This window comes from Entelurus aequoreus, linkage group LG23 (genome assembly GCF_033978785.1).
Source record: "Entelurus aequoreus isolate RoL-2023_Sb linkage group LG23, RoL_Eaeq_v1.1, whole genome shotgun sequence".
Taxonomy (NCBI): Eukaryota; Metazoa; Chordata; class Actinopteri; order Syngnathiformes; family Syngnathidae; genus Entelurus; species Entelurus aequoreus.
The window spans coordinates 25,369,477-25,513,655 of record NC_084753.1 but is presented as its reverse complement, the minus strand read 5'-3'; the positions used below and the strand labels follow the sequence as shown (position 1 = coordinate 25,513,655).

Genomic DNA, 144,179 nt, shown 5'->3' with positions numbered 1-144,179 from the left:
TATTGATTCCCAGGTACTGGGAATTGGTACAGTGCCAGTTCAAATGTGAAAGGTCCCCATCCCTACATGCCACCCTATCTTCAATAAACCAGGTCAAAATTAAAGTGCAAATAAAAATAAGGCTTCACCACTTAAGTCATGATTTTTGCGCTTAAAAAAAACTATGACTTTAGCTCCAGACTTCTGTTTGATGTTGTCATTACTGCCACAAGTGGCGGAAAAGTGTATTACAACTGAGTACCACTGCAGCTCATACAGACCACAGCTGAAAACAGTTTTTTTTGGCGGGTGTCAAGGGGGCGCTCTCTGCCCAACAATGGTTGAGAGACACTGCACTCGGTCATACTTGTATTGTGAAATTCAATGTTAACGTGGAAGTAGCATATGTTTGCTAATCAGCAATAAGCGCTAATAACCAATCTTTCTAAAACTCTGATTTAACATCACTATGGCTGAACAGTTGTCCCTCACCACGTTGCGCTTCATATATATATTATTTATATATTCATATTTTTATATGAATATATAAATATGTTTTGTCCTAAATTAAGCATGTAAGCATAAAATGGCTAAATCAAGTACAAATATCAATACTACAGTAGTATTGGCCACTGGAGGACACCAAACCAATCAGAGGGGCTGAGCCGGGCGGAGCACAGGCGACGGTGGCCGAGCCGAGTGGAGAGCCGAGACCAGCCGGGACTGCTCCCCCTACTTTGAGTATGTTAAAGACTCTTACCTGCATCTTGGGGTCACAACTACCGCAGCCATGTGAGTTTCTGACAGAATCCTCGAGCATAAAAGTGACCTCGCGGGAACCCCAGTCGGCGACGTGGAACTGACGTTCTGGACCGCACAATTCCTGAAGGACATGAAGGCCAGGTTTGTGCGGTCCAGAACGTCAGCTCCACGTAATTTCTGCGAGGTCACTTTTATGCTCAAGGATTCTGTCAGAAACTCACATGGCTGCGATAGTTGTGATCCCAAGATGCAGGAAACAGGAGAACGACGTGCACGTAGGAGTCTTTAATGTTACGACCTGGTCGCATCGAGGTGCGGTGGTGTTCTCCCAATGATGCAGACGGGCTCGGACACAGCTTGCAGGTAGGAAAATGATTTATTTTCACAAATCAGACAGAAAAAACAAAAACGACTAGCATGGGAGCTAGCAAGCAAAATAATCTAGCATGAGAGCTAGCAGGAAGCAAAGTGGTCGTAACTTGTTGTATGAGAACAAACTAGGAAGCCAGGCAGAGTGCTGCCCGGGCAAAGACTAAATAGCCCTCTGATTAGCGCTCGGGCAACAGGTGCGCGTCCCGAAACGCTAACCAGAGGCAGGTGAGCAAAAATCTGCCGTCATGGCAACAGAAACAAAACACACGTGACACTAAACTGTAAACAAACTGATCCGAGCAGCGGATCCTAACAGTACCCCCCCCTAAAAGGACAGATTCCAGATGTCCCTTGAAAACAAAAAAAAACAACTGGAACCCGAAAAAAAAAAACAAGCAAAAAGTTCACGAGTCAAGGGCGGGCGGGGGGGTGACTTGGTGGTGGGTCGCCAGGCCACGTGTCCCCGAATCCACCGGGGAAGGGTCAGGTGGCGGCGGCGAATGGAACGCCGCCGCCGCTGGCGAGGCGGGCGAGGCGGGCGACCACGGTAAGGCCACATTCGTGGCCGCCGAGAAGGTGGGCGTGAGTGGCGCCAGAATCTCAGCAGCCTCTGAGTCCTCGAGGGCTGCATGCGGGGACCTGCTTTCCGCTTGCGCCGCCGGACCACTCGAGGTCGCTGAGATGTCGCCGTGGAGGCGGTGGGAGTCGCTGTCGTGGCAGCCGGAGTCGCTGTCGTGGCAGCCGGAGTCGCTGTCGTGGCAGCCGGAGTCGCTGTCGTGGCAGCCGGAGTCGCTGTCGTGGCAGCCGGAGTCGCTGTCGTGGCAGCAGGAGTCGCTGTCGTGGCAGCAGGAGTCGCTGTCGTGGCAGCCGGAGTCGCTGTCGTGGCAGCCGGAGTCGCTGTCGTGGCAGCCGGAGTCGCTGTCGTGGCAGCCGGAGGCGCTGTCGTGGCAGCCGGAGGCGCTGTCGTGGCAGCCGGAGTCGCTGTCGTGGCAGCCGGAGTCGCTGTCGTGGCAGCCGGAGTCGCTGTCGTGGCAGCCGGAGTCGCTGTCGCGGCAGCAGGAGTCGCTGTCGCGGCAGCAGGAGTCGCTGTCGTGGCAGCAGGAGTCGCTGTCGTGGCAGCAGGAGTCGCTGTCGTGGCAGCTGGAGTCGCTGTCGTGGCAGCCGGAGTCGCTGGTGCGAGAACCAGTCGTGGTACAGGTGCTGGTGCGAGAACCAGCCGTGGTGCAGGTGCTGGTGCGAGAACCAGTCGTGGTGCAGGTACTGGTGCGAGAACCAGTCGTGGTGCAGGTACTGGTGCGAGAACCAGTCGTGGTGCAGTTACTGGTGCGAGAACCAGTCGTGGTGCAGGTACTGGTGCGAGAACCAGTCGTGGTGCAGGTACTGGTGCGAGAACCAGTCGTGGTGCAGGTACTGGTGCGAGAACCAGTCGTGGTGCAGGTACTGGTGCGAGAACCAGTCGTGGTGCAGGTACTGGTGCGAGAACCAGTCGTGGTGCAGGTACTGGTGCGGGGACCAGCCGTGGAGCAGGTACTGGTGCGGGAACCAGCCGAGGTGCCGGTACTGGTGCGGGAACCAGCCGAGGTGCAGGTACTGGTGCGGGAACCAGCCGAGGTGCCGGTACTGGTGCGGGAACCAGCCGAGGTGCAGGTACTGGTGTGGGAACCAGCCGAGGTGCAGGTACTGGTGTGGGAACCAGCCGAGGTGCAGGTACTGGTGTGGGAACCAGCCGAGGTGCAGGTACTGGTGTGGGAACCAGCCGAGGTGCAGGTACTGGTGTGAGAACCAGTCGAGGTGCAGGTACTGGTACCTGTGGTGGAGCTGGTGCTAGCCTTAGCCTTGGCGCTAGCTTAGGTGCAGGTGGCCTAGCTGGCGGTTGCGGCTTAGCAGGCCGAAGGACAGGTGGCGGTGGCCGAGCAGGAGGTTGCGGCTTAGCACGCCGTTGTGCCACCCCACTCGCACAGCTCCCAGTACTAGCCCCCCCCTCAAAAAGCGGATTCCAGACGCGCTCCTTGCGGATTGGAACCGTCTTCAAGGGTGGGTGGTGGGAGGTCCGGGGGAGGGCTGAATCCTCTCCTCTAAATTGTCCAAAATGTCTTTTCTTACTCCCCACTTGAGACTGGGTGGGAGCACAGGGGGAAAAAATATGTGCAGTGGGCGGAGCAATAGTCACTGGGGGTGGAGCTAGAAAGTCAGGTGACCGGGACTGACTAGATTTACATTTCACAAAAATGTCCTGATAATGTCTTATCTTAGAATTCAAGTCCTTAGGAGGTGGCTGATAAAAAGGAGCAGAAGAATTTAAAAAAAATTCTTCGTCTCTGACGTCATCCACAGTGGGCGGGATGACGTCATCTGTGTGGGTCTCCAGCTGACTGACAGCCCAATCGGTGAAATGTTTGGCAAAGTGGTCGATAGGGTTGCCAAACATCTGAGGAGGGGAATCTTGGGCTGAATGTTGCTTACTGTGTACCGGTGGAGGAGTCTGTGGGAGTGGCGCGTCTTGGCAGCGAAGTGAAGACCTCTTTGGTGGCTTCCGTCTTCGCTGACGCGTCCGGTGGTGCGGAGGTGTGGCGATGTCCTCGGGCCAAACGGAGTGGATTGGGACCAACCTTCCGTTAGGACCCCATATCAGGTCCTGGCGCTCCGAAGGGGAATAGCGGAGAGTCTCCGCCTCCATTGCTCGCAACACCATCCACGCACCTTCGTCCATCTCCTCCGACGTGCTCGTTGCGGGAGAACTTCTTCTTGCTGGCTTCCTACTGTTGCGACCTGGTCGCATCGAGGTGCGGTGGTGTTCTCCCAATGATGCAGACGGGCTCGGACACAGCTTGCAGGTAGGAAAATGATTTATTTTCACAAATCAGACAGAAAAAACAAAAACGACTAGCATGGGAGCTAGCAAGCAAAATAATCTAGCATGAGAGCTAGCAGGAAGCAAAGTGGTCGTAACTTATTGTATGAGAACAAACTAGGAAGCCAGGCAGAGTGCTGCCCGGGCGAAGACTAAATAGCCCTCTGATTAGCGCTCGGGCAACAGGTGCGCGTCCCGAAACGCTAACCAGAGGCAGGTGAGCAAAAATCTGCCGTCATGGCAACAGAAACAAAACACACGTGACACTAAACTGTAAACAAACTGATCCGAGCAGCGGATCCTAACACTTTAATATACTCAAAATAGGGGGAGCAGTCATAAAAGGTCCCTAACATAATGAATCCTCGAGACCTGACAAACAGGCGAGGCAGGCATAAATAGCAGCCTAATTGGCAACTGCAACCAACATACCTGCCAACCCTCCCGATTTTCCCGGGAGACTCCCGAATTTCAGTGCCCCTCCCGAAAATCTCCCTGGGCAACCATTCTCCCGAATTTCTCCCGATTTCCACCCGGACAACAATATTGGGGGCGTGCCTAAAGACACTGTCTTTAGGGTCCTCTACAACCTGTCGTCACGTTCGATTTTCCTCCATTCAAACAGCGTGCCAACCCAGTCACATAATATATGCGTTTTTTACACACACATGAGTGACTGCAAGGCATACTTGATCAACAGCCATACAGGTCACACTGAGGGTAGACGTGTAAACAACTTTAACACTGTTACAAATATGCGCCACACTGTGAACCCACACCAAACAAGAATGACAAACACATTTCGGGAGAACATCCGCACCGTAACACAACATAAACACAACAGAACAAATACCCAGAATCCCTTGCAGCACTAACTCTTCCGGGACACTACAATATACACCCCCGCTACCACCAAACCCCGCCCCACCCTCCCACCTCAACCCCCATCTCCCGAATTCGGAGGTCTCAAGGTTGGCAAGTATGGCAACCAGGTGTGCCAGGCTGCCAATCAGGAAGGGGAACAAAAATAAGAGCGCTGACAGGAAACAAACACAGGCGGCTGGGGCCGAGCCGGGCGGAGAGCCGGGGACGGCAGCCGAGCAGAGTGGAGAGTCGAGACCAGCGACCGAGACCAGCGACCGAGACCAGCGACCGAGACCAGCGACCGAGCAGGGCGGAGCGCAGCAGGGAGAAGGATTTAGCCCATCGTGGGCCGGGACCGCACAAACTTGGCCTTCATGTCCTCCAGGAATTGGGCGGTCAATCCTCGAGACCTGACGACCGGGCTAGGCAGGCATAAATAGACTGACAGAAGCAGGGGAGAAAGGTGGGTGAAATGTCTTGCCCAAGGACACGCCCGCGACTAGGATGGTGGAAGCTGGAATTAAACCTGGAACCCTCAAGTTCGAATTACTCGAGGAACCGTTGCACCCCAATAGTATTAATTGGTTATGAAGCCAATGACTGTAGTATGATTCGGTGTAAGTATTTGTGGTTTTAAGTTAGAATGGCAACATGATCACGCCGCCACAGAAACCAAAGCAATCAGGAATCAAAGCGCCTGCAGGGCATGTGCCGTACAAATGTGTGAGCGCATGTAGAGGAAGCCAACGATAAATGGAAGCAGAGTTGGGCGGAAACCACTTTTCTCTCCGCAAAATCGAGCAGGGCAGCGCACGCCTCTGAAGTGCCCTCGCCAAGAGGAAAGAGGCTCCCTTTATTCTGCTTCTACTCCTCGGGAGCCTCTCATTCCAGAAGAGACCATCTGAAGCCCATTGCCTGCCTTTCCTTCCTCTTCATCGTCACCCGCAAATGTAAGCGCCCCTTCTCATTTTTTTCCCCGCTCCTAATCGTGCCCAGCCGTCAGCGAGAAGGAAGAGGTGAGGAAGCGGGATGATAGAGGGCAACAGGAGGGAAACAAGGAGAGAAGAAAGGGAGGAATGAAAGATGGGCTTGTTCTGTACGTCACGCCGACACATTCCTCTTATCTCCTGCCCAGCTCCTGCCACATGCCCTTGGCCACCGAGGGGGGAGAAAGATGAGCGCTAAGTGTGTGAGTGTGAGTGTGAGTGAGTGGGTTAAATGTGGGCTAATATACGCCGTGCAATGTATACGGGAGAATGGTGTTGGTTGTCACTGTCGTACTTTAATATAAAAAAAAACCAAAACCAGTGAAGTTGGCACGTTGTGTAATTCGTAAATAAAAACAGAATACAATGATTTGCAAATCCTTTTCAACTTATATTCAATTGAATAGACTGCAAAGACAAGATATTTAATGTTCGAACTGAGAAACGTTATTTTTTTTTTTTGCATATAATCATTAACTTTGAATTTAATGGCAGCAACACATTGCAAAAAAGTTGGTACAGAGACATTTTTACCACTGTGTTACATGGCCTTTCCTTTTAACAACACTCAGTAAACGTTTGCGAACTGAGGAGACCAATTTTTGAAGCTTTTCAGGTGGAATTCTTTCCCATTCTTGCTTGATGTACAGCTTAAGTTGGTCAACAGTCCGGAGTCTCCGTTGTGGTATTTTAGGCTTCATATTGTGCCACGCATTTTCAAAAGGAAGACAGGTCTGGACTACAGGCAGGCCAGTCTAGTACCCGCACTCTTTTACTATGAAGCCACACTGTTGTAATACGTGGCTTGGCATTGTCTTGCTTAAATAAGCATGATAACGTTGCTTGGATGGCAACATATGTTGCTCCAAAACCTGTATGTACCTTTCAGCATTAATGGTGCCTTCACAGATGTGTAAGTTACCCATGCCTTGGGCACTAATACACCCCCATACCATCACAGATGCTGGCTTTTCAACTTTGCGCCTATAACAATCCGGATGGTTCTTTTCCTCTTTAGTCCGGAGGACACGACGTCCACAGCTTCCAAAAACAATTTGAAATGTGGACTAGTCAGACCACAGAACACTTTTCCACTTTGCATCAGTCCATCTTAGATGAGCTCAGGCCCAGCGAAGCCGACGGCGTTTCTGGGTGTTGTTGATAAACGGTTTTCGCCTTGCATAGGAGAGTTTTAACTTACAGATGTAGCGACCAACTGTAGTTACTGACAGTGGGTTTCTGAAGTGTTTCTGAGCCCATGTGGTGATATCCTTTACACACTGATGTCGCTTTTTGATGCAGTAACGCCTGAGGGATCAAAGGTCCGTAATACCATCGCTTACGTGAAGGGATTTCTCCAGATTCTCTGAATCTTTTGATGATATTACGGACCGTAGATGGTGAAATCCCTAAATTCTTTGCAATAGCCCGTTGAGAAATGTTGTTCTTAAACTGTTGGACAATTTGCTCACCCATTTGTTCACAAAGTGGTGACCCTCGCCCCATCCTTGTTTGTGAATGACTGAGCATTTCATGGAAGCTGCTTTTATACCCAATCATGGCACCCACCTGTTCCCAATTATCATGTTCACCTGTGGGATGTTCCAAATAAATGTTTGATGAGCATTATTTTTTGCCACTTATGCAAGCTTTTTTTTTTAAACATGTTGCAGGCATCAAATTCCAAATGAGCTAATATTTGCAAAAACTAACAAAGTTTTCCAGTTTGAACGTTCAATATCTTGTCTTTGGAGTCTATTCAATTGAATATAGTTTGAAAATGATTTGCAAATCATTGTATTCTGTTTTTATTTACCATTTACACAATGTGCCAACTTCACTGCTTTTGGGTTTTGTAGATTGCTCATTATCAAAACATCTTTCAAAAATATTCATTCCTATTTGTGTCCTTAAAGGGGAGCTGCACTTTTTTTTTTTTAGAATTGTGCCTATCGTCCACAATCATTATGCTTTCATAATGATTGTGATGATGAGCTCAAGCACAAATGTGAAGTGAAAACCATTTCAGGTGACTACCTCTTGAAGTTCATCGAGAGAATGCCAAGAGTGTGCAAAGCAGTAATCAGAGCAAGGGGTGGCTATTTTGATGAAACTAGAATATAAAACATGTTTTCAGTTATTAAGTACATAACTCCACATGTGTTCATATTGTTTTGATGCCTTCAGTGACAATCTACAATGTAAATAGTCATGAAAATAAAGAAAACTTTTGACCTGTACTGTATATATATATTTATACATATCAAGATGTAGATTTTATACCGTATCCCTTATTCATACTTGGCAACTATGGGACAACAGACTCCAACGGGAATTTTTGCCAAGATCAAGGCTAACAACCCTATAACAAGGAGTTGGCTCGCTAATAATCTTAAGTGTAGATTTCCCACAACACTTCTTAAATGTAACAATATAAAAGTGTAGCAGACAATACGGAGGAGCTGAAAATGTACTATTTGACATACAAACAAAAAATTCCTCTCACCTTGAGTTCAGCAGTCTTATTTTAGGAGAGTACTGATCCTGACACTGTAAATATCCACACCACAGTTTGAAAGACAGCCCCCTCTGGTGCTGAAATATGAGTGTGACAACCAACTCCGGCAAAAAAAGTTTGAGTTAAGTTAAAGTTTAAGTCACAATGATTGTGACACACACACACACACACACACACTAGGTGTGGTGAAATTTGTCCTCTGCATTTGACCCATCCCCATATTCACCCCCTGGGAGGTGAGGGGAGCAGTGAGCAGCAGTGTGTGCCACGCTTGGGAACCATTTGGTGACTCAAAAAAAGACTCATTCAGGGGCAGCCATGAAATATGGTGATCACTCACCAGACCAAACGGGCCTCGACCCGCACCCTCAGGACTCGCCTACGGCGCCTGTTGACCACACAGCAGATGAAGCTGGCACGGTGCACATGCCAGCGCCGCGTGGCACGTAGATGCCATCAATAGCCTCAGACAGTCCGGCTGCAGGAGCCATCATCACGCACGGCTGCACGGATGTCAAAAATAAGTAATATGAAACGACGTTCAGTCTAGAAATGTGAATGTCAAACACTTTGATTGCTACTGTAATTTGGGGGGTGAAACCTTGCTTGCTTAGTGTTCCGTTACCAAGCGTAAGCAATTTGATTTGTGGAGCTGAATAGTGACTTTAATGTATACACCCTGATAAAAGTGACCGTAGGCGGAATGTGTGCGAGTTACTGGTCCCACATGTTCAACTCCCGCTGAACCACGCGTCCGATCCCGCTGTTTATTGACTGAAAACCGAGACCTTTAAGGGCTTCATTCATGCTAACACACGAGGTGACGATTCAATAGCTGGCAGAGCATCATGATTTGGCTCGGGGTGATTTTTTTTATAGGCTGTCTTTTTTTCCGCTGCATTCGCCTTCACAGGAGCCCTTGTATTATGTTTTTTTCTTCTTCTGGGCGCTCGGTTCTCAAGTACACCTTCAGCTGAGGCCACACTGTGTGTAGCTTTGCTTTAAATCACTGGCAGCTTCATGCACTTTTAATAGGCGCTGAAATATATCAAGAGTGGGTAAGTAAAGTTCCAGTGTAGGGGCTTCATTTGCAAAGCTGTGCGTGGAACTGAACATGAAACAAACCGTAGAATGTAGATTTTTAAAAATTCTGATTTATAAAACCATGCTGTGCATACTTTTACACACTCTTCTCATTATAAATTTAACATGACGTAAATTGTCCGCAGAAAAGTTCCCCCTATGTGTCCTCCCGCTACACCACCTACAATCATCCAAAAATGATCATGCTAATCACAGTACAGGTCAAAAGTTTGGACACACCTTCTCATTAAATGCGTTTTCTTTATTTTCATGACTATTTACATTGTAGATTGGCTTTGCATAGTAAAGTTTTAACTTGCATTGACAGATGTAGCGACCAACTGTAGTTACTGACAGTGGTTTTCTGAAGTGTTCCTGAGCCCATGTGGTGATATCCTTTACACACCGATGTCGCTTTTTGATGCAGTAACGCCTGAGGGATCAAAGGTCCGTAATACCATCGCTTGCGTGCAGTCATTTCTCCAGATTCTCTGAACCTTTTGATGATTGTGGAGGGAGGGAGTGATCAGCGCGCCTGCAGGAGCAAAGGTCACCGCCTCTGTCCGTGGTGCTGAAGACAGAACACCATCAGACGGGGGCGTGGCAGTGCTGACGGCGAGACACAGATGGCAGGTGATTAGATTTCCCGGGTGGTACGAGTTGTCTAATCACCTGTTGTCTTTAACAGTAGCGGTCGGGAACAGCAGGAGGAGGAGGGTTGGAGAGTTGGAGAGGAAGACGACAGACTGAAAAGTCAAAACTGCAGAATATTCATGGTTAATAAAACCTTGTTCAACTCTGAACGGCAGACTCCGGTGAAAGTGTGTGATCACGCGACTTCCACAATGATATTACGGACCGTAGATCAAAACTATGAATGAACACATGTGGAGTTAAGTACTTACCAAAAAAAGGTGAAATAACTGAAAACATGTGCTATATTCTAGTTCCTTCAAAATAGCCACCCGTTGCTCCGAATACTGCTTTGCACACTTTTGGCATTCTCTCAATGAGCTTCAAGGGTTCGTCACCTGAAATGGCTTACATTTCACAGGTGTGCTTGAAGCTCATCGCACTAATAATAAACTTTCATATTAATGTGGGTGGCCACAAAATATCGTCTCGGGGGCCGCAAATGGCCCGCGAGCTTGAGACCCCTGCTGTAGACGTTCACCCCGCAGCACCTTGATTGAGTGTACGCGTCCAAAAGATGGCGCCATAGTACAACCAATAACACACCTTTTCAGTGTCTTTGCTTGTGTTACATGAAAACTTTGTGTTGAACACAAAACATTATGGCTGTTAACGAAGGAAAATACGGACACAAGCCACACCGTTTTAACCCGCAGGGTTCAAAGCATAGGAAAAAAGTAGCAGCTTATAGTTCGGAATTTACAGTAGTATTAACACATACTTTTTCTTATATTATTTTGCTCTATTTTTCAATTGCTGCTGCTTATTGTACAATTAACTTTGTTGAGAATGTTTCAAGTTACTAGAGATTTCTCAAATCTGTTTAGTGACTTTTTATTAAAAAACGACGAGGAACAAATCTAGAATATTTTCCTGGTGTTATTGTAGGCTGTACTCGTGTTTAGAGACTACTTATTCCACTCGATAAACAAACGGCAAGAGCGGCAGCAACCTGAGACCGGAAATTACGTCCACGCTGTGGCGCAGTTGCAATGTACATAATACGTACATTGCGTAAGCAGTTTCCGTAAGTTATGTGAAAAATAAAGCAAGCGTAGATCAACGCAGATGTCCGTGTCTACTCTACTTAACAGGCATAAAAATATATATTATATTAAATATATCCATTAATACATTATTATTACTTGTATTTGGTTTCACAAAATAAAACACTCATTTTTAGGGTGTGGCGGCTTTTATTTTGCCGTGTCTGGCCGCCACCATCAATTACATGTAGGAGACAGCCTGCAGAGGCTTCTGGTCGGATAATTAGTCATTTTCTATCTGACAATACTGAGCATAAACAACATTCTAAAACACATGTTGACCACTTGAGAGCACTATTTGGTAGCAACTAGCAGAGGCGCAACATGATAGTGTCCCTCAGCAAATGTACCGTAAACGATTTTTAAAGGTTGCTCTATTTAGTTACCGTATTTTCCAGACCATAGGGCGCACCAAATTTTAAGGCGCACTGCCGAATAGCGGGTCTAGTCAGGTCTTTTTTCATACAAAAGGCGCACTGGATTATAAGGCACATTTAAAGGCCTACTGAAACCCACTACTACCGACCACGCAGTCTGATAGTTTATATATCAATGATGAAATCTTAACATTATAACACATGCCAATACGGCCGGGTTAACTTATAAAGTGACATTTTAAATTTGCCGCTAAACTTCCGGTTCGAAACGCCTCTGAGGATGACGTATGCGCGTGACGTAGACCGGCGAACACGGGTATGCCTCCCACATTGAAGCCAATACGAAAAAGCTCTGTTTTCATTTCATAATTCCACAGTATTCTGGACATCTGTGTTCGTGAATCTGTTGCAATCATGTTCATTGCATTATGGAGAAGGAAGCTGAGCAAGCAAAGAAGAAAGTTGTCGGTGCGAAATGGACGTATTTTTCGAACGTAGTCAGCAACAACAGTACACAGCCGGCGCTTCTTTGTTTACATTCCCGAAAGATGCAGTCAAGATGGAAGAACTCGGATAACAGAGACTCTAACCAGGAGGACTTTTGACTTGGATACACAGACGCCTGTAGAAAACTGGGACAACACAGACTCTTACCAGGATTACTTTGATTTGGATGACAAAGACGCAGACGTGCTACTGTGAGTATGCAGCTTTGGCTTCTAAACATTTGATCGCTTGACCGTATGTGCGCAACTTTTTTTTGCGTATGTACGTAACTTTTTTAAAATATATAAGCTTTATGAACCTTGGGTTAGGTGAACGGTCTTTTGGGCTGAGTGATTGTGTGTGTTGATCAGGTGTTTGAATTGTATTGGCGTGTTCTATGGAGCTAGGAGCTAGCATAGGAGCTAGGAGCTAGCATAACAAACACGCAGGTGTTTTTATGCAGGATTAATTTGTGGCATATTAAATATAAGCCTGGTTGTGTTGTGGCTAATAGAGTATATATATGTCTTGTGTTTATTTACTGTTGTAGTCATTCCCAGCTGAATATCAGGTACCGTGAGTATGCAGCCTTGGCTGCTAAACATTAGATAGCTTGACCGTATGTGCGCGTCACGTACGTAACTTTTTAAAAATATATAAGCTTTATGAACCTTGGGTTAGGTGAACGGTCTTTTGGGCTGAGTGATTGTGTGTGTTGATCAGGTGTTTGAATTGTATTGGCGTGTTCTATGGAGCTAGGAGCTAGCAGAGGAGCTAGGAGCTAGCGTAACAAACACGCAGGTGTTTTTATGCAGGATTAATTTGTGGCATATTAAATATAAGCCTGGTTGTGTTGTGGCTAATAGAGTATATATATGTCTTGTGTTTATTTACTGTTGTAGTCATTCCCAGCTGAATATCAGGTCACCCCCGGCTCTCACAGCATCTTCCCTATCTGAATAGCTTCAACTCCCCACTAGTCCTTCACTTGCACTTTACTCATCCACAAATCTTTCATCCTCGCTCAAATTAATGGGGAAATTGTCGCTTTCTCGGTCCGAATCTCTCTCACTTCATGCGGCCATCATTGTAAACAATAGGGAACTTTGCGTATATGTTCAACTGACTACGTCACGCTACTTCCGGTAGGGGCAAGCCTTTTTTTTATCAGATACCAAAAGTTGCAATCTTTATCGTCGTTGTTCTATACTAAATCCTTTCAGCAAAAATATGGCAATATCGCAAAATGATCAAGTATGACACATAGAATAGATCTGCTATCCCCGTTTAAATAAAAAAAATTCATTTCAGTAGGCCTTTAAAGGGTCCTATTATGTTTTTTTCTTGTGGTCTACATAACAAGTGATGGTGGTTCTTTGATTTAAATGTTGCATAGATGATGTTTTACAGATCATCTTCAAGCCACTTGAGGATGCGCTGTTTTGTGGGCGGTCTTATTTACGTGGCTCTACTTCGACAGCGTCTTTTCCCCGTCATCTTTGTTGTAGCGGTGTAGCGTGCAAGGACGGGAGTCTACAATGGCGCAAATGTTCAGGACTTATGCAGATCCCAAATCAGCAGGTACCAGAAAGTAAGAAAAGTTGGTTTTGCATAATACTGCAAAAAAAAACGCCAGATAATATGTCTGCTAGTGGGTGCCATTTTGCAGTCCTTATACACCAGACCTGGGCATTCTGCGGCCCGCGGGCCGCATCCGGCCCTTTGTGCGTCCCTGTCCGGCCCGCGTGAGGCCAATTATAAATTACAAAATAAATTTTAAAAAGTATCTATGTCGAGTGTGCAATACAACGGTGCTGCTTTTGTTTTGAAAATCGTTATTTGTTTTACTTCCGGGTGGACGTATGCGTGTGCGTGATTGTGAGTGAATGTGAACAGCTGCAATTACAAAATAAAGTTGAAAAAACATCTATGTCGTGCGCGCAATACAACTGTGCTGCTTTTATTTTGAAAAGTATTATTTATGGGCGTGTGTCCGTGTGTAACCTGCGAGTGAAGGTGCACATGCAGCGACAAGTGATGCACGGTTTACACCCGAGACGCTAAAAAGAGAAAAGTTGATGAGGAATGCCGTGTTTTCAACAAGACATGAACTGCAAAGCAACGTCCCCTCACCTAAGGTGCGTGCCTTCGCAATTGCGCACTGCTCAAGCGTCTGCTGCGCGCAGCAAGTATATGCCGCGCACCAAATCAAATCCCATCTGAATTCTAAACAAAATAAACATATTTATTCTATGGAATTTTGCAATGCAACTTTGAGTGACAGTGACAACAAGCGGCCCTAATGGTGTTCGTCAACACCGTTCAATTGAACACCGTTCAATTATTGTAACGTTTATCGAGATGCTTCGAGGACAGGAATTATATCGATCACTTTATTGAGCAAAACTGTTTATATTCGGACATAACCACACCAAAAACATGAGTAAAACAATTCTATCTCGAAAAACTAGTCATTCTCTGCCGTACAAACCAGGCCAAAACCAACTTGTCATCTGTCACCAACACGCATAGCACTAAACCACTGGTGCGTTTATGGCCACACAAAAAGTCGGACAACTCAAACACCACACAAAGTTACACTATGACTCCTCAGTCATACGTGTGCTTGTTTTACTGTCATTTATTATTAATGTAAATTTATTTATATTAGTCATGGAATGCTGTTACACACACTATGTTGAAGTATTACTATTATTATTAATTATTATTATTATTATTATTATTATTTATCTTACGGTATATATCAAAAATAATATTGAGCAAAATTTAATTGAAATATTGTCGATGTGGCCCTCCAGCAGTGCTCGGGTAGCTCATGCGGCCCCCGGTAAAAATTAATTGCCCACCCCTGTTATACACACACCGTAATACTCGTATGTTGAATCACAGTACACATACGGTAGCCGTAATGCTCTGACAATCCATCAAGCGGTGCGGCTTCACAGCTTACCAAAGTCATACCAAAATATTTCGATAGATTTTTGAGCGCCGTATGTACACTACCGTTCAAAAGTTTGGGGTCACATTGAAATGTCCTTATTTTTGAAGGAAAAGCACTGTACTTTTCAATGAAGATAGCTTTAAACTAGTCTTAACTTTAAAGAAATACACTCTCTAAATTGCTAATGTGGTAAATGACTATTCTAGCAGCAAATGTCTGGTTTTGGGTGCAATATCTACATAGGTGTATAGAGGCCCATTTCCAGCAGCTATCACTCCAGTGTTCTAATGGTACAATGTGTTTGCTCATTGGCTCAGAAGGCTAATTGATGATTAGAAAACCCTTGTGCAATCATGTTCACACATCTGAAAACAGTTTAGCTCGTTACAGAAGCTACAAAACTGACCTTCCTTTGAGCAGATTGAGTTTCTGGAGCATCACATTTGTGGGGTCAATTAAACGCTCAAAATGGCCAGAAAAAGAGAACTTTCATCTGAAACTCGACAGTCTATTATTGTTCTTAGAAATGAAGGCTATTCCACAAAAATGTTTGGGTGAGCCCAAACTTTTGAACGGTAGTGTAATGTTCTATATTTTCAATGGAACATATAAAATGTTGGTGTTGTTTACTGGCGTCATATTGCAGTCTACACGTATCTCTTATGTGTGACTGCCATCATATTGCAGTCTACACGCATCTCTTATGTGTGACTGCCATCATATTGAAGTCTACACGTATCTCTTATGCGTGACTGCCATCTACTGGTCACACTTATCATTACACCATGTATCAAATAAAATTGCTTTGAGGTCGGTAAGCACATCCAGAATTATTCTGTACATTAGGCGCACCGGGTTATAAGGGGCACTGTCGATTTTTGAGAAAATTAAAGGATTTTAAGTGCACTTTATAGTCCGAAAAATATGGTAGTTTAATTTACATTTATTATACAGTACCAACCTAATTAGAGATGTCCGATAATGGCTTTTTTGCCGATATCCGATGTTCCGATATTGTCCAACTCTTAATTACTGATTCCGATATCAACCGATACCGATACATACAGTCGTGGAATTAACACATTATTATGCCTAATTTTGTTGTGATGCCCCGCTGGATGCATTAAACAATGTAACATGGTTTTCCAAAATAAATCAACTCAAGTTATGGAAAAAAATGCCAACATGGCACTGCCATATTTATTATTGAAGTCAACAAAGTGCATAATTTTTTTTAACATGCCTCAAAACAGCAACTTGGAATTTGGGACATGCTCTCCCTTAGAGAGCATGGGGAGGTTGAGGTGGTCGGGGTTGGGGGCAGTGGGTTGAGGTGTGGGGGGTGTATATTGTAGCGTCCCGGAAGAGTTAGTGCTGCAAGGGGTTCTGGGTATTTGTTCTGTTGTGTTTATGTTGTGCTACGGTGCGGATGTTCTCCCAAAATGTGTTTGTCATTCTTGTTTAGTGTGGGTTCACAGTGTGGCGCATATTTGTAACAGTGTTAAAGTTGTTTAAACGGCCACCCTCAGTGTGACCTGTATGGCTGTTGACAAAGTATGCATGGCATTCACTTGTGTGTGTGAAAAGCCGTAGATATTGTGTGATTGGGCCGGCCCGCAAAGGCAGTGCCTTTAAGGTGTATTGGCGCTCTGTACTTCTCCCTATGTCCGTGTACACAGCGGCGTTTTAAAAAGTCATAAATTTTACTTTTTGAAACCGATACCGATAACTTTGAAACCGATACCGATAATTTCCGATATTTCAAAGCATTTATCGGCCGATAATATCGGCAGTCCCATATTATTGGACATCTCTAAACTTAATGCAGCACTGTTTTTTCACAAGTTGTGTTTTGTTTATTTGGTGAAAAAGGCTTTGTTCAGAAGTCAGTTGTCATGCACATGCAATACCTTCTAAAACAGCCCTTGGAAAAGTCTGACATTTTAACAGCTTCACCTTAATATTTAGTTCCTCAACAGATGTTAACTTGTTTTTACATTTAATAATGTTTAAATGGGACTTAAAACACAAACTCCTGCAAAAGCATGCTGCTCCTATCAGGGCGCTTTGTGCAGCTCATGTTGTAAATATACATGGCACCCCTGTCTGTATACTGCTGACCAATCACTGTCACACACACACACACACACACACACACACACACACACACACACACACACACACACACACACACACACACACACACACACACACACACACACACACACACACACACACACACACACACACACACACACAGCGTGAAAGGTGTGCTCTTTATCACTGTGACATTTTCATTTCACGTGCAGCCTCGGAGCTCTTACCCTCACATCCATGTTTCCTGTGCCCCACACGAAGGCACGGTGCAGGCCACTTAACATTTAGGGACGGCAGATCAGGCCTAAATTCTTCCGCTTTCCAAGCCTCCCGGCCATGGGAAAACGTCTAATTCATCTTTGACATGTGAGTTACAAAGAGTTATGATGGGACGACAGGCCTGGTGCTAACGTTACGGCTACTTATGGAGATGAAAGGCTGTTTTTTGTTTTTTTAGTTTGCAGGATTACGCAACAACTATCCCATCTACAAGTACAGATACAGGAATTTGTTCGCAGTTGTTGTGAATCTGTATCAATACAAATAGTAGCAGTGAACCTTTAACCGATGTAGTAGGTCAAATATACACTATATTGCCAAAAGTATTTGACCACCTGCCTTGACTCACATATGAACTTGAAGTGCCATCCCATTCCTAACCCCTAGGGTTCAATATGATGTCGGTCCACCTTTTGCAGCTATTACAACTTAAACTCTTCTGGGATGGCTGTCCACAAGGTTGCGGAGTGTGTTCATAGGAATTGTCCACCATTCTTCCGAAAGCACATTGGTGAGGTCACACTCTGAGAAGGCCTGCCTCTCAGTCTCCGTTCTAATTCATCCCAAAGGTGTTCTATCTGGTTCAGGTCAGGACTCTGTGCAGGCCAGTCAAGTGCATCCACACCAGACTCTTGTCATCCACGTGTTTATGGACCTTGCTTTGTGCACTGGTGCACAGTCATGTTGGAAGAGGAAGGGGTCCGCTCCAAACTGTTCCCACAAGGTTGGGAGCATGGAATTGTCCAAAAATAGTTTTGGTATCCTGGAGCATTCAAAGTTCCTTTCACTGGAACTAAGGGGCCAAGCCCAACTCCTGAAAAACAACCCCACATCATAATTCCTCATCCACCAAATCTCACATTTGGCACAATGTAGTCCGAAATGTAGGGTTCTCCTGGCAACCTCCAAACACAGACTCGTCCATCAGATTGCCGGATGGAAAAGCGTGATTCATCACTCCAGAGAATGAGTCTCTACTACTCTAGAGTCTAGTGGCGACGTGCTTTACACCACTGCACCTGGCGCTTTGCATTGGACTTGGTAATGTATGGTTTAGATTCAGCTGTTCGGCCATGGAAACCCAGTCCATGAAGCTCTCTGCGTACTGTACGTGGGCTAATTGGAAGGTCACATTAAGTTTGGAGCTCTGTAGCAACTGACTGTGCAGAAAGTCTTTGCACTATGCGCTTCAGCATCCGCTGACCCCTCTCTGTCAATTGACATGGCCTACCACTTTGTGGCTGAGTTGCTGTTGTTCCCAAACTCTTCACTTTTCTTATAATAAAGCAGACAGTTATAAATAAATGATAAATGGGTTATACTTGTATAGCGCTTTTCTACCTTCAAGGTACTCAAAGCGCTTTGACAGTATTTCCACATTCACCCATTCACACACACATTCACACACTGATGGCGGGAGCTGCCATGCAAGGCGCTAACCAGCAGCCATCAGGAGCAAGGGTGAAGTGTCTTGCCCAAGGACACAACGGACGTGACTAGGATGGTAGAAGGTGGAGATTGAACCCCAGTAACCAGCAACCCTCCGATTGCTGGCACGGCCACTCTACCAACTTCGCCACGCCGCCCAGTTGACTTTGGAATATTTAGGAGCGAGGACATTTTACGACTGGATTTGTTGCACAGGTGGCATCCTATGACAGTTCCACGCTGGAAATCACTGAGAGTGGCCCATTCTCTCACAAATGTTTGTAGAAACAGTCTCAGGCCGAAAGTTTGGACACACCTTCTCATTTTAATGTGTTTTCTTTATTTTCATGACTATTTATATTGTAGATTGTCACTGAAGGCATCACAACTATGAATGAACACATGTGGAGTTATGTACTTAACGAAAAAAGCTGAAATAACTAAAAACGTGTTTTATATACACTACCGTTCAAAAGTTTGGGGTCACATTGAAATGTCCTTATTTTTTAAGGAAAAGCACTGTACTTTTCAATGAAGATAACTTTAAACTAATCTTAACTATAAAGAAATACACTCTATACATTGCTAATGTGGTAAATGACTATTCTAGCTGCAAATGTATGGTTTTTGGTGCAATATCTACATAGGTGTATAGAGGCCCATTTCCAGCAACTATCACTCCAGTGTTCTAATGGTACAATGTGTTTGCTCATTGGCTCAGAAGGCTAATTGATGATTAGAAAACCCTTGTGCAATCATGTTCACACATCTGAAAACAGTTTAGGTCGTCACAGAAGCTACAAAACTGACCTTCCTTTGAGCAGATTGAGTTTCTGGAGCATCACATTTGTGGGGTCAATTAAACGCTCAAAATGACCAGAAAAAGACAACTTTCATCTGAAACTCGACAGTCTATTCTTGTTCTTAGAAATGAAGGCTATTCCACAAAATTGTTTGGGTGACCCCAAACTTTTGAACGGTAGTGTATGTGGGGGGGAGGGTGTGATCAGCGCGCTGCAGGAGCAAAGGTCACCGCCTCTGTCAATGGTGTTGAGGGCGGAGTACCATCGACTAGAAGCGGGGCATGTGCGGGACGGCGAGATACAGCTGGCAGGGGATTAGATTTCGCAGGTGGTACGTGTTAATCTAATCAGCTGTTGTCTTTAACAGTGAGCGGCCAGCAGAGGAGAGAGATGGGAGAAACTGGAGAGACAGACATCTGAAAAGTTAAAGTACCAATGATTGTCACACACACACTAGGTGTGGTGAAATTTGTCCTCTGCATTTGACCCATCCCCTTGATCACCCCCTGGGAGGTGAGGGGAGCAGTGGGCAGCAGCGGTGCCGTGCCCGGGAATCATTTTTGGTGATTAAACCCCCAATTCTAACCCTCGATGCTGAGTGCCAAGCAGGGAGGTAATGGGTCCCATTTTTATAGTCTTTGGTATGACTCGGCCGGGGTCGGGACACTCTAACCACTAGACCACTGAGTAGGCACTGCTGTGTTATAAGGTGTCCTTGCTGGTTCACCACCACCAATCGATTATCCTCGAAGATATGGGTAATCGGGTGAAATATGGGTAGAATAACGCAGTTTTCACTATATTTTGCAAAATTGCCTCTTCAATTTGGTATGAAGTTAATATGCAGACTTTAAGGCATTGTGATCGCGGATTACGTGTTAAAACAGATTACTCTGAGACAGCACACAGAGTTGTAATAAATAATAATAAAGATTGTACTGAAAAGATTGTTCTTGGCATCGCATGTTGATTAAAACTCTGTTAAACGGCACGCCTGGCTCCTATGACGTGGTATCTGTGGAACGGGTAGGGAACGACTTCTACAATATATTTGTTGTTTTATATTCTAGTTTCTTCAAAATAGCCACCCTTTGCTCCGATTACTGCTTTGCACTCTTGGCATTCTCTCCATGACAGTGTTTCCCACACATTCATTTATTTGTGGCGGCCCGCCACAAAAGAATTACATCCGCCACAAATTAAAAAAAATGTATTTTTAATTTTTATTTTTATTTTTTTGTCCTGTCCAGCTTCTCAGGCAAATCAGTAGAAGCATTTAAGTCTCATCTTAAAACTCATTTGTATACTCTAGCCTTTAAATAGACTCCCTTTTTAGACCAGTTGATCTGCCGTTTCTTTTCTTTTCTTTTCTACTCTGCTCCGGGGTGGACCGCTAGCCTGTCCATCAGATGGGGACATCTCTACGCTGCTGACCCGTCTCCGCTCGGGATGGTTCCCGCTGGCCCCACCATGGACTGGACTTTCGCTGATGTGTTGGACTTTCACAATATTATGTCAGACCCACTCGACACCGAGGATGTCGTTGTGGCTTGTACAGCCCTTTGAGACACTTGTGATTTAGGGCTATATAAATAAACATTGATTGATTGATTGATTGATGTAGATGCCCATATAGGCTGTTCAGATTTACTTTACAAAAGAGAAGTGTAGGACACTTCTCTTGTTGCCTTATTTGTATTTGACCACTACTGTTTTCTGTTTATTTGTTACTGACTGTGGCAGGACACCTCTGCCTCTGTTTCACTTTATGTTGCTGGTAAATAATATGGTTGTAGTAGTAGGCTAAAGTTAAATTATTTAGTATGCACTAATTAAAGGGGCAGTGTTACGGCTCAGACCCCTGCCGTCTGTGCGCACCTCGGGACACGCCCACGGGTGCGCACATCCAGGGACGCGCCGCGCGCGTCTCCGCCCCGCAGCAGCCACCAGCTGCAAACACTCACCGGCTATCTGCACACCTGATCCTGATGAGGACGTGCCGGATAAAGGCAGGGTGGACCCAAGGATCGGGTGGGAACTTAGTTTTCTCATGGTGTACAGTAAGCGACTGCCTTTAGACTCTCTCCTTGTTTCCTCTCCGTGCCTTGACTCCCCTGTCTTCTCCCGTGTGCCCGCAGTGTTTTGCCTTCCCGGATCTCGACCACCTCGCATGGACTTGAACTCTGACGCTCCTCTAAGCCCCATGGACCCCGCTTGTATCCCGGATCATCTGCCAGCCCCCTGGACTTCCTCGTATCTCTTCAACACTTGGTAACACACACACTTCAGCTAACTACACACATAGTCTTACACCACACACTCTTGTTTTCTAGTTCACACTCCATTTCCTTAGTTTAGTTGTATTGTTTATTATTATTATATAAATATCTATATTGTCTATATATATATAATAAATATTTGTATATACTTCCCCCTGGTGTATGTTTGCCGTCACCTCCCCTAGTAAACCATTACAGTAAGTTCCCGCCAATTGATTAGGGACCTGACGGCCCAGTGACTTTAGCCCCACCCCCAGTGACTTTAGCTCCGCCCCCAGTGACTTTTTTTTTTGTTCTTCCTCCTTTTTTTTCCCCCCTTCTCATTATGTGTTTTTCTTTTCAATCCACCCTGGACAATTTTTCTAGCCCACCTCAGCAAAATCTTGGACTGTTTAGCAGTGCTGTAGGGATAGAGGAATTTACCCGCCGCCTGGCCACCCACCTCCCACCCTTAGTGACTGTCCCTCAGTCAGCTGGAAGCGTCTGGCATCCGCTTTCGGAGGGGGGGGGGGGGGATGGTACTGGTGGCTGTGCTGATGTGAGGGCGCAGCTGCAACCAGACAGACTTCCCTCGGCCAGACTTATTCCACCTATTTTTTGTTTTTCCCAGCCACAGCCACCAGCCCCCTGGCTAGCCCCTGAGCTAGCACCAGCCCCCTGGCTAGCCCCTGAGCTAGCACCAGACCCTCGGCTAGCCCCTGAGCTAGCACCAGACCCTCGGCTAGTCCTTGAGCTAGCACCAGCCCCTCGGCTAGCCTCTGAGCTAGCACCAGCCCCTCGGCTAGCCCCTGAGCTAGCACCAGCCCCTCGGCTAGCCCCCGAGCTAGCCCCAGCTCCTCTACTAGCCTCAGAGCTAGCCCCAGCCCCTCGACTAGCCTCCGTGCTAGCACCAGCCCTTGGACTAGCCTCCGAGCTAGCACCAGCCCCTCGGCTAGCCCCTAAGCTAGCACCAGCCCCTCGACTAGCCTCTGAGCTAGTGCTAGCCTCCGAGCTAGCACCAGTCCCTAGGAGAGCCCCCGCGTCTCCACCAGCTCCCAGGCTGGCCCTGACCTTCGCCCCTCGTCCTGCAGCGCCGACCTCTGCACCTCGGCCTGCAGCGCCGACCTCTGCACCTCGGCCTGCAGCGCCGACCTCTGCACCTCGGCCACCAGCGCCGACCTCTGCACCTCGGCCAGCAGCGCCCACCCCAGCGCCTCGGCCTGATCCTCAGCCGTCTTCCACGCCTGCATCGCCGATGACGTCCGCTGCTTCCACGCCGCCGATGACGCCCGCTGCTTCCACGCCGTCGATGACGCCCGCTGCTTCCACGCCGCCGATGACGTCCGCGGCTTCCACACCGCCGATGACGTCCGCTGCTTCCACGCCGCCGAAGACGTCCGCCGCTTCCACGCCGCCGACTTCATCCTCTTCGCCTCAGACGTCACCTCCTCGTTTCCGGCGAGACGCACCATGGCGCCACTCGTGTCTGCCTTCCCGACGGCCAAGATGGTGGCCATTCCTGGGTCGCCCGCCCCGCCGGCCTCAGCAGCGTTCTACTCGCCGCCGCCACCAGAATCGTCCCCGGTGGATTCGGGGACACTTGGGCCGGCGACCCACCACCAGTTCGCCCCTCAGCCCTCCCCTGTCTGTTGTTCCTGTTTGGGGGGTTCTACTTCCAGGACATCTGGAATCTGTCCATAGGGGGGGATACTGTTACGGCTCAGACCCCTGCCGTCTGTGCGCACCTCGGGACACGCCCACGGGTGCGCACATCCAGGGACGCGCCGCGCGCGTCTCCGCCCCGCAGCAGCCACCAGCTGCAAACACTCACCGGCTATCTGCACACCTGATCCTGATGAGGACGTGCCGGATAAAGGCAGGGTGGACCCAAGGATCGGGTGGGAACTTAGTTTTCTCATGGTGTACAGTAAGCGACTGCCTTTAGACTCTCTCCTTGTTTCCTCTCCGTGCCTTGACTCCCGTCTTCTCCCGTGTGCCCGCAGTGTTTTGCCTTCCCGGATCTCGACCACCTCGCATGGACTTGAACTCTGACGCTCCTCTCAGCCCCACGGACCCCGCTTGTATCCCGGATCATCTGCCTGCCCCCTGGACTTCCTCGTATCTCTTCAACACTTGGTAACACACACACTTCAGCTAACTACACACATAGTCTTACACCACACACTCTTGTATTCTAGTTCACACTCCATTTCCTTAGTTTAGTTGTATTGTTTATTATTATTATATATATATATATATATATTGTCTATATATATAATAAATATTTGTATATACTTCCCCCTGGTGTATGTTTGCCGTCACCTCCCCTAGTAAACCATTACAGGCAGAGCTTTAAGAGACATTTTAGCTTTTATATTTTATAAGATATATTTTTTGTAAGAACCACAATTAATAAATATATTTCAGTGAATAACTTATTGTTAAAATCTGTATATAAATATGTACATAAAGTGTTTTAATTATGTTGTAAAATGGATGGATGGACGTTTAAAACAAAACTGTTATTATTAATTAGTAAGTATACATTTTTTGAGGCTTTTTAGAGAAAATCATATCATTGTAGTAAATTATGCAAATTACTCGATGATGTCATGGTGACCACGCCCATAGCCACGCCCCCATCGCCACAGGTATCTTGGCAGTTTATGGTAAACACTACATGAGCTTCAAGAGGTAGTCACCTGTAAAATGGTTTTCACTTCACAGGTGTGCTTGAAGCCAACCAACCACCAGGGAGTGGCAAAGCTGCGCTGGTGTGCACGTTTAAACAAATTAGTTGCGGCGACATGTTAAGCATTAAAAACACTTCCTTTCTTTTCTCAAACGCCCTGGTTTGCCCGTGACGTGAAGCTGACAATGCAAATAGAGTTACGGTTGCTCACAGAGCACTTTGTCTCTTGTAAATTTTATTTCATAACTGATGATTTAATAAAATTTCATTTTGAAATGAACGCTAAGTTAACATACTGTTTGTTTAAAATAGAAAGGGCGACAAAAAAATATGGTTTACATATAGTAAATAGTCGTGATTGACAATCTTGATTTTAATATTGGTAAAATATTTGTGATTATTATACTGGCCATAATTGTGCAGCACTACTTGACAGACATTTTTCCCTAGAGCACATGTGTCAAACTCAAGGCTCTGGGGCCAGAGCCAGCCCGACACGTCATTTAATGTGGCCCGTGAAAGCCTGGGAATATTGTGCATACTTTTACTGTTTTCATTCAAATGTCATATGTTTTAAACTTTGACATACAAACAAATATTCAATTGTTGTTATTGCTGTGAATCTTTGGGCACCTCGCCATTCGATTCCGATTCTTGGGGTGAGGATTTGATTCATAATCGATACTCGATTCAACACCATTCTCGATTCAAACTAATTTTTGCAATGTATTATTTGGCATTATAATAACACCTTAACAGGTTACAAAACATCTTTTTGGTTGCCGACGTATGACACATACGTGCACCAAGTATCAATCAATCAATCAATGTTTATTTATATAGCCCTAAATCACAAGTGTCTCAATGGCCTAAAAATTATTATGTTTTAATAAATTTGTCAGAAATTAGATTTTTGAAAATTATTAATCAATTTACTATCAAGATAAATAAAAATTGGGATTCGGATGCGATAAAAAAAAACAACATTTCTAGCACCCCTAATTATTATATACCATATGATAGTTTGTAAAAATAACAAATACTTAAATATCTGCTTGTCACCTTACGATTTCAAAGCAAGTTATCCATCAATTTGTATGTACAAAAATCAAATAACCAAATGCATAGGCAATAATATGAGACGATTATACTTTTATATTCTTACATTCACTGTTACAAGCGGCCCTCAGCCATGACTGCGATGTGGCCCTCCATGAAAACAAGTTCCACACCCCTTTTTTGTTTTTGTTTTTCAATTTGTCGCACTTTTATTATTTTTATCTTGCAATTTTACTTTTTATTCGAACCCTTTTACCGTATTGCTTTTGCACTATCTTGTTTAGCTCATTCATTGTTTACGTTCTTTGTTTGTTTCTGTTTTGGTTTTTTTGCTCTATGCTTTTTAACCTGTAAAGCACTTTGGTCCAATTTAAAAGTTGTTGTTAACGTGCTGTATAAATAAAGTTGCCTTGCCCTTGCCTTGCCTTGCCTTGCCTGCACGAGAGTGTTGTCTTAGAAATGATCTTTGACTAGTTATTTTTGCAAAAGGCCCCTAAAAAAACAGCACAGCGGTCCTGTAACAAAATAAAAAGACCAATTTCAATTGTCTACCGCAAAGGGCGCTGGTTCTTCAGAATATATAAGAAATAAGACTAATTGTGAAGGGGAAGTCCAGCCCCTTAATCCTTAGCTTTCTAGAATTGTGGCCTCCAAAACACCTTAGTTGAATAGCTTTGCTCTAAGGCAGGGGTCAGCAACCCGCGGCTCTCAAACCGCCTGCCGTGCTTTAGTGCCGCCCGAGTGACTCCCTGGAGCATTTTTTTTTTAAAGAATTGAAAAAAGATGGGGGAAAAATAATATTTTTGTTTTAGTATGTTTTTTGTTTCAGGACAAACATGACACAAACTAATTCCCAATTGTTAGAAAGCCCACTGTTTAATATGTGTATGTTTCACTGATGAGAGCATTTGGTGAACATCGTTTTGTCCTACTAATTTCGGCTGTTCTTGAACTCACCATAGTGTGGACTGTGACGCAACAGTTTGTTTGCATGTAAAATCTTCCACTCCTTCTCTGACTCATTTTGTCCACCAAACGTTTTATACTGTGCGTGAATGCACAAAGGTGCGCTTTGTTGATGTTATTGACTTGTTGGAGTGCTAATCAGGCATATTTGGTCAGTGCATGACTGCAAGCTAATCAATGCTAACACGCTATTTAGCTGTATGTACATGTTGCATCATTATGCCTCATTTGTAGGTATATTTGAGCTCATTTAATATCCTTTACTGTCATCCTCTTTGTATATAATTTAGTTTTGCATGTCTCATGACATATCTGTATGTAATATTGGCTGCATTTCAGATAGTTGTTGGTTTGCCATGTTGTTCCAGACCACAGCAAACTTTACCTTGCTTGCCAAAGATTGTAATAAATCTATTAAAAGAAGACAGTCAGCCATTTCCTTTAACTTGGACACACACATCTATACCTTTGGCCATTAAAAGCCAGTAATTTCCAGGAGTTATCTCACCTTCTGAGTAGCCTCTGATTTACTAATGTTTTCTAATGTTGTAAAAATGTGTAGAATAAATATTAAATTGCAACATTTCTGTCAACGAAGATTTTCTTCAGCCTGCGACACATAGTCAGTTCCAGAAATATGCGTTTTTTTTTATTTCAATGCGTAAAAAGACACAAAAAGTGCGTTAACGCCAACATTGTAGTACACTGTAAATAAAAAAACAGTAGATTTTACAGTAAACAACCGGCAACTCAGTCACCATAGCTAATATAGACACTTACGTCATGTGTTGTCTTCATTATAAGACTTAAATACGTTTTGGGTTGCCGACCTCTGCTCCAAGGGGTTAAAAGAAGCGATCTTCAACATTCCACTATTTGATATTTTGCCTCTCTTTGTTTTATGCGTCAGTTTGATACACCTGTAATTTAAAAGCAAAAAAAAGCTGGTTCGTCAGAGGCTTGACCGAAACGAGCTCAAAAATGTTGGGGACCACTGCTTCAGACAATAAAAACACAAAAGCATACCAAAGTGAATTGAACTATGATATACGGAGTAAGGGGGCTCAAAGGATCTCACTGCACTACAAAGCATCTTTTGTCGGTTAGACTCCAGCAAAGTCTTTCCGCTCAGTTCAAATAATGTACTGTTATGCTAAACGAACCAGTACAGTGTAGGGATCTCTGCACAGCTGGCAGCCAATATACTGTATGTCAATTCAACAGGCATGCATGGATTTCTCTTTAGAACAGGGGTGTCAAACTAGTTTTCACTGAGGGCCACATTGCGGTTATGGCTGCCCTTTTGACCTAGAATGCTATAAATATATGACTTTACCTATGCATTGTTGTATATATTTTTTTGTGTACACCAGTGTTGGCGCTAGGAATTTTCAAATTGGGGTCCCGGAGACCCCATCAAGTCATAAAAATGGGGTCCCACAGTAATTTTTTGGGGTCACACTGTTTTGGAACCGTTTTCAAAACAAATGATAAATGTATGCATTAACCTGTTGTAGCTCACATTCTATATTGTGTTTTGGAAAAAGGTTGTCATAAACATTACTTAATTCATTAAAAAAATAATACAAAAGAAAACAAATTGTTATGCATATGTAAATGTATTCAGTTATAAACATTCATTCACTTTCTTCTTTCTTTCATGGATCTAAACTTTAGCGCTGCCGCCCCAACAGTCAAAGTTCTCTGGCTGACGAGGATCACCGACACATTTCATCTCTGCATATTTTACTAGAATACCCTTATGGGTATTACATATATCAAAATCCAGTACCTGCTGTACTGTTTACTTGTTGAAATACCCTTTTTAGAGTAAATATCTATTCAAAGGACCACATTGCTGCTGCCAAAAATTTATTTGAAAGGTATTTCAACAAGTAAACAGTACAGTAGGTACTTGATTTTGATATATGTAATGCCCATAAGGGTATTCGAGTAGAATATGCAGAGATGAGATGTGTCAATATCAAAATATTACTTGAAATCAATTTTTAGCAGCAGCAAAGTGGTCGTTTTGGTATGTTTTAGCTTTGTAAAGGGTATTTCAACAAGTAAACAGTACAGTAGGTACTTGATTTATATATATGTAATGCTCATAAGTAGAGACGATACATTTTTTTAAATGTAATATCGGAAATTATCGGTATCGTTTTTTTATTATCAGTATCGTTTTTTTTATAAAAAAACTATTTTTCTTTTATTAAATCAACATAAAAAACACCAAAAAACCTCCCCCCCTTCCCTATTTACACTCATTCACACAAAAGGGTTGTTTCTTTCTGTTATTAATATTCTGGTTCCTACATTATATATCAATATATATCAATACAGTCTGCAAGGGATACAGTCCGTAAGCACACATGATTGTGCGCGCTGCTGGTCCACTAATAGTACTAACCTTTAACAGTTAATATTACTCATTTTCATTAAGTACTAGTTTCTATGTAACTGTTTTTATATTGTTTTACTTTCTTTTTTATTCAAGAAAATGTTTTAAATGTATTTATCTTATTAATTTCTTTTAAAAAGGACCTTATCTTCATCATACCTGGTTGTCCGAATTAGGCATACTAATGCGTTAATTCCACGACTGTATATATCGGTATCGGTTGATATCGGTATCGGTAATTAAGAGTTGGACAATATCGGAATATCGGATATCGGCAAAAAGCCATTATCGGACATCCCTACTCATAAGGGTATTCTAGTAAATTATGCAGAGATAAGATGTGTCAGTATCAAAATATTACTTGAAATAAATTTTTGGCAGCAGCAAAGTGGTCGTTTTGGTTGTTTTTAGCTCTAAAAATGGTATTTCAACAAGTAAACAGTACAGTAGGTACTTGATTTTGATATATGTAATGCTCATAAGGGTATTGGAGTAGAATATGCAGAGATAAGATGTGTCAATATCAAAACACTTTTTGAAATAAATTTTTGGCAGCAGCAAAGTGGTCGTTTTGGTGTATTTTAGCTTTGTAAAGGGTATTTCAACAAGTACATTTAATTGAAGGGTATTTCAACAAGTAAATCGTACAGTAGGTACTTGATTTATATATATGTATTGCTCATAAGGGTATTCTAGTAAAATATGCAGAGATGAGATGTGTCAGTATCAAAATATTACTTGAAATACATTTTTGGCAGCAACAAAGTGGTCGTTTGGGTAAATATTTGCTCTAAAAAGGGTATTTCATTTTGATATATGTAATGCTCATAAGGGTATTCTAGTGAAATACCCTTATTTACTGGACTCTCACACTATTATGTTAGATCCACTATGGACTGGACTCTCACACTATTATGTTAGATCCACTATGGACTGGACTCTCACGCTATTATGTTAGATCCACTATATACTGGACTCTCACGCTATTATGTTAGATCCACTATGGACTGGACTCTCACACTATAATGTTAGATCCATTATGGACTGGACTCTCACGCTATTATGTTAGATCCACTATATACTGGACTCTCACGCTATTATGTTAGATCCACTATGGACTGGACTCTCACACTATTATGTTAGATCCATTATGGACAGGACTCTCACACTATTATGTTAGATCCACTCTGGACTGGACTCTCACGCTATTATGTTAGATCCACTATATACTGGACTCTCACACTATTATGTTAGATCCACTATGGACTGAACTCTCACGCTATTATGTTAGATCCACTATGGACTGGACTCTCACGCTATTATGTTAGATCCATTACAGACTGGACTCTCACACTATTATGTTAGATCCATTCTGGACTGGACTCTCACGCTATTATGTTAGATCCACTATATACTGGACTCTCACACTATTATGTTAGATCCACTATGGACTGGACTCTCACACTATTATGTTAGATCCACTATGGACTGGACTCTCACACTATTATGTTAGATCCACTATGGACTGGACTCTCACACTATTATGTTATATCCACTAAGGACTGGACTATCACACTATTATGTTATATCCACTATGGACTGGACTCTCACACTATTATGTTAGATCCACTATGGACTGGACTCTCACACTATTATGTTATATCCACTATGGACTGGACTCTCACACTATTATGTTAGATCCACTATGGACTGGACACTCACACTATTATGTTATATCCACTCTGGACTGGACTCTCACACTATTATGTTAGATCCATTATGGACTGGACACTCACACTATTATGTTATATCCACTCTGGACTGGACTCTCACACTATTATGTTAGATCCATTATGGACTAGACTCTCACGCTATTATGTTAGATCCACTATATACTGGACTCTCACGCTATTATGTTAGATCCACTATGGACTGGACTCTCACACTATTATGTTAGATCCACTCTGGACTGGACTCTCACGCTATTATGTTAGATCCACTATATACTGGACTCTCACACTATTATGTTAGATCCACTATGGACTGGACTCTCACACTACTATGTTAGATCCACTATGGACTGGACTCTCACACTATTATGTTATATCCACTAAGGACTGGACTATCACACTATTATGTTATATCCACTATGGACTGGACTCTCACACTATTATGTTAGATCCACTATGGACTGGACTCTCACGCTATTATGTTAGATCCACTATATACTGGACTCTCACACTATTATGTTAGATCCACTATGGACTGGACTCTCACACTATTATTTTAGATCCATTATGGACTGGACTCTCACGCTATTATGTTAGATCCACTATATACTGGACTCTCACGCTATTATGTTAGATCCACTATGGACTGGACTCTCACACTATTATGTTACATCCATTATGGACTGGACTCTCACACTATTATGTTAGATCCACTCTGGACTGGACTCTCAAGCTATTATGTTAGATCCACTATATACTGGACTCTCACACTATTATGTTAGATCCACTATGGACTGGATTTCACACTATTATGTTAGATCCACTATGGACTGGACTCTCACACTATTATGTTAGATCCACTATGGACTGGACTCTCACACTATTATGTTATATCCACTAAGGACTGGACTATCACACTATTATGTTATATCCACTATGGACTGGACTATCACACTATTATGTTATATCCACTATGGACTGGACTCTCACACTATTATGTTAGATCCACTATATACTGGACTCTCACACTATTATGTTAGATCCACTATGGACAGGACTCTCACATTATTATGTTAGATCCATTATGGACTGGACTCTCACGCTATTATGTTAGATCCACTATATACTGGACTCTCACGCTATTATGTTAGATCCACTATGGACTGGACTCTCACACTATTATGTTATATCCACTATGGACTGGACTCTCACACTATTATGTTAGATCCACTATATACTGGACTCTCACACTATTATGTTAGATCCACTATGGACAGGACTCTCACACTATTATGTTAGATCCACTATGGACTGGACTCTCACACTATTATGTTATATCCACTATGGACTGGACTCTCACACTATTATGTTAGATCCACTATGGACTGGACTCTCACACTATTATGTTATATCCACTATGGACTGGACTCTCACACTATTATGTTAGATCCACTATGGACTGGACACTCACACTATTATGCTAGATCAACTATGGACTGGACTCTCACAGTATTATGTTAGATCCACTCTGGACTGGACTCTCACGCTATTATGTTAGATCCACTATGGACTGGACTCTCACACTATTATGTTAGATCCACTATGGACTGGACTCTCACGCTATTATGTTAGATCCATTACAGACTGGACTCTCACACTATTATGTTAGATCCATTCTGGACTGGACTCTCACGCTATTATGTTAGATCCACTATATACTGGACTCTCACACTATTATGTTAGATCCACTATGGACTGGACTCTCACACTATTATGTTAGATCCACTATGGACTGGACTCTCACACTATTATGTTAGATCCACTATGGACTGGACTCTCACACTATTATGTTATATCCACTAAGGACTGGACTATCACACTATTATGTTAGATCCACTATGGACTGGACTCTCACACTATTATGTTATATCCACTATGGACTGGACTCTCACACTATTATGTTAGATCCACTATGGACTGGACACTCACACTATTATGTTATATCCACTCTGGACTGGACTCTCACACTATTATGTTAGATCCATTATGGACTGGACTCTCACGCTATTATGTTAGATCCACTATATACTGGACTCTCACGCTATTATGTTAGATCCACTATGGACTGGACTCTCACACTATTATGTTACATCCATTATGGACTGGACTCTCACACTATTATGTTAGATCCACTCTGGACTGGACTCTCACGCTATTATGTTAGATCCACTATATACTGGACTCTCACACTATTATGTTAGATCCACTATGGACTGGACTCTCACACTACTATGTTAGATCCACTATGGACTGGACTCTCACACTATTATGTTATATCCACTAAGGACTGGACTATCACACTATTATGTTATATCCACTATGGACTGGACTCTCACACTATTATGTTAGATCCACTATGGACTGGACTCTCACGCTATTATGTTAGATCCACTATATACTGGACTCTCACACTATTATGTTAGATCCACTATGGACAGGACTCTCACACTATTATGTTAGATCCACTATGGACTGGACTCTCACACTATTATGTTAGATCCACTATGGACTGGACTCTCACACTATTATGTTATATCCACTAAGGACTGGACTATCACACTATTATGTTATATCCACTATGGACTGGACTCTCACACTATTATGTTAGATCCACTATGGACTGGACTCTCACGCTATTATGTTAGATCCACTATATACTGGACTCTCACACTATTATGTTAGATCCACTATGGACAGGACTCTCACACTATTATGTTAGATCCACTATGGACTGGACTCTCACACTATTATGTTAGATCCACTATGGACTGGACTCTCACACTATTATGTTAGATCCACTATGGACTGGACTCTCACACTATTATGTTATATCCACTATGGACTGGACTCTCACACTATTATGTTATATCCACTCTGGACTGGACTCTCACACTATTATGTTAGATCCATTATGGACTGGACTCTCACGCTATTATGTTAGATCCACTATATACTGGACTCTCACGCTATTATGTTAGATCCACTATGGACTGGACTCTCACACTATTATGTTACATCCATTATGGACTGGACTCTCACACTATTATGTTAGATCCACTCTGGACTGGACTCTCAAGCTATTATGTTAGATCCACTATATACTGGACTCTCACACTATTATGTTAGATCCACTATGGACTGGATTTCACACTATTATGTTAGATCCACTATGGACTGGACTCTCACACTATTATGTTATATCCACTATGGACTGGACTCTCACACTATTATGTTAGATCCACTATGGACTGGACTCTCACGCTATTATGTTAGATCCACTAAGGACTGGACTATCACACTATTATGTTATATCCACTATGGACTGGACTCTCACACTATTATGTTAGATCCACTATATACTGGACTCTCACACTATTATGTTAGATCCACTATGGACAGGACTCTCACACTATTATGTTATATCCACTATGGACTGGACTCTCACACTATTATGTTAGATCCACTATGGACTGGACTCTCACACTATTATGTTATATCCACTATGGACTGGACTCTCACACTATTATGTTAGATCCACTATGACTGGACACTCACACTATTATGCTAGATCAACTATGGACTGGACTCTCACAGTATTATGCTAGATCCACTATGGACTGGACACACACTATTATGCTAGATCCACTATGGACTGGATTCTCACTATTATGTTAGATCCACTATGGACTGGTTTCTCACACTATTATGTTAGATCCACTATGGACTGGACTCTCACGCTATTATGTTAGATCCACTATGGACTGGACTCTCACGCTATTATGTTAGATCCATTATGGACTGGACTCTCACACTATTATGTTAGATCCACTATAGACTGGACTCTCATGCTATTATGTTAGATCCACCATATACTGGACTCTCACACTATTATGTTAGATCCACTATGGACTGGACTCTCACACTATTATGTTAGATCCACTATGGACTGGACTCTCACACTATTATGTTATATCCACTAAGGACTGGACTATCACACTATTATGTTATATCCACTATGGACTGGACTCTCACACTATTATGTTAGATCCACTATGGACTGGACTCTCACACTATTAGGGGTTATCCACATATGCAGTCCTCTCCAAGGTTTCTCATAGTCATTCACATTGACGTCCCACTGGGGTGAGTTTTCCTTGCCCGTATGTGGGCTCTGTACCGAGGATGTCGTTGTGGCTTGTACAGCCCTTTGAGACACTTGTGATTTAGGGCTATATAAATAAACATTGATTGATTGATTGATTGATTGAATATGTTATATCCACTATGGACTGGACTCTCACACTATTATGTTAGATCCACTATGGACTGGACTCTCACACTATTATGCTAGATCCACTATGGACTGGACACACACTTTTATGCTAGATCCACTATGGACTGGACTCTCACACTATTATGTTAGCTCCATTATGGACTGGACTCTCACACTATTATGTTAGATCCACTATGGACTGGACTCTCACAATATTATGTAAGATCCACTATGGACTGGACTCTCACACTATTATGTTAGATCCACTATGGACTGGACTCTCGCAATATTATGTAAGATCCACTATGGACTGGATTTTCACACTATTATGTTAGATCCACTATGGACTGGACTCTCACACTATTATGTTAGATCCACTATGGACTGGACTCTCACCCTATTATGCTAGATCCACTATGGACTGGACTCTCACTATTATGTTAGATCCACTATGGACTGGACTCTCACCCTATTATGCTAGATCCACTATGGACTGGACTCTCACTATTATGTTAGATCCACTATGGACTGGACTCTCACACTATTATGTTAGATCCACTATGGACTGGACTCTCACACTATTGTGTTAGATCCACTATTGACTGGACTCTCACACTATCACGTTAGATCCACTATGGACTGGACTTTCACACTATTATGTTAGATCCACTACGGACTGGACTCTCACACTATTAAGTTAGATCCACTATGGACTGGTTTCTCACACTATTATGTTAGATCCACTATGGACTGGACTCTCACGCTATTATGTTAGATCCACTATGGACTGGACTCTCACGCTATTATGTTAGATCCATTATGGACTGGACTCTCACACTATTATGTTAGATCCACTATAGACTGGACTCTCATGCTATTATGTTAGATCCACCATATACTGGACTCTCACACTATTATGTTAGATCCACTATGGACTGGACTCTCACACTATTATGTTAGATCCACTATGGACTGGACTCTCACACTATTATGTTATATCCACTAAGGACTGGACTATCACACTATTATGTTATATCCACTATGGACTGGACTCTCACACTATTATGTTAGATCCACTATGGACTGGACTCTCACACTATTAGGGGTTATCCACATATGCAGTCCTCTCCAAGGTTTCTCATAGTCATTCACATTGACGTCCCACTGGGGTGAGTTTTCCTTGCCCGTATGTGGGCTCTGTACCGAGGATGTCGTTGTGGCTTGTACAGCCCTTTGAGACACTTGTGATTTAGGGCTATATAAATAAACATTGATTGATTGATTATGTTGTATCCACTATGGACTGGACTCTCACACTATTATGTTAGATCCACTATAGACTGGACTCTCACACTATTATGCTAGATCCACTATGGACTGGACACACACTTTTATGCTAGATCCACTATGGACTGGACTCTCACACTATTATGTTAGCTCCATTATGGACTGGACTCTCACACAATTATGTTATATCCACTATGGACTGGACTCTCACAATATTATGTAAGATCCACTATGGACTGGACTCTCACACTATTATGTTAGATCCACTATGGACTGGACTCTCACGCTATTATGTTAGATCCACTATATACTGGACTCTCACGCTATTATGTTAGATCCACTATGGACTGGATTTCACACTATTATGTTAGATCCACTATGGACTGGACTCTCACACTATTATGCTAGATCCACTATGGACTGGACTCTCACTATTATGTTAGATCCACTATGGACTGGACTCTCACCCTATTATGCTAGATCCACTATGGACTGGACTCTCACTATTATGTTATATCCACTATGGACTGGACTCTCACACTATTATGTTAGATCCACTATGGACTGGACTCTCACACTATTATGTTAGATCCACTATGGACTGGACTCTCACACTATTATGTTAGATCCACTATGGACTGGACTTTCACACTATTATGTTAGATCCACTACGGACTGGACTCTAACACTATTAAGTTAGATCCACTATGGACTGGTTTCTCACACTATTATGTTAGATCCACTATGGACTGGACTCTCACACTGTTGTGTTAGATCCACTATGGACTGGACTCTCACTATTGTGTTAGATCCACTATGGACTGGACTCTCACACTGTTGTGTTAGATCCACTATGGACTGGACTCTCACACTGTTGTGTTAGATCCACTATGGACTGGACTCTCACTATTATGTTAGATCCACTATGGACTGGACTCTCACAATATTATGTTAGATCTGCCTTGTTTTTAATGAATACTTGACCCTCCTACGCTACTGTAGGTCATTATGGATCGCCAAATGTTTTCTGAGGTGGTACTACTAGTTGGAGATGAGATCATTTTGCGACTGAAAATATGATGTCAAAGTATAGTAAACCACCACGGGGGACAGAAATAGTAGTGGGCTTCTGTGCGTGACTGTATCTCACCTTGTCTTTAATCCACACCAGATGTGACTTTTCATGGACCGAGCGATGCGTCGCTGACCCGCGGACACCGGCGGTCGCCGTCGATGGGGGCCCGGCCTTCCACGTCCATACCTCCGCCTGACAGACGACCAGCTCGGAGGGGGTAAAACGCGGTGATTGATCACGCAGCGTGGCGCGCGTGCTCGGGTGAACACCTCCACGGAGGCCCGGGGAACTCCTGCGTACACAGAGAGCACTTTGTGCGGGGGAAACACAAGCCATTGTCCGGCCTGGTCGGGGGGCCGTGAAGGTAGACTTGGTGCCGGTGTTGACATAACCTCGGCCGGGCTACAGACGACACGGTGGCTGCTATATTTCCGACTTCATTTCCAGGATTACAATACTATCTTACTATCATACACGCTTTTAAGTATTATATGCGATGATCAAACAGCTGGTGGAAAAACATTTAGAACTGTTTGGTTCGCATCTGTAAGTGTTGGAGCTTATTAAGCTATTTAAATGTCCTGAACTAGCGATGGGCGATTCATGAACGAGTCGTTCAACATTTGCGAGGTTTTTTTTCCTCAAATGGGTACTCGTCTGCGTTAACTGGTAAGTGGCTCTTCAATTACAACCCGAGTCAGTAAAAGTAAGCGAGTTTCCTGTCCCTAACACGTTGCAAATGGTCTCACGTAATATTTCTATTTGATTGATTGATTGATTGATTGATTGATTGATTGATTGATTGATTGATTGGTTATAAACCAAGCATTAAGACCCTTGCTAACTGATATTACAGTATATTGTAATATTTGTATTATGTGACTTTTACATTCCCACCACTTTTTTACCCCTAGTACAACTAATTACTGCTAAATTAAATAAATAAATCCCCATTTTAATTAATTACTGGTACAAAAAAATATGTATTTAATTTTGCCTTTTTTTTAAACTTATTTTGTGACTTTTCCCCCATTTTACCTAACTAATGGTACGTTTATTAAATATATTTTAAACCAAGCATGAAGACCCTTGCTAACTGGTATTACAGTATATTGTAATATTCTTATTATGTGACTTTTACATTTCCACCAATTTTTTTACCCCCAGTAAAACTAATTACTGCATGAATTAAATAAATAAATCAACATTTTAATTAACTACTGGCACTTTAAAAAAAACAAAAAACGTTTTCTTTAGTTTTGTCTTTTTTTTTATAACTTATTTTGTGACTTTTCCCCATTTTAACTAACTACTGGTACTTTCATTAAATATATTGTTTTCTTTAATTTCAACTTTTTTTTGTAGGTGATTTTTACCTTTCCACCACTTGTGTTACCCCCATTGTAACTAATTACTGCATGAATTTAAAAAAAAATCCCCCATTTTAATTAACTAGTGGTACTTTTTCCTCCCAAAAAATAAAAATTATTTAATCCGGACTTTTTTTTAAAACTTATTTTGTGACTTTTCCTCCCTTCTTAACTAACTTCTGGTACTTTAAAAAATATATTTTTTTTCTTTAATTTCAACTTTTGTTGTTAGTATGTGACTTTTACCTTTCCACCACATTTTTACCCCCATTATAACTAATTAGTGCATGAATTAAATTCATTTAAAACTGTTTTGTTGTAGCTTATTAAGCTATTTAAATGTCCTGAACTAGCGATGGGCGATTCATAAACGAGCCGTTCAAAATTTGCGAGTTTTTTTTTGCTCTAATGGGTACTCGTCTGCGTTCACTGGTAAGTGGCTCTTCAATGAGAACCCGAGTCAGTAAAAGTAATCGAGTTTCCTGTCCATAACATGGAAACACTTTGCAAATGGTCTCACGTGATATTTTTAATTGATTGATTGATTGATTGATTGGTTATAAACCAAGCATTAAGACCCTTGCTAACTGATATTAGAGTATATTGTAATATTCGTATTATGTGACTTTTACATTTCCACCACTTTTTTGCCCTTTGTACAACTAATTACTGCATTAATTAAATAAATAAATCCCCATTTTAATTAACTACTGGTACAAAAAAAATATGTATTTAATTTGGCCTTTTTTTTAAAAACTTATTTTGTGACTTTTCCCCCATTTTACCTAACTAATGGTACTTTTATTAAATATATTTTAAACCAAGCATTAAGACCCTTGCTAACTGATATTACAGTATATTGTAATATTTGTATTATGTGGCTTTTACATTTCCACCACTTTTTTACCCCCTGTACAACTAACTACTGCATGAATTAAATAAATAAATACCCATTTTAATTAACTACTGGTACAACAAAAAAAGATGTCTTTAATTTTTATTTTTTTTAACTTATTTTGTGACTTTTCCCCATTTTAAATAACTACTGGTACTTTTATTAAATATATTGTTTTCTTTAATTTCAACTTTTTTTTTTATGTGATTTTAACCTTTCCACCATTTGTTTTACCCCCATTGTAACTAATTACTGCATGAATTTAAAAAAAATCCCCATTTTAATTAACTAGTGGTTTTAATCGACTAAACTACTATACTAATACCGCTTCTATAATATGTGTCAACCAGTGACGTGCAGTCAGTGGAGGCAGGTGAGGCGGGGCCTCACGTGCCATCATGTAAAGAAAAAAAATGTAAAAAGCAAAAAAATTTATTAAATTGTTATATGTATCCAGAGATTATACTATAAAGTTATTTTCCATTTAACTTCACCAGTTTTAGATTATTTTTATTCAAAATCGCTGAATTTTCACATTTGCCTTTCAAATACTGAGAAGAGGCGGTGCGGTGATCAGCAGCCAGTTGAGGCACGTCACTGCGTTGTGCCTCAAAATGGATTGCGGACTCGGCTAACTGCTGGCCTGCTGAGCAGTGAGACTGTATTGCTATATTAACTATATTAGGAGTGGAATAAGAAGCCAAAAAGTGCAAAAACAATAATGTCCGTGTTGGAGGTGTTGTGAATGACTGCAGGGTCACAACATTAGGTACACCTGCAGACTGCAGCACAGATTTCATATTTCATTCATTCACAACTCCTCCAACACGAACATTATTGTTTTTGCACTTTTTGGCTTCTAATTAAATAACTTTTTTAAATAGATTCAATCTTGCACGTGGAAAGTTTAAGTGTGGGCTTTAGTTGATATAACACTCCCGTCAGGGGGTGCATTCTACGGCGGGGGTGCATTAATCCAGCACAACAGCGGCGCATGGACTTCATTTATAAGTAAAGGTAAGACCATAATAACGTTTTTTTTAATTAAATGTGCTTTTTTGTGTGCTACAGTTTGTATGTGTAAAGTTAAAGTTAAGTTAAAGTACCAATGATTGTCACACACACACTAGGTGTAATGAAATTTGTCCTCTGCATTTGACCCATCCCCTTATTCACCCCCTGGGAGGTGAGGGGAGCAGTGGGCAGCAGTGGGCAGCAGTGGGCAGCAGCGGCGCCGCGCCCGGGAATAATTTTTGGTGATTTAACCCCCAATTCCAACCCTTGATGCTGAGTGCCAAACAGGGAAGAATGCTGGTATGAGCTTTTAAACATAACCCGTTAACTGCTGCCAATCAAATGGTGAATAAGATACTCTTTAGGGTTCATATGTTTGTAAATCTGACTGTGATGAAGTCAGTGCCTCACCAGCCATGAACCTCACCGCACGTCACTGGTATCAACATAGGTACACCAACACACTCCCCAGACTCACTAAAGGTTCTTCTTTTTTGTTTTGTTTACTTATTTTGTGACATTTAACCCATTTTAACTAACTACTGGTATTTAAAAAAAAATGTTTTCTTTCATTTACATTTTTTTTTTCTTATTTTGTGACGTTTACCTTTCCACCACTTTTTGTTATCCCCATTATAACTAATTACTGCATGAATTATAGAAATAAATCCCCATTTTTATTAACTACGGGCACTTTTTCCACTTAAAAAAAAGATTTCTTTAATTCTGTCTTTTTTTTTTTAACTTATTTTGGGACTTTTCTTGTACTACTGGTACTTAATGTTTTTATTTCTTTAATTTTAACTTAATTTAACTCTGCCTTTTATTTTTTATACTTATTTTATGACCCCCCCCCCCCCCCCCCCCCATTTGAACTAACTACTGGTACTTTAAAAAAAAATCTTTAATTTCAATTTTTTTTTTTCTTATGTGACTTTTAGTTTTCCAACACTTTTTTTCACCCCCATTATAACTAATTACTGCATGAATTAAACAAATGAATCCCAATTTTTATTAACTACTGGTACTTTTTCCACAAAAAAAAAAAAAAAAAAAGATTTCTTTAATTCTGCCTTTTTTTTTTTCTTTTTTTTTTTACTTATTTTGTGACTTTTCTTGTACTACTGGTACTTAATTTTTTTTTCTTTTTTTAATTTTAACTTGTTTTTTTCTTATGTGACTTTTACTTTTCCACCACTTTTTTTGACCCCAATTACAACTAAATACTGCATGAATTAAATAAATAAATCCCAATTTGTATTAACTACTGGTACTTTAAAAAAAAAAAAAAAAAGATTTATTTAATTCTGCCTTTTTTTTTTTTTTTTACTTATTTTGTGACATTTGTTGTACTACTGGTACTTATTTTTTTTTCTTTCTTTAATTTCAATTTAATTTAATTCTGCCTTTTTTTTTTTCTTTTACTTATTTTGTGAACCCACCCACCCCCCCTCCCCCACCATTTTAACTAACTACTGGTACTTAAAAAAAAACAATTCTTTAATTTCAACTTATTTTTTTCTTATGTAACTTACTATGAGACTACTTTTCCACAAAAAAAAACAAAAAAAAAAAAGATTTCTTTAATTCTTTTTTTTTTTTAACATATTTTGTGACTTTTTTTTTAATTTCAACTTATTTTTTTCTTATGTGACTAACTTTTCGACCACTTTTTTTTTTTACCCCAATGGCAATTAATTACTGCATGAATTAAATAAATAAATCACCATTTTTTATTAACTACTGGTACTTGCCCCCCCAACCCCAATTTTTATTTAATTCTGCCTTTTTTTATTTTTATTTTTTTAAACTTATTTTGTGACTTTTCCCCCTATTTTAACTACTGGTACTTAAAAAAAAAATCTTTAATTTCAATTTATTTTTTATTTATGTGGCTTTTAGCTTTACACCACTTTTTTTCCCCACCATTATAAATAATTACTGCATGAATTAAATAAACAAATCCCCATTTTAATTAACTACTGGTACTTCCCAGTATTTAGTTAAAACCGGGGTGTGGGGGTTGAAAGGTAAAAGTCACAACATAAGAAAAATAAAAAAGTTTTAAGTAACAATATTTAGTTAAAATGGGGGGAGTGCTAAACTACAACTGCTTCTGTAATATATGTAAATATCTATAAACAGAGGGAAGAGGATTCTGGAGCGAGTCCAATCAACAAGAACTGTCCAAAGATGCTTCACAGGCCCAGCAGGAAGCAGAGCAGCAGCAAAGTCTCTGATGGGGACGCTCCATCCTGGCAGACGTACAGCCGGGGCTGGGCCGGGCGGAGCTGCGGCGTCTTGGCAGCGGCGGAGGAGGAAGATCACACACACGGTGGTGGCGAGGGCTGCTTTTGTCTAAAGATGTCTTTCATGTGAAAGGGGACCTTAATAGGCGTGCGCCTGATCCTCCTCAGTGGGGTTTTAATTAATGTGCCATGGTGGAAAGCCATCATAAACAGTCTGTTGTGGGAAGAAGACGGTGAAAAGTGTGTTGACACATCATCATGACTACACAGCAGTTAAAAGTGTCGGTTTCTACATTTGGATGGAATAGTGTTGTGTTTGGTATCTGCATGACATTACACAACTACTCTCAATGCAATGCATAACAACACAACAGCTACCAACTGTCCCATTGACTGCAAGGCCAAGTTTGCCCTCTAGTGGACATGGAGTGCAACTTTCACCCAGACTTGTTTATTGGCAGTTTGTTCAAGGGCCAGAATTTGTGTTCTAAAATATTTCATCCTAAAAACAAGATAGCAAATACTTTAATAAAAACAATAATGGTCCGTTGCCATTCATCCTGACTGGGAAATGAACCTCTACCAAAGACTATAAAAAAATGGGACCCATTACCTCCCTGCTTGGCACTCAGCATCAAGGGTTGGAATTGGGGGTTAAATCACCAAAATGATTCCCGGGCGCGGCACTGCTGCTGCCCACTGCTCCCCTCACCTCCCAGGGGGTGAACAAGGGGATGGGTCAAATGCAGAGGACAAATTTCACCACACCTAGTGTGTGTGTGACAATCATTGGTACTTTAACTTTAACTTTAACTAGAGCAGAGATAGTCAACTACAAAACCCAAAACCAGTGAAGTTGGCACATTGTGTAAATAGTATATAAAAACAGAATACAATGATTTACAAATCCTTTTCAACTTATATCCAATTGAATAGACTGAAAAGACAAGATATTTAATATTCTAACTGGAAAACGTTTTTATTTTTTGCAAATATTAACTAATTTGGAATTTCATGCCGGCAACATGTTTCAAAAAAGCTGGCACGAGAGGCAAAAAAGACAGAGAAAGTTGAGGAATGCTCATCAAACACTTATTTGGAACATCCCACAGGTGAACAGGCTAATTGGGAACGAGTGGGTGCCATGATTGGGTATAAAAGCAGCTTCCATGAAATGCTCAGTCATTCACAAACAAGGATGGGGCGAGGGTCACCACTTTGTGAACAAATGCGTGAGCAAATTGTCTAACAGTTTAAGAACATTTCTCAACGAGCAAGGAATTTGGGGATTTCACCATCTACGGTCTGTAATATCATCAAAAGGTTCAGATAATCTGAAGAAATCACTGCACATAAGCGATGATATTACGGATCTTCGATCCCTCAGGCGGTACTGCATCAAAAACCAACATCAGTGTGTAAAGGATATCACAACATGGGCTCAGGAACACTTCAGAAAACGACTGTCAGCAACCACAGTTTGTCGCTACATCTGTGAGTGCAAGTTAAAACTCTATTATGCAAAGCGAAAGCCATTTATCAACAACACCCAGAAACGCCGCCGGCTTCGCTGGGCCCGAGCTCATCTAAGATGGACTGATGCAAAGTGGAAAAGTGTTCTTTGGTCTGACGAGTCCACATTTCAAATTGTTTTTGGAAACTGTGGACGTCAAGAGAGGAAACGAACCATCCGGACTGTTATAGGCGCAAAGTTGAAAAGCCAGCATCTGTGATGGTATGGGGGTGTATTAGTGCCCAAGGCATGGGTAACTTACACATCTGTGAAGGCACCATTAATGCTGAAAGGTACATACAGGTTTTGGAGCAAAATATGTTGCCATCCAAGCAACTTCTTTTTTTACTTCTTATTTCAGCAAGACAATGCCAAGCCACGTGTTACAACAGCGTGGCTTCATAGTAAAAGAGTGCGGGTACTAGACTGGCCTGCCTGTAGTCCAGACCTGTCTCCTTTTGCAAATGTGTGGCGCATTATGAAGCTTAAAATACCACAAGGCAGACCCCGGACTGTTGAACAACTTAAGCTGTACATCAAGCAAGAATTGGAAAATAATTTCACAATGTAAAGCGCTTTGAGTCACTAGAGAAAAGCGCTATATAAATATAATTCACACACTCACTCACTCACAAAACAACCCCACAGCATGATGCTGCCACCACCATGCTTCACTGTAGGGATGATATTAGCCTGGTGATGAGTGGTGCCTGGTTTTCTCCAAACATGACGCCTGGCATTCACGCCAAAGAGTTCAATCTTTCTCTCATCAGACCAGAGAATTTGGTTTCTCATAGTCTGAGAGTCTTTAAGGTGCATTTTGGCAAGCTTTTTACTAAAAAATAGCTTTCGTCTGGCCACTATACCATACAGGCCTGACTGGTGGATGGTTGTCCTTCTGGAAGAGTCTCCTCTCTCCACAGAGTAATGCAGAGTGATCAACGGCAAGAAATCTGCGTTCAAAGAACTCCGGCTTATTAGTGATTCCCAGAGCCCAAAAAAAAGTCTGCGGGCTATAGAGCGTTTTCTACTCGGGGGGCGGGGGGCACAGGTTCGGTGGCCACGGATGAAGGCTGTCCAAAGTCGGGACCCGGGGTGGACAGCTCGCCTGTGCATCGGTTGGGGACATCTCTGCGCTGCTGACCCGTCTCCGCTCGGGATGGTCTCCTGCTGGCCCCACTATGGACTGGACTCTCACTATTATGCTAGATCCACTATGGACTGGGCTTTCACAATATTATGCTAGACCCACTCGACGTCCATTGCATCCGGTCTCCCCTAGAGGGGCGGGGGGGTCACCCACATCTGCAGTCCTCTCCAAGGTTTCTCATAGTCATTCACATCAATGTCACACTGGGTTGTGAGTTTTTCCTTGCCCTTATGTGGGAGACCAAGAATAACCTGGAGAAGAAGCACGGAACAGGAGATGAGGGCTGTGGGGCTGTCATGGCAACAACTCGACCGAAGGGCACAAGACCGGAATGGATGGAAGGCTTTCGTCAGCGGCCTATGTTTCTCAAGAAATACTAAGGCCTAAGTATGTACAGTATGTGGGCTCTGAACCGAGGATGTTGTTGTGGCTTGTGCAGCCCTTTGAGACATTTGTTATTTAGGGCTATATAAATATCAATCAATCAATGTTTATTTATATAGCCCTAAATCACAAGTGTCTCAAAGGGCTGCACAAGCCACAACGACAAATAAACATTGATTGATTGATTGATCGGGTTCTTGGTCACATCCCTGACTAAACTGAGATGAATGCAGCAATGTACATCCTGGGTGAAAGCAATGCTTCGCATCCAACCTGATGGAGCTTGAGAGGTGCTGCAAAGAGGAATGGACAAAACGACCCAAAGATGGGTGTGCCGAGATTGTGGCATTGTGTAGAATTTTGAGGACAATTTTCCATTTTGCACCTAGGCTGTGGTCAGAGTCAGTTTTAAGTTGAACCCACGATGCAGGGAAGAGGCGTGAGTGCAGTCAAAACAAGTCTTTAATGTCTGTTGCGACACAAATACTTCAGGCAATACTCTACAGATGGCAAAAGAAAACACCAGGAGAAACTGGGCGAAGCCAAGAGGCGTAATAAATAAAGCTTCTAATTACTACAGTGGATACTTGCAAAGGTTCTCAAGGACATTAGCAACAGCAAATAAGGATACCGGGAAGTCAGTGACATGCAAAGTGTGACACTATCCACCCCCTCATCAGACGCCCCCTGGCGGCTTACCTGGCTTATTGGGAAACACGCGGTAAAAGTCAGACAGGAGGGAGGGGATTGAGAGTGAGTGCTCGAGATACCCACGAGTGCCCCTCGGGAGCATGCCCCCCCCAGTCGACCAGGTACAGGTAACCCCTGCCCCTTCTTCTGACGTCCAGTATGCTCCTGATCAAATAAGTGGGATGGCCATCAACCAGCTGAGAAGGAGGAGTGGGTGGTGGAAGAATGAGGTCACAGGAGGTTACAGGCTTTAGGAGAGACACATGGAAGACAGGGTGAATTTTGAGAGACCCCAGGAGTATGAGCCTGACTGCTGCAGCATTGACAATCCTCTCCACTTCGAAGGGACCCACATAACTTCCTGGAACTGGCCGCCAGGGGCGAGTCCCGGGCAGACAACCAGACCTTCTGGCCAGGAACATAGGCAGGAGCCGGAATCCGGTGGCGGTCAGCAGCTCGTGTCTCTTGCCAGACACGGCGTAGTTGGGCTGCCACAGAGGGTAGGGAGGATTGCTTCTCCTGGCAGGGGAAGGCGGGCGGTTGAAAACCGTAGGCAGCATGGAACGGGGAGCGGCCTGTAGCAGAACAGTTCAACGTGTGGGCATATTCCACCCAGGGGAGGTTAGCCGACCAGAACACTGGGTTCTGGTGGCACACACAGATCGAATCGCCAAGTCCTAGTTGACGCGTTCAGTCTGACCGTTAGATTGGTGATGGTTTCCTGACGATAAGCTCGCCATAGCTCCCAGGGACTTGCAAAAAGGTCTCCACGTAGCCGAGGAAAACTGCGGACCTCTGTCAGATACCAGGACAGATACTATGCCATGGAGATGAAACATATATGGAGTACCGGCAGGTTAGCAGTCTCCAGTCAGGAGGGGAGTTTTCAGGGAAAGGGACGAAGTGGGCAGACTTGGAAAATCTGTCAACTGTAAGTATGACTGTGTAGCCCTTCGGAAGGCCCGTCGCAAAGTCCAGGGCGATGTGAGACCAAGGGCGGGAAGGAACCGGAAGCGGTTGATGCAGGCCCGCTGGGGGACGGTGAGACGACTTGTTCCTGGCACAGACAGTGCATGCAGACACAAACCTCTTGGTGTCTGCGCGGAATGGAGGCCACCAGAAATGCTGAGCCAACAAAAAGCTGTGCGATGGCAGGACACTTTGGACTTGTGGGGCCACTTGAGGACCTTGGAACGTAGGACCTGTGGCACGAAAAGGCGTCGCCTGGGCCAGTCCTTGCGCCTATAGAGTCCTTGATGGGGGGGGGGGGGGGGGCATTATGGATAAGGCGTCTGGCTTGCTGTTTAGTGATCCAGGGTGATAAGTGAGGGTGTATGAGAACCTTGTCAAGAACAAAGCCCATCGCGCCTGGTGAGAGTTGAGGCACTGTGTAGACCGGATGTACGTCAAGTTCTTATGGTCCGTATACACCGTGAAAGGATGGATTGCGCCTTCTAGCCAGTGCCTCCACTCCTGTAAGGCCAGCAGCTCCCTGTTGCCGATGTCATAGTTCCTCTCTGCTGACGTCAATCGACGTGAGAAGAAGGCACAGCGGTGCAGCTTTTGATCAAAGGTCGACTTCTGGAAGAGCACCGCCTCCACCCCGGTATTATAAGTATCTCTCTCAACAAAAGAGGGCAAAAAGGGTTTAGGATGCACAAGAACAGGAGCAGAGGTAAACCGGGATTTAAGTCTAGAAAAAGCGCGCTCAGTCTCCAGGCCCCACACAACCGGCTGCTTTTTTGATGTAAGTGTAGTTAAGGGTTCAACGAGTTCACTGAAGTTGCAGATAAAATGACAAAAATTAGCAAACCTCAATAATGGTTGTAGCAATTTTCTCGACGTGGGAGTGGGCCAACTCACCACAGCCTGAGTCTTGGCTGGGTACGCCCAAAGTTGACCCATCTCCACAATTAAGCCTAACTGAAGACGCATGGAAAGCGCAATTCTCAGCTTTAACAAAATGCTGGTTCTCTAACAGGGGTTGAAGAACGTTTCCATCCACCGGCCTCAACCATGCATTAAATTGATCGTTCAGCGGCCATAAATCGTTGAACTTGCACTTACCCATTTTACGCATATAATTTGGCTTTATTGTGGGCTTTCGTTCAATTTTCTTCTCTGCTATGTTGAGCCCTAACAGCACACTAGGAGGTGCGCGATTAATTCCGACCGGGCAGCACAGGTAGCCTACTTTAGTTCCCTTTTGTATTTACGTTTTTGAGGACGCTATAAGTTATATCGTCCTCAAGAATCGAAACATTTCAAAGCAAGACTTTAGTTAATGCATATTTTAATTAAAAGTCACAAAAATAGATTTTTTGGACCTTTTCTGAGATTTTAGGAGAAATTCTGACATTTTAAGGCCTTAAATACAAATTGTAGGATTTAAAAAAAAGATTTAAGACCCCACAGATACCATGTCTACTGTTTTTAAGGAGTATGCTGAAAAAATGTTTTGAACTGAACCCAGGTGCAGGCATGGTGTCCTTCCCAGACCTAAAGTAGAAACCCCGTTTCCATACGAGTTGGGAAATTGTGTTAGATGTAAATATAAACGGAATAGAATGATTTGCAAATCATTTATAACCCATAGTCAGTTGAATATGCTACAAAGACAACATATTTGATGTTCAAACTGATAAACATTTTTTTTTTTTTGCAAATAATCATTAACTTTAGAATCTGATACCAGCAACACGTGACAAAGAAGTTGGGAAAGGTGGCAATAAATACCGACAAAGTTGAGGAATGCTCATCAAACACTTATTTGGAACATCCCACTGGTGAACAGGCAAATCGGGATCAGGTGAATGCCATGATTGGGTATAAAAGTAGATTCCATGAAATGCTCAGTCATTCACAAACAAGGATGGGGCGAGGGTCACCACTTTGTCAACAAATGCGTGAGCAAATTGTTGAACAGTTTAAGAAAAACCTTTCTCAACCAGCTATTGCAAGGAATTTAGGGATTTCACCATCTACGGTCCGTAATATCATCAAAGGGCTCAGAGAATTTAGAGAAATCACTGCACGTAAGCAGCTAAGCCCGTGACCTTCGATCCCTCAGGCTGTACTGCATCAACAAGCGATAGTGTGTAAAGGATATCACCACATGGGCTCAGGAACACTTCAGAAACCCACTGTCAGTAACTACAGCTGGTCGCTACATCTGTAAGTGCAAGTTAAAACTCTCCTATGCAAGGCGAAAACCGTTTATCAACAACACCCAGAAACGCAGTCGGCTTCGCTGGGCCTGAGCTCATCTAAGATGGACTGATACAAAGTGGAAAAGTGTTCTGTGGTCTGACGAGTCCACATTTCAAATTGTTTTTGGAAACTGTGGACGTCGTGTCCTCCAGACCAAAGAGGAAAAGAACTATCCGGAATGTTATAGGGGCAAAGTTGAAAAGCAAGCATCTGTGATGGTATGGGGGTGTATTAGTGCCCAAGACATGGGTAATTTACACATCTGTGAAGGCGCCATTAATGTTGAAAGGTACACACAGGTTTTGGAGCAACATATGTTGCCATCCAAGCAATGTTACCATGGACGCCCCTGCTTATTTCAGCAAGACAATGCCAAGCCACGTGTTACATCAACGTGGCTTCATAGTAAAAGAGTGCGGGTACTAGACTGGCCTGCCTGTAGTCCAGACCTGTCTCCCATTGAAAATGTGTGGCGCATTATGAAGCCTAAAATACCACAACGGAGACCCCCGGACTGTTGAACAATTTAAGCTGTACATCAAGCAATGGGAAAGAATTCCACCTGAGAAGCTTAAAAAATGTGTCTCCTCAGTTCCCAAACGTTTACGGAGTGTTGTTAAAAGTAAAGGCCATGTAACACAGTGGTGAACATGCCCTTTCCCAACTACATTGGCACGTGTTGCAGCCAAGAAATTCTAAGTTAATTATTTGCAAAAAAAAATAAAGTTTATGAATTTGAACATCAAATATCTTGTCTTTGTAGTGCATTCAATTGAATATTGGTTGAAAATTATTTGCAAATCATTGTATTCCGTTTATATTTACATCTAACACAATTTCCCAACTCATATGAAAACGGGGTTTGTAGGTACAACCCACAAGGAAACACTTGAAGACAAATGGTAGTAAGACACCTTAAAGCAAAGATCATTTTAATGGTCCCAAGTATTCTGAACAACTAAGTGTACACTCATGTAAAAGAAAAAAAGGGAAAAATGAGAAGATATGACAAAATACATCACATCTAGAATTCCACTCAATCTTTAATCAAGACGGGATTACAAATTTCTCCAAAAAATCTGCAGTTTCAAAGGGCAAAAATGGTAAAAGTAGCTTACCTACTGAGGTCTTTTAAAAACCTGTTCAAGTGTGACTGGAAACATCCTGAACATTTAAAGGCAGGTACTCTTTTGTTGTTGTTGTTATAATTTACAAAAACAAACAGGAGAATGGTTTTGCGAGACAAATCAGAGCAAGAAAATGAAACGAAGAGAAAACTGCTGGCTTTTTGTTTGCTCCCTCCTTTCGGGAGAAATAATGTCCACTGAGTACTGACAACACTGATGACATCATCAGAATACAACAAAGACGTCTCTCTGCGCCACACGCTGCCTCCTACCGGGTCGTGCATGCTAACTTAAAAAAAAAAGAAAAACAGATAAGGAGAGGAAGAAAAGAAGATTCTGGAGAGATTATAAAAGGGATGAGTGTGTGAGTGTGAATTGGCTGAACCATTTGGGCAACTGATGTCCTTCCCTGAGTGGGGGCGGCGGGGAGACAGACGGATCATGATCCGAGTCCACAATCTCTTGGGATTTCTGTCTGCATATACATGTTTGTTTTGTATCAGTTTCTTTACCATGGTGAGACCTTTGGGTCGGGTTGGAGACCGCTGACAAACTTAAGTGCGACTGTTCCCGCCCCCTTGACTTGACCCTCACCTGTGTTGTCCTCTCTCAGACAGTTTGGCCTCCTGATTGGCACTTGTATGAGTTGGGCTGCTCTGACGACGACGAGGCGTGTTTCCCCTTATCTGTTCCAGTCCGTCTCCTCTTGTGACCACCAGCAGTGTGTGGCTCTCATTCGTTCCGTGTGTTTACAAGTTAGATCATTCCCGTGTTCAGAAACTGTCTGAGTGGAGCACAAACTGAGACCGCGGCACATCTTTAGGAGTTCAGCTTGGATTTTTTTGAAGGTGGCAGGGGGTCATCTTTACTCTCTCCTTCTTCCTCCTCCTCCTCTTCCTCGTCGTCATCATCATCGGGATAGTCCACCAGTCCCACTAATCCTCCCTGCAAAGGACAAAGTACTTAATGTTTACTGGTAGGGCTGGGCGATACGGCCTTTTATTAATATCTCGATATTTTTAGGCCATGTCACGATACACGATTATGTCGATATTTTGCCTTAGCCTTGAATTAACACTTGATGCATATAATCACACCAGTATGATGATTCTATGTGTCTACATTAAAACATTCTTGTTTATACTGCATTAATATATGCTAATTTTAAACTTTCATGCAGAGAGGGAAATCACAACTAAGTAAATGTACCAAAACTGTATTTATTAAACAGTTATTAAGCAGTGGCACAAACATTCATGTAACTTCCAAAACAAAGTGCAAGATTGTCAGAGACATTTTAAAACAAGCTATTAGTGCACTTTTGTGCATGATGTCACTAAGATGACATATCAAAACAACACTAAATTAAAGTGCACTTTTTGTACAGAACGCCCCTACAATAGTTTAAAACGAATAAAGTGCACTTTTGTGCATGATGTCACACAAGATATTTTAAAAACTATCAAATAAAAATTAGCTGCATAGTAGGAAATCCAATAGTGAATGTCCTTCACTATGTGGAAGGTTCCTGCGGAGGTTATCTCCTGTTGACTATTTTTTTCCCACAATGTTGAACTGGAAATTCCCGCTTGAAGCCAAACCACCGCTAGACGTCATTATTCTTCCTTCATTTGTTACCTGATTATCAACTTATTTCTCTCGTATTACCACTCGCATCACTGCTAACGTTACCCATGCCGCTACCTCTCTGCTCCGCAAGAGCGTATGACGTTGCACGCACGACAGTATGTGACGTATGTAAGAAGGTGCGCTTGTTTTATGTCTCTGTGAGAAGGAGAGACAAGAAAGAGTGAGAAAAGCCTGTAGTGTAATGCCCGCAGCTAAAAGCAACTGCGTGAGAACATATACTCGAATATAACGATAGTCATTTTCTATATCGCACAGAGACAACCCCGCGATATATCAAGTAAATTCGATATATCGCCCAGCCCTATTTAGTGGTCTCCATAATCCAAACACAGTCAACTCTACTGACACCATTGGGGTTCACCAAGGCTCAATTTTAGGTCCCATTCTTTTTTATCCTTAAATTAGGGCTGCACAAATACCGTATTTTTCGGACTATAAGGCGCACTTAAAATCCTTTTATTTTCTCAGAACTCGACAGTGCGCCTTACAACCCGGTGCACCTAATGTACGGACACATTTTGGTTGTGTTTACTGACCTTGAAGCTATTTTATTTCGTACATGGTACAATGGTAAGTGTGACCAGTAGATGGCAGTCACACATAAGAGAGACGTGTAGGCTACAATATGACTCAAGTAAACAACACCAAAATGTTATATGTTCCATTGAAAATATAGAACATTACACACAGCGCTCAAAAATCTATCAACATGTTTTAGTACGACTTTGGTAAGCTATGAAAAACCAACTTTTCTTTCCTTCTGGTACCTGCTGATCTGTATTTGGGAACTGCATAAGTCCTAAAAATTGGCGCGCTTCCGCCTCTCTAGTAAATAAGCTTCTTTTTTTTCTCTATTTTCTTGTTATGGGACATTCATCCTCCGCTGTTGCCATTTCTAATATAAAGTAGTGTAAAGTTCTTACTTATATCTGTCAGTGAACTCGTCATGAAAGCGCTAAAACATACCGGTGTAGTGAGTTTACATTATGCACCCAAGGAACTTTAGTTATTAGAAAGTTCCGGTTGGACATTTTTTCACGGGACACATTTCCGGCCTTGTCGTTGTTTCCGGATGAGGAGATGCTGCTCCGTTACTGATTGAAGTAAAGTCTGAATGTCATTAAAACAGTTAGCTCCATCTTTTGACACTTCTTCCACTCCCGTCCTTGCACGCTACACCGCTACAACAAAGATGACAGGGAGAAGACGCTGTCGAAGGTGAGCCACGTCAATAAAACCGTCCACAAAACAGCGCATCCTAAAGCGACTGTCAGAAAGCGACTTGAAGATGATCTGTAAAACATAATCAATGCAACATTTAGACTAAAGAACCACCATTTCATGTTATGTAGACCACAAGGAAGTGTTTTACATTTAGAAGAAAAATAAAATAGTATGACCCCTCTAATGCGCCTTATAATCCGGTGCGCCTTATATATGAAAATAGACCTGACTAGACCCGCTCATCAGCAGCACGCCTTATACTCCGGTGCACCCTATGGTTTGGAAATAATGGTAATCGACATGGAGGTTTTAATTGGTGCGGTTATGTAACCACAAGAAGCTAAGTTTTTTTTACTTCAAACAGGGAAAGAGGTCTCACTCTATGCATCGTTCTCAGCACCTGAGCATGTTTATGTTACAGGAGAATTCACTGAAGGCAGTGAGCCCTCTTTAGTCATTCACAATCTTTGTTTCGATGGGCGGCGAGCGACTTCGCGAGACCGCACACACAGGAAAAACAGACAGAGAGCCTCGCGACTCGCCAGTGAAAAATGATTGTGGTGTATCTCCACTTAATGTAACTGAAGATAAACATAATACTAAGATGTTCTAATTGTATTTATTACTAAATATTAGGGTTGTCCCGATACCAATATTTTGGTGGCGGTACCAAAATGTATTTCGATACTTTTTTAAATAAAGGAGACCACAAAAAATGGCATTATTGGCTTTATTTTAACAAAAAAATCTTAGGGTACATTAAACATATGTTTCTTATTGCAATCGAAGAACAATTTTGTCCTTAAAGAAAATAGTAAACATACTAGACAACTTGTCTTTTATTAGTAAGTAAACAAAGACTCCTAATTAGTCTTCTGACGTATGCAGTAACATATTGTGTCATTTATCATTCTATTATTTTTTCAAAACTATGAAGGACAAGCTGTAAAAAATGATTTTTAATCAACTTGTTCATTTATTGTTAATATCTTGATATTTTCTGTTTCAACATGTTCTATCTACACTTCTGTTAAAATGTAATAATCACTTATTCTTCTGTTGTTTGATACTTTACATTAGTTTGGGATGATACCACAAATTTAGGTATCGATCCGATACCAAGTAGTTACAAGATCATACATTGGTCATAATCTAAGTTCTCATGTGTCAATGGACATATTTCCTGGGTTTAAGAATATAATATGAATTTAAAAAAAAACGAAAAAAGATTTAATTAAAAATATTGATGTAATCATAGTAGTATCGACTAGATACACTATTGCACTTTGTATCATTACAGTGGATGTCAGGTGTAAATCCACCCATGGCATTTGTTTACATTGTGACGCCGGATGTTTAGCTATTCCTCATCCTGCAGACATGATACTTGTAAGAAACGTACTTTATTTGTCACCATGGAGGCGAGGATTAGTGATTTAGAAGAAGCTAAAACACTGCCGACTGCAGATGGACATTCGCCGCTATCTAGCTAGCCATGTCTTAAAGCACCTCTTCCTGAGGGCGTTTCAGTGTTCAAGTTTATCTTTAGTTTTTAGGCCAAAATGCGTCCATTCTGCCTTTTCCGTCTACACACTGTGTCTGCTTGTAAGTACTCCGTGATTGTGTGCTGCCAAACTTGCTCCTCTGCTCGTAAAACCAGCAATGTCACGACGTGACTTCATGCCCGGGAACCGGTACTTTTCAAACAGAGTATAGTACCGTTTCTGATTCATTAGTACCGCGATACTACACTAGTACCGACCGGTATACTGTACAACCCTACTGCATACTGTACATGTATTTTTATGTGCAAAGCATCATGCAGGGACATCCACTGTTTCAAGCAAATATTGAAAATAAACTTAGTCGCGTGTCTTTAAAGTGATAATGTAAACATCAGGTGTAAAACAACGCTCACTTTAGTGTCTTTCAGCTTTTACTTTCTAAGAAGCAGTGTCCTCCACAGTGGACACGTTTAAAGCAGTTTGGAAAATGCAGTTTCTCCGAAAAGTAAACTAACAATTTGACTTTTAATAATGTAAATATCTCACAAACTGATGTTTGGCTTTGCTGGCTACAAATATATTTTCTGGGTGACAGTTTATGAGGAGACTTGTCCAGGGTATATACTGCTTTTCGCCCGAGTGTAGCTGGATAGGCTCCTGCCCTCCTGAGACGTCGAGAGAAACAAACGATGGAAATATAGATTGATGGATTGACGATTTATCAAGTAGTTCTTCAGTTTTCTCATATTTCCAGAGTTGGACATTTTTTTGGGGCGATTACCTCCGTGCTGTGCGACGTGACCAGCTAGCTCTGTGTCGCCTTGGAAACGCTCAGGGCGAAAGTATTGCTTTGCAGAAAGCAGACTGTCTTACCTGTCAAAGAGGTTATGTTTTTCGCCTTTGTCTGTAGCAAAATAACTCAAATATTATTGGAAATATTTTAATGACATTTTTCAGGAAAAGTCTAAAAATTATTCCTCTCATTGACCACGAGCACACTTCACTTCCTGCTTTTAAGGCGTTCCACACCCCCACCTTCACTAAAATAGGGACATTGTCAAGGCTCAAACCCAAAATTCATATTAAAAATGTTTCTTACGAAACAATTTGCTTCGGGAGACAAACTTTAAGAACCCTGTTCAAGAACCAACTAAGTTCGTAAATCAAGGTTCCACTGTATTAAAAATCTACAATTATTACACAACTCAGCAGCACGCATGCTGCCAAGGACCAGAGGGTGTGGACATATTGCACCATTTTTAAATGCCTTAATGGCCTTGCGCTTTCTTATCTATCTGACCTGCTTTTGAGATATCAACTCTCGCAGATCCTAAGGTCCTCTGGCACCTGCCTTTTATCTTTATCAAATACCAGAACAAAGACCCACGGTGAGCCGGCATTCAGCTACAACAGCCCCCACCTGTGGCACAGCCTGCTGGGGAGCCTAATGATTGATATTAGGAAAAGATTAAAAATAAATAAAATAAAACAATAAAGGCACACCTTTTTAAATCAGGCTTTGTACTAATAATTTTAAACTCTTCTTAGGTTCTTAACTTTTATTCTGTTTTTTTTTTTTTCATTAATTGCAATATTCCTTACTACTACTACTACTATTATTATGTTTGTTTTATTTATATCTTATATTTATATACATTTTAAAATGCATTTCATATTATTTTATCTTAGAATACAACATATATAATTGTAGTTATTCTACAATGGCTTTTTTGTTCATCCCTCAATGCCATGCCATGTTTGGTATTGTCAATACTGCTGAGTATGCATGCGAGCAGGTGTGTTTTATTCTTATTCTCCTTTGTGTGAAATAAAATAAATAGTTTGAAAATAGAGTTTGACGTACCTTTGTGGTTACCGCTGGGGTAGGGGGTGAGTTCCGTGTCCCTGAGACAGGAGACTCAGGTGAACCGGGAGAACCGGGATTCAGGGAGGTGGATGAAGGAGGACTTGACAGACTAGTTTTGGTGGAGCCAGAAAAGGAGAGCTTGAAGCTGGGATTCTGCCTGCCTGACAAGCTTGACTTGCCCAGAACGTCCTTGTCGTCTGTGTCTTTCACTGCAGGCACAGAAAGACAAATGATGCTACTTAGGAACTCCTTCACAGGTTACAAGACCTTTTTAGGACGTTATCCAAAATTCCAAATGCCAAGCATAGAGTCCATTACACACTCTTTTGGTACAATACATATTCTCAAGGGCCATGTAAACTTTTGTATTTCCTGGTCAGCCTGTTCATCATTTCAAGCATTACTGCCACCGAGCTAGAGGCTTGTGTATTGTTCAAGCATGAATGAAGACACCAATACTGGAAGTCTCACTGCCTTTCAAAAAAAAATTAAAAAAAATTTAAAAAAATGTAAACTTACTTTTTTTTCTCTCCATGAACTTGCTTATAGGTTCCATGAGGTCTTCCTCATTCTTCGCCTTGTCAGATACAACAGCCTCGCCATCTTCAAGGTCTTCTTCGTCCGTGTTGAACCACATCTCCTCTTCGTCCTCCAGTGTCCGTGCGTCCCGACGGAAGCGGTGGTTTCTCAGGATGGAGCGCATGCTAATGAATGATGATAATAACAAAACGCACATTGTAGATGGTTTGTAACAGTATCATGGAAGTATTTATTAAACTAATTGACAACAAGCTTTGGTAAGAGATTCGTAATGTCTTTTAGTTCAATACTGAATGAGTGTGTGTAGAGCTAGGCAACATGGGAAAACATATCACAATACTTTTTCATATCAGTCTATATCAATATGTATCACGTTTAGGGATGGGCAATATGGCTAAATGCTGCCCAATGCACTCAGCAGTGTGGAAAGAATTATGGCTACGGCTAATATGGCCAAAACTGTACAGTACAGGCTAGGGATGTCCGATAATGGCTTTTTGCCGATATCCGATATTGTCCAACTCTTTAATTACTGATATCAACCGATACCGATATCAACCGATACCGATATATACAGTCGTGGAATTAACAAATTATTATGCCTAATTTGGACAACCAGGTATGGTGAAAATAAGGTCCTTTTTTTTTTTTTTTTTTTTAAATAATAAAATAAAATAAGATAAATAAATTAAAAACATTTTCTTGAATAAAAAAGAAAGTAAAACAATATAAGAACAGTTACATAGAAACCAGTAATTAATGAAAATGAGTCAAATTAACTGATAACGGTTAGTACTATTAGTGGACCAGCAGCACGCACAATCATGTGTGCTTACGGACTGTATCCCTTGCAGACTGTATTGATATATATTGATATATAATGTAGGAACCAGAATATTAATAACAAAAAGAAACAACCCTTTTGTGTGAAGGAGTGTAAATGGGGGAGGGAGGTTTTTTGGGTTGGTGAACTAATTGTAAGTGTATCTTGTGTTTTTTATGTTGATTTAAAAAACAAACAAAAAAAAAGATACAGATAATTAAAAAAACGATACCAATTATTTCCGTTATTACATTTTAAAGCATTTATCAGACGATAATATCAGCAGGCCTATATTATCGGAAATCTCTAGTACAGGCCAAAAGTTTGGACACCTTCTCATTCAATGGGTTTTCTTTATTTTCATGACTATTTAGATTGTAGTTTGTCACTGAAGGCATCAAAACTATGACACCTGTGAAGTGAAAACCATTTCAGGTGACTACCTCTTGAAGCTCATCGAGAGAATGCCAAGAGTGTGCAAAGAAGTAATCAGAGCAAAGGGTGGCTATTTTAAAGAAACTAAAATATAAAACCCTATTTTGTTAAGTACATAACTCCACATGTGTTCATTTATAGTTGTGATGCCTTCAGTGACAATCTACAATGTAAATAGTCATGAAAATAAAGAAAACGCATTGAATGAGAAGGTGTGTCCAAACTTTTGGCCTGTACTGTATGTTGGAGAAAACATCTGGAAATAACACAATTTCTCCATAAATCATATGATAGATTGATGTACATTAAGCTTGAAAAAAGAAGCATCGTCTATGCTAAAAACAACAACAATTATACCATAAACACACTTCTGACATTTTTTTAAGTTTATTATGTACATTTGACACTTTTTGTTGGATATAATTCATTGTATCCCTACTATTTGAAGCCAACATCACACACGTCACTTGGCCAAGTCTCATGACAGAGGGAGACTTCCTTTCCACCTTGGCTACTACATATTACAAAACCGAAAACCAGTGAAGTTGGCACGTTGTGTAAATCATAAATAAAAACAGAATACAATGATTTGAAAATCCTTTTCAAGATGTGTAAGTTACCCATGCCTTGGGCACTAATACACCCCCATACCATCACAGATGCTGGCTTTTGAACTTTGCGTCTATAAAAGTCCGAATGTTTCTTTTCCTCTTTGGTCCGGACGACACGACGTACACAGTTTACAAAAACAATTTGAAATGTGGACTCGTCAGACCACAGAATACTTTTACACTTTGCATCAGTCCATCTTAGATGAGCTCGGGCCCAGTGAAGCCGGCGGCGTTTCTGGGTGTTGTTGATGAATGGCTTTCGCTTTGCATAGTAGAGTTTTAACTTGCACTTACAGATGTAGTGACGAACTGTAGTTACTGACAGTGGATTTCTGAAGTGTTCCTGAGCCCATGTGGTGATATCCTTTACACACTGATGTCGCTTTTTGATGCAGTACCGCCTGAGGGATCGAAGGTCACAGGCTTTGCCGCTTACGTGCAGTGATTTCTGCAGATTTTCTGAACCTTTGATGATATTACAGACCGTCGATGGTGAAATCCCTAAATTCCTTGCAATAGCTCGTTGAGAAATGTTGTTCTGAAACTGTTCGACAATTTGCTCAGGCATTTGTTGACAAAGTGGTGACCCTTGCCCCATCCTTGTTTGTGAATAACTAAGCATTTCATGGAGGCTGATTTTATACCCAATCATGGCACCCACCTGTTCCTAATTAGCATGTTCACCTGTGGGATGTTCCAAATAAGTGGTTGATGAGCCAGCTTTTTTGACTTGTGCCAGTTTTTTTGAAACATGTTGCAGGCATCAAATTCCAAATGAGCTAATATTTGCAAAAAATAACGTTTACCAGTTCGAACGTTAAGTATCTTGTCTTTCACAGTGTATTCAATTGAATATAGGTTGAAAAGGATTTGCAAATCATTGTATTCTGTTTATATTTACCATTTACACAACGTGCCAACTTCACTGGTTTTGGGTTTTGTAACTTTTGAGTTGATCGGTGTTGATGTTGCTGCAGTCATCTTTAGTAGGTTAGTCTTGGGTTTTTTTTAGAATGTGGAATGATTATTGCTACCAAAATTGTATCTTATTATTATTAAAGAAAAGTTATTTTGCAATATTTATAAATATTGTTTATTCGCCCAGCCCTTATTGCATGGTAGTCAAACACCATACAAGTAAATTGTGCTGAAAATATTGTATTTATTAAAATGCAACAGCCTCAGCCGTCTGGTTGACCTTTTGTTCCATCCCTACTGCAGTAAATATACTGTACGTGACACGAATATTCTAATTGGAAGCCATACAACCCCATATCGTGTACTAGGAATAACTCACCTGTCCAGTTTAGGGTTATCTTGTCTCTCCCGCTGCTGTTCATACCGCAGCTTGAGGCCCTTGAAAGTCTGGACATAGTCCACATCTTCCAGAGCTTTCCAGTAATTCTCTATTATATGAGCAGTGAGAGATTTTACATCCTCCTAGGGAAAATGGAGAGACAAGAGGGGAGGGCAGGGAAGGTTGGAGAGGGAAGAAGACAGGAAGTTTGGAGTGCAGGATAATGATGTGCATAAGGAGGAATGTGTGTGTGTGTGTGTGTGTGTGTGGGAGGGAGAGGGGAAAATAAGTAAGAAACAGAAGGAGAGGGAGGGAAGAACACCGAAATCATTAATATGCATCAATGAAAGTGTGTTTGCATTGCACTTGAGCAATCAGTCTGCATTTAGGTGTACAGCTTGTTAGGCATGTGATAGTACTGTTGGTCCTCTGGTTACAAATGACTGTGATGGAAGTTAAAGTTCTTACAGACTCGAACGTACACAGGATGGGAGTGGCTTTGGGATTACTTGCTACCTACCGGCAGCTCCGAGCAAAGTGTTGAATGCTGCCAGTCAGAGATTGAGCACATCAAATGTCTGAAATTGTCTCAAAGGTGAGTCGTGGAAAACATTTCATTCATCATTGGCCTGAAGTTGGTTTTATGATATGCCGTAGTAGCAAAATGCCGACTGGTGGATTGAGGATTTGTGGGTCGATGTAAAAAATACATGCCTATCAGGGTTTTGTGTGACACTAGTGCGCAGAGCAGATTTAGCATGGCAGTAAATTTGAGCTTTGCGTACACAGGCTTCGCAGACTCCACGCGAACTACATTACACCCAACTTTAGGCCCTTTTCCACCGCAATAACTTTTACAGACAGTTTCCCCTGTGTTTTTCCAGCAAAAACTACCCTGGTCGAGTTTTTGCCAACTAGGTATCGGGGGCAGGCTGTGCTGTCGAACGCTGATTAGTTGAACACAAAAAAACTTATTTTTTGAACGCAGCACCACCATTTCGAGAACGCTAGACAACTTATTAATTTCTTATTTCTTGTGTATTTCAGTTACAACAGACCTTCTGTGCAGGTTGTGCCGAAAATAACATAGCAGCCTAATGTCTGTTTATAGCAAGTATGGATAATTTAAACACACGGTGGTGTAGTGGAACTTTTGCGATTAAATAATCACTGTGTTTTTAATCACGATTAATAGTAAAACCGGGTAGTGGTTGCATCCCTAATGGTATATAAACATTACATATAGGGCTGTAGCTGTGAACGAAAGCTTTGCAGGTGAGTTTCGTTGTGAGCTTCTGGTTTTCTCACACCAAGAAATACAAAAGATAAGATATAGAAAAATACTCACCACACGGACATACTCAAACATCTCAATGATGGCCGAGTTCATGAGATTGTAGCGCGATCCATTTTTGAGAAAAGCCTTAACGACAGGCTCAAAGAGAAAGTTTCTCATAATGTAGCGGTTGTAGAATTCGTCCTTCAAGCCGATAATTCTCCGCATGAAGCGCAGAGCACCTGGTGACACAGTAACCGGCTTTGAGAACAAGAAAAAGCCAACCACGTTGGGGTGTTATGTTGTCGGAGCTCAAAACTCACATAGTGCCAGAAAAGCATGCTGAGAGGCAGTGAGTACCAGTACCCTCCTGAGAATATCCTTGTTGATGATGTAGTTCTTTATGTGATAGGTGTGATGTTCGACACAGAATGTCAGCAGTTCCAAAATTAGGGCTAATAACTGTGAGGTCTGGAAATCATCTAAGAGAAGATAGAATGAGTTTGTTTAGCTGTTGATTTAACACAAATACGTATCTGACTTGCCCACACTCCTCCAGACATGCAGTACCTTTGCTGGGCTTTTCCTCTGCGGTGTTGGCCAGTAGTGGAGCTGACAGGACATGCATACAGTGCTTGTAAAAGAAACTGAGGAACTCAGTCTTTTCTGTTTTCTGGAGAGAGAATAAGACAATGTGATGTAACCAACAGTCACTAAATGAGTATAATGTGACAACAACCCCAGAAGACATGGAATTTTCAGTCTGGAGTTGCAACGCAAGACTTAAAATACACAGAAATTTGTGCCAAACCAAATGTGGTTGTGTAGCATGCAAACTCACATTTGCGGTAGCAAGCATGTTTTCTGGGTCCACCAGAGTTCGGAGCAAACCCATCAGTTGCACTGCCCCCCCTAACTCTGGGTCTGTGTCACAGATCATGTGTTCTATGATGAGGTTGATCAGAAGGATGTCCTGGAAGGCCAAAACATTGATTTTTCAATTAGTTGTGTCACCATTTCATACAGTGGTACCTCCGTTTGTGCTCCAAAAAGTCTGACAAAGGCTGAATCGTATTAAAACAATTCATCTGTTTTAGACAATGAAAAATATTAAACAAAAACTGCACTTTCTTTTGGAAATTTTGCCCATCGTTCACAATCATTATAAAAGACAGGAACACACGTCTTTTTTTTAGGATTTTAAAGATGATATATGTTTGGCTGTGTACAAACAAAACAAGAAATGAGGGCTAATACTTTACAGCTACTGTAATATGATTGTTCATGTTTTTCAGTCCGTACAAATTGGTGTCTTATTGCAGTGTTGTGCATTACAAACTCAAACGTGTTTTGTCTTATCCTAGAAGCTAGCTTATCTCTTGCCGTAGTTAGCTTTTACGGCTAATACCGAAGCCCGCCGATGGTTACTACAATAGAAAAAGTTCCTCAGTGTACGCTCTTACAATAACAATGTCACTACAGTTTAGTTATCATACAGGTTACGGAACGTAAATTAAGTATTGGTGACAGTTTTTCAGTGCCTTTTTAAAGTGATTTAGAGGTAGAATTAATTGCTCCATTAGCTGCATTGTGAGTCACCTAGAATGAGCCTAGAATGAAAAAAAAACAAACTTTTGTCTTCTTGTCTCTCATAATGATTGTAAACGAAAAAGGGTAGTTCCCTTTAACAATAGTAAACGGTAGAGCTATCTTTGAATAATGATTTTTAGAGTCAAATCTGATTTGTTAGATTTTGCCCATTGTCAATGGATCTATGGCGTCTTTTTTTTTTTAGACAATTGTGAAGATATGTAGTACTTTTCACCGGTCACTAGGTGTCAGAAATTATACAATGTAAGTCTCCAAAAGTAAAAAAAAGGTCTATGAAATGATTACAATCTTTCATTAAAGAGAACAAAAATTGGGTCTCATTTGCACTTTTTACACCTCAAATAAAAAGTCTCAAACAAATAAACATGATAGGGATTGGATGGTTTTGTGAGGTCCTTTAGTAAGGTCAGCATCAGTTCTGGCGCATTGCCGAAAATACATTTAAACTTGTTTATCTAGGAAGTAAGCCCGAACTAGCTTTCCAAAGATGAACCTGTGGAAGGATCGTTCACGTTGCCAGAGGAAAGCAATGAGGGAAGCTTCCTGCCCGAGCTGAGGCGGCCTGTAGGCAGCCGTGTCCAACTTCCGACTTTGTCCCGATAAAGGTGTGCGCTGGCACGGCAAGCTCCGTGTCTGACGTCGACGTGTCCAGACGTGCACCGCCTCCCCCATCTAGGAACATGTTCCCAACACATCTGCTGTACGCGGGGGTACTCACGGGGGTTTAATGGCTGCTGATTCAACTGTGAGGTTGATAGTCGAATCCGACTCCTCAGAGTAGAACCATTAAAACGTTGACTAGTTTATGGCACCCCTGGTATACAGTAGAATTGGGCGATATGGACGTATAAGTGTATCTTAATATATTTTTACTTAAACTCGGTGAAAGTATACATATAAAGATATTCATTTTTGAGCGAAGTTCAGTGAAATTGAAGTGAATGACAACTGTACTGTAAACGGTCAATGGCACTTTTATTAACCCAGTTAGTCAAGATGGGTTTTAAGAGCACAGAAAAGAAACCGTTTAAGTAGTACAGAATTACATAACATAAATAAAATGGAAAAATATTATTTCTATGTGAAATAAACAACATAGCTGTGCAAAAAATACAACATGTATCAAACTCAAATAAATAATACATTTGCAGGCAGGCACTTTTTAATTCCCAGTCGACGATGTAATGGACTGTCACACACGGTTCTGGTCAGCGCCAAGTAAGTGACTTGACTTTTTTGGCAGCATTTCTGGTAACTCGAGAACAGTTTTGATTTGGGCTTGAATCAGACCTGGGCATTATGCGGCCCGCGGGCCACATCCGGCCCTTTGTGCGTCCCTGTCCGGCCCGCGTGAGGCCAATCATAAATTACAAAATAAATTTTAAAAAGTATCAATGTGGAGTGTGCAATACAACGGTGCTGCTTTTGTTTTGAAAAGCGTTATTTGTATTACTTCCGTGTGGACGTATGCTCGTGTGTGATTGTGAGTGAATGTGAACAGCGGCAATCACAAATTATAAAATAAAGTTTAAAAAACATCTATGTCATGCGTGCAATACAACTGTGCTGCTTTTATTTTGAAAAGTGTTATTTATGGGCGTATGTCTGGGTGTAATCTGTGAGTGAAAGTGCACAGCGACAAGTGATGAGACGCTAAAAAGAGAAAAGTTGATGACGAATGCCGTGTTTCCAACAAGACATGGACTGCCAACCAACGTTCCCTCTAAGGTGCGCGCCTGCGCAATTGCGCACTGCTCAAGCGTCCTCTGCGCACAGCAAATATATGCCGCGCACCAAATCAAATCCCATCTGAATTCTAAACAAAATAAACACATTTATTCTGTGTAATTTTGCAATGCAACTCTGAGTGACAGTGACAACAAGCGGCCCTAAAGGTGTTCGTCAACACCGTTCAATTGAACACCGTTCAATTATTGTAACGTCTATCGAGATGCTTCGAGGACAGGAATTATATTGATCACTTTATTGAGCAAAACTGTTTATATTCGGCCATAACCACACCAAAAACATGAGTAAAAAACTTCTATCTCGAAAAACTAGTCATTTTCTGCCGTACAAACCAGGCCAAAACCAACTTGTCATCTGTCACCAACACGCATACCACTAAGCCACTGGTGCGTTTATGGCCACACAAAAAGTCGGACAACTCAAACACCACACAAAGTTACACTATGACTCCTCAGTCATACGTGTGCTTATTTTACTGTCATTTATTATTAATGTTAATTTATTGATATTAATCATGGAATGCTGTTACTAGAGAAAGTTACAGGAATGCACACTTCATCCTATGCTTACATTTCATTGTGCAACATGAGGATGTTTAAGGGGAACTAAATGTGATCTCTGAAAGGGGTACAAATGATTTCCAAAGCAGGACCCCCACCCAGACATATTGTACAATACTAATCCATAGCTTATGAAAAACAAGATTTCTTTTATTTTCATTACAAGTGGGCCAAAACTCTAATATTAGAAAATAATCTCATGAAAATGACTCCTCTCATTTGAGTGTTATTATAAAAGATTGGTTTGAGACAAGTGTGCTGCTGGTATTGCCACGTGTGATGTTGCTCACATGTGCTCCACTGAATGCTCAGGGAGTTTTTGTGTTTGCTCAGACACATGAACAATTAGAGGGAATATTGCTGCCAAGTATTTCTTTACAGAAATTAAAGTTAAAGCTGTGTGCTTAATTTGTGGTACACATGTTGCTGTGTTTAAAGAATATCATTTGAATCACCACTACACGACGAAGCACGAGGAAAAATACTGGAATCTGTCTGATGAAGCGCGCGCAAGGGAGGCTGATGCGTTGATGGTAAAACTGCAAACCCAACAAGGACTTTTTGCCAAATTTCACACCCCCAGAGATGCAGCCGTCAGGACAAGTTTCGTCATTTCTCACAAAATCGCCAGAAAAAGTAAGGCGTTTTCTGACGGAGAGTTTATTAAGCAGTGCTTATTGGACTCTGTTGCGCTGATATGCCCGGAGACTTTGACTGTTTTTCGCTGGCTTTGGATGAGAGCTGCGATGTACGTAACACCGCCCAGCTGCTCATCTTCTTACGTGGGATAACTGCAGACTTTCAAATCACGGAAGACCTGGCAGCCATGCAGTCAATTAAAGAGACAACCACAGGTAATGACTTGTTCACATAGGTAAATGTGTGTTTGGACATGTTAGGACTGAAATGGGACAAGCTGGCAGGTGTGACAATCCAATCCACTTTATTTATATAGCACATTTAAACAACAAAATGTTTCCAAAGTGCTGCACAACAATATTAAAAACAATATTCAAATATAATCCTTAGCGCCACCAATGACTGAATAAAAACCAAAAACAAATACATATAAAACCAATATAAAAACCAATATAAAATAAATATGATTAAAAACGATTTTTAACAACAGATGGTTGTACAAATCTGACGGGGAAAAATGTTGGATAATGCAGGATAAACTGACAGAAATGAACCCTGTGCTGAAATGGACATTTTTGCATTGTATTATACATCAGGAAGTGTTGTGTCAGACAGTGTTAAAAATAAAACCATCAAAAGCAATCTGCTTTTGTAAAAAGTTAAGTTAGGTTAAATGAAATTATTATTATTATTTATATTATTTATCTTACGGTATATCAAAAATAATATTGAGCAAAATGTAATTGAAATATTGTCGATGTGGCCCTCCAGCAGTGCTCATGCGGCCCCCGGTAAAAATTAATTGCCCACCCCTGGCTTACATGGTAAACAACTCAAATTAATGTTTTATCCAGATGCATACATTTGTCCATATGTGGCCAAGTAGACGCATTGTTGGTTTCCTGGACGTCGTCTACATCTCTAAAAGATTCCCTCTGCCATCTTCCACTAGTTTTTTAAATATATAAATAGCCCACTTGAATATTCCCTCTTCTCTTCTACGACTCTCTCATCGTCATTTGGGATGTCTGTTGTGATTTCCCTTCCTGGTTCCATGACTCGCCCTATCTTGCCTCTGATTGGCCTGTCACTAATGTTTTGTCCTAATCTCAACCAATCGTGACTCATCATTGTAAACAACCAACCAATCATGGATGTTCTTATATGTGCAAGCACGTCTTGGAAGGAGGAAGGGGAGGGGTTTAGTAGCCCATAAAGTGTTGAGAGGGAGTGAGGAACGGGGGAGAACAAGGAACACAACTAATAAGCGGTGTTTGGTCATTTTAACGTGAAATAAACTTATATCGATATTTTCTTAATTCATATCTTGTTTAAAAATATATCAATACATCTTACAAACTCGATATATCGGCCAGCCCTAGCATACATTACACAAAAACTGGTGCACAATTTCTGCGAAAATGTTTGTCGAAAACCGATTCCCTAAACAATGGGGTGTACGAAACTTAGGTAGCACTGTGTTTAATTATCAGCTGTTTTTATTGCAACATTGAACACCACTGATGTTTAATTAAGGCAGTCTTCAAATAGTAGGGCAGGCCACGCCAGGGAACATGCTTTTTTTGCCGTAACAAAATATGATAAAGCGTAAGAAGCACTTGGCTTCACTGTAACCACGGTGGGAGACGAGGAAAGACCGGTGGGTTGTTTCCTTTAAAGTTAATAAGCTTACAATGTTATGCAGAGGTATAGTTAACAGTAATATAGACTAGACCTGGGAAAATTAAGGCGAAAGGGGCCACATGTGGAGCGTTAAGCTTTTCAATCTGGCCCACCAAACATTCCCAATTTTTTTTTTTTAGATCTTTAAGATGGAAACTGTAGCTGCCATTATGATGTGCAGTGATGTTTTCTAATGACCCTAAGTCTTGAACTATATTAAGTATTTAAATGGTTGGAATCTGCACTTTGGCATGATATACTAGTTACTATGGTAATCTAATTAGTTACTATGGTAATCTAATTCACAGCAGCTCAGACGAGGTACCTTGCAGTGTGGGTGGGGTGCGTTTACACAGAGTGTTTTCAGAGCGCCCAGCCTGAAATGCGGGTGTCAGGGACAGAGGCGGAAAGAGATTTTTACAACAAAGTTCTAAAGCTTAGTGATATATCAGATGTATCAGATTGTAGAGGGGTTTTTAATTTACCCTTCGCGTTAATATTTTGCTGTGTTTGTTGAATTTTTGTTGCGTTTGACTTGATTGTAAAATATGTCGATCGAGAGGGTGTGTGACGTTCATATGTTGTCAATATTCAGTGTTTTATCATTCATAGTTAATATTGTAAATCCCACATTTTTTATTTTCCATGTACATTCTGAGTGTCTCATTCAGTAAAAAAAAATGTTTAATTCCGTTCTGTTTTTTAAGGTGGTCTGTCATGTCATAACGTTTTTAGCATTCCATCAGACATTATTGTGTGGTTTTGTATTAGTATTCCTAAAAATAGACACATTTTTTTGTCTAAATTTGGCCCCGGAGTCAAAATAATTGCCCAGGCCTGGCATAGACAAATTACAATATTTATAGTCACGGTGAAGAGTGGGCGCAGGACACGCAAAATATTTTCTGCTACCAAGGGGGGGCTTTACAGAAAATAATTGAGCACTGATTTAAGGTGTCTTCAAATGGTCAAAGATTCGATTCAACAGTCCCATTCGACGATCAACCTCGCATTCAAATTGTCTGATATCAAACCCCTTCGATTTAATACCTGCTGGGGCCATGTGTACGGGTGTGTTGAGAGGATAAACTGATTATGTTGCCTTCTTTAAACAGGCATGTGATTTGACCACAATGAAAAAGACTGAAAAAACTTCCGGGGGTCTGGGGGACGAAGGCTCCCCGAAGCTCCTGGTTTTTCACCAATTTAACATGCTAAAATTAACAAAGACAGCACCATTTGAAGAAAATATTTTAGTGTTTAAAGACATGAAAACATCATTAATAGAACATACATAACCCAATTATCCTAATGAATCACTGTATATGGTTCAGTCCCAACAGTATTTAGTCACTATAATTTACATCTTGTGTTCATTTCACATCCACAGGTGTCACATTGATCAGTGTTATTATCTACAGTTTATTTACAGTATTACCACATTACTTCAGTTCATGTAATGTAAACATTTCATTCTTTTCACCAAAATAGGATATACATTTATGAAAATAATTAAACATGTTTAGTATTGTTTACTCATATTTGAAAATAGGAAATAATAATAATGTGAGGACACTGACATATTGCATGAAACAAGTGTGAAAATATTTACCTTCAAGATTGTTACACCACTGACAATAGTTTCAACAGACTACATAAGAACTTAATATTACAAAATAGTATTATATGCAAATGTATTTAATATAAATTGTTAACTGGAATCAATAATGCGACTCTTTGAATTTCTGTAATTTCATAATATATTTTCACGTGGCTTTTTATTTTTAGAAAAACCCATTTATATTTCGCTAAGCAATAATTGGTTAATATTTAAAACAAACATGCGTATTTCGCAAGCAAATATTTTTTAGCTTACCTCATTATTAACAACCCTGTCTGCAACTGAAGTGGGTGGATCTTCCCTCTCGATGTCTACGGCAGTTGTCGATGTAAACAAAAGATGAAGTCCGTAAGGTTTGCTCACTTTCGGTTGACATCCAAAAGTACCAGCTAGTGAAAAGTTTGTTTTCCTTGCTTCAAGTTGTTTCATATGTTTTTGGCGTTTCGCATGTACTTCCAAAGCCTTGAAACCTCGTGATCCATAGTCAATATTATCATGACACCACGTGCACAAAACCTTTCCGGGACGATCGATTTTCCGAATAAAATCACCGAACAAAGTCGTAACTTTCTTCTTCCCAACAGTATCAGTGATTCCCCTTTCCATCCAGTCCCATCGAAACTTATTTTTGACATGTTTATCAATTTCTTTTACTCGTAAAGCATCCTTTCTCTCGAGAACCGACATCGTTTACATATGGAAAATGGCCGTAATAACCATTATGAATGATGACGTTATTAACGTCATCATTCATAACAGATGTCCTGATTGGTCACAAGGAACATATCGACCAATCAACTACGGCGTAATATGAACTACGTCTCGAATCTTGATTTAGGGTCGGAAAAAAAACGGAAAAACGGGAGATAATTATTTTTTTTCCCCAAGATTAAAAAAGACGGAATTCCGACTTTAGACGGAAAAATCACATGCCTGTTTAAATATCAGAACAACAATATTGTATGCAGCTGAACAGTTTTTGGAGAATGTTATAACATAAATATTACCTGCTTACAATTTCCCTTCAGCTTTTCTCAAAGGTGTGATGTCACATCTCTAAAATCAGCTGGTGTGTTTTGGACTCCCACATCTCTTACGATATAAAATATATTTGTCTGCAAACAAGAATATTTTACTTATAGTGTTGGAAAGATGTTTTCTATATTGGGGACAAGATCGAGGCTTGTTAAGACGCCATGCTGTCAGACACAAAGCTGGCAGTGCCATCATCTTTCTTTAGCCGGCTGAATTCGATCATATACCAGAGTCAAACTTTACGGAAAATGGACATGGCGCAGGCGCCGGGACGCACCACAAGTGAAGCTCTCCTCATGAAAAGGGTAATGATCCTTTTGCAGGTTCCCATATGGAAACTTTGTTACAACTTTTACTCGCTCAATTTAGTCAAGTTTGACGTCCTCCTGGTGCCGGGCAACAGCCGAAGACCTCACTAAACTGTGGCTTAGCCTTTTTTTGAGGTGGAAAAATCTTTGCTTTGTTCACTTTGATGTAAGACTGTGTACCTTTCATAAGTACCTTGAACTAACTTTGGAATATTCACATATAAGTGCGATAGTACTGACACATAGTGACCAGTAAGTATACACTAGAACACAGGTGTCAAATTCAAGGCCCAAGGGCTAGATGTGGCCCACCACTTAATTTTATTTGGCCCTCAAAAGCCTGGAAATAGTATGTATCAATGAAGTACTGTAACTTTTGTTACTAAATGTATTCTTTCTTTCTATTCTGGGAGAAAAAAAATCCATGTAATCACAAATGATGTTAACCTAAATATTGTCTAATTATGCAAAAATATATCATCAAACATTGAAACCATTTTTTAAATAGAAATAAATACTAAAAATAATTATTTCAAAGCAAGTTATCCATCAAATGTGCAATGTAGAAGTAGCAGTAGATTCCATGGAATTTTTTTTTGGAAATTTACTGTGTTTTTTTACAGCCTTTCTCTCTAAATGAAAAAAACAGTACTTTTTTTACTGTAATAAACTGTGGTGCCGTTTTGGCATTTACAGTAATACACCGAAAAATCAGCAGTGTTCATTTGCAGTGAAAAACTAAACAAAAACAACACTGGCAGCTCAGGTGCCAACATCTTACTGTAAAATTGCAGGTTTTTTTATTTACAGTAAAAAAAACTAATGTAAATTTTACAGTACAATTCTGGCAAATGAGCTGCCTTTTTTTAACCATAAAAAAGCAGAAATGTTTTTCTATTTACAGTAATATACACTCAACTTTGAGGTGAGATTATTGCAATTTACCATTTTTTAAAATCTACTAATAACATGCGTTAAATTGTGTAATAATACTGTTGTTAAAAGCGGCCCTATGGGGCCAAACATAACTGCAATGTGGCCCTCAGATAAAACGACTTTGACACCTCTGCACTACAACATATCATTTCATGTTTATTTCTTTTTAAAAGAACGCCATTTATTCGACTGATAGTTGACGATCGTCAAAATCTAACGAATCGGACTCGACGAAGAGAATCCGACGAAGAGAATCCTTCGTCGATGACAGCCCTACACATCACACAAGCTGTTGGGTATTTTTACACTCATAGTGTTAAAATGAAACTAAAAATGTTTCTAAAAGTTTTATACAATGACAACAATTTGACCATGGAACGGTGGAAAAAAAAGTGGAGGGACAGAATCTTGGAGGTTCCACTGTAGTTTAGAACAATTACACAGAACGGCACATAGAACTGACAGGAAGTTGCATTCTCCAAGTACTCACGTCGTCATTTTGCTGAGGCTCCTGCATGACAAACTCTCGTACCATGGAAGGGTTGTACTCCACCAGATAAGAGAAGATATCTGTGGCAGCCCCTCGCACTTGGACATCATCCATTCCCTGTTTCACAAGAAGTGGGTCGTATCACATAAATAAGGAATTTCTGTTAAAGAGGAACTGCACTTTTATTTGGAATTTTTCCTATTGATCACAATTATTATGAGAGACATTAACACACGCCTTTTTTTAATAAGATTCTACAGATGATTAAAATGCTTGCAATATGCGGCTAATGGGAGTCACTGTTGTAGAGTTCAAAACCCTCCATCAACGTTTTGTATACACTACCGTTCAAAAGTTTGGGGTCACCCAAACAATTTTGTGGAATAGCATTCATTTCTAAGAACAAGAATAGACTGTCGAGTTTCAGATGAGAGATCTCTTTTTCTGGCCATTTTGAGCGTTTAATTGACCCCACAAATGTGATGCTCCAGAAACTCAATCTGCTCAAAGGAAGGTCAGTTTTGTAGCTTCTGTAACGAGCTAAACTGTTTTCAGATGTGTGAACATGATTGCACAAGGGTTTTCTAATCATCAATTAGCCTTCTGAGCCAATGAGCAAACACATTGTACCATTAGAACACTGGAGTGATAGTTGCTGGAAATGGGCCTCTATACACCTATGTAGATATTGAACCAAAAACCAGACATTTGCAGCTAGAATAGTCATTTACCACATTAGCAATGTATAGAGTGTATTTCTTTAAAGTTAAGACTAGTTTAAAGTTATCTTCATTGAAAAGTACAGTGCTTTTCCTTCAAAAATAAGGAGATTTCAATGTGACCCCAAACTTTTGAACGGTAGTGTACACACACAGCAAGTATATGTATAATGTAGTAACAGACATGTTCATAACAATATGTAACATGTATAATGTTTACCATATTTTGGTCATTTTGAGCATCAATGGATCTCATTTACTCAGCGCATTTATTTCTGTTCCCATAGCAACGCACTTCCGTTAGCAAACGTGTGTTTCCGAAAGTACGAACACGCATATGTTTGTACTTTCGGAAACACAGGCTTGCGTGTTCTAATCATGGCAGACTTGGTAATAGACGACGAAGACGGCTATTTTTGGACAAATTAAGATTTATAACTTTATCTTTTTGAACTTGAGTATACGGAGGATGAACTGCTGTTTATAGAAGTGAGCACTAAGAGAGCGCAAAACGTTGGTGCAGGCGGAAGCCGAAAGAGTGAGTAACATAACGCTGCAAATGTGGAACTTTAAATAAATGGCGTGCTTACCTAAAATTCAACTGGAAAAAAACGTCAGCTTGACCAAGCGGTCCATCGAGTGAGTCACTATGATATCGATCATGATAGATGCAACACGTCAGGTTTGCAAGTACATTTACATACACTGTCAAGCTAATTGTGTACCAACAAAACATTAAATGTGGGCTACTACTTTACAGATACTGCAATATGATTGTTTATTTCAAAATTCAAAAGCCATTCAGCTGGTGACGCAGGAGTTAACTTACGGCTAATAACGTAGCATGCTGTCACAAGGCAATGTGTTTTGCTACGATAGATACTAGGGTTGTACGATATACCGGTACTAGCATAGTACCGAATTACTGATGAATCACATTCGGTACTATATCGCCTCTAAAAAGTATCGGTCATCCACACCCCCGGTCCCCTGTCGTCATGTCATTACATTGCTGGTTTTGCGAGCAGAGGAGCATGTTCGGCAGCGCACAATCACAGAGTACTTACAAGTAGACACAGTGGGTCGACAGAAAAGGGAGAATGGACACATTTTGGCTTAAAAACTGACGATAAAGGTGAAGTTATAACACTGAAACGATCTCAGGAAGAGGTGCTTTAAGACATGGCTAGCTAGCTAGCTAGCGGCTCAAGTCCATCCGCAGTCGGCAGTGTTTTAGCTACTTCTAAATCACTAATCCTCGCCTCCATGGCGACAAATAAAGTAAGTTTCTTACAAGTATCATTCCTGCAGGACGAGGAATAGCTAAACATGCTTCACTACACACCGTAGCTCACCGGCGTCACAATGTAAACAAACGCCATGGGTGGATCTACACCTGACATCCACTGTAATGATACCAAGTACAGGAGTGTATCTAGTCGATACTTCTATGATTACATCGATATTTTTTCGCATCACAAAATATATATATATTTTTTTTAATTTATATTATGTTTATCAACTCAGGAAATACTTCCCTGGATACATGAGGACTTTGAATATGACCAATGAATATTGTAACGACTTGGTATCGGATTGATACCCAAATTTGTGGTATTATCCAAAACTAATGTGAAGAAAAATTAGTGATTATTACATTTTAACAGAAGTGTAGATAGAACATGTTGAAATAGAAAATAACCCGATATTAACAGTAAATGAACTAGTAGAAATAATACATTTTTACAGCTTGTCCTTTATAATGTTGACAAAATAATAGAATGCAAAATGACAATGCTACTGCATACGTCAGCAGCTAAATTAGGAGCATTTGTTTGCTTACTTACTATAAATTAAAAGTTGTCTTGTATGTTCACTATTTCAATTAAGGACACAATTGCAATAAGAAACATATGTTTAATGTACTGCAAGATTTTTTGATAAAATAAAGCAAATAATGCAATTTTTTGTGGTCCCCTTTATTTAGAAAAGTATTGTAAAGTACAGACAAGTGTCAAAAAATGTTTGGGTACCGGTACCAAAAATGTTCCTGACTGTTGGCTCTTACAATAACAACAGCTTTGTTGCTATACAGGTTACAGAACGTGAATTAAGTATTGTTGGCAGTTGTTGGATGCAATTTTAAAGTAATTTTGAGGCAGAATTAATTGCTCCCATTGTTAGCCAGTCATTACGATCATTACAAATTAGAATGCTTAAATAACAAAAAACTTTTGTCTTCTTGTCTCATAAAGATTGTAAATGATAGGCAAAATTCCAAAAAAGTGCAGTTCCCCTTTAAACCAAGAAGAAAAACTAACAATAGGCCGCTCGGCATTTAGGATGTAAAGCGCATTACACAATCCAATTTTTTTTTGTTTAAGAAATCAATAAGTGTCTCTACTCACCAATATGACCTCTAGTGCAGGTAGAATCCCCATGTTTGACAGTGTCTTGAAGAAGGCATCTCTGTTTTGAGGTTGTAATGTTTGTGAGAACGCGCAAAATTCCTTCAAGAAGTTAACCTGTAGTGGGAAAGGCATGCACATTTTCAACTTCTCACCCTTACACGTTTGGCTTAATTGAAAGAAAACCAATGCAATACCAGTTCATGTCTTTTGTCGTCATCTGTAGCCTCGTCTGTTAGCTGTGCAAAAAGATCGGTCAGGAACTTCTCGTCGTCCTGAATCCCATAAAAAAGAAAATGTGAGCGCCATGTATCAAATCGATCTGAAATACATTAAAAACATTTTTTTTTTTAGGAGAACCAATTATACAGTACAGGCCAAAAGTTTGGACACACCTTCTCCTCATTCAATGTGTTTTCATTATTTTCATGACTATTTACATTGTAGATTGTCCCTGAAGGCATCAAAACTATGAATGAACACATGTGGAGTTATGCACTTAACAAAAAAAGGTGAAATAACTGAAAACATGTTTTATATTCTAGTTTCTTCAAAATAGCCACCCTTTGATCTGATTACTGATTTGCACACTCTTGGCATTCTCTCCATGAGCTTCTAGCACACCTGTGAAGTGAAAACCATTTCAGGTGACTACCTCTTGAAGCTCATCGAGAGTATGCCAAGAATGTGCAAAGCAGTAATCAGAGCAAAGGGTGGCTATTTTGAAGAAACTAGAATATAAAACATGTTTTCAGTTATTTCACCTTTTTTTGTTAAGTGCATAACTCCACATGTGTTCATTCATAGTTTTGATGCCTTCAGTGACAATCTACAATGTAAATAGTCATGGAAATAAAACGCATTGAATGAGGAGACAGTGTGTCCACACTTTTGGCCTGTACTGTATATTAAAAAAAATTAAAATAAAGAGTGTTGGGTCCATTAGTAATAAGGAGTTTAAAAAACATTGTCCGATTATTTTGTCTATTTTCCTGGTAGCTTGAGTATTTTTTTCTGTCATTATTATTAATACTGTAGCTTTCAAACATAGCAACAGGTACTGTAAGTAAATATTGATTTTGTCCTTAAGACAACTTCACGCTAAATGATGAGGGAAAATTGCAGTCAACTTCTGGAAGTCCCCTAAGACAACAGCACACGTTTCAGTATTTTACCATCTCAGCATGACAGGTTTACCAAACACTTCCTAGTCTCTATGGCGACAACCCCACGTTTGCGGTGTTTGCACACAAAAGGTAACACGATCCTAAAAAAAAAAGATTGCACAGAACAAGCAACACAATCGACTTAAAGGGGCCGTATTAAGCAAAAACTAATTTGCTTACTTGCTGGTACCTGTTTTTGTGTATTTGGGATTCCCATTAGTACCCAAAAAACTTATGAAACAATTTTGCCTTTTTCTGAATTTGCTCCAAATGAGACATTTGGAATTTGAGACTTTAGTGACCTATCTGGTCTTGGTTACGTCAGTGGATATCTCCATATCCCCAAAGAGCTTTGCGTGAGTCTGCCATTTTTATTCAGTTGTAGTCATCAAGTTCCCTATTTGTCCCCTGTCCTCTTGTTGTGGGGCAGACTGGCTCATACATGCTCATGCATGCTATGGAGTTTAATGTGTATCGTTATTACCAAAGCCTGTTTGACACTGAATTTATTAAACTGATTTTTTTGGCTTTTGAATTGAAGTAAATTTTTACATCAAATTATGCTGACAATTTCATTGAAAAAAATTGTTAGCAAAATGTGTGTTTAAAAATTCTGTGTAGAAAAAGGTGCTGCTTCGAAAAGCATGACCCACTTCCAGTAAATTAAAACTGAAGCAATCAATCCTGTCTCAGAAGCAGCCAATGAGGTGTCAAGACACAGGTTTTGCTAAACAGCATAAAAAAGGCAGTTGCATGGGCATAATACAACGTAATAAATATTTAAATGTGGCCTGCTGGATAATTTCAAACTATAGAAATGATTCCACTGGTTAGAATCAGCTCCTCTGAGTGACATATGAGTTATTCTGCCGTGTTTGTTACATATTTGCTGTTCTTGCTCTGTTAGAAAAAATGTCTATCAAGGAAATGTCCTCCATTAGAGGAGCAACGTTCATATGTTCTCATAGTTAATATTGTAAAGCCCACATTCTGTATTTTCATGTTTTTTTTAGTCTTTATTTACCCAGGAAAGTTCCATTGAGATTAAGAATATCTTTTTTAAGGGAGTCTTGCACATTCGTACACCAGTGTAGGTGCCATTGGGATCAAGGGTGATGAAGTGTCTTGCCCAAGACACAAGGGCCGTGAATAGGATGGCAGAAGGTGGAATTGAACCTGGACCCCTCAAGCTGCTGGCACGGCCGCTCTACTATCCACGCCACGCCGTCCCACGCCCTTCTGAGTAGAGTTGTACGGTATACAGGTACTAGTATAGTATCGCGGTACTAATGAATAAAAAACGGTACTATACTCTGTTTAAAAAGTACCGGTTCCCGGGCATGACGGCGCGTCGTCACGTTGTGACGTGGCTGGGTTTACGAGCAGAGGAGCATGTTCGGCAGCACACAATCACGGAGTACTTACAAGCAGACACAGTGTGTAGACAGAAAAGGGAGAACGGACGCATTTTGACCTAAAAACTGACGAATAAAGTAAGTTTCTTACAAGTATCATCCCTGTAGGACGAGGAATAGCTAAACATGCTTCACTACACACTGTAGGAGGATACAATAGCTCACCGGTGTCACCGCTACCAAAAGCTAGCGCGCCTGAATGTAAACAAATGCCATGGGTGGATCTACACCTAACATCCACTGTAATGCTATAAAGTACAATAGCGTATCTAGTCGATACTACTATAATTACATTGATATTCTTTATCGTCACAAAATCTTTTTTCCTTTATTTAAAATTCATATTATGTTTAAAGACTCAGGAAATATGTCCCTGGACACATGAGGACTTTGAATATGACCAATGTATGATCCTGTAACTACTTTGTATCGGATTGATACCTAACTTTGTGGTATCATCCAAAACTAATGTAAAGTATCTAAACAACAGAAGAGGTAGTGATTATTACATTTTAACATAAGTGTAGATAGAACATGTTGAAACGGAAAATAAGCAGATATTAACAGTAAATCAACAAGTGGATTAATAATACATTTTTATAGCTTGTCCTTCATAATTTTGACAAAATAATAGAATGATAAATGACAATATGTTACTGCATACGTCAGCAGACTAATTAGTAGCCTTTATTTGCTTACTTACTAAAAAAAGACAAGTTGTCTAGTATGTTCACTATTTTATTTAAGGACAAAATTGTTATTCGATTGCAATAAGAAACATATGTTTAATGTACCCTAAGATTTGTTGTTAAAATAAAGCCAATAATGCCATTTTTGTGGTGCCCTTTATTTAGAAAAGTATCGAAATGTATTGAAATACATGTTGGTACCGGTACCAAAATATTGGTATCGGGACAACGCTAGTTCTGAGTATCAGCCATTATTGTGTGAGTGTTTGTACCATTGAGTGACCAACTTTTATCCTTTTTTCCGGAATTTTAGGATTTGTTCACTAATGTACAGTGACAGTCATTGTTTAAAATGTTCATAAAAACATGCTTCTTGGTCAGACCCATGTCACGTGACTTCAAACTTGACACATTGTTGGCTGGTTCTGAGACGGGATCGATTGCTTTAGTCTTAATTTACCGGAAATGGGTCTTGAGTGCATTGTTTTGCACTGAATTTTTCAGCACAGAATTTTTTACAATGAATTTTTAAACGAGCATTTTGCTTACAATTTAAAAAATTGTCAGCATAATTTATTGTCAAAACAATTCAGTTCACAAACTTCAAACGCAATATAACCACTAAAAAATTCAGTGTCAACAAAAAGCTTTCATAAAAGACACAATTTAACCTCCTTATATGCTAAAATCCTCCGCTGTTGTCATTTCTAATTAAAAAAATAGCTTCTAGTTCTAACTCTTGTCAGTAACCTCGATATGGAAGCGCAAAATACTATAACATGGCTGATGGGGTGGCGACGCAGTGGGTGTGGGCTCACACAAAACGGCGCATTCTGAAGAGAAGGTCAGAAATTGGCTTGAAGATGGTCTGTAAAACAAGATTTATGCAAAGTTTTGCCCAAAGCACCACCATTTCATGTTATGTAAACCACAAGGAAGTGTTCTAATGTGGAGAAAAAAAATAAGACCCCTTTAAAAAAGATTAATAAACTGACGGTCTGCGTTACATTAGGACTAGTAATTAGGGCTGCAACAACAAATCGATTATTAAAATAGTTGCCGATTAATTTAGTCATCGATTCGTATCTATGCTATGCGCAGAGGTTTTTTTAAATAATTTTTTTTAATATAAACCTTTATTTATAAACTGCAACATTTACAAACAGCTGAGAAATAATAATCAAAATAAGTATGGTGCCAGTGTGCTGTTTTTTTCAATAAAATACTGGATAGGATAGAAATGTAGTTTGTCTCTTTTATCCGATTATTAATCGAAGTAATTATCGACAGATTAATCGATTATCAAATTAATCGTTAGTTGCAGCCCTACTAGTAATATTCAGTACGTTTTACATGTTTCTTTGGTTGTTTTTTTTAATGCAACCTTTTCAGTATTCTTTGCTTAAAACAAAAACCCACACAAACCTTTAAGGGGAAGAATTGATTGCATATGTCATCCAACCTCACCTGAAGCATGCCCACAATCTCCACCTTGTTGAAGAAGATGAAGGAGTGCAGGGTGGACAGCATGTTCTCCTCAAAAACAGAGGGAGTCGGCAGAACCATGTCTTGAATGTACTGCACCCTATAGGTCTGGTGTATTTTCAGACGCAGTTCAGGGTCCGAGATGGGAATCACCTCCTTAAAGCGGGCCGTTTTTGTGAGAAACTCCCGGTGCCGCCGCGGTTGCGGGAGCGCCGGGTCAAACTCCAAACAACCGATGACGTCCATGATGCACTCGTCTGAGAACATGACCTCAAAGAGGGCGGTGCGATTGAGTAGAAAAATTCCTTTGATGATTTCATACAGATGGTGCAGTCCTTCCTGGTTCTCCAAGTCCTCACACAAGCGGAAAAGCTCAAGGATCTTGCGGATGTAGCCCTCGTTTTCCACGGCCAGCGCCAGTTTCTCTCGCCGCAGTTGCGACGGGAGCGAGGAGGCCACCAGCTCCGCCAAGTCCTCCAGCCGGCTCAGTTCACATGGAGGCAGCTCCAGACCAGGCGAAGCCATGTCATCGAAGCGCTCCTCTTCTAACTCGTCCACTACATCTTGGGTGATGTCCACTGATGGGTCCTTTCCTTGCACCTTGACAATAAAGCAAAATCATTGGTGAATGTCTGAGTACTTGGAAAAGCCCTATATACAGTAAATGTGGAAAAGCCCTATACCTGTATACAGTAAATGCGACAACTATTGTATTATCTTATTTTTCGGACTATAAGGCGCACATAAAATTATTTCATTTTGTCAAAACTCGACAGTGCGCCTTATAACCTAATGTACGTAATACTTTTGGTTGTGCTTACCGACCTCAAATATATGATCATATATATCTGATGTATGACACCTTAAGACTTCCAAAGTTTGCGAATAAATAGATATGATCAAAATAGTATCAATCTCACGGAGATTCCCGGGCTATTTTGAGAGATAATGAGGAAGCCAGACACGTCATCGCGTGATGTGTGACCGCAGATCCCTTCCCCCACCAAAAACAATGCAAATCGTGCAGACTTTGTGAGAGCCAACGACGATTACTTTGAGCAAAATTATGATCCAGAACCTTATATTGTTGATCATGAACATAAGGCGAATGAGCTACAAGTTTTAGAAAATCTGCTAAACAAATCCAGTTTTAGTGAAACACTATAGCATCATGTAGCAGTATTGCTAAGTGCTAAACAAGAAGTACAAACTACAGACATATTAAAATGATAGCTTACAGGAAAATGAATAGCAAGCATGCTACACACACACACACCCCCCTAGCAGGGCACCACAAGAAGCTAACCGCTAAATCTTCAATGTAAAGTAGAGGTGATCGAAGCACATGTTGCTACTACCAATACCTAGTATGACATCAGTGTATGAACAATACTTAAGTAATCAGATCGATAATATTTTTCTTGATCTCATTGATATATATATATACATGTGTGTGTGTGTGTGTATTGTTGTTGTTTAGAAATTCAGGCAGTGAGTTTCTGAATGCAGGAAGGCTTTAAGGGCAAAACCCAAATGATTTAAATGGAAGCCAATAGTAGTTTTTGCTTATATTAAGTTATTGTGCATTAGCCACTTTATTTTAGGATAGCATAGACTTTATTTATCCCCCAATGAGGAAATTAAGTATGTTATGTATAAAACATTAAATACCACAAATGCAATACATAGTGTGATTGTCAACAATGTCATCAAATACCTAATTTGGTAAAATAAGCTTCATAAAAATGTGTTAATGTGTATACTTTAGTTACCTTCTATAAAACAATTTTACTTCTATTATCATTTGCCAAACTATCGGATCGGAACTCGAAATCTGAAGCCAAATAAATCATATCAGAGGCCCAAAAATATTGATTGGGACATCCCTATTTATTTTGTTATTTTGGGCGTTACAGGAAGTACAGGAAGGTACCACTGCGCTCTCCTGGTGAAACACAAAGCAGGTATGTTGAACATAGCCTTACACTCCAGTCCAGTGGGTACCACTGTTATTGTAACCACTGTACTGTTATTGTTGGAAATATATTGTGTTATCCTGCCGATAATGCCCTACACACCACAGCAAGCATAGGTGGAAAACAGCAAAAAAGCAAAGATGCACAGTCACCTGGCAAATTTTCTCCCAGATCTCATCGCAACCGGCTTTCTCCTGGAAGCTGAGGGCCAAGTCATAGTTTTCGGCCTCTGACCACACGATGAGCGTATCCTGTGAAAGAACCAGCAAAAAATGCATCAATATAAAGTCCCCAGTATGCCCACTGCACTTGAGCCGTATAAAAAGTAGAGGCGTAACGATTAATTAACATATGGATTTATATTCCTTAGATTAGACCAGCGTTTTTCAACCACAGTGCCGTGGGTGTGCCGTGAGAAACAGTCTGGTGTGCCGTGAGAGATTATGTAATTTCATCTATTTGGGGTAAAAATATTTTTTGCAAACAAGTAGTTATAGTCTGCAAATAATGTGCCGTTGAGTGTCGGTACTGTCTAGAGCAGTGGTTTTTAACCTTGTTGGAGGTACCGAACCCCACCAGTTTCATATGCGCATTCACTGAACCCTTCTTTAGTGAAAAATAAAAAAAAATGTTTTCAAATTCAAGACAAAGTTATATGTTTTTGGTAACACTTTAGTATGGGGAACATATTCTAAGTAATAAAGACTTAATTTAGAGTTATTTGGTTAGGGTTAGGGTTATAATAAGGCCATGCCGAATAAGGCATTAATAAGTACTTAATAACGACTAGTTAAGAGTCATTATGTTACTAATTTGCATGTTAATAAGCAACTAATTAATGGTGAATATGTTCCCCATACTAAAGTGTTACCATGTTTTTTTACTGGTGCATAAAATGAACCGTGCATGAACATCAACTTGTTCAACCAACAAAACCAACACAGTGCATAAACTCACAACAAATTACACACCTGCAAACCTGTCAGCTGTTGCCGTATCCGTAATACGCCGATAGGGAGAATTTGTATTTACACGATGAGTCGGGTGTTTTGACATCCGCCGAACCCCTGAGGCCGACTCACCGAACCCCTAGGGTTCGATCGAACCCAGGTTAAGAACCACTGGTCTAGAGCTGAGGCAGAGTATCCGTGTAATACTCTTCCATATCAGTAGGTGGCAGCCGGTAGCCAATTGCTTTGTAGATGTCGGGAACACGTCGTGTGAGACAACGATGGTTTGTCGTGATCCCAATATGCAGACGACAGCAGGAGGCAGTATGCAGGTGAAAAGGTATCTATTGCTTAAACCAAAAATAAACAAAAGGAAAGTGCCCCTAAGGCATTGAAGCTTAGGGAAGGCTCTGCAGAACAAAACTGAAACTGAACTGGCTACAGAGTAAACAAAAACATAATGCTGGACGACAGCAAAGACTTACAGCGTGTGGAGCAGAGACGGCGTCCACGAAGTACATCCGAACATGACACGACGATCAACAATGTCCACACAAAGAGGGATAGCAACAACTTAAATATTCTTGATTGCTAAAACAAAGCAGAAGTGGGGAATAGCGCTCAAAGGAAGACATGAAACTGCTACAGGAAAATACCAACAAAAAATGAAAAGCCACCAAAATAGGAGCGCAATACAAGAACTAAAACACTACACAGGAAAACAGCAAAAAACTCTAAATAAGTCACGGAGTGATGTGACAGGTCGTGACAGTAAACATACTTTGAGACAAGAGCTGTAATGATGCATGGTTGGTTATGGTTTAAAGTCATATCCAAAAATTGCGACAACAACTTTTTACTGCTGCTGAGTTTAATTTTTTTATTATTTCTGCTAGTGGTGTGCCTCCGGATTTTTTCAATAAAAAAATGTGCCTTGGCTCAAAAAAGGTTGAAAAACACTGGAATAGACTACATTGATCTGTGTTTGGCAAGTTGGCCTTCCGGAAGATAGGTATCGATTCAAGACCGCTTTAAAAGGGGAGCGATCAATGTTATCGCCGATAACAGCATATATTATATGACGCTTCGCACTTTTAATAATAAGGACAGCAAACGTTAAGTCTGTCTGCCGTCTCTGGCGTCATCAAAACAAAAATGGCGGATAGCTACTGTCAGCTACAGAAAAATTGCAAAAGCCACAACAGACAGACGACACAAGACAATGACATAAAGCCATAACTTAACCACAAAAGATGCGACCGACTACGGAAGTGACAGTGGAGCTAGTTACGGTGACGCACCGACCTACGGAAACACAAAGTTGCAGCCTAAGAAAAGTAATTTCCTCACAAACAAATACAAGAGATGGATAAAGGAGGCTATGGAAATTAGGAAGCAAGAGGCCAACACCATTGAGAGTAGAGGTGGGAACTTGATTATGACTGCTTTTCAGAAGCTACGATTCGATTAAAAATCGATTTTGGATGCATCTATAATTTATATGTATTGATGCCGTTTAACATTTCTTTTTCTTTCACAAAATAAGTGTTTATTACATACAACTTAAAAAAACTGCGCATTTGTAATAAGAAACAGTTAAATTGATTCTCACATTCACTTAATTAATGGAAATGTGTGCAAAACTGGAACATAAGTGTCCTAAAATAAAGGAGCTGGTCGGATCTCTCGGTGATGTGGCTCGCAGCAGTCAGACAAATTTAGGAACTGTCTGCATTAATTTATTTACAATAACTAAATAGATTATCGATTATTGACATTTCCTTATCGATTTTATAATCCTCCATGTCTGAATTGCGAATCCGAATTATTTCCCCCACCTCTAATTGAGAGGCCAAACATGCTTCAGCAAACCTGGGATGCTGTCAGTCATCGGCAATGCCGGAGCAGAAAAAACATACTGTATTGCTAGGTAACTTTATCTAGCAGGTAAATCTAGGGGCCACCGAGAGTCTGTGGTCATATGGTTGTGGGCGGCATTTTGCGTTTCTTGAAGAAAAATTTCCCATGCTTGCAATGTTTTAGTGCAGGGATGTCAAACTGGTTTTCATTCCACATGGCAGTTATGGCTGCCATCAGAGGGATGCTTGTAACAGTGAATAATGTATGAATTTGCCTCTGGATTTCACTATTAATTATATAAATTGTTTGAAGTAGACTGTCGATTTTACATTAAAAACCTTTACATTTACAAAATGTTACTGTAAGATAGTGTTGTTGTTTTTTATTTGTCACATTTTACGGTAAATGGAAAACCAGTTCCACTGTTTTTTTTTTTTTTTGGGGGGGGGGGGGGGTGGCAGGGGTTTACGGAAAAGCTGGCAGCTTAGTTGCCAGAATATGGCGTAGTGGGTAGAGCGGCCGTGCCAGAAACCTGAGGGTTGCAGGTTCGCGTCCCGCCTCTTGACATCCAAATCGCTGCTGTTGTGTCCTTGGACAGGACACTTCACCCTTGCCCCCGGTGCCGCTCACACAGGTGAATGAATGATGAATGAATGATAGGTGGTGGTCGGGGGGCGCAAACTGGCAGCCTCGCTTCCGTCAGTCTACCCCAGGGCAGCTGTGGCTACAAATGTAGCTTACCACCACCAGGTGTGAATGAATGATGGCTTCCCACTTCTCTGTGAGCGCTTTGAGTATCTAATAATAGAAAAGCGCGATATAAAATCTAATCCATTATGATTATTATTATTAAATTGGTTTTTACATTATATTGTTAATGGAAAAACAGTACAAGTTCTTTTTTTATTCTGACAACTTAGCTGCCAGCTTTTCTGCCATAAAAACAAAAAACAACAACCGTTGATTTTACAGTCAAAAACTGGCAGCTCAGTCAACAGAATTCTAACGCAAAAAACAGTAGTAGTTTTTTTCAATTTACAGTAACATGTTGTAAAGAACAACGTAAAATGTAATGTCATTTTTATTAATTTGGTGGGTAATTTGCTGTAAAGTTAAGTATTTTTATTTAGACAAAACATGTTTGGAAGGTATGATAATATACTGTAATATTTGTTGCAATAATGGATACCATTAAAGTTTAAAAGGTATTCAATTTCAAGCAGTACATAATTTGTTTCTGTCAAAATGAAAAAAATCAATTACAATTAGTGAGAAAATATTAAATACTTTATTGACACATATAGATAGATAAAATGATGTCGCAGGCAAGATCTGGCCCCCGGGGCTTGAGTTTGACACCTGTGTTTTAGGCTGTTGGCACCGTTTAAATTGTGAAAAGAATGAACTTTTCTTCAGAATTCCTTGAGATGTAATCAAGATGGGTGAAAGATGTCAAGATTTTACAAAACCCAATGAGAAAAGTGACTCAAATATAATCACACTAGTCCAAGAGAGAAGAGTCGAAGAACTCACAAGTTTGCAGTGATCACTTCGTAATAGGTTTGTTTGATATACTTTTAAGGGTAAGTATTTCCCATTTAAGTATTACCTTGATGTTATTTGTATTTCATCTTGTTTTGGAGTTCTTAAAACACATTTTTGCTACAAGTTTTTAATAAAGCACCAACTCAGCGAGTCTAAACACAAGAAAGCAAAGGTGAGCAAAACCCAAAAGAGTTAAGCTTTTACCAAACACAGCAATCATAAATGAAGCTTGAACATTGACATCTGTAGTTAGATATTTGATAAAGACGGGGAAAACGACGCATACTCGTAACGACAACAAACATGGCCAAAACTAACCATGCAGTTACAGTGAGCTGTAACAGGGGTGTGTGTTGTCTCCCTGTTGTGTCAGAGTACATATGACATCAAAACAATAACAATAATAATCAACAATAGTGAATCAAAGCCATCGGGTGGGAATTGCAGTTTGTTTTACAAGGATCCTAGTAAAATGCGAAGTTAAATCTTGAAATGCAACCTTTCCCGAGCATTAACTATGAGTCTTGACACCAATTTCCTTGACCTAGTCACACACAAAGAAGTTGTAGGTCTCCATGCTTTTCCAAGCTTTCCTCTGTTTTGCCGTGCAGAATGACGTATGGAGCACCAGATAGTTCAACATGTCTGAGAATGCGACCGACGGATAATCCTAGGTAGATTTTTTTGCTTATATCTGAGTTGATTGGTAAGATGTAAAACCCTAGCTACTGAGATAGTTTGCACGCTGTTGCTGCACAATCGCCATGATGGTTTGGTGGTCCATCCCACTTCCTCCAATTTCTGTAAAGTTAAGTTCAAAAGTCACGAGACTGAACACAACCAATTGCTCGTACTTTGTGACGTGACTTCTTCCCCGGAGTGAAAAACCGTGGTGATCAACCAAGCCAAGATGGCTGTAGTGCAGCAAGCAGCGCGCAAACTATCGGAGTACACAAGAGGCCTAGATCCTCCTGCAAAAAGCAGATACGAGCAAAACATCAAACTATGCAATGCAATAAATCCCTATACATTGTCAAAACAAGATTTGTTGAGTGATATCAAAGATTATCCGTCGGTCGCGTTCCCAGACATGTCAAACTATCTTGCGCTTCAGACGACACAACAAAACAGATGAAAACTTGGAAAAGCATAGAGGTCCACAACTTCTTTGTGTGGCTGGGTCAAGGAGATTGGTATCAAGACTCTCCCGGATAAATATGCATCGTTTTTGCTCATGTCAGGTTGCATTTCATGATTTAAAGGCCTACTGAAATGAAATGTTCTTATTTAAACGGGCATAGCAGGTCCATTCTATGTGTCATACTTGATCATTTCGCGATATTGCCATATTTTTGCTGAAAGGATTTAGTAGAGAACATTGACGATAAAGTTCGCAACTTTTGGTCGCTGATAAAAAAGCCTTGCCTGTACCGGAAGTAGCGTGACGTCGGTGGTGGAGTGCCTCACATCTGCACATTGTTTACAATCATTCCCACCAGCAGCGAGAGCGATTCGGACCGAGAAAGCGACGATTACCTCTTTAATTTGAGCGAGGATGAAAGATTTGTGGATGAGGAAAGTGAGAGTGAAGGATTAAAGTGCAGCGCAGGACGCCAGGATGTATCTTTTTTCGCTCTGACCGTAACTTAGGTACAAGAGCTCATTGGATTCCACACGGTCTCCTTTTTCTATTGTGGATCACGGATTTGTATTTTAAACCACCTCGGATACTATATCCTCTTGAAAATGAGAGTCGAGAACGCGAAATGGACATTCACAGTGACTTTTATCTCCACGACAATACATCGGGGAAGAGCTAACGTGATAGCATCATGCTTAGCTGTGGATAGAAACAGAAGAAACATGCCCCTGACTGGAAGGATAGACCGAAGATCAACAATACTACCATTACTTCTACTCTCAGGAGACACTGAACTAAACCCTGGACCTGTAACCACACGGTTAATGCTGTCCCGCCTGGCGAAGCCTAGCAATGCTGTTGCTAACGACGCCATTGAAGCTAACTTAGGTACGGGACCTCGACAGAGCTATGCTAAAAACATTAGCTCTCCACCTACGCCAGGCCTCATCTGCTCATCACCACCCGTGCTCACCTGCGTTCCAGCGATCGACGGCGCGACGTAGGACTTCACCACGATCATCGGTGCGGTCGGCGGCCCGGAGATGGAGAAAGTCAACCCAGACACCGGTGAGGACAGCGGCGGACGGCGTTGTGGCTTTCGTAAAGTTCATACAGCACATATATTTCCCCAAAGTTACGTACGTGACATGCACATAGCGGCACGCACGTACAGGCAAGCGATCAAATGTTTGGAAGCCAAAGCTGTACTCACGGTAGCGCGTCTGCTATCCAACTCAAAGTCCTCCTGGTTGTGTTGCTGTAGCCAACCGCTAATACATCGATCCCACCTACAGCTTTCTTCTTTGCTGTCTTCATTGTTCATTAAACAAATTGCAAAAGATTCACCAACACAGATGTCCAGAATGTGGAATTTTGCGATGAAAACAGACGACTTAAGCTGGCCACCGTGCTGTTCCAAAATGTCTGCTACAATCCGTGACGTCACGCGCAAACGTCATCATACCGAGACGTTTTCAGCCGGATATTTCCCGGGAAATTTAAAATTGCACTTTATAAGTTAACCCGGCCATATTGGCATGTGTTGCAATGTTAAGATTTCATCATTGATATATAAACTATCAGACTGCGTGGTCGGTAGTAGTGGGTTTCAGTAGGCCTTTAACTTGGCTTCTACCGCCATGTTTTTTTGTTGCTGTTGCACGCGCCGTTTACAAGTATGCATGTTTTTCCCCGTCTTTATCAAAATAGAACTAGTAGATTTCAACATAAGGCCCTTTTCCAATGCAGGAACTTTTTACCTGGGTAAGTGCCCAGGTAAATAAAGTTCTCCTGTGTTTCCACCAAAAACTACCCGGGTGAATATAGTTCTTTCGGAACCTTTCGTAGTTCCTACTAGCAAGGTGGGACTTTTCCAAGCGACCAGGAAGATTTTCGGGGGCGAGTTGTGCTGCCGAACGCTAATTGGTTGAACACAGTTGGGGGCGTTCCTACAACTTGTCTTTCAAGCAAACGACCGCCATTGGAATATATGCTGTGACTTGTTAATTTCTTGTGTATTTCTATTACAACAAACTTGACAACGGAGAGAAAGAAGATTGAAAGGAGCTTTCGAAACGCAGGAACTTTTGTGGGGCATCTTTGTGCTGAAGAACGCTGATCAGTGGAACTATCTTGCAGTGTTTACTCAGTCGTAGTCATTAAATTATATATAGTTTATTGTTGTTTATTATTTTTACAAAATTCATTTTGATACGCGAATATACGAGATGTGGACGGACTCGAAGCAGGGAACTCTGCTGCTAACTACTCTGACTTCATTGGATAAATATGGGGAAAAAAGAGGCAGCACACGAGGGGAACGAAGATAAATGACAAAATATTATTTATTTACTTTATTACATGTTGTAAACGTAATCAGTGACACTCCATTTGTGTAGTTCTTAGCCTCAACCTGAGTGAACAGAATGCTAATGCTAACACTAAAGCAGATGTATTTGTGTTGTTGGCGTGAGATAAACACTGACATTTATTCTTTATATATTATTTGCAGCTGAAGTGGACCAAAAGGAATCACGTGACCCTCATGAATTCATCATTTACTGAGAGAACGACTTTCTGACTGTTGGACATTATGGGCAAAGGCCTGACTTTTTATAAACAATTCGGTACACTGTATTTTATAAATCATATCCTTTTGTATATGATTGCTTTGTATTTCATTTACTTACTTTTTAGTAAAGTAACTCTGACCCAATATTGTCTGTTTATTACACGGTATCAGTGTAGAAATATAGTGAATCACTCCTCCATACATCATCAGCCTGATTTGTATAAACCAGGGGTCACCAACGCGGTGCCTGCGGGCACCAGGTAGCCCGTAAGGACCAGATGAGTAGCCCGCTGGCCTGTTCTAAAAATAGCTCAAATAGCAGCACTTACCAGTGAGCTGCCTCTATTTTTTTAAATTTTATTTATTTACTAGCAAGCTGGTTTCGCTTTGCTCGACATTTTTAATTCTAAGAGAGACAAAACTCAAATAGAATTTGAAAACCCAAGAAAATATTTTAAAGACTTGGTCTTCACTTGTTTAAATAAATTCATTATTTTTTTACTTTGCTTCTTATAACTTTCAAAAAGACAATTTTAGAGAAAAAATACAACCTTAAAAAGGATTTTAGGATTTTTAAACACATACGTTTTTACCTTTTAAATTCCTTCCTCTTCTTTCCTGACAATTTAAACCAATGTTCAAGTAAATTTATTTTTTACTGTAAAGAATAATAAATACATTTTAATTTAATTCTTCATTTTAGCTTCTGTTTTTTCTACGAAGAATATTTGTGAAATATTTCTTCAAACTTATTATGATTCAAATTCAAAAAAATGTATTCTGGCAAATCTAGAAAATCTGTAGAATCAAATATAAATCTTATTTCAAAGTCTTTTGAATTTCTTAGAAAAAATTTTGTTCTGGAAAATCTAGAAGAAATAAGGATTTGTCTTTGTTAGAAATATAGCTTGGTCCAATTTGTTATATATTCTAACAAAGTGCAGATTGGATTTTAACCTATTTAAAACATGTCATCAAAATTCTAAAATTAATCTTAATCAGGAAAAATGACTAATGATGTTCCATAAATTCATTTTTTAATTTTTTCAAAAAGATTCGAATTAGCTAGTTTTTCTCTTCTTTTTTTCGGTTGAATTTTGAATTTTAAAGAGTCGAAATTGAAGATAAACTATGTTTCAAAATGTAATTGTCATTTTTTTGTGTTTTCTCCTCTTTTAAACCATTCAATTAAGTGTAAATATCATTATTAATAATAACATACAGTTAAAGGTAAATTGAGCAAATTGGCTATTTCTGGCAATTTATTTAAGTGTGTATCAAACTGGTAGCCCTTCGCATTAATCAGTACCCAAGAAGTAGCTCTTGGTTTCAAAAAGGTTGGTGACCCCTGGTATAAACTAACCTGAACTGTGAAATGCAGTGGAAACACAAACCACACAGGAACTGGCAGGAACCCATAGATCCAGGAACCAAAAGTTCCTGAACTTGTGCTGAAAGCTTCATTTATGATTGCTGCCTTAACTTTTGTGTTTTGCTAACATTTGATTTTTTTTATTTCGACTCGTCAAGTTTGTGCTTCTCGAAACACTCGGAGCAAAAATGTGTTTAAGAAACACAAACAATATCAAGGTAATACTTAAATGGGAAACACTAAACCATAGGTGTCAAACTCAAGGCACAGATCTGGCCGTCCACGTCATTTTATATGGCCCGCAAAAGCCTGGAAATAATAAGTCAATAAAATACCTTATATTTTCTTTCTTTACTTTCTTGTGTCTGTCTATCTGTGTTGGCCCTGCAATGAAGTGGCGACTTGTCCATGGTGTACCCCGCCTTCCGCCCGAATGCTGCACCCCCCGCGACTCCAAAAGGGACAAGTGGTAGAAAATGGAAGGATGGAGGGGTATTAGGGATTTTTTTGTAGTTTGACAGGGGGGGGAAAATAGTGTATAATATTGCAACAAATATTAGGTTATCATTGTACACTATAAAAATGACCAATATATTTTACTGTAAAATTTAAGGAGTTCTTTACAGCATATTACTGTAAGTTGAAAAAAAAACGACCAATGTTTATTTACAGTAAAATTCTGTCAACTGAGCAGTTAGTTTTTTGGGTTTTTTTGTTTTTACTGTAAAATCCATGGTTGATGATTTTATGGTACCACGTTTTATTATGGTAAAAAATTGGCAGCAGAGCTGCCAAAATAAAATTAAACAGCGGTGCTGTATTTCTATTTACAGTAATATGTTGTAAAAATAATAATAATTTAAAAAATATATATATATTTTACAGTAAAAGTCTGGCAACTACCGTATTTTTCGGAGTATAAGTCGCACCGGCCGAAAATGCATAATAAAGAAGGAAAAAAACATAAGTCGCACTGGAGTATAAGTCGCATTTTTGGGGGAAATGTATTTGATAAAACCCAACAGCAAGAATAGACATTTGAAAGGCAATTTAAAATAAATAAAAAAAAGTGAAAAACAGACTGAATAAGTGTGTGTTATATGACGAATAAATAACCAACTGAGAATGTGCCTGGTAGGTTAACGTAACATATTATGGTAAGAGTCATTCAAATAGCTATAACATAGAACATGCTATACATTTACCAAACAATCTGTCACTCCTAATCGCTAAATCTGATGAAATCTTATACGTCTAGTCTCTTACGTGAATGAGCTAAATAATATTATTTGATATTTTACGGTAATGTGTTAATAATTTCACACATAAGTCGCTCCTGAGTATAAGTCGCACCCCCGGCCAAACTATGAAAAAAACTGTGACTTATAGTCCGAAAAATACGGTAAACTGCCAGGTTTTTTCTGTAAAAAAGAGTGGTAAAATCCACATATTTTTTTTACTCTTTATGTAAAAATTTTTTTAAATATTTAAATTCATAGGCAAATTCATTAATTATTTACTGTTACAAGCAACCCTCTGATGGCAGCCATGACTGTGGTGTGGCCCTCAATGAAAACAAGTTTGACACCCCTGCACTAAATGTTAAAAGTATATCAAACAAACCTTTAACGAAGTGATCACTGCAAACTCATGCATTATTCAACTTTGCTCGCTTGGACTGGAGTGTGTGCTACTTCTTTTGTTGTCGTTTTGTAAAATCTTGCACTCTTCCGCGCTTCTTGATTACCTCTCGAGCAACTCGGAAGAAACTTGTATCATTTTTGCGATTTTAACGGTTCGTACAGCCGAAAACAACGCAAGCACAGAAAATGTTTCTTCGAGAAAGGCTAAATGCCACCTATTGGCCATTGAGAACAGACGCTGGCTTGACCACCACGTTTATTTAATGAGCGGGACGAGTACATTTAAAACTAAGCAATACATCAGACCTGGGAAAAATACGGCCCGCGGGCCACATGCCGCCCATTAAGATTTTCAATCCGGACGTTCCAGACCTTTAACATCAAAACTGTAGCTGCCATTATGATGTGCAATGATGTTTTTAAATGACCGTAAGTCTTGAACTATAGAAAGTATTTAAATGGGTGAAATCTGCACTTTTGGGTGTTATAGTGGTTATTACGGTAATCTACGTCACAGCAGCTCAGACCAGGGAAGAAGCAGAGTGGGCCAGGTTTGTTTTCAGAGCAGCCAACCCCAAACGCGTGTGTGTCAGGAAGAGATGCGGAAGAACATTTTTACAACAAATTTCTGCATAAAAGTGATAATATATCATATTGTAGGTGTTTATTACACTTTGCATTCATATTTTAATGTTTGTTATATTTTTGGTGTTTTGCTTGATTGTAAGATGTCTATGGAGGAGCTGGTCTGAGACGTAAAAGAGGAGCGATGTTCATATGTTGTTAATATTCAGTGTTTTATTGTTCATAGTAGTGTTGCCCTCGATACCAATGTTTTGGTACCGGTACCAGTACCAAAATGTATTTCGGTACTTTGATATTTTTCTAAATAAAGGGGACCACAAAAAAGTGATTTATTGCAGTGGTTCTTAACCTGGGTTCGATCGAACCCTAGGGGTACGGTGGGTCGGCCTCAGGGTTTTGGCAGAGCCTCCGCCGCAGCGGTCAAGACACACCAGACTCATGAATTGATTAACGTGGACCCCGACTTAATTAAACAAGTTGAAAAACTTATTCGGGTGTTACCATTTAGTGGTCAATTGTACGGAATATGTATTGTACTGTGCAATCTACTAATAACATTTTCAGTCATTCAATCAATCAATCAATCAATCAATCAATCAATCAATCATGTAAATAAAAACTTCTCCCTATCGGTGTATCTGTACTGTAAAGTTAAAATTTGAATGACAATAAGAAAGAAGTCTAAGTATTATGGATACCCCCAAACAATGTTCCCTCTAATTTTCCATCTGATTTGCAAGTGTGTAATTTGTTGTGAGTTCATGCACTGTGTTGGTTTTGTTCTTTGAACAAGGTGATGTTCATGGATGGTTCATTTTGTGCACTAGTAAAAAAAACATACAACTTTGTCTTGAATTTTAAAAAAAATAAAAAACAACATTTTATTTTTCACTAAAGAAGGGTTCGGTGAATGTACATATGAAACTGGTGGGGTTCGTTACCTCCAACAAGGTTAAGAACCACTGCTTTATTGGCTTTATTTTAACAAAAAAAAATTAGGGTACATTAAACATTTTATTGGAAGTTTGTCCTTAAACAGAATAGTGAACATACAAGGCAACTTGTCATTTAGTAGTAAGTGAGCAAACAAAGGCTCCTAATTTAGCTGCTGACATATGTCATTTTCCAGGACAAGTGGTAGAAAATGAATTATTAATCTACTTGTTCATTTACTGTTAATATCTGCTTACTTTCTCTTTTAACATGTTCTATCTACACTTCTGTTAAAATGTAATAAACACTTATTATTCGGTTTGGATGCTTTGCATTAGTTTTGAATGATACCACAAATTTGAGTATCAATCCGATACCCAAATTTGTAGTAGTAGTTACAGGATCATACATTGGTCACATTCAAAGTCCTTATGTGTTCAGTCAGGGACATATTTACTGACTTTATAAACATAATATATTTTTTTTTTAAACGAAAGAAGATTTTGTGATGCTAAAAAATATCGATGTAATCATAGTATCATCGACTAGATACGTTCCTGTACTTGGTATCATTACAGTGGATGTCAAGTGTAGATCCACCCATGGCATTTGTTTACATTGTGACGCCGGTGAGCTACGGTGTGTAGTGAAGCATGTTTAGCTATTCCTCGTCCTGCAGGGATGATACTTGTAAGAAACCTACTTTATTTGTCGCCATGGAGACGAGGATTAGTGATTTATAAGTCGCTACAACACTGCCGACTGTGGATGGACTTTAGCCACTAGCTAGCTAGCCATGTCTTAAAGCACCTCTTCCTGAGGGCGTTTCAGTGTTATAACTTCACCTTTATCTTTAGTTTTTAAGCAATGATGCGCCCGTTCTCACTTTTCGGTGTACATACTGTGTCTGCTTGTATGTACTCCGTTATTGTGCGGTACAGAACATGCTCCTCTGCTCGTAAACCAGCAACGACACGACGTGAAGACAACTCTCTGCTGGTCTAACATAACCAGAAATCATGATCATAATTAAAGATAAAAGTAAATTTTAATTTGCTTTCCCTAAATATCTGAAAGTATTCATATTCTATTCATGTCATATTATGCTCCTTCCAATGCTGTTGTTTTTATGTTATAGAGTTTTTATCCAATCAGAATTCAGCTAGCTTATGTTGCCATGCTGTACTAAATCTGCCCGAGGCCTTCAGAATCAATAATGCAGGCATCGATGCACTGTAAGTGAACGGGCACAAACAATTGACAGACAGTTGTGATAGCCAATCAGATCACAAGTTGTTATCAGTAAGGCCTTCTAGATGGCCTAAGGCAGATATATAGTGATTTTTTGAGCATGGTAACATAAGAATTCCATTACCCAGCATGCCACAGTAGTGAAGAGAATGCGCAGTAGCCCCGTTTAGTTGTTGAATGTAGACATGCAGCGGGATATTTTTGATGAACACACTGTGGAGTAAACTTTAAGAACTCAGCCAACACGCCTCGTCTGCATCTTTTATGATTAGACAAGACAACATATTTGCAAGGCCATTTGCAAGAAGGAGAAACTACATCATGTGAGACGATGACGGCCAACCCTGGAAGCTAGCTCAGCTGTCCCGGCGATGAAATGTGAGTTCAGATATTTTATTTATTTATTCTTTCATGTTTAATATGTTTTTTGCAATTTTAATTTTGACATGTTTTAATTGCTGTTGCAGGTTTATTGATTTTTAAATGCGCCAGAAAATAACCCGTTTTGTACAATGCCCAGTAGTGCGTTAATGTATTTCTGTATAGCAATTATCCCGCAATGGTCATGTGGTGACATCAATGATGGTATTTTGAGAGGTAATCATTGAAGTCGGACATCACTGAAGGCCGAGGTGGGAAACGCACGGCCCGCCACTGGTATATATCATTTATACACACATACACATTTAAGGCTGAAACGACGCGTCGACGTAGTCGACGTCATCGGTTACGTAAATACGTCGACGCCGTTTTTGTGCGTCGACGCGTCGCATATTTACGTCACACTACCGTCATGGCGGAGCGCAAAGCAGACTGTGCGAGCGAGGGGAAAAACGCACGCCAAAAGTCGTCAAAAGTGTGGGAGTATTTCAATACACAGCCTAATAATGTTGTTGTATGCACACTGTGTCGAGCGGAAATGGCCTATCATAGCAGCACAACGGCTATGAACGAACATTTGAAAAGAAAACCATCAACTAGTCAATCGTCCGCGTTAGCATACGTTGTCATCATTACACAAATACATGAATGTGTCATTTGTATCTGCTAGGGGTGTAACGGTATGTGTTTTGTATTGAACCGTTTCGGTACGGGGCTTTCGGTTCGGTACGGGGGTGTACCGAACGAGTTTCTAAGCTAAAGCTAACTTTATCTGCTAAAGTCTTAACAAGTTGCTTTGCTTGTCTGCCTCTGTCTCAGCACGCAGCATTGTCCCACCCATACAACCATCTGATTGGTACACACGCAGCATTGTCCCACCCACACAACCATCTGATTGGTACACACGAAGCATTATCAGCCAATCAGCAGTGCGTATTCATAGCGCATGTAGTCAGCGCTTCAGCATCGAGCAGATAGGTGTTTAGCAGGTGAGCATCAGGCAGCGGACTCTCCCCAAATGATAATAAACACCTCCCAGTCAACTACTAGTAACATCACTATGAGCCCGTTGACCTTCTAGAAACTTAAACTGCAGCTCAGCTCGCTCGCAGTCCTGGTTTGAGGTGAAGGCTAATTACCTCTCAGTTCCAGCCACATCGACCCCTTCTGAGCGCCTATTTTCAGCTGCTGGGAATATTGTAAACAAGAAAAGAAGCAAAGCAAGTAGACATGCTAACCTTTCTTCATTACAACTGTTAGTCACTCACTGGAATGAGTAGAATTGGTTATTGTGTACTGTGTTGGACTGGATGTTTATTTTGCACATTTTAAAAGCAATACTTAATGTTTACAGTGCTCCAGAATATTTAGATTGGCACTTTTTTGTATTGGATGTTTATCTTTATTTTTGCACATTTTAGCAAATAAGCAATACTTTCACTTTTGTTGAAATGTTTACACTGTTGTTACAGAATATTTCGTTTTGCACTTTTTTGTATTGGATGTTTATCTTTATTTTTGCACATTTTAAAGCAAAATAAGCAATACTTTTACTTTTGAAATGCTTATACTATTGCAGAATATTAAGATTTGCACTGGATGTTTACTTTTATATTTGCACATTAAAAAGCAAATAAGCTACTTTTAATTTTGTTAAATGTTAAAAGTTTTAAATGTTTACATTGTTACAGAATATTTTGTCATGTTGTTGTCAATGTTGACTGAGTGGCCATACTTTTTTTTTTGTAAATAAAAACCATGCCTTTTGAAAAAACTGGCCTACTTTTATTTTTTCATCTTCATTTTAAATAATAAAAAATAAAAAAATCGGTAAAAGGAAAAATAATCTATAGATGAATCGAAAAAATAATCTATAGATTAACCGATTAATCGAAAAAATAATCTATAGATTAATCGATAGAAAAATAATCGTTAGCTGCAGCCTTATACACATTGGCACCCCAAGACACATTTTTTCTCTCAATGTGGCCCCCTCAGAATATTTGCCCAGCTACGCAATACAGGAAACTTCACCTGCAGTGTACAGTATCTGGTTTTTTTTTCAGTCACACTGTTTTTTGTTTTTTTACTAAACCGCTACTGAATCAATTTTAACTCAATTAATCATTTTGAATAATATCGTTTAATACCTGAATTGTATCAGCAACCGCAAATTCTGAGGCCATGTCCACACGAACACAGATACTTAATAAACGCATACCGTATTTTCCAAAGTATAAGTCGCTCCGGAGTATAAGTCGCACCGGCCGAAAATGCATAATAAAGAAGGAAAAAAACATAAATCGCACTGGAGTATAAGCTCATTTTTGGGGGAAATGTATTTGATAAAACCCAACACCAAGAATAGACATTTGAAAGGCAATTTAAAATAAATAAAGAATAGTGAACAACAGGCTGAATAAGTGTACGTTATATGACGCATAAATAACCAACTGATAACGTGCCTGGTATGTTAACGTAACATATTATGGTAAGAGTCATTCAAATAACTATAACATACAGAACATGCTATACGTTTACCAAACAATCTGTCACTCCTAATCGCTAAATCCGATGAAATCTTATACGTCTAGTCTCTTACGTGAATGAGCTAAATAATTTTATTTGATATTTTACGGTAATGTGTTAATAATTTCACACATAAGTCGCTCCTGAGTATAAGTCGCACGCCCGGCCAAACTATGAAAAAAACTGTGACTTATAGTCCGAAAAATACGGTACTTATCTCTGCGTTTAGGCCTCTTGTCCACACGCAGAAGCATACTTTTGTCTTTAAAAGCGCAGACTTTTGCAAACGCTGGCCAAAGTGTAGAGATCCAAAACTCTCCGCTTAGCGTATGCATGTACACGACACAAACGGAGACTTGTGATGACGTCACGGTTGTGCGCTGTCATTTCCAAGCTCAACCACACTGCCTTGCTGACTTTAACACACTATAAGAGGACTTAATGTATGTTTAAATGTAAACATGCTGCTATTTACACTCAACATTAATAAAAAACACATCAAAATGGGCTTTGTGACACTCCCGCCGGCGCAAATGACAGTCAGCTGTTTGGGATACGATCGCAATCGAACCTCCACCTGATGGGACAATTTTGACAAGCAAGACTTTTTGCTCTGTGTCATAAGAAAGGTGCAACAGTATCTTTTGTTTTTAACGACAAATCATGAAGTTAACTTACGTGGCTTGCTTCCAATTTTTAGAAGGAGCAGGGCGCCACCGTGCTCGCGCGTAAAAAGCGATCAAGCAACTTAAAAAAAAAACAATGCAGCATCCTCCTTGTAGTGTGTACTGATGTTAAAGACAATATACACTTCATTACACATGTACCATATCACTATATCCATGATTAAATGTGTTATAATTCCATGAGAGTTTGGTAGCGGCACACGCACATCCACATGCTTTATGTAGACACTTTATATACGCACTTAAACATGCAAAATGGTTTCCTTGGCTCGTTAGTGCGTGCTGATTTTAGAAATAATGTACACTTCTCTGCACATGTAATACATCACCATGTTGCTGAACATGTTATAATTCTATGAGTGTTGGGTTTCAGCAGCACAGGCGTGCATTCGCTCTTTAATAATGTTCCCAGGGCTCTGTGTACGTGCAGGCTGGTTTTTAAGATAATGTACATGTCATTGTACCTTTAGAGTGGATTAAAATAAACATAATAATGCCGCCAAGTCAGCTATTGCCGCTTTTTTCAGGCACTGCTGGACTCTAGAAAGAGGTTCTGCAGCCACCGTAGCAGAACCTCCAGGTTCTGTAACAGCTTCTTCCCTCAGGCCGTAAGACTCTTTAACGCATTAAAATAATCCCCTCAATTCCCCCCAAAAATGGATTAACTCACTGGAATATAAAGACAATATAACATCCATCCATCTCATTCCGCTTATCCGAGGTCGGGTCGCGGGGCAGCAGCCTAAGCAGGGAAGCCCAGGCTTCCCTCTCCCCAGCCACTTCATCCCGAGGCGTTCCCAGGCCAGCCGGGAGACATAGTCTACCCAACGTGTCCTGGGTCTTCCCCGTGGCCTCCTACCGGTCGGACGTGTCCTAAACACCTCCCTAGGGAGGCGTTCGGGTGGCATCCTGACCAGATGCCCGAACCACCTCATCTGGCTCCTCTCGATGTGGAGGAGCAGCGGCTTTACTTTGAGCTCCCCCCGGATGGCAGAGCTTCTCACCCTATCTCTAAGGGAGAGCCCATATATATATATATATATATATATATATATATATATATATGTGTGTGTGTGTGTGTGTGTGTGTGTGTGTGTGTGTGTGTGTGTGTGTGTGTGTGTGTGAAAAAATCACAAGACTATTTCATCTCTACAGGCCTGTTTCATGAGGGCTTCCTCAATCGTCAGGAGATTGAGGAAAATCTCCTGACGATTGAGGAAACCCTCATGAAACAGGCCTGTAGAGATGAAATAGTCTTGTGATTTTTTCCCACACACACATATTACGCTCTACCACGGTATCGAGCACTATTTTTTTTTTGGATAATCTAATTAAGACATACATACATACATATATATATATATATATATATACATACATATATATATATATATATATATATATATATATATATATATATATATATATATATATATATATATATATATATATAGGGAGAGACAATATAACATACATCCATAAACGTGAATTTATATGAAAAAGTGCAATATATTTATCTGTACAGTAATCTATTTATTTATATCTGCACCTTATTGCTCTTTTATCCTGCACTACCATGAGCTAATGCAACGAAATGTCGTTCTTATCTGTACTGTAAAGTTCAAATTTGAATGACAATAAAATGAAGTCTAAATCTAAGTCTAAGTGTGTGTGTTTGTGTGTAGACATAGACACTTTTGAAACTACACTTGTGTGGATGGTAAGGGTGTAACGGTACATGTATTTGTATTGAACGGTTTCAGTACGGGGGGTTCGGTTCGGAGGTGTACCGAACGAGTTTCCACACAAACATATTAAGTAGCGCGCTGCACGGACGGACATAAGTAGCGTACCGCACGTTGTGTAAACAATGCACACCGAGGCACAACATACGGCATGCTGGTGTAACGCAGGTGTCAAATACATACTTTTGCGGAGACTATTACGCTCTTGCTATTACTCTTTGTCACGTGACTATGGAGAGCGCGCAGCTCTCCCTAATCACGTGACTGCCGCGGTCCAATCAGCTGTGCTTATAAACCGGTAGCAGGAAGTGGCCAGTAGACAGGACCTGAGGGGAGACAAGATTGTATTTCTGCTCGAGGTAGATTTTTATTCTCCTTTTCACCCAAAATATCGTGCTGACGGGATTCTAAACTAAATGCCTATTTGTTAACTTTATAGCGCCGACTACCAGCGCCGGATTAATTGTCAAGCTGTGTGTGACTGTAGATGCGGAGTTGGTGAGTCCATGTTTATGAAAATATATTAGTCTTTCTTCCATTGTTTCATTGCAACAATCTTTGTGGCATATTTTTCAATCGTCCATATACAAGCTTTATGACTTGAACCAATGATAACTATTGTGTATTGAATGTACTTTTGAATGTGTTTGACAATAAGCACGTTTAGTGCACTGACCGAATTGTATAGGGAAAAAACTAGAACCTGTTCTGAATACTTTATAATGCAATTAGTGTTATTTAATGAAAATATTTTATTTGTGTACACATTGATTTATAAGGACGGTCCTGGTTCTAACACAGGCCAGGCTTCTCTGTATGATGGCGAGCTAAGGAAAAAAAAGCATCTAATTCAAGGATCGTTCTTGGGAGATTCCAGCCAGGAACCCCACCACCTGTTCTGTCTGGGCTGGTAGGAAGCTCTCGAGCCAACCCTCTACACATTTTCCCCCTTAACCGCAGCACATGGACTGTACTGCTTTACTCTCCAAAACCTTTCTCCAAGAACTGTATTATCTGAGCTGAGATTTAAACAAGATCCAGACACACTGAATAATTGAATTGGAACACACACTGGCGGTATAGCTCGGTTGGTAGGAGGGTTGCAGGTTCGATCCCCGCTTCCGCCATCCTAGTCACTGCCGTTGTGTCCTTGGGCAAGACACTTTACCACACTGGTTTAAATGTAACTTAGATATTGGGTTTCACAATGTAAAGCGCTTTGAGTCACTTGAGAAAAGGCGCTATATAAATGTAATTCACTTCACTTCACTTTAGGGCTGCAACTAAAGATTAATTTTATAATCGATGAATCTGTCGATTATTACTCCGATTAATCGATTAATAATTGGATAAAAGACACAAACTACATTTCTATCCTATCCAGTATTTTATTGAAAAAAACAGCATACTGGCACCATACTTATTTTGATTGTTTCTCAGCTGTTTGTAAATGTTGCAGTTTATAAATAAAGGTTTATGAAAAAAAAAAAAAAAAATTTATAATATTTTTTTTATTAAAAAAAAACAAAAAAAACTGCACATACGCATAGTATAGATCCAACGAATCGATGACTAAATTAATCGGCAACTATTTTAATAATCGATTTTAATTGATTTAATCGATTAGTGGTAGCAGCCCTACTTCACTTCACTATTTCTATTTTTGGGCAGAATTATTATAGTGTTCCCAATGTTAAAAGGATAAAGCCATTGTTTACAAATTTGGTAAATAAATAACCAAAAAATGTATATTTTGTTGTTTTCTTACTGTACCGAAAATGAACCGAACCGTGACGTCTAAACCAAGGTACGTACCGAACTGAAATTTTTGTGTACCGTTGCACCCTTAGTGGATGGAGATTGTTTTAATTCCAAATATGTGTTTTTGAAACTCTCCTTGTTCGTGTGGACTTGGCCTGGGTCAAATCGTTGTTTTTTGATTGATTGAAACTTTTATTAGTAGATTGCACAGTGAAGTACATATTCCGTATAACTGACCACTAAATGGTAACACCCGAATAAGTTTTTCAACTTGTTTAAGTCGGGGTCCTCTTAAATTGATTCATGATACAGATATATACTATTTTCATAATACAGTCATCACACAAGATAATCATCAGAGTATATACAATTAATTATTTACATTATTTACAATCCGGGGTGTGGGATATGGAGGGGGGGGGGGGGGGGCGTTTAGGATTGGTTGGTATCAACACTTCAGTCATCAACAATTGCATCATCAGAGAAATGGACATTGGAACAGTGTAGGACTGACTTGGTAGGATATGTACAGCAGGTAGTGGACACAGGGAGAGAGATCAGAAAGTATAAGAAAAAGTGTTTACATTTGATAATTTACAATCCGAAGAGGTACGATGTGGAAGGGAGGGTGTTAGTTTAGGGTTAAAGTTGCCTGGAGGTGTTGTTTTAGTGCGGTTTTGAAGGAGGATAGAGATGCCCTTTCTTTTACACCTTCCTTCCTTTAAAACGAATCGTTACACCCCTAACAAAAAAGCACTGACCTGCTGTTTCTGGTACGCCGTGTTTGTGTTTATTTTGGACTCCAGTAGTAAGGAACCTTGGCAGTGACAGAGACAAGTTCAGTATTGGACATTTGATGATGGGTACAAGTGTTGCACATTTGGGTGCAAGTACAAGGCGCTTACCGTCGCTCTCCGCCCGCACCAGGAGAGACGTGCCTTTCAGCCGGTCCACATACCCCGACGAGACGTGTCCTGTGCCGCGGTCGTCCCACTGTCTGTCCTCGTTGAGGGTGTAGACTTTGACTCGTCGGCGAGTGTCCGTCATTCTGACAGGTGCTTCTGACCGGTCCCCCCAACACCCCTCCAGGCTGGTGCACCTCACCTTAGTGACGCCACGACTTTCAATCGCAGTCCAAAAACGTTGGGGGCTCGGGTCAAGCCGACCAACAAGCGAACGTCCAGCTCTGCTTCTAATTAATATATTTACACTATATTATAACAATGTTAGCGAGAAAACTTCAAATAGAAGACCGCGCACTCCGGAGACACCTTGAAGAGGTAGCCTAATATCAAAACAAGGAAATGCACCATAAAGGGGCCTGTGTTTACACACTTGCTACATTAAAAAAACGCACATAAATGACACATTTATTGATATGTCAATAGTTGGAATCCTTAAGATATACACGTAGATACACTCTGGTGGACGTTAGCTAGCAGCTATTGGCAGGGCTAACGCGTTGACTTGCCTCCGTGTAACCCAGACACCAGCGCTTCGTACCTTACCCGTTTTAAGGCCAAATAACCACAGCGACACGCCAAAAACATCGTTTCACATTTGCAGGCTGAGCGTTTGGTTTTAATCCGGAACAATGTTGGGAAATATGGCTGAATAGCAGGCCGGCTAACTTAGCGTTAGCCGCTATTTCTCCCCAATGTGTTCCGCCATGTTCTGGCTCGGGGCCGCGGAGATTAAACTCTCTCCGTACTGTTATACATTCCGAAAACAATGCAAACCAACAAGCTCGTTGTTGTAAAATTACATACAGCGTTTGCTTTACACCGTATTGCTATTTGTCATTCATTACCGATGTCTTGCTCGGTTATTTGCTAACAGTCCCCCGTGAGTATTCAGCCATCTTGGGCCCCAACAGTCTGTACGGGGTTTCCTGCACACCAACAACAGGGCAGCCCGCCACATTTAAAGAGACAGTGCATGACGGAAGTGACTTTATTACGTGTAAACTCCGTTTTTTTAATAACTATTTCATAATAATGAAGTATATCAATGGTTAATAGGGATGTCCGATAATGGCTTTTTGCCGATATCCGATATTCCGATATTGTCCAACTCTTAATTACCAATACCGACATATACAGTCGTGGAATTAACACATTATTATGCCTAATTTGGACAACCAGGTATGGTGAAGATAAGGTCCTTTTTTAAAAAATTAATAAAATAATTTAAATAAATAAAAAATTTTCTTGAATAAAAAAGAAAGTAAAACAATATAAAAACAGTTACATAGAAACTAGTAATTAATGAAAATGAGTCAAATTAACTGTTAAAGGTTAGTACTATTAGTGGACCAGCAGCACGCACAATCATGTGTGCTTACGGACTGTATCCCTCGCAGACTGTATTGATATATATTGATATATAATGTAGGAACCAGATTATTAATAACAGAAATAAACAACCCTTTTATGTGAATGAGGGAGGGAGGTTTTTTGGGTTGGTGCACTAATTGTAAGTGTACTTGTGTTTTTTATGTGGATTTAATAAAAAAAATAAAAATAAAAAAACTATACCGATAAAAAAAATAAACTATACCGACATCAATAGTGGTTAATATACTTTTTTCACCAAGTACCACCAAAGAAAACTTTCCTCGCCAATTACCTACATTAAAATACAGTAGCGTAGTAGGCCTTAAGTATTCATTAAAAACAAGGTTTTAGGCCATGTCCACACGAACACGAATATACTTAATAAACGCATACTTATCTCTGTTTACAGTTTAGGCTTCTTGTCCACATGCAAACGCATACTATTGTCCTTAAAAACACAGACTTTTGCAAACGAGAGTTTGCAAATGCGTGTACACAGCTCGAAACGGAGACTCGTACTCTTCTGATGACGTCACGGTTGTGCTGTCATTTCCAAATCTCAACAACACTGCCTTGCTGGCTTCCAACACACTATAAGAGGACTTACTGTATGTTTGAACATAAACATACTGATATTTTCACTCTACATTGAAGGAAAAAAAAGAAAAAAAAGACGCATCAAAATTATGCACCAGCGCTAATGTCAGTCAGCTGTTTTGATATTTTTCTGATGCATTCTTAGTCGTAAATAGATAAATACATAAAAAGTCCGCTAACAATGTAGTCAATGGGGGCTCTCTATTTTGCCCACAAATCCCTCTAAGTAACCACCCAAAACCCGCCAACAATACTCTTTGTACATATCGTGACCTGAATATTAACCAAATATTAGCGATGTTGTTATTATTAGAATTATTAGTCCCCCGTGAGTATTCAGCCACCTTGGGCCCCAACAGTCTGTATGGGGTTTCCTGCACACCAACAACAGGGCAACCCGCCACATTTAAAGAGACAGTGCATGACGGAAGTGACTTTATTAAATGTAAAGTACTGCTTTTTTAGTAACTATTTCATAATAATGAGGTAGATCAGTGGTTGTCATACTTTTTTCACCAAGTACCACCCAAGAAAAAACTTGGCTCGCCATTTACCTCCATAATGAGCGACATTAGAATACAGTAGCGTAGTAGGCCTTAAGTATTCATTAAAAACAAGGCAGACGTTTTAGGCCATGTCCACACGAACACGGATACTTAATAAACGCATACTTATCTCTGTGTTTACGTTTAGGCTTCTTGTTCACACGCAAACGCATACTATTGCAAACGCTGGCCAAGGTGAAGAGTTCCACAACTTTTAATTCTTAAAGTACCAGTGTAGTGGAAAAACAACTTGACTTGATATGCTTAATTGTGTTTCATTGTATCCATTAAACCATATCCAATCATATTTACAATCTGCAAAGTAGGTAAAAACACAATTTAAACATCACAAAATGCCACTAATTCTGTCGGCCGTTTTGAATATTCTACTCCAAATACTTTCGGCTATTTTCGGAGATTGACGTCACTATGGGAACGCTTCTGCAGTCTGACCATATTCATACTGGAAATACCCAAAAATTAGAGGTGCTGACTATCATACACAATCTCTATATAACACGTTTTTCTTATGCATTCTAAGCCGTAAATAAATAAAAATACATACAAAGTCCGCTAACAATGTAGTCAATGGTGGCTCTCTATTTTGCCCACTAATCCCTCTAAATAACCATCCAAATTTTCCTGAATATTAACCAAATATTAGCGATGTTATTATAAGCGCTAACGCAAACAAACCATTTCTTAGCGGCGCAATGACACAGACAGCTAAGTAGCCCTTTATCGCCATTACTGGCTTATAGGAGGATTTAGCCTTGAGTCTAAAAGCTGTTCATCTGTGACATTCAACGTACATTTGGAGATGGAGACAAGCACACACAACCGAAGACAGTGTCTGCAGGAAGACTTCCTTGTTAACAGTACATGTGCTTCATGATTAATTGTTCATGGACATCCTATCAGTTGACATCAAAGTGAGAGCAGACATCGTACAGTAAGCTATCACTTTATTAAGTTTGTAGTTTCTATTTTGTTTAGCACTTAGCAATAATGCTACATGATGCTATAGTGTTTCACTAAAATTGGATTTGTTTAGCAGAGCTTCTAAAACTTGTAGCTCATCCTCCTTATATTCACGATCAACAATATAAGGTTCTGGATCATAATTTTGCCGAAAGTAATCATTGTTGGCTCTCAGAGTCTGCACGATTTGCATTGTTGTTGGTGGGGAAAGGATCTGCGGTGACGTGTCTGGCTTCCTCAATATTTCTCAAAATGGCTCAGGAATCTCCTTGAGATTGATACTATTCTGATCATATCTATTTATTCGCAAACTTTATAAGTATTTAGGTGTCATAAATCAGATAAATATGACAATAGCTTCAATATAGAGGCAACTTGTTTTTCCACTCTGGTACTTTGTGACCATGTAAAGCGCCTGAGCGACTAAAAAAAAAAACATGATGTAGCTTCCTCCTTGTAAGTGTGTATTGATGTTAAAGACAATATACACGTCATTGCACATGTAATCTATCACTATATCGATGAATAAATGCTTTCCAATTCCACAAGAGTCTGTGCGCTTTAGGCACTTACATGTAACTATTCAGATGGTTTCCTTGGCTCCTTGTTAGTGTGCACGGATTTTATAAATAATGTACACTTCACTGGACATGTAATATATCACCACGTTGCTGATTAAACATGTTATTATTCCACAAGTGTTGGGTTTCAGCAGCACAGGCACATACGCATGCTTTATACACTCAGAAAGATTCATAATGTTCCTGTGTAAATCAGGCTGGTTTTAAAGATAATCTACATGTCTAGTATATCAAAATAAACATAATATTAACAGGGGTGTAATGCCAGCAAGTCAGCTGTGGCTTCTTTTCCAGGCTTCTGATTGGACAAAATGTGGATGACAGCAGGTGTATGTGTTTGTGTGTAGACGGAGACAGTTTTGAATCTACACCTGTGTGGATGAGGATCGTTTTAACCCCACATATTAAGTTTTTTGAAACTATCTGTGCTTGTGTGGACATCGTTTCAAAAACACATATATAACGATCTCCATCCACACATTCGACAGCGATCGTATCCAAAACAGCTGACTGTCATTGTCGCAAAGCCCATTTTGATACGTCTTTTTTATTAATGTTGAGTGAAAATAGCAGAAAGTTTACGTTCAAACACAGTAAATCCTCTTATATGGTTTAAAGCCAGCAAGGCGGTGTTGATGAGCTTTGGAAATGACAGTGCACTACAGTGACGTCATCCCAAGTCTCTGTGTGTGCCGTGTACACATAGTTTTGGAACTCTACACATTGGCCAGCGTTTGCAATAGTCTGTGTTTTAAAGGACAAAAGTATGCGTTTGCGTGTGGACAAGAGGCCTAAACGCAGAGATAAGTATGTGTTTAAGTATCTGTGTTGGTGTGGACATGTACTAGTGTTGGTCACTGTATCATTACATTCAGTATTGAACAGTAACACTGTTTGAATATTGGGAAATAAAACAGTTACTTTAATCAATTGATTATATGGCTCTACCAGACCGTTTGAAAACCACTGAGGTAGATTTAATGTTTTTTTTTAATGAACTAGGGGTAATTCATTATGAATTGTGCATCATGGATTAAAATTAGTACAGTACAATAAAATCCAACAACAAACAAACCTTTTTCAACCAGTTGTATTTACATTTTGTGTAAATATTTGCATTTTTTTTATACGGTGAAAAAATCCATGAGCAAAATAAGCAATACATTAGTTCAAAACCTAGAAATAAAATAAGTTTAAAATTGTCTATGGATGTTCTCATTCAGCTCATTGTATTCTCAAGGCATTCAATCCATCACAATTGGACTGTTTGGTTTGTCTTAGAAGATGTTTTTGCCTCTCATCAGAGTAGGCATCATAAATTCATGCTCAAAGACTTAGATTGGTCAGATTTAGTCTAGTAGCTGGTGCTAAAAAAACAACTATTTATATTCCAGCACTGTAGGGTTACTATGTTTTTCACAACAACAGGGCGGAAACATCCTTGTCTTGGAGCATAAATTGTTGGGGTTTTGGCAGCAGCTACTGGACCAGATCTGACCAATCTTGAGCATGAATTGATGAAGGCGGAATGTCTTCTAAGACAAACCGAACAGTCGAGTTACGATCGAGTGAATGCCCTGAGAACTTCAAAGTTGTGTGGTAAAGAATGAAAGGACAGTCTTGATACCAAAACTTTATTAGGAAACAAGCCGTTGTTGCCATTTCCTTGAAATAACACACATGTAAAAGAAATGGTTGACAACAACAGCATTAAGCACAAATAAAGTAACCACTGCAAGTAAGAGTAACATAAAGCATATTGTAAAAGGCTCCAGCTCAGATGTGATCCTAAAAAGGCCAAGCGGTATAGAAAATGGATGTATGGGACACATGTAATTGTGAGGAGTCAGGTCAGTTTGTTGACATTAACCGTATTCCATCTGCATATGAATATTACATTAATTTACAGTATTTTCTGGACTAAAAGATACTTTTTCCCCCAAAAACTTTGAACCGTGTGGTTTATACAAATGTGCGGCTGATCTATGGTTTATTACAGAATGGAAATCAAACCAAAATGATACCCTTTAAGAAACTGTTCAAACTCAAAAGTGTTTACAAAGTACTGTACAAGGAAGAAGAAACCTAACAAACATATTTAACCCTATTAATAAAAGGAAAATCTTATTCTTCCCATAAAGGATGAATAAAGACATCAATAACTTTTCTGTATTGTTTGATCAAGCGTTTTACTGCCATGTTACAGGCACCGTTTGGAAACTATTATAGTATAAAGTCAAAGTACCACTGATAGTCACACACACAGTAGGTGTGCTGAAATTACTCTCTGCATTTGACCCATCCCTGGGAGGTGAGGGTAGCAGTGAGCAGCAGTGAGCAGCAGCAGTGGCCGTGCTCGGGAATTAAATAAAAACAAAATCTTTCTATGTAAATATCTCATTTCACAACATACCGGTATACATACAGTACAGGCCAAAAGTTTGGAGACACCTTATCCTCATTCAATGCATTTTCTTTATTTTCATGACTATTTACATTGTAAATTGTCACTGAAGGCATCAAAACTATGAATGAACACATGTGGAGTTATGTACTTAACAAAAAAAGGTGAAATAACTGAAAACATGTTTTATATTCTAGTTTCTTCAAAAAAGCCACCTTTTGCTCTGATTACTGCTTTGCACACTCTTGGCATTCTCTCCATGAGCTTCAAGAGGTAGTCACCTAATAGGGTTTTCACTTCACAGGTGTCATAGTTTTGATGCCTTCAGTGACAATCTAAAATGTAAATAATCATGAAAATAAAGAAAACGCATTGAAATGAGAAGGTGTGTCCAAACGTTTGGCCTGTCCTGTGTGTCCCGTGCGATTAATATATGGAAAAACAAATCATCAAAAATTAGGTGGCCATGGCTTACATACCAGGGCGGCTAGTGGTCCAGAAAATACGGTATACGGTAAATGAAAACGCATGTATTGGCTTTCGTTAAAATGAGGACAGATGACAGAGAAAAAGAAAGGTAAAATGTTTTCATTTTGCTAAAAGGAGTCTATTTTCTAAATGTAACTGGTAACAAACATGTGCCTTACAACCTAAGCCTTCCCCAATATAAAATATGGGAATCCTCCCTTAATAGTACTCTGTTGTCCCATTACACATATCTCAGAAAATAACTGAAATGTAAATGTTTTACACAATATATCCTTTTCAGATGTGTGTAGAAGGACAAAAGTGATAAGACTTCTTTCTACTTCCCTGCTTGCTGAGCTTGACGCCTCAGCAGGACATAAATCTTCTCCTTGATCCAGTCTTTGTTATACGGCTGGTACGTCTGGGTGTCAGCTCTGTAACTTTACAACAAAAAGAGCAATTAATTGAAACAATACACAAGCAAATTGGTGCTATGGTTAGGTACGTGACAATCAGCTGCTAACCTACCGTATTTCCCGGACCATAGGGCGCACCGGATTGTAAGGCGCACTGCCAATGAATTGTCTATTTTTCAATCTTTTTTCATATATAAGGCGCACCGAATTATAGGGCGCATCAAAGGAGTCATTTTTTTCTTCTTCTAAATTTAAAACATTTCCTTGTGGTCTACATAACACGTAATGTGGTTCTTTGGTCAAAATGTTGATTATGTTTTACAGATCATCTTCAAGCCGCTTTCTGACAGTCGCTTCAGGATGCGCTGTTTTGCGAGCGGTCTTTTTTACATGGCTCACCTTCAGCACCGTCATCTTTGTTGTAGCGGTGTAGCGTGCAAGGACGTGAGTGGAAGAAGTGTCGAAAGATGGAGCTAACTGTTTTAATGACATTCAGACTTTACTTCAATCAATAACAGAGCAGCATCTCCTCACCCAGAAACAACAACATTGCCGGAAATGTGTCCCGTGAAAAACCGTCCGACCGCAACTCTCTAAGAACTAAAGTTCCTTGGGTGAATAATGTAAACGCACTACACTGGTATGTTTTAGCACTTTCATGTCGAGTTTACTGACAGATATAAGTAAGAACTTTACACTACTTTATATTAGAAATGGCAACAGCAGAGGATGAATGTACAAACCCCGTTTCCATATGAGTTGGGAAATTGTGTTAGATGTAAATATAAACGGAATACAATGATTTGCAAATCCTTTTCAACCCATATTCAATTGAATGCACTACAAAGACAAGATATTTGATGTACAAACTCATAAAAAATTTTTTTTTTTGCAAATAATAATTAACTTAGAATTTCATGGCTGCAACACGTGTCAAAGTAGTTGGGAAAGGGCATGTTCACCACTGTGTTACATGGCCTTTCCTTTTAACAACACTCAGTAAACGTTTGGGAACTGAGGAGACACATTTTTTAAGCTTCTCAGGTGGAATTCTTTCCCATTCTTGCTTGATGTACAGCTTAAGTTGTTCAACAGTCCGGGGGTCTCTGTTGTGGTATTTAGGCTTCACAATAGGCTTCATGAGTGGCTGTGCCAGCAATCGGAGTGTTGCTGGTTACTGGGGTTCAATCCCCACCTTCTACCTTCCTAGTCACGTCCGTTGTGTCCTTGGGCAAGACACTTCACCCTTTGCCTCTGATGGCTGCTGGTTAGCGCCTTGCATGGCAGCTCCCGCCATCAGTGTGTGAATGAGTGTGTGAATGGGTAAATGTGGAAATACTGTCAAAGCGCTTTGAGTACCTTGAAGGTAGAAAAGCGCTATACAAGTATAACCCATTTATCATTTATTATAATGCGCCACACATTTTCAATGGGAGACAGGTCTGGACTACAGGCAGGCCAGTCTAGTACCCGCACTCTTTTACTATGAAGCCACGTTGATGTAACACGTGGCTTGGCATTGTCTTGCTGAAATAAGCAGGGGCGTCCATGGTAACGTTGCTTGGATGGCAACATATGTTGCTCCAAAAGCTGTATGTACCTTTCAGCATTAATGGCGCCTTCACAGATGTGTAAGTTACCCATGTCTTGGGCACTAATACACCCCCATACCATCACAGATGCTGGCTTTTCAACTTTGCGCCTATAACAATCCGGATGGGTCTTTTCCTCTTTGGTCCGGAGGACACAACGTCCACAGTTTCCAAAAACAATTTGAAATGTGTACTCGGCAGACCACAGAACACTTTTCCACTTTGTATCAGTCCATCTTAGATGAGCTCAGGCCCAGCCAAGCCGACGGCGTTTTTGGGTGTTGTTGATAAACGGTTTTTGCCTTGCATAAGAGAGCTCTAACTTGCACTTACAGATGTAGCGACCAACTGTAGTTACTGACAGTGGGTTTCTGAAGTGTTCCTGAGCCCATGTGGTGATATCCTTTACACACTGATGTCGCTTGTTGGTGCAGTACAGCCTGAGGGATCGAAGGTCACGGGCTTAGCTGCTTACGTGCAGTGATTTCTCCAGATTTTCTGAACCCTTTGATGATATTACGGACCGTAGAAGGTGAAATCCCTAAATTCCTTGCAATAGCTGGTTGAGAAAGGTTTTTCTTAAACTGTTCAACAATTTGCTCACGCATTTGGTGACAAAGTGGTGACCCTCGCCCCATCCTTGTTTGTGAATGACTGAGCATTTCATGGAATCTACTTTTATACCCAATAATGGCACCCACCTGTTCACCTGTGGGATGTTCCAAATAAGTGTTTGATGAGCATTCCTCAACTTTATCAGTATTTATTGCCACCTTTCCCAACTTCTTTGTCACGTGTTGCTGGCATCAAATTCTAAAGTTAATGATTATTTGCAAAAAATTTTTTTTTTATCACTTTAAACATCAAATATGTTGTCTTTGTAGCATATTCAACTGAATATGGGTTGAAACTGATTTGCAAATCATTGTATTCCGTTTATATTTACATCTAACACAATTTCCCAAGTCATATGGAAACGGGGTTTGTACCATAACAAGAAGATAGAGAAAAAGAAGAAGCTTATCTACTACAGACTACAAAGGGGGACGCGCGCAATTTTTCAGATTTATTCAGATCCCAAATACAGATCAGCAGGTACCAGAAAGTAAAAAAGTTGCTTTTGCATAATATTGCGAAACAAAACGCCAGATAATATGTCTTACCTTATACACACACCATAATAATACTCGTATGTTTAATGCGCCGACAATCCATTAAGCGGTGCGGCTACAAAGCTTACCAAAGTCGTACTAAAACATTTTGATAGATTTTTGAGCGCCCTGTGTAATGTTCTTATTTTCAATGGAGCATATAAAATCTCGGTGTTTACTCGAGTCATATTGCCATCATAGTGCAGTCTACACATATCTCTTATATTTGACTGCCATCTACTGGTCACACTTCTCATTTCACCATGTACCAAATAAAATTGCTTCAAGGTTGGTAAGCAAAACCAGAATTATTCCGTAGATTAGGCGCACCGGGTTATAAACCCAACTGTCGAGTTTTGAGAAAAAAAAGTGCGCCTTATCGGAAAATACGGTCCTTATCTCCTTTGCAGCGGCAGCTTGTGACCACTCAGTACGAGGCAGTTTGCGATGCACGTCATTGTTTGCTCTGTGTGGTTTTTTTTTTTTAACCAATTGAAAAGTACAGGGGTTCATGACGTACTGTAACTTTCCTAAAAGGGTCTCGACGTGGAAATTTACAGGTCTAAGTTGAAGAAGTGGAATAAATCAACACGCAAACACAATAACCATACTCAATGGTAAGTTTTAGTTTATTTACTTATAGTTTTAGACTTTTCTATACGTATTTGTACGAATAATCCTCAACTATGAAAACCTCATGATGGTTTTTGAGCGTCCTTAAAATGCTTTTGTGAGGCTGGAGTGGCCGCTTTGCCTCGAACAGACAAAACAAACATTTGTGAAACATTTCATCCAGAAAAAAAACCATACTACTTCGGTCAGATAGTACCATACTAATGCATAACTATTTGCTCTAAAATGCCATTAAAAACTTCCAGGAAATATTTAAGTTAGAGCTATTTTTCAGTTGATTATAACATCGCTACATAACTTAATTGAAAATTAATGAATTAAGTTTTTTATTTTATTAAGTGATTTTCTTTGGGTTACTGACTTTACTAATCCATTTACCGTATTTTTCAGACTGTAAGACGCACTTAAAATCCTTTTGTTTCCTTAAAAAATCCACCAATTGCGTTTGTTTACATTTTGACGGCGGTGAGCTACGGTGTGTAGTGAAGCATGTTTAGCTATTCCTCGTCCTGCAGGGATGATACTTGTAAGAAACATACTTTATTTGTCGCAATGGAGGCGAGCATTAGTGATTTAGAAGTAAATAAAACACTGCCAACGGCGGATGGACGTTAGCCGCTAGCTAGCTAGCCAGCCATGTTTTAAAGCACCTCTTCCTGAGGGTGTTTCAGTGTTATAACTTTACCTTTATCGTTAGTTTTTAAGTCAAAACGCGGCCATTCTCCCTTTTCTGTCTACACACTGTGTCTACTTGTAAGTACTCCGTGATTGTGGGCCGCCGAACATGCTCCACTGTTTGCAAAACCAGCAATGTCACGACGTGACTTCGACGCGGGCGCGGGGGTGTGGGACCGGTACGTTTCAGAGATGGTTTCGTACTGAAAATGATTAATTAGTATCGCAGTACTATATACTAAAACTGGTATACCGTACAACCCTAGTTTGAACTTAATCGGTCAGTAGACTCGCTATGGAAGATCTAAAAACTACAACAAAAGATGAAAATGCGGTCGAAGTGGAGCCACGTGAATAAGACCTGCCCACAAAATTACAAATCCTTAAGAGATAGTCAGAAAGTGACTTGAAAAAGGTCTGTAAAACATTATCCATGCAACATTTTCACAATAGAACCACCAATACATGTTATGTAGACCACAAAGAAGTGTTTTAAACGTAGAAAACAAAATCATAATATGACCCCTTTAATGCCTTGTGTTTGAAAACAGACCTGAATAAACCAGTTCATCGACAGTGCGCCTTATGGTCCGAAAAATACGGTACTTTTAATGTCATGCATTTTTGACAAATAATAAGGGCGCTAATGTGTTGAAGTTCACGTTCCAAAATGTAGGTAACACATTTCTGTATTGTTTTACTGGATATTCCAGGACAAAGAAGCGATTGATTTGTGAGCTTCAAGAATTCTTAACTGTCTTTAATATATTGCTTAACACAATGGTTTAAGTACCATTAGAAAGCTTTGTCCTCTGTCTTGGCAACGGTATAATTTCTTTTTTTGTCACGTACCTACTTTAGTCGTGTGACACTTACACAAGACAGCTGAGATCTGCCAAGTCGTCAATAAAGTCAAACAACTGACTAATATCGTATGTGATGGACGGGCTGTTTGGATTCATCCTCTTCAAATGTTCTTCATACATTTTGCACACACCTGGATGAGGTAGATTCATGGAAAACTTACGTCAACTGACAATGCCATCAAAATCACACAGGATGCAAGCAAAATAAAAGGATATCTTAATAATATTGGAGAGCTTAAGCAGTGATGTAGCCTAGTACCTTCCATGCATTCATTCACCGACTCGTAGTCTGCATATGTCCGGCCTTCGGGTCTCTTGGTCGGCTGAACCAAAAGGATAGTGTGCGACTGCAGAAACGATAAAATGTCAATGGGCGAGACATGTAAATATCAAAGAGATACATTGCATTTCAATATTCAATATATTAAAAGTATATATAGAGGACACATTTAAATTAGCACAGCTCGTTAGACCGAGTTAGCCTGCCTAGCTTCTTAACCTAGCAACAGGGGCTCGTCAACAGTAGCCGATGTTAATTATGTCGCAGATTTACGTCTTCACTTCAAAAATGACACACCCGCTCACCATATCTGTGCGAATCCAGACGTTGTGGTTTATTAGGCTGGAAGAGGTCGGCTGAAACACAACTCGAAGCTGAACAATTCCCCTTGGGTCGTAGCAACTGGCTACGCTAAAATAGCCAAGGGAAGTGAAATGTGTACATTTCCGGTTGTGATAATAAAGTGCTTCAAAATAAAGGTTTATTTCGAAACAAAGTGACGTCTGGAGACATCATTGCATTACAAGAAAATTGAAGGCCGGCTTTCAGTTAATTGTGTGAATGTAAAAAGCATTTGTTGTGTGAATGCTAAATAGTATTCTAATTATTATTCCGCCCTATTTCCTTCTCCCACATTTTTCATCCAATTCAAACCATTCTACTTACAAAACGTTCAGCTTTTTCATGACACTTGCGCTACCATTTTTTACACCCCAAAATTTCCCAAACATCTAGGAATTCCACATTTTCCGAGAAATTTTATCCCATTTAAAATGCGTTGGCAATGTTTCTACAAAACCCAAAACCAGTGAAGTTGGCACATTGTGTCATTCATAAATAAAAACAGAATACAATGATTTGCAAATCTTTTTCAACTTATATTCAATTGAATAGACTGCAAAAAAAACAAAAACAAAAAGAATAGACTGCAAAGACAAGATATTTAATGTTCGAACTGAGAAACATATATATTTTTTGCAAATAATCATTAACTAAATTTAATTTAATTAATGGTGCCTTCGTGTAAGTTAACCATGCCTTGGGCATTAATACACCCCCATACCATCACAGATGTTGGCTTTTCAACTTTGCGCCTATAACAATCCGAATGGGTCTTTTCCTCTTTGTGACATCCACAGTTTCCAAAAACAATTTGAAATGTGGACTCATCAGACCACAAAACACTTTTCCACTTTGCATCAGTCCATTTTAGATGAGCTCGGGCCCAGCAAAGCCGGTGGCGTTTCTGGGTGTTGTTGATAAATGGCTTCCGCTTTGCATAGTAGAGTTTTAACTAGCACTTACAGATGTAGAAATTAACTTTAGTTACTGACAGTGGTTTTCTGAAGTGTTCCTGAGCCCATGTGGTGATATCCTTTACACACTGATGTCAGTTTTTGATGCAGTACCGGGATCGAAGGTCAAGAGCATTCAATGTTGGTTTTCAGCCTTGCTGCATGCTTACATGCAGTAATTTCTCCAGATTCTCTGAACCTTTTGATAATATTACGGACCATAGATGGTGAAATCCCTAAATTCCTTGCAATAGCTGGTTGACAAATGTTTTTCTTAAAAAATTTGCTCACGCATTTGTTCACAAAGTGGTGACCCTCACCCCATCCTTGTTTGTGAATGACTGAGCATTTCATGGAAGCTGCTGTTATACCCAATCATGGCACCCAATTAGCCTGTTCACCTGTGGGATGTTCCAAATAAGTGTTTAATGAGCATTGATCAACTTTCTCAGTCTTTTTTGCCACTTGTGCCAGCTTTTTTGAAACGTGTTGCAGGCATTAAATTCCAAATGAGCTAATATTTGCAAAAACAATAACAATGTTTTCCAATTTTAATGTTAAGTATCTTGTCTTTGCAGTCTATTCAATTTAATACAGGTTGAAAAGGATTAGCAAATTATTGTATTGTGTTTTTTATTGACCATTTACATAACGTGCCAACTTCACTGGTTTTGTGGTTTGTAATTTCTACATTTTCCACATTTCTCAACCGATTCAAACAGTTCAAAAGTCAAAATGTTCCTTGCTAATGTTAGACAATTGCTAGCACAATAACAAAAACTATGTTTTCAGGTATACACTCAAGAGTCAAAATGTTGGTATTTGCCACCTGTAATTTGTTAGCATGCCAATATTAGCATACTAGATTTTTGGATAATTTTGCTGATATACACCTCATAGTCATATGTTTTGGTGCTTGACATACTGTATGTTAACCGTTAGCACGCTAGCTTCGTGGATAATTTTGCAGGTATACACCTCAGAGTCACATATGTTGGTACTTGACGCATGCTTACTGTTAGCATGTTAGCCATATTTAGTCATATTTCTTGTTACTTGATGCTACCGGGTTAGCATGCTAACTGCTAGCATTTTGGGTTAGCTGTGGCTTTTCAGCATTCACATGCAATTTCTTCTGAAATTGCATTTTTCATCCAATTCAAACCATTCTACTTTCGAAACCTTTAGCTTATTCATGACACATGCGCTACCAAGTTTAAGTAAACAGTGGTATTTCAGTTTGAGCACATAATAAAATAAGGCCCCTTAGTTTGATATTCGCAGGTGGATTGGATCACTTCTCGTAGGAAAGAGGCCCTAATTGGGACTTTGGAATGCAAAAGTGATAGCCCTATCTTTGAGAAGAGACTACCTGTCTGGCTCAACGCCAACATTTAAGTTATGACTTAAAGCAGTTGTTTTCCAGACACTTACACACAAACCTCCCCTTTTATGGCCAGGATGTGCTCTCCTGACTTAGCACACACAGAGAGACAGGAAGGATGACTATAAAACTGTTGGTTTGGCTTCTCCAAGTTAGGAGTGCCTCATTTTTTTGACTTGACCTCCTCGAGGTACTGCAGTCCTGTATAATGACACTCGCTTGTAATAAAGAATCTGCCGTGTCGCCCTTCTGCCCAGGAGGGGGTGACAAGACCAGAAATACACATTAGTAGTTAAATATTGAAGTGTTGCTTTTGCAATACGTGCAGTATAATTAATCCGCATAGGGCTGAAGAATGTCAGTTTCAATATTTTTACTGGACTTAAACCAGTGTCACATTACAGAGTGACATTACCATTTAAAAATAGGTAATCACATGGTTTTTATTGAATTGCACAAGCAACACTACACAAATGACAGTGACCAACATGCATAAATTGTAAACAATGAAGAAAAAAACACAACCAGGAGCTGTGAATATGTCAGTTACAAAATGAAACAGTCATAGACACCTATATAGTATATTGCCTAATTGTCATTTATGTTTGGGGGCATTTTAGGGTGTAGCCCGCACACCTAACACTGACTTTGACAAGCTGCAAGAGAAAAAAAGTTATTAGCGTTGCCTTGGCAGCCTCCGAACCAAAACTCTGTACATTTGCCGCTGCTTGTGTTGTAATAAAACCGTCTCTTCCAGGTGTCACAGGGCCCCTGGTCGCGGGGTAGGGAGCACACAGTCCGTGCAGGTGGAGGGGTTGGATCTGCCGAGTTCTGGAGTGCAAAGTTAAATGAAGAAGATCCAATTTAACTTTTGCAAAAGATGATGGGATTTCCTGTTTTTCAGCAGCACTTGGCATATTGCAATTTAAATAGGCCATTTCCTACCACAATAGTCTGGTATTCGGGACATCCGGCTCTTCCAATTCCTTGAGCAGGTGTAACCTCATCCAAACAACATCCGTATCTACGATTGGAAGGTACTTTACCTTAGCGAATACATCTTTCAACAGTTTAAAAAAAAAGGCACAAACAATTGTTACCTGGTGTGAACACAGTCAGCTCTGGAACAACCCTCGTTTCTGGGTCCAGTGGCGGAGGTACGGCCATCAGGGCAGCAGCCAAAAGTAGACTGGTGACAGTCAGGGGTAACTACTCCTGGGTTGGCATTACTGTCAGTGCTTGGTCTGGAAGCTAGAACATCAACATGCAGAGACATATACAAATAATGACGCATTAAAGGCCTACTGAAACCCACTATTACCGACCAAGCAGTCTGATAGTTTATATATCAATGATGAAATCTTAACATTGCAACACATGCCAATACGGCCGGGTTAACTTATAAAGTGCAATTTTGAAATTTCCCGGGAAACTTCCGGTTGAAAACGTCTATGTATGATGACGTATGCGCGTGACGTCGATGGTTGAAGCGGAAGTATTCGGACACATTGTATCACAATACAAACAGCTCGGTTTTCATCGCAAAATTCCACAGTATTCTGGACATCTGTGTTGGTGAATCTTTTGCAATTTGTTTAATGAACAATGGAGACTGCAAAGAAGAAAGCTGTAGGTGGAATCTGTGTATTAGCGGCTGGCTGCAGCAACACAACCCGGAGGACTTTGAGATGGATAGCAGACGCGCTATCCGACGCTAGCCGCCGACCGCATCGATGATTGGGTGAAGTCCTTCATCGCGCCGTCAATCGCTGGAACGCAAGTGAGCACGGGTGTTGATGAGCAGATGAGGGCTGGCGTAGGTGGAGGGCTAATGTTTTTATCATAGCTCTGACGAGGTCCCGTAGCTAAGTTAGCTTCAATGACGTGGTTAGCAACAACATTGCTAGGCTTCGACAGGCGGCACAGCATTAACCGTGTGGTTACAGGTCCAGTGTTAGGTTCGGTGTCTCCTGATAGTAGTATTGTTGATCTTCTGTCTTTCCTTCCAGTCAGGGGCTTATTTCTTTTGTTTCTATCTGCATTTAAGCACGATGCTATCACGTTAGCTCCGTAGCTAAAGTGCTTCACCGATGTATTGTCGTGGAGATAAAAGTCACTGTGAATGTCCATTTCGCGTTCTCGACTCTCATTTTCAAGAGGATATAGTATTTGAGGTGGTTTAAAATACAAATCCGTGATCCACAATAGAAAAGGGAGAAAGTGTGGAATCCAATGAGCCCTTTTACCTAAGTTACGGTCAGAGCGAAAAAAGATACGTCCTGCACTGCACTCTAGTCCTTCACTCTCATGTCTTCATCCACAAATCTTTCATCCTCGCTCAAATTAATGGGGTAATCGTCGCTTTCCCGGTCCGAATCGCTCTCGCTGCTGGTGTAAACAATGGGGAAATGTGAGGAGCCCTTCAACCTGCGACGTCACGCTACTTCCGGTACAGGCAAGGCTTTTTTTATCAGCGACCAAAAGTTGCAAACTTTATCGTCGATGTTCTCTACTAAATCCTTTCAGCAAAAATATGGCAATATCGCGAAATGATCAAGTATGACACATAGAATGGATCTGCTATCCCCGTTTAAATAAGAACATTTCATTTCAGTAGGCCTTTAACATCACAGAATAAGTCATAATCTTCTCTTCGTGCTTTTGGAAGCAGGTTTATAAACAGCTCTGTGGTCGACCATTTCAAAAAAGGCCGGTTGTTTAGGTTGTTTATATGATAATGACCTGGGTTTTGTAAATGTTTGAAGATGTTTTTCTTTCATTTTAATCCTTCAGTTATACAAAACCCAAAACCAGTCAAGTTGGCACGTTGTGTAAATCGTAAATAAAAACAGAATACAATGATTTGCAAATCCTTTTCGAAATATATTCAATTGAATACACTGCAAAGACAAGGAATTGTTTTTGCAAATAATCATTAACTTAGAATTTAATTGCTGAAATAAGCAGGGGCGTCCATGAAAAAGACGTTGCTTGGATGGCAACATATGTTCCTCCAAAATCAGTATGTACCTTTCAGCAATAATGGTGCCTTCACAGATAAGTACGTTACCCATGAACTGGGCACTAATACAACCCCACACCATCACAGATGCTGGCTTTTGAACTCTGCGCCTATAACAGTCCGGATGGTTCGTTTCCTCTTTGGTTGAGAGGACACCACGTCCACAGTTTTCAAAAACAATTTGAAATGTGGACTCGTCAGACCACAGAACAATTTTACACCATCAGTCCATCTTAGATGAGCTCGGGCCCAGCAAATGGCTTTGGCTTTGCATAGTAGAGTTTTAACTTGCACTTACAGATGTAGCGACAAACTGTAGTAACAGACAGTGGTTTTCGGAAGTGTTTCTGAGCCCATGTGGTGATATCCTTTACACACTGATCTCGCTTTTTGATGCAGTACCGCCTGACGGATCCAAGGTCACGGGCATTCAATGTTGGTTTTCAGTCTTACAGCTTATGTGCAGTGAATTCTCCAGATTCTCTGAACCTTTTGATGATATAACGGACCATAGATGGTGAAATCCCTAAATTCCTTGCAATAGCTCGTTGAGAAATGTTGTTCTTAAACAATTTTCTCACGCATTTGTTCACAAAATGGTGTCCCTCGCCCCATCGTTGTTTGTGAATGACTGAGCATTTAATGGGAGCTGCTTTTATACCCAATCATGGCACCCACCGGTTCTCAATTAGCCTGTTCACCTGTGGGATGTTCCAAATAAGTGTTTGATGAACATTCCTCAACTTTCTCAGTCTTTTTTGCCACTTGTGCCAGCTTTTTTAAAACATGTTGCAGGCATCAAATTCCTAATGAGCTAATATTGGCAAAGAATAACATAGTTTACCTGTATCTTGTCTTTGCAGTGGATTCAATTGAATATAGGTTGAAAAGGATTTGCAAATCATTGTATTCTGTTTTTATTTACCATTTACACAACGTGCCAACTTCACTGGTTTTGGGTTTTATATAATCTACACACCTGAAGGCTCCTCATGAACATGCGGTACAAATCCTGTCATGGTGCTTTCATGCGCCCCTGGATCCTGCAGACTCGGTACTCCTACAGAGGGGAAATATCCGCTGAGTGCTTTTAATACAATCATATTTAAGAAGTACGCTACAGATGTGGAGTTGCCTCACTCTGAGCTTCATAGCAGGGCTGCGCGTTGCATCGCTCCACAGTTGCGGGTTTCCTCGTGATCCCGCACCTGACCACCGGGTGGGGCTTCAGATTGACGTCAAAGCAGCCCACCTGCCTCTCCCTCACACCGCCGCCACAACTGCGAGAGCACTGCAAAATGACACATTCATGAACGAGAAGCTGCATTGTCATTTGTTATCATGTCATGTCGAGTGTTTTTTTTCATTGTTATATTGAATCAGTGTCCAGAGGCATAGCACCACATCTTGGGACTCCTGAAGGCCTCCCCATCCCGCCCTAAAACCAACATTGCCGCCCCACACACACACACTTGGTACGTTTACATGCACTAAAACTAATTATTGCATGAATCTGGTTGAAACTGACGCTTTTTAAAACACATGTAAAAATCTGGTAGGTATTTGTAAAAACCCAATGCCCCCCCAGGGGCCGAGCTATACACACACACACATATATATATATATATATATATATATATATATATATATATATATATATATATATATATATATATATATATATATATATATATATATATATATATATATATATATATATATATATATATATATATTATTATTATATATATTTCATCCCTACAAGCCTGTTTTGCAGGTTTCCCTGCTCTTCAGGGGAAATCCGATGAAGAGCGCGACCGGTACTTTTTAGAGGCGGTAAAGTACCGAATATTATTCATTAGTATCGCAATACTATTCTAATACCGGTATACCGTACAACCCTACATTCAACAAAAAAAAGTCATATGTCCACTGATGTTTAAAAACTATTCACTCGGAGTCTATTTTAGGTTTCCCCAACCATTTCTCCATTTTTTTCCCCTCATGAAATAATTGCCTTTGCGGGGCGAGCGTGATGACGCCGCGTTATCGATGGGAAAATGCATTTTTAGACAATATGGTTTGCCTGAGCAGCTAGGAGACTCAGTAACAAACGGTAGAAAATGGACTGATGGATGGGCGAGAAAGGACAGATTAAAAAAAAATTATAAAAAAAAAAATTTTACAAAAAAAACTTTTATTTTATCAAAAAAAAAATAATAATAATAATTTGAAAAAAATAAAAAAAAACATTATATTTCTTATTTTTATTTTGCACATGTCGCCGTATTTTGCCAAAGTCTGGCTTTTTTTAAAAAGATTTTTTATTAATCTAAAAAAAATATATTTTTTATTTTTTTGTTTCCCTCGGGACTACCCCCGGGCTGGATTTTGGGTAGTAGTTTGGGGGGACCCCTGCTCCAAATAATTTGGTTTTGTATAAATTAAAATAATATATATTTTTAATTGATTTATTTATTTTTTTATACAAAAAGTGCCAACAATTTCAATATAAAGTGGCCAAAATATGAATTTAAATAGTTTTATAATCTGTCATTATTCACTTAAAGGGTTCATATCTTGATCTTTTTCCCTATTTTTAAAACACTTCATTTTGGTCTACATAACATGTAATGATGGTTCTTTGGTCAACATTTTGCATAGATTTTGCTGTAAAGACCCATCTTCAAGCCAAGTCTTCTTTAAAAACGGTTTGTTCTCCCCAATGCTAAATCCTGGACTTTATGGTCAATATGTGTATATTGACCATAAAATACTTTTCTCTTCTATATCATGTTAATACTTTTACTGCACTGCTGCTTTAAACCCTTGTAAACAATAGAGGCCCGAACTGACTAATATCGTTAGCTACGCTACTGGTGACATCATCGCTCTCAAGGCTCGCGAATGTTATAACGAATTATATTACTAACTGGTCCATTGTCAAACACAGTAGGCACTGATCCAATTAAAGGTAGTTTTTCGGAAGATCATTCTTTATTTTTCCGAAGGACAGTGACACTATTGTCTTATATTAGAAGGCAAAGCTAGCTCCACAACAAATCGCACTAACATTGCTAACAGATTTTTCACACATTTCTAACATGTTATTACATACAGTTTCATTGTCTCCTACTTTGCCATAAATAGTAGTCACTGAGCCCGCTATTAAAAGTATGTTTTTTTCAGAAAATCCATCTTTTTGTGAAGGTCCGTGGTTGAAGCAGGGCTAATCTTTGCATACCCTCGAAGCAACTTCCTCACAGTGCCACAGTGCACATTGCCATGAATCATAAAAGTTAAAATTAAGGCACTGCTTACTTCAGATGAGGCTGAAATTTAGTGTCGTAACTTGCGCTGGTTAAAGCAAAACAAACAACAGAGCATTTTCCTTCATTGGGTTTCATCGTTGACATGATGTGGCACAGTCGGTTTTACGTAAGTTTAAATTGGCTGAGTCACTCAAGTATGTTTGGTTAAATGTCTTCTAAGGTAGTAGTATAGTATTGCAGTACTAATGAATCAAAAACAGTACTATACTCTATATCGTGACATTGCTGGTTTTATTGAGCGGAGGAGCATGTTCGGCAGCGCACAATCACGGAGTACTTACAAGTAGACAGTGTGTAGACAGAAAAGGGAGAATAGACGCATTTTGGCTTAAAAACTAACGATAAAGGTGAAGCTATAACACTGAAACGCCCTCAGGAAGAGGTGATTTAAGACATGGCTAGCTAGTTAGCGGCTAATGTCCATCCGCAATCGGCAATGTTTTAGCTACTTCTAAATCAATCATTCAATGTTTATTTATATAGCCCTAAATCACAAGTGTCTCAAAGGGCTGCACAAGCCACAACGTCATCCTCGGTACAGAGCCCACATACGGGCAAGGAAAAACTCACCCCAGTGGGACGTCGATGTGAATGACTATGAGAAACCTTGGAGAGGACCGCATATGTGGGTAAGCCCACCCTCTAGGGGAGACCGAAAGCAATGGATGTCGAGTGGGTCTGACATAATATTGTGAAAGTCCAGTCCACACAAATCACTAATCCTCGCCTCCATGGCGACAAATAAAGTAAGTTTCTTACAAGTATCATCCCTGCAGGACGAGGAATAGCTAAACATGCTTCACTACACACCGTAGGAGGATACAATAGCTTACCGGCGTCACAATTTACGCAAATGTTATGGGTGGATCTACACCTGACATCCACTGTAATGATACCAAGTACAAGAGCGTATCTAGTCGATACTACTATGATTACATCTATATTTTTTATCGACACAAAATCTTTTTTTTTTTTTAATTCATATTATATTCATAAACTCAGGAAATACATCCCTGGACACATGAGAACTTAAATTACAACAGAAGAATAAGTGATTATTACATTTTAACAGAAGTGTAGATAGAACATGTTGAAACACTAAATAAGCAGATATTAACAGTAAATGAACAAGTAGATTGATAATAATTTTTTACATCTTGTCCTTCATAATTTTGACAAAATAATAGAATGATAAATGACACAATATGTTACTGCATACGTCAGCAGACTAATTAGGAGCCTTTGTCTGCTTACTTACTACTAAAAGACAAATTGCCAGTACACCTAGTGGTTAGAGTGTCCGCCCTGAGATCGGTAGGTCGTGAGTTCAAACCCCGGCCGAGTCATACCAAAGACTATAAAAATGGGACCCATTACCTCCCTGTTTGGCACTCAGCATCAAGGGTTGGAATTGGGGGTTAAATCACCAAAAACGATTCCTGGGCGCGGCCACCGCTGCTGCCCTTCTGCTCCCCTCATCTCCCAGCGGGTGAACAAGGGGATGGGTCAAATGCAGAGGACAAATTTCACCACACCTAGTGTGTGTGTGACAATCATTGGTACTTTAACTTTAACTTTGTCTAGTATGTTCACTATTTAATTTAAGGACAAAATTGCAATAAGAAACATATGTTTAATGTACCCTAAGAATTTTTGCCAATAATGCCATTTTTTGTGGTACCCTTTATTTAGAAAAGTATCAAAGTATCAAAATACATTTTGGTACATTGCGTTTCGCTTAAAAGTAAAATATGTCGATCGAGAGGGGGTGTGACGTTCATATTTTGTCAATATTCAGTGTTTTATCGTTCATAGATAATATTGTAAATCCCACATTCTTTATTTTCATGTACATTCTGGGTGTCTCATTCAGTAAAAAAATAAGTAAAATTCCATTCCGTTTTTTAAGGCGGTCTGTCATAACGTTTTTAGCATTCAGATATTATTGTGAGGTTTTGTATTAGTGTTCCTACAAATAGATATACCGGCCCTCAGACAATTTTTATTATTTTTTTTCTCTAAATTTGGCCCGCCGAGGCAAAATAATTGCCCAGGCCTGCATTAGGGCCAATTAAGTGTTGCCAATCAAACTATCCCCAGGTGCAAACTCCATCAGTGGATAATACAAGTCATAATAAAACATCACTATTATTATGATTTTATTATTATTATTAGGGAGTTAAATGTTTCCTGTCTTTAAAACCTAGTGACGCCTCTGTTTTTTAAATTATTTCCATAGTATTGAAATCCTATATTTACCAGTCCGTAGGTCGCAACATGCCAGGTGATGTGTGTGTGGCAGACTCTTCTCCTGCAGGTCTGGACCGAGGGAGGTCTTTGGAGGTTGATGCAGGCGTCGTCAAACAAACGTTCCCCTCCTAGACCCTCACATATCACTTCTCTTGTCTGCTGGCCCTCTCCACAAGTCACTGAGCACTAAATCATGATACAGTCCATCATGATTTTTGCTTCATGTTATAGTTCACCAATGTAATGCATTTGAAAGATACACACCTGACCAAAGCTGGAGACAGTGTACTTGGCATCGCACGGGTGCATGTTGCACACCTGCTGGCACTGGGGCCTCAGCAGGCCCTGCGTGATACATTGCGTTTCGTCTACCATACGGGGATTCGCCGGGTCCTGAAGCCAGCATTCCACGTTGCGGTACTGCATTCCTCCGCCGCAGGTGGCAGAGCATTCAGCGTAGACGCCGGTTTTGTAAACGTATGATTGGGTCTCCCCCGGGAGGGGGGCCACGGCATCAGTGGCAGGGGAATGATCGGGATAAGTGTCGTCTTCCATACCCAAAATCACTCCTTGGCTTACTTCCTGGAACAAATAATAGTCAAAGTGCTACTGTCTCACGTGGCTTGGCATTGTCTTGCTGAAATAAGCAGGGGCGTCCATGAAAAATACGTTGCTTGGATGGCAACATATGTTGCTCCAAAACCTGTATGTACCTTTCAGCAATAATGGTGCCTTCACAGATGTTTAAGTTACCCATGCCTTGGGCATTAATACACCCCCATACCATCACAGATGCTGGCTTTTGAACTTTGCGCTGGGTCTTTTCCTCTTTGGTCCGGAGGACACAACGTCCACAGTTTCCAAAAACAATTTGAAATGTGGACTCGTCAGACCACAGAACACTTTTCCACTTTTCACCAGTCCATCTTAGATGAGCTCAAGCCCAGCGAAGCCGGCGGCGTTTCTGGGTGTTGTTAATAAATGGCTTTGGCTTTGCATAGTAGAGTTTTAACTTGCACTTACAGATTTAGCGACAAACTGTAGTTACTGACAGTGGTTTTCTGAAGTGTTTCTGAGCCCATATGGTGATATCCTTTACACACTGATGTCGCTTTTTGATGCAGTACCGCCTGAGGGATCGAAGGTCACGGGCATTCAATGTTGGTTTTCAGTCTTGCTGCTTATGTGCAGGGATTTCTCCAGATTCTCTGAACACTTGATGATATTACGGACCGTAGATGGTGAAATTCCTAAATTCCTTGCAATAGCTGGTTGAGAAATGTTGTTCTTAAACAATTTGCTCACGCATTTATTCTCAAAGTGGTGACCCTCGCCCTATCCTTGTTTGTGAATGACTGAGCATTTCATGGAAGCTGCTTTTATACCCAATCATGGCACCCACCTGTTCCCAATTAGCCTGTTCACCTGTGGAATGCTCCAAATAAGTGTTTGATGAGCCTTCCTAAACTTTCTCAAGCTTTTGCCAGCTTTTTTGAAACACGTTGCAGGCATCAAATTTCAAATGAGCTATTATTATCAAAAAATAAAGTTTTCCAGTTCGAACGTTAAGTATCTTGTCTTCAAAGTATATTCAATTGAATATAAGTTGAAAAGGATTTGTAAATCATTGTAATCTGTTTTTATTTAGCATTTACACAACGTGCCAACTTCACTGGTTTTGGGTTTTGTAAATCAGAGAAAACAACCCTGTATTCATAAGGTTTACATTAGATTAATACAATTGCCTCACCCTGCAGATGCCGTCCACACAGATGTCACTGCGTCCCAGATGGCACAGAGTTCCATCCTGTACTTTGGGCCAGTGACGGTAAACAATGTTCTCTTCTCGAGTGACACAGGTCAGTTCACACGGGTTGGCTGCAGAACAGAGCAGAACCCACCTAAACCCGCCTGTGTCCAGTAATCACAAAGTTTGCAGTATTAGGTATCGTACCTGCGTAATATGGCACCCATGTGTGATGTCTGCCTTGGAAGTCCATTCGGTCAAATTGGGAGCATTGCTCCTCTCTAAAGTCCCTGGAACCCACTGGACATTCCTGTCATAGGAAACAAAGTATTCATTTAGTAATTTTTTGACATTCCTATAATAGAAAACAGTTGTGTCTATTTAAATCAGTTTGTTTATTTGAGGGAACTAATTTAATTACTATGGGCCTGCCGCAATGCAAGCGCCCATTGACTGCTACAGCAGTGAATGCCATATTAGCATGCTAACGTTTTTTGCTAGCTTTTTTGCTACTTTCTATGCTAGTATGCTAACATTGGCATTACAATGTTTCCAGCTAATATTACACTTTTTTTTGTCTAATTCCACAGCCATACACCCTAGAGCAGGGGTCACCAACGCGGTGCCCGCGGGCACCAGGTATCCCGTAAGGACCAGATGAGTAGCCCGCCGGCCTGTTCTAAAAATAGTTTAAATAGCAGCACTTACCAGTGAGCTGCCTCTATTTTTTAAATTTTGTTTATTTACTAGCAAGCTGGTCTCGCTTTGCCCGACATTTTTAATTCTAAGAGAGACAAAACTCAAATAGAATTTGAAAATCCAAGAAAATATTTTAAAGACTTGGTCTTCACTTGTTTAAATAAATTCTTTTTTTTTTTTTTTACTTTGCTTCTTATAACTTTAAGAAAGACAATTTTAGAGAAAAAATACAACCTTAAAAATGATTTTAGGATTTTTAAACACATATACCTTTTTACCTTTTAAATTCCTTCCTCTTCTTTCCTGACAATTTAAATTAATGTTCAAGTATTTTTTTTATTTTTTATTGTAAAGAATAATAAATACATTTTAATTTAATTCTTCATTTTAGCCTCTGTTTTTTCGACGAAGAATATTTGTGAAATATTTCTTCAAACTTATTATGATTAAAATTCAAAAAAATTATTCTGGCAAATCTAGAAAATCTGTAGAATCAAATTTAAATCTTATTTCAAAGTCTTTTGAATTTCTTTTAAAATTTTTGTTCTGGAAAATCTAGAAGAAATAGTGATTTGTCTTTGTTAGAAATATAGCTTGGTACAATTTGTTATATATTCTAACAAAGTGCAGATTGGATTTTAACCTATTTAAAACATGTCATCCAAATTCTAAAATTGATCTTAATCAGGAAAAATTACTAATGATGTTCCATAAATTCTTTTTTTAAGTTTTTCCTCTTCTTTTTTTCGATTGAATTTTGAATTTTAAAGAGTCGAAATTGAAGATAAACTATGTTTCAAAATTTAATTGTCATATTTTTCATGTTTTCTCCTCTTTTAAACCGTTCAATTATGTGTAAATATCATTAAATATTAATAATAACATAGAGTTAAAGGTAAATTGAGCAAATTGGCTATTTCTGGCAATTTATTTAAGTGTGTATCAAACTGGTAGCCCTTCGCATTAATCACTACCCAAGAAGTAGCTCTTGGTTTCAAAAAGGTTGGTGACCCCTGCCCTAGAGCATGGGTGTCAAACTCTGGCCCGCGGGCCAAATTTGGCCCGCCGTGTAATTTCACTTGGCCCTTGAGGCAATATCAAATTAACACTAGAGCTGGCCCGCAGATAATATACAGCGGCAGTGCCGCGGTATACCGCATTCACCGCTAATTCTTATACTTGCCAACCCTACCGGGAGACTCCCAAATTTCAGTGCACCTCCTGGAAATTGTCACATCCCCTTTTCACCCAATCCAACAAGTGCTTGCCCAGTCATTTATTATGTGCAGCTTAGACACGCATACACGAGTGAATGCAACGCATACTTGATCGTCAGCGATACAGGTTACACTTAGGGTGCCCGCATAAAAAACTTTAACATTGTTAGAAATATACGCCACACTGTGAACCCACACCAAACAAGAATGACAAACACATTTCGGGAGAACATCCGCACCGTAACACAACATAAACACAACAGAACAAATACCCAGAACCCTTTGCAGCACTAACTCTTCCGGGACGCTACAAGGTGTGTGTGTGTGTGTGTGTGTGTGTGTGTGTGTGTGTGTGTGTGTGTGTGTGTGTGTGTGTGTGTGTGTGTGTGTGCGTGTGTGTGTGGGGGGGGTTTGGTGGTAGCGGGGGTGTATTTTGTAGTGTCCCGGAAGAGTTAGTGCTGCAAAGGGGTGACGACAGCTCGAAGAGGACGGTTAAAGTAGTGCCTGTAAGGCATGCCCCCAAGACTGTGGAGTACGAGATATAATGACTGATGAACACCTCTGTTCGATAATGAAAGATGTCTCAGCTCAAAGCCTGAGTCCCGACATTAATGAACTAGCATCCAAGAAAAGATGCCGGGTATCTGGCTTGGGCACATCAGATTAGATCAGTGTGTTGCAAACTGAGCAGTTTAAAGTCCAGAATGGTTGGTTTATTCATTATTTTATTTTAAAATGTATTAACCTGTGGAAAAAGTTAATGTTGATATTTACCTCCGAAGGCTGCAAATAGAAAAGAGGCATTACATTTTTATTTAAATTGTATTTGATATGCCATTGATATTTTTTAATTATTATTATTAATATTTGAAACTCGATTTTGCATGTCACTATAAAGTTATATAAGCCTTGCTTGTTCAATATTTAATGCAAAAACTTGTTTGGGTCCCTATCAAAAAGGTTAATTTGTTCAACCTTGGCCCGCGGCTTTGTTCAGTTTTAAATTTTGGCCCACTCTGTATTTGAGTTTGACACCCCTGCCTTAGAGTCATATAACTTGGAATGTGACACATGTTAACTGTTAGCGTGCTAACGTTAGCATGCTAACATCAAAGTGCTAACTTTTTTTGGGGGCAAATGTTACACTTTTTGTCTAATTCCGCAGCCATACACCATACAGACATATAGCTTGGTGTTTGAAACATGCTAACTTTAATAGTAGCATGCTATTAAAGTGCTAGCTTTTTGAGCTAATTTAGCAACCGTTTCCCCTAGAGTCATATATGTGTATGTGACATTTGTTAACTGCTCGCATGCTAATGTTAGCGTGCTAAAATTAGCATGCTAACTTTTTGAGCTTGTTTTGCAACCATTTACCCCTGAGTCATATAACTTGGTACGTGACACGTGTTAACTGTTGCCAAGCTAACTTAAGCATGCTAAGTTTTTCAACTAATTTTACACTTTTCTGTCTAATTCCGCAGCCATATACCTTACGTGACACTTGTTAACTGTTACATGCTAACTTTTTTCCTCTATTCACACAGCCATACACCTTACAGTCATATAACTTGGTATGTGACACATGCTAACCGATAGCATGCTAATGTTAGCTTGCTAGCATGCTAAAATTAGCATGCTAACTTTTTGAGCTTGTTTTGCAACCATTTCCCCTTGAGTCATATAACTTGGTACGTGACACTTGTTAACTGCTAGCAAGCTAACTTAAGTATGCTAGGTTTTTGCAACTAATTTTACACGTTTCTGTCTAATTCCACAGCCATACACCTTACAGTCATATAACTTGGTATTTGAAACATGCCAACTGTGTAAAGTTAAACTACCAATGATTGTCACACACACACTAGGTGTGGTGAAATTATTCTCTGCATTTGACCCATCACCCTTGATCACCCCCTGGGAGGTAAGGGGAGCAGTGGGCAGCAGCGGTGGTATGCATGTTTCGTTAGCACGCTAGCATGCTAACATTAAAGTTCTAAATTTTTTAGCTAATTTTGCAACCGTTTCTCCTGGAGTCATATAATTTGGTATGTGACACTTGTTAACTGCTAGCATGCTAATGTCAACATGCTAACATTAACATTGACATGCTAACTTTTTTGCTAACTTTACGTTTTTTTTTTCTCTAATTACACAGCCAAACACCTTACAGTCATATAACTTGGTATGTGACACATACTAACTGATAGCATACTAACGTTAGCTTGTTTGTTACCATGAATTGATTAACGTGGACCCCGACTTAAACAAGTTGAAAAACTTATTCGGGTGTTACCATTTAGTGGTCAATTGTACGGAATATGTACTGTACTGTGCAATCTACTCATAAAAGTTTCAATCAATCAATCAATAGCATGCTAAAATCAGCCTACTATTTTTTTGAGCTAGTTTTGCAACCGTTTACCCCAGAGTCATATAATTTGGTACGTGATACTTGTTAACTGTTAGCATGCTAACTTAAGCATGCTAACTTTTTCATCTAATTTTACACTTTCTTATTTATATACAAACGTTTGTATTTCCGCAGCCATACACCTTACAGCCGTGTTACTTGAAATGTGAGACATGCTAACTGTTAGCATGCCATCGAAGTGTTAGCATTTTAATGTGCGCATGCTAACATTTTAGGCTGGCTCTGTAGCTCGTTTTGTACAGTTACACCTAAAACTCACAAATTCCGACACTCGGCACCATTTTAAAAGCACGGCGGCTTCCAGCGACCCCCGGCCAGAGGTCCAGGGCACAGATAGTTATATGTACGCATATATATCATATTTACATTTGTATTACAGATCTGAAAGGACTTGGACGATCCAACACAGTCATGACCCCCATCTGTCCTAAAAAAGAGAGACAAGGCAAGCAAACATTATTGAAATTAGGCGGAATTATAGAAATTAGCATAATGTTAAGTACAATATTAAGACTATTATACACAAAATAGCATTTGGTCAACAATGGGGTCTTAAAAATGTGAGTATAGTTTTAAGGCTCACCCTTCCACACTTTGAAAACTCCTGCATGTGATTATTATTTCATACAAAGAACAATACAACGTCTGTTCTTACCTTGATGTAATGCATTTCCTGGTTCTCATCGCCACACCTGTGCCACAAGAGCGGCTACAGGGGCCAAAGGGGCCAAACTCCCCCCAGCGGTCGTGCAAGGGCTGTATCTGCTGCAAGTGCAAGGGCATCAAAGTCACTTAGTCAGCCTACACAGTAATGTTCACACTCAAGTGCCACATTCTTCTGCCACAAAATAGTCCCCATATGCTGCCGCACATAAATCAGTATTATAGAACATACTGTACTGAAAGTTGAGAGCACCCTAAGGAAACATTGCCAGATGTGAGACTCACAGTCAAGACGGTCGGTATTGCCAGAAACTGTAGGAGCGCCAGGACTATCAGCTTGTCCATTTCTATCGCCAACTGCAGAAACTATGGCAAGGATAGGAATTAAATACGACTGCAAACATTACAATCTTTTATCAATGTATCACATTTCTGAAGTATTTCCAGGTTCAGTCATTTTTATTGAAAAAAGTAGCTATAGGACAACAATAGACCGATCTATACAGGACCTTTAGGTTAATAGTAACACAGTTAGAAGAGTGTGGTGTTGAAAGCCTTGACCTACTCTCTCAGTCTTTTGTTCATTTTCATTTCCTATAAGTATGCCAATACTGTGTGATATAAGTCTTACCTTTTCAATGAGAATGCAGAGGAAATATGTTCAGTCCCGGTGATGGTCGAAGGAGTACTGCTGCACACTGACATGCAGTGTTCTCTGCACACACTGTGTCAGCACAGCACAGCCAATGAGGCGTCAGAGTTCAGCCATACATTAGAACACTGCCTCTTTCTATATTCCTGAGAACCGACGTCCTCTGCGGTGGACTTTTTTTTTTTTTTTTTTTTTTTTTTCCAGAGTTACACATTTCTGGAAAGAAATACAGCCCCATACCATCACAGATGCTGGCTTTTCAACTTTGCGCCTACAACAATCCGTATGGTTCTTTTCCTCTTTGTTCCGGAGGACACCACGTCCACAGTTTCCAAAAACAATTTGGAATGTGGACTCGTCAAACCACTGAACACTTTTCCACTTTGCATCAGTCCATCTTAGATGAGCTCAAACCCAGTGAAGCCGGCGGCGTTTTTGGGTGTTGTTGATAAATGGCTTTGGCTTTGCATAGTAGAGTTTTAAAGGCCTACTGAAATTAATTTGTTTTATTTAAACAGGGATAGCAGATCCATTCTATGTGTCATACTTGATCATTTCGCGATATTGCCATATTTTTGCTGAAAGGATTTAGTAGAGAACATCGACGATAAAGTTCGCAACTTTTGGTCGCTGATAAAAAAAAAGCTCCTCACATTTCCCCATTGTTTACACCAGCAGCGAGAGCGATTCAGACCGAGAAAGCGACGATTACCCCATTAATTTGAGCCAGGATGAAAGATTTGTGGATGAGGAACGTGAGAGTGAAGGACTAGAGTGCAGTGCAGGACGCATCTTTTTTCTATCTGACCGTAACTTAGGTACAAACTGGCTCATTGGATTCCACACTCTCTCCTTTTTCTATTGTGGATCACGGATTTGTATTTTAAACCACCTCGGATACTATATCCTCTTGAAAATGAGAGTCGAGAACGCGAAATGGACATTCACACTGACTTTTATCTCCACGACAATACATCGGCGAAACACTTAAGCTACGGAGCTAACGTGATAGCATCGGGCTTAACTGCAGATGGAAACAAAAGAAATAAACTCCTGACTGGAAGGATAGACAGAACATCAACAATACTATTAAACCATGGACCTGTAAATACACGGTTAATGCTTTCCAGCCTGGCAAAGCTCAACAATGCTGTTGCTAACGACGCCATTGAAGCTAACTTAGCAACGGGACCTCACAGAGCTATGCTAAAAACATTAGCTATCCACCTACACCAGCCAGCCCTCATCTGCTCATCAACACCCGTGCTCACCTGCGTTCCATGATTGACGGCACGACGAAGGACTTCACCCGATCATCCGTGCGGTCGGCGGCTAGCGTCGGATAGCGCGTCTGCTATCCAAGTCAAAGTCCTCCTGGTTGTGTTGCTGCAGCCAGCTGCTAATACACCGATCCCACCTACAACTTTCTTCTTTGCAGTCTTCATTGTTCATTAAACAAATTGCAAAAGATTCACCAACACAGATGTCCAAAATACTGTGGAATTTTGAGATGAAAATAGAGCTTTTTGTATTGGATTCAATGGTGTCCGAATACTTCCGTTTCAACGATTGACGTCACGCACATACGCCATCATACATAGACGTTTTCAACCGGAAGTTTAGCGGGAAATTTAAAATTGCACTTTATAAGTTAACCCGGCCGTATTGGCATGTGTTGCAATGTTAAGATTTCATCATTGATATATAAGCTATCAGACTGCGTGGTCGGTAGTAGTGGGTTTCAGTAGGCCTTTAACTTGCACTTACAGATGTAGCGACCAACCGTAGTTACTGACAGTAATGCTGCACATTGACATCCAATGTTCTCTACACACACTCTGCGTCAAAGTTCAGCCATACATTGGAACACTGCCTCTTTCTATATTCCTGAGAACCTATGTCCTCTGCAGTGGACTTTTTTTTTTTTTGAAGAGTTACACATTTCTGGAAAGAAAACAGCACAAAATGTCCACTGCAGATGATGCTGGTTATTAGCAGGATATGGTCCATTCCACTCTTGTGCAACCTTAAGGTGGACTATACACACTTACTCTTAGGATCCAAAAGGGATTCACTCATAAAAGTGTCGTAAATCAGCAAAAAATGTATATATATATATATATATATATATATATATATATATATATATATATATATATATATATATATATATATATATATATATATATATATATATATATATACACTACCGTTCAAAAGTTTGGGGTCACATTGAAATGTCCTTATTTTTCAACGAAGATAACTTTAAACTAGTCTTAACTTTAAAGAAATACACTCTATACCAGGGGTCACCAACCTTTTTGAAACCAAGAGCTACTTCTTGGGTACTGATTAATGCGAAGGGCTACCAGTTTGATACACACTTAAATAAATTGCCAGAAATAGCCAATTTGCTCAATTTACCTTTAACTCTATGTTATTATTAATAATTAATGATATTTACACTTAATTGAATGGTTTAAAAGAGGAGAAAACACAAAAAAATGACAATTACATTTTGAAACATAGTTTATCTTCAATTTCGACTCTTTAAAATTCAAAATTCAACCGAAAAAAAGAAGAGAAAAACTAGCTAATTCAAATCTTTTTGAAAAAATTAAAAAAATAATTTATGGAACATCATTAGTCATTTTTCCTGATTAAAATTAATTTTAGAATTTTGATGACATGTTTTAAATAGGTTAAAATCCAATCTGCACTTTGTTAGAATATATAACAAATTGGACCAAGCTATATTTCTAACAAAGACAAATCATTATTTCTTCTAGATTTTCCAGAACAAAATTTTTTCGAAGAAATTCAAAAGACTTTGAAATAAGATTTAAATTTGATTCTACAGATTTTCTAGATTTGCCAGAATCAATTTTTTAAAATTTTAATCATAATAAGTTTGAAGAAATATTTCACAAATATTCTTCGTAGAAAAAACAGAAGCTAAAATGAAGAATTAAATTAAAATGTATTTATTATTCTTTACAATAAAAAATAAATTTACTTGAACATTGGTTTAAATTGTCAGGAAAGAAGAGCAAGGAATTTAAAAGGTAAAAAGGTATATGTGTTTAAAAATCCTAAAAATCATTTTTAAGGTTGTATTTTTTCTCTAAAATTGTCTTTCTGAAAGTTATAAGAAGCAAAGTAAAAAAATAATGAATTTATTTAAACAAGTGAAGACCAAGTCTTTAAAATATTTTCTTGGATTTTCAAATTCTATTTGAGTTTTGTCTCTCTTAGAATTAAAAATGTCGAGCAAAGCGAGACCAGCTTGCTAGTAAATAAAAACAATTTAAAAAAATAGAGGCAGCTCACTGGTAAGTGCTGCTATTTGAGCTATTTTTAGAACAGGCCAGCGGGCTACTCATCTGGTCCTTACGGGCTACATGGTGCCCGCGGGCACCGCGTTGGTGACCCCTGCTCTGTACATTGCTAATGTGGTAAATGACTATTCTAGCTGCAAATGTCTGGTTTTTGGTGCAATATCTACATAAGTGTATAGAGGCCCATTTCCAGCAACTATCACTCCAGTGTTCTAATGGTACAATGTGTTTGCTCATTGGCTCAGAAGGCTAATTGATGATTAGAAAACCCTTGTGCAATCATGTTCACACATCTGAAAACAGTTTAGCTCGTTACAGAAGCTACAAAACTGACTTTCCTTTGAGCAGATTGAGTTTCTGGAGCATCACATTTGTTGGGTCAATTAAACGCTCAAAATGGCCAGAAAAAGAGAACTTTCATCTGAAACTCGACAGTCTATTCTTGTTCTTAGAAATGAAGGCTATTCCACAAAATTGTTTGGGTGACCCCAAACTTTTGAACGGTAGTGTATATATATACGTACAAAACCCAAAACCAGTGAAGTTGGCATGTTGTGTAAATGGTAAATAAAAACAGAAAATACAATGATTTGCAAATCCTTTTCAATTTATATTCAATTGAATAGACAGCAAAGACAAGATATTTAATGTTCCAACTGAGAGACTTAATTTTTTTGGTAAATAATCATTGACTTAGAATTTAATGGCAGCAACACATTGCAAAAAAGTTGTCACGGAGGCATTTTTACCACTGTGTTACATGGCCTTTCCTTTTAACAACACTCAGTAAACATTTGGGAACTGAGGACAGGAGACACATTTTTGAAGCTTTTCATGTGGAATTCTTTCCCATTCTTGCTTGATGTACAGCTTAAGTTGTTCAACAGTCCGGGGTCTGTGTTGTGGTATTTTAGGCTTCATATTGCACCACACATTTTCAATGGGAGACAGGTCTGGACTGCAGGCAGGTCAGTCTAGTACCCGCACTCTTTTACTATGAAGCAACACTGTTGTAACACGTGGCTTGGCATTCCATCCATCCATCCATCCATCCATCCATCCATCCATCTTCTTCCGCTTATCCAAGGTCGGGTCGCGGGGGCAGCAACCTAAGCAGAGAAGCCCAGACTTCCCTCTCCCCAGCCACTTCGTCCAGCTCCTCCCGGGGGATCCCGAGGCATTCCCAGGCCAGCCGGGAGAGATAGTCTTCCCAACGTGTCCTGGGTCTTCCCCGTGGCCTCCTACCGGTCGGACGTGCCCGAAACACTTCCCTAGGGAGGCGTTCGGGTGGCATCCTGACCAGATGCCCGAACCACCTCATCTGGCTCCTCTCGATGTGGAGGAGCAGCGGTTTTACTTTGAGCTCCTCCCTGATGACAGATCTTCTCACCCTATCTCTAAAGGAGAGCCCCGTCACCCGGCGGAGGAAACTCATTTCGGCCGCTTGTACCCGTAATCTTGTCCTTTTGGTCATGACCCAAAGCTCATGACCATAGGTGAGGATGGGAACGTCGATCGACCGGTAAATAGAGAGCTTTGCCTTCCGGCTCAGCTCTTTCTTCACCACAACGGATTGATACAGCGTCCGCATTACTGAAGATGCCGCACCGATCCACCTGTCGATCTCACGATCCACTCTTCCCTCACTCGTGAACAAGACTCCGAGGTACTTGAACTCCTCCACTTGGGGCAAGATCTCCTCCCCAACCCGGAGATGGCACTCCACCCTTTTCCGAGTGAGAACCATGGACTGGGACTAGGAGGTGCTGATTCCAATCCCAGTCGCTTCACATTCGGCTGCGAACCGATCCAGTGAGAGCTGAAGATCTTGGCTTGGCATTGTCTTGCTGAAATCAGCAGGGGCGTCCATGATAACGTTGCTTGGATGGCAACATATGTTGCTCCAAAACCTGTATGTACCTTTCAGCATTAATGGTGCCTTCATAGATGTGCAAGTTACCCATGCCTTCGCTTACGTGCAGTGATTTCTCCAGATTCTCTGAACCTTTTGATGATATTACGGACCATAGATGGTAAAATCCCTAAATTCCTTGCAATAGCTCGTTGAGAAATGTTGTTCTTAAACTGTTGGACAATTTGATCATGCATTTGTTCACAAAGTGGTGACCCTCGCCCCATCCTTGTTTGTGAATGACTGAGCATTTCATGGAAGCTGCTTTTATACCCAATCATGGCACCCACCTGTTCCCAATTAGCCTGTTCACCTGTGGGATGTTAGAAAATAAGTGTTTGATGAGCATTCCTCAACGTTCTCAGTCTTGTTTACCACTTGTGCCAGCTTTTTTGAAACATGTTGCAGGCATCTGTCACACCGCGGTGAGAGTCTTGTCTTGGTTTTTTCTGTCTTGTGATTTGCATGTATTATTTTGAAAAGCAACTCCTCTTGTTTCAGATCACGGGCCCTTCCTCTTGTGTCACCAGTCTGACGTCATCCCTGACCCTTGATTGTTTCCACCTGTTTCCCATTACCCTCATGTTCCATATAAGCCCATCCCTCCCCTTGTTCTGTGCCAGATTGTCTCGATCCTTCGTGCCTGTCTTGCATCCAAGTTCATGTTCTTGTCTTGCCTCGTCCCACGACCACGTCTGTTTATCCAGCATTTTTCTAGCTGTAATTTTGAGTTAACTTTTTCCTCCCTCAGAGCGACCTTTGTTATTTAACCTTTTTCAACCGCAGTGGTGAGTTATGATTTTTCCTTAACATTTCCTTCCTCAAAGTTTGAGTGAATTTTGTTTATATAATTGTTAGAATAATATTGAGTGTAGTAAGTTTTGATAGTCCTTATTTTCTTCCTCCTGTTGGAGCGCGTTTTGTTAAAGTTTTGTATAGCAGATCCATTGCTAGTTATATTTGTCTTATTTTTGTCAATTCCTCCGTTGGAGTGATTTTTGGTTCTTTCCGTTTTTGGAAACGTTTTTTGATATCATAGTAGTACCTCATAGTGATTGTAAATTTTCTGCTCTGGAGGTTAAGAGTTATTTTCAAAATAAAAGCCTTATTTAGAACCTCCCATCTCTGCATCTGAGTCCCTTCATTCGCCCAAGCCTGACAGCATCAAATTCCAAATGAGCTAATATTTGCAAAAAACAACAAAGTTTACCAGTTCGAACGTTAAATATCTTGTCTTTGCAGTCTATTCAATTGAATATAAGTTGAAAAGGATTTGCAAATCATTGTATTCTGTTTTTATTTACCATTTACACAACGTGCCAACTTCACTGGCTTTGGGTTTTGTATATCTACATGCTGCGGCTAGGTCACATCATACGCAGATATGGTGTTAGCTTTCACTGTTATGCTGATGACACGCAACTCTACATGCCCCTAAAGCTGACCAACACGCCAGATTGTAGTCACCTGGAGGCGTGTTTTAATGAAATTAAATAATGGATGTCCAGCAACGTTTTGCATCCTAATCAGCTACTGCTGATTATCGGTCCTGCTAGACACCGACACCTATTTAATAAAACCACCTTAACATTTGACAACCAAACAATTACACAAGGCGACTCGGTAAAGAATCTGGGTATTATCTTCGACCCAACTCTCTCGTTTGAGTCAAACATTAAGAGTGTTACTAAAACGGCCTTCTTTCATATCCGTAATATCACTAAAATTCGTTCCATTTTGAGATCATTATTCATGTGTTCGTTACATCTCGTCTCGATTACTGTAACGTATTATTTTCGGGTCTCCCTATGTCTAGCATTAAAAGATTACAGTTGGTACAAAATGTGGCTGCTAGACTTTTGACCAGAATAAGAAATTTTGTTCATATTATGCTTATACTGTATATATATATATATATATATATATATATATATATATATATATATATATATATATATATATACCTATACTGGCTCACCTGCACTGGCTTCCAGTGTTCCAGTGCACTTAAGATGCAACTTTAAGGTTTTCCTACTTACGTATAAAATACTAAACGGTCTAGCTCCATCCTATCTTGCTGATTATATTGTACCATATGTCTCAGCCAGAAATCTGCGTTCAAAGAACTCCGGCTTATTAGTGATTCCCAGAGCCCAAAAAAAGTCTGCGGGCTATATAGCATTTTCTATTCGGGCTCCAGTACTCTGGAATGCACTTCTGGTAACAGTTAGAGATGCTACCTCAGTAGAAGCATTTAAGTCACACCTGAAAACTCATTTGTATACTGTAGACTTTAAATAGACCCCTTCTTACATCAGTCGATCTGCCGTCTCTCATCTAATTTAGACGCTAGGATTATGATTCATTCTTTATCTAAATGGGAATACATGAAAAATGTATCAGCCAGCTACCCAGTGAGAGCAGACATTGTACAGTAACTGATGTACAGTATGTACTCACATAAATTAAATACTGAATTTGTTCATTTCATACCAAAATGTCAATCCAAAATGATAAATAACAATACCTGAACATGTATGTTTTTAATGACTTAATGCATTTGTGGAAAATCCTATAGCTTCCTCTACGTATCAACTAAAAATGCATGTTGTAGACAACTTATCTAACTAGTCTTCCTTTAAATTGTTTATGATACTGTATATTCACATTCAGTGGAGGTTCAAGCTATGGGCCACATGGACAATTCCCCCATTGCGGCATTCTTTAGGGCAGGGATATTCAACTAAGTTGTTTTTGAGGGCCAAGTTTCCAGAAAGCTAAGGACTGGGGGGATTGGTCTTCTCCCTTCACTATTAGTCTCATTTTGTATATTCTGGAGAACCTCTGCTGTAGACACTCGATTTTTGTCAATTTATTTTTTCAGAGTTACGGGAACACTCTGCTGGTTTTAAGGACCTCATGTCATATCTAGTCAAAGATAATTTCTATGACAGCACTGTAGTGTTTTTAAGAATCTGATGTAAAACTACATGAGGCAATTCCTGAAGGATTTGCGTAATGCTGAAGTTGAAACGAAATCCT

General features: G+C 40.1%; 3 protein-coding genes across 4 annotated transcripts; all 3 read right to left on the bottom strand.

Moving 5' to 3' along the window:
* Positions 1-50,789: 50,789 nt before the first annotated feature.
* Positions 50,790-105,576, bottom strand: smek1 (SMEK homolog 1, suppressor of mek1 (Dictyostelium)). 2 transcript variants are annotated; one of them, XM_062034826.1, is made up of 15 exons: positions 104,573-105,576; positions 104,429-104,484; positions 82,866-82,964; positions 80,720-81,337; positions 76,180-76,257; positions 75,983-76,099; positions 72,856-72,972; positions 63,065-63,196; positions 62,794-62,896; positions 62,547-62,705; positions 62,296-62,465; positions 60,948-61,090; positions 57,761-57,945; positions 57,239-57,450; positions 50,790-51,940 (listed from the first exon to the last, which is right to left on the bottom strand). In XM_062034826.1, the coding sequence occupies exons 1-15, from the start codon at positions 104,712-104,714 to the stop codon at positions 51,815-51,817; spliced, it is 2,457 nt and encodes an 818-aa protein (XP_061890810.1). In that variant the 5' UTR covers positions 104,715-105,576; the 3' UTR covers positions 50,790-51,814. The 2 variants fall into 2 exon arrangements, with proteins under 2 accessions (XP_061890810.1, XP_061890812.1); XM_062034828.1 differs by having other exon boundaries at positions 50,791-51,940; positions 60,948-61,087.
* A 4,749-nt stretch (positions 105,577-110,325) lies between these two features.
* On the bottom strand, positions 110,326-117,654 carry erh (ERH mRNA splicing and mitosis factor). Its single transcript, XM_062034868.1, has 4 exons — positions 117,498-117,654; positions 117,172-117,259; positions 116,923-117,043; positions 110,326-112,019 (listed from the first exon to the last, which is right to left on the bottom strand). The coding sequence occupies exons 1-4, from the start codon at positions 117,498-117,500 to the stop codon at positions 111,917-111,919; spliced, it is 315 nt and encodes a 104-aa protein (XP_061890852.1). The 5' UTR covers positions 117,501-117,654; the 3' UTR covers positions 110,326-111,916.
* A 2,715-nt stretch (positions 117,655-120,369) lies between these two features.
* Positions 120,370-135,580, bottom strand: paplnb (papilin b, proteoglycan-like sulfated glycoprotein). The gene is made up of 12 exons (XM_062033729.1): positions 135,521-135,580; positions 135,228-135,337; positions 134,939-134,999; positions 130,430-130,532; positions 130,226-130,353; positions 128,740-129,057; positions 128,485-128,661; positions 124,034-124,184; positions 123,873-123,953; positions 120,972-121,122; positions 120,817-120,895; positions 120,370-120,702 (listed from the first exon to the last, which is right to left on the bottom strand). The coding sequence occupies exons 1-12, from the start codon at positions 135,578-135,580 to the stop codon at positions 120,508-120,510; spliced, it is 1,614 nt and encodes a 537-aa protein (XP_061889713.1). The 3' UTR covers positions 120,370-120,507.
* Positions 135,581-144,179: the final 8,599 nt, after the last annotated feature.

What these genes read in the sequence shown, in the direction of transcription:
- paplnb (XM_062033729.1), bottom strand. Translation starts at nt 135,580, where the DNA reads ATGGACAAGCTGATAGTCCTGGCGCTCCTACAGTTTCTGGCAATACCG. An exon ending in CAATACCGACCGTCTTGACT is followed by an intron (nt 135,338 to 135,520) that starts GTGAGTCTCACA and finishes TTGCACTTGCAG; the next exon opens with CAGATACAGCCCTTGCACGA. An exon ending in GCCCTGCTATGAAGCTCAGA is followed by an intron (nt 123,954 to 124,033) that starts GTGAGGCAACTC and finishes TCCCCTCTGTAG; the next exon opens with GAGTACCGAGTCTGCAGGAT.
- smek1 (XM_062034826.1), bottom strand. Translation starts at nt 104,714, where the DNA reads ATGACGGACACTCGCCGACGAGTCAAAGTCTACACCCTCAACGAGGAC. An exon ending in ACGACAAAAGACATGAACTG is followed by an intron (nt 76,100 to 76,179) that starts GTATTGCATTGG and finishes TTCCCACTACAG; the next exon opens with GTTAACTTCTTGAAGGAATT. An exon ending in GCATGCTTTTCTGGCACTAT is followed by an intron (nt 62,466 to 62,546) that starts GTGAGTTTTGAG and finishes CTGTGTCACCAG; the next exon opens with GTGCTCTGCGCTTCATGCGG.
- erh (XM_062034868.1), bottom strand. An exon ending in GGTGAATGAATGCATGGAAG is followed by an intron (nt 117,044 to 117,171) that starts GTACTAGGCTAC and finishes TACCTCATCCAG; the next exon opens with GTGTGTGCAAAATGTATGAA. An exon ending in GCAGATCTCAGCTGTCTTGT is followed by an intron (nt 112,020 to 116,922) that starts GTAAGTGTCACA and finishes TTTGTTGTAAAG; the next exon opens with TTACAGAGCTGACACCCAGA.